This window comes from Schistocerca gregaria, chromosome 1 (genome assembly GCF_023897955.1).
Source record: "Schistocerca gregaria isolate iqSchGreg1 chromosome 1, iqSchGreg1.2, whole genome shotgun sequence".
NCBI classification, from domain to species: Eukaryota; Metazoa; Arthropoda; class Insecta; order Orthoptera; family Acrididae; genus Schistocerca; species Schistocerca gregaria.
In genome coordinates this window covers 769,141,969-769,268,642 of record NC_064920.1, presented here as the reverse complement: position 1 = coordinate 769,268,642, position 126,674 = coordinate 769,141,969, and the positions used below count along the sequence as shown (strand labels likewise).

At 42.3% G+C, this 126,674-nt stretch overlaps 1 protein-coding gene across 1 annotated transcript; it reads right to left on the bottom strand.

The window, feature by feature from the left end:
* Positions 1-36,793: 36,793 nt before the first annotated feature.
* LOC126268239 (myosin heavy chain kinase B) lies at positions 36,794-110,676 on the bottom strand. The gene is made up of 5 exons (XM_049973895.1): positions 110,481-110,676; positions 79,497-79,727; positions 59,386-59,515; positions 44,900-45,057; positions 36,794-38,643 (listed from the first exon to the last, which is right to left on the bottom strand). The coding sequence occupies exons 1-5, from the start codon at positions 110,598-110,600 to the stop codon at positions 38,425-38,427; spliced, it is 858 nt and encodes a 285-aa protein (XP_049829852.1). The 5' UTR covers positions 110,601-110,676; the 3' UTR covers positions 36,794-38,424.
* Positions 110,677-126,674: the final 15,998 nt, after the last annotated feature.

Sequence of the window (126,674 nt, the reverse complement as noted above, 5' to 3'; positions counted from 1 at the left end):
TTTTGGTACTTGCATTGTTTAATTCATAAATTTCGGGCGTATTTTAGTATTTGAGAGTTGTAGCATCGCGCCTTAGTACCTGAATAGTGTAAATTCGCGTAGTCGTCTGTCTTCTGTTTTTGTTTTGAACGGCCAGTGTCGGTTGGTCACAGCCAGTGTACTCCCTACCGCCGTTGGATAAGCAGCTGCCAGCAGCAAATCGTATACCCCTAGCTTACTTATTTGTTACATAGTTCAATTCTTAATTTCTTTGCTTGTTTTTGGTACTTGCATTGTTTAATTCATAAATTTCGGGCGTATTTTAGTATTTGAGAGTTGTAGCATCGCGCTTTAGTGTTTACTTCGTAGATTGTTACTTAAATTGCGTGTGAGTTTCGTATAGGAGGTGTAATTTCGAGTTTTAGTTACTGTAATCGTAAATTCAGGCAGATTGTAGTGCAGTCGTTAGGCATTTGTACAGGTTAGTTAATACATTCCTTGCATGTTTCGCTTGCGTTATCTAGGCACTGATTCGTGTTTCAGTAACTGTTGTTCAACATCGATTAGAATGGACAGGGACTGCGATTGCTGTGTTCGGATGAGGGCTGAGTTGGCATCCCTTTGCTCACAGCTGCAAGCGGTGCTGACTTGGGTCGCGCAGCTGGATGCTGTTGCCAATGGGCACCACTGTGGGGAGCCGGACCTGGGTATCACGGGGATGTCAACCTCGTCCCGTCTGTCCCCAGACCGGTCTGCCGCTGTGGTTGCCCCGGTTGCTGCCCGCAGTGGGGCAGATTGCTTGACTTGCGCCATAGGGTGGTGGGGTTTCGAGTTCCGCTGAATAGATCACGAGTTCACTAACTCAGCTGGCGGCTACACGGGTAGCGGAGGCTGTGTGGCGTGGACTGGACGGTTTTTTAGGTTAGAAGGCCTCGGGAATGTACGGGGTGGGCTGCAATCTCAAAGGGTGAATAGTAAATACAGGACGTGCTTGGATCAAGGAACAGTCGGAATTGTAGTTGTAAATTTTGTAGTTGTGCTGGGAAAGTCCCTGAGCTTCAAGCGCTAATAGAAAGCACAGAAGCTGAAATCGTTATAGGTACAGAAAGCTGGCTAAAGCCTGAATTAAGTTCTGCAGAAATTTTTACTAAGTCTCAGACGGTGTTCAGGAAAGATAGATTAGGCAGAATTGGTGGCGGAGTGTTTGTGTCTGTCAGTAGTGGTTTATCTTGTAGTGAAGTCGAAGTAGATACTCCGTGCGAATTGGTGTGGGTGGAGGTTATACTTAACAGCCGAATTAAGTTAATAATTGGCTCCTTCTACCGACCCCCAGACTCCGATTATACAGTTGCGGAAGAGTTCAGAGAAAGTTTGAGTCTCGTAACAAATAAATACCCCACTCATACGGTTATAGTTGGTGGGGACTTCAACCTACCCTCGCCTGTGGTTGATTGGGAGATCGTTCCAAGCCGTGGCAGGCAGCGAAAGGCGTCCCCGGAGGCTGATCAGAAAGCCTCCCCGGTGCGTCTGACAAACAGGTTTCAGGCACTGTCTCTGGCTGAGCCAGATGCAGCTGCCTGCCCTGTTTCAGAGGATCATTCTCAGCCTTCAAGGTCCGGGCAATCGCAGACGGTGGGCTTGCTGGTAGTTGGGAGCTCCAATGTTAGGCGCGTAGTGGGGCCCCTTAGGGATACGGCGGCTAAGGAGGGGAAGAAATCCAGTGTGCACTCCGTGTGCATTCCGGGAGGAGTCATTCCTGATGTGGAAAGGGTCCTTCCGGATGCCATGAAGAGCACAGGGTGCAGCCAGCTGCAGGTGGTGGCACATGGCGGCACTAATGACGTGTGTCGCTTTGGATCTGAGGAAATTCTCTCCGGATTCCAGCGGCTATCTGATTTGATGAAGGCTGCCGGTCTTGCTTACGAGATGAAGGCAGAGCTCAGCATTTGCAGCATTGTCGACAGAACCGACTGCGGATCTTTGGTGCAGAGCCGGGTGGAGGGTCTGAATCAGAGGCTCAGACGGTTTTGCGACCGTGTGGGCTGCAGATTGCTTGACTTGCGCCATAGGGTGGTGGGGTTTCGAGTTCCGCTGAATAGATCACGAGTTCACTAACTCAGCTGGCGGCTACACGGGTAGCGGAGGCTGTGTGGCGTGGACTGGGCGGTTTTTTAGGTTAGAAGGCCTCGGGAATGTACGGGGTGGGCTGCAATCTCAAAGGGTGAATAGTAAATACAGGACGTGCTTGGATCAAGGAACAGTCGGAATTGTAGTTGTAAATTTTTGTAGTTGTGCTGGGAAAGTCCCTGAGCTTCAAGCGCTAATAGAAAGCACAGAAGCTGAAATCGTTATAGGTACAGAAAGCTGGCTAAAGCCTGAAATAAGTTCTGCAGAAATTTTTACGAAGTCTTAGACGGTGTTCAGGAAAGATAGATTAGGCAGAATTGGTGGTGGAGTGTTTATATCTGTCAGTAGTGGTTTATCTTGTAGTGAAGTAGAAGTAGATAAGTTATAGTTGGTGGGGACTTCAAACTTCCCTCGATATGTTGGCAAAAATACTTGTTCATAAACGGTGGTAGGCAGAAAACATCTTCCGAGATTGTCCTAAATGCTTTCTCCGAAAATTACTTTGAGCAGTTAGTCCACGAATCCACGCGAATTTTAAATGGTTGCGAAAACATACTTGACCTCTTAGCCACAAACAATCCAGAGCTGATAGAGAGCATCGTGACTGATACAGGGATTAGTGATCACAAGGTCGATGTAGCTAGGCTCAATACCGTTTCTTCCACATCCACCAGAAACAAACGCAAAATAATTTTATTTAAAAAAGCGGATAAAGTCACTAGAAGCCTTCCTAAGAGACAATCTCCATTCCTTCCGAACTGACTATGCAAATGTAGACGAAATGTGGCTCCAATTCATAGATATAGTAGCAACAGCAATTCAGAGATTCATACCTCATAAATTGGTAAGAGACAGAACGGATCCCCCGTGGTACACAAAACAGGTCCGAACGCTGTTGCAGAGGCAACGGAAAAAGCATGCGATGTTCAGAAGAAAGCGAAATCCTGAAGATTGGCTAAAATTCAGACGCGTGAAATTTGGCACGTACTTCGATGTGAGATGCCTTTAATAGGTTCCACGACGAAACATTGTCTCGGAATTTGGTAGAAAATCTGAAGAAATTCTGGTCGTATGTAAAGTACACAAGCGGCAAGACGCAGTCAATACCTTCGATGCGCAGTGCCGATGGTACTGTTACCGACGACTCTGCCGCTAAAGCGGAGTTATTGAACGCAGAAATTCCTTCACCAAGGACGACGAATGGAATATTCCAGAATTTGAAACAGGAACAGCTGCTAGCATGAGTTTCTTAGAAGTAGATACCTTAGGGGTTGATACGGGCAAGTCTTCAGGTAAAGATTGTATACCGATTTGGTTCCCTTCAGATTACGCTGATACAATAGCTCCCTACTTAGCATTCATATACAACCGCTCGCTCACGGATAAATCTGTACCTACAGATTGGAAAATTACGCAGGTCGCACCAGTGTTTAAGAAGGGTATAGGAGTAATCCATCTAACTACAGACCTATATCATTGACATCGGTTCGCAGTAGGGTTTTGGAGCATATACTGTATTCAAACATTATGAATCACCTCGAAGGAAACGATCTATTGATACGTAATCAGCATGGTTTCAGAAAACATCGCTCTTGTGCAACGCAGCTAGCTCTTTATTCGCATGAAGTAATGGCCGCTATCGACAGGGGATCTCAAGTTGATTCCGTATTTCTAGATTTCCGGAAAGCTTTTCACACCGTTCCTCACAAGCGACTTCTAATCAAGCTGCGTGCCTATGGGGTATCGTCTCAGTTGTGCGAGTGGATTCGTGATTTCCTGTCGGGAAGGTCGCAGTTCGTAGTAATAGACGGCAAATCATCGAGTAAAACTGAAGTGATATCAGGTGTTCTCCAGTGAAGCGTCCTGGGACCTCTGCTGTTCCTGATCTATATAAATGACCTGGGTGACAATCTGAGCAGTTCTCTTAGGTTGTTCGCAGATGACGCTGTAATTTACCGTCTAGTAAGGTCATCCGAAGACCAGTATCAGTTGCAGAGCGATTTAGAAAAGATTGCTGTATGGTGTGGCAGGTGGCAGTTGACGCTAAATAACGAAAAGTGTGAGGTGATCCACATGAGTTCCAAAAGAAATCCGTTGGAATTCGATTACTCGATAAATAGTACAATTCTCAAGGCTGTCAATTCAACTAAGATCCTGGGTGTTAAAATTACGTACAACTTCAGTTGGAAAGACCACATAGATAGTATTGTGGGGATGGCGAGCCAAAGGTTGCGTTTCATTGGCAGGACACTTAGAAGATGCAACAAGTCCACTAAAGAGACAGCTTACACTACACTCGTTCGTCCTCTGTTGGAATATTGCTGCGCGGTGTGGGATCCTTACCAGGTGGGATTGACGGAGGACATCGAAAGGGTGCAAAAAATGGCAGCTCGTTTTGTATTATCACGTAATAGGGGAGGGAGTGTGGCAGATATGATACGCGAATTGGGATGGAAGTCATTAGAGCAAAGTCGTTTTTTGTCGCGGCGAGATCTTTTTACGAAATTTCAGTCACCAACTTTCTCTTCCGAATACGAAAATATTTTGTTGAGCCCAACCTACATAGGTAGGAATGATCATCAAAATAAAATAAGAGAAATCATAGCTCGAACAGAAAGGTTTAGGTGTTCGTTTTTCCCGCGCGCTGTTAGGGAGTGGAATGGTAGAGAGATTGATTGTGGTTCGATGAACCCTCTGCCAAGCACTTAAATGTGAATTGCAGAGTAGTCATGTAGATGTAGATGTAGATAATAAGGTACCCCTTCTACAATTTTTCAGAATATTTGAATTCAGAACTGCAAATCTTGGTTAAACTAACATTCACTTTAAACAAGTTTTAATGTTTCCAACATACAAGTACAGCCATATGCATGTTGCATTATTTGAAGGTAACGTAGTTAATACTTTATTTATTCCAGTTATCTCCGGCGAGATGTTTTTTCTCATGAAATTCTGTCATTTATATACTACAATGTGGTAACTGAAGGAGATGTAGTGCTCAGAAACGTCTTTGGAGCAGTTGAGAATGGAGCTGCAGCACCGTAACGCCTTGGATTAGAACAGGAAAATAAAACATTGTTAGTATGATAGTTTATAACCGCTGTCTCTAGCTCCTAACCAGGGGTAAAACTAGGCTTAGGCAAGCGGGGTATTGCTCCAGATCCCTCGGGAATAAGAGGCTCCAGCGCTCAAAATGAAGAAACGAAAGAAAATTTAAATAGGGAAAATAGTAAAATAAATTAGTCCAGTGTATTCTTACCGAGTTCCTGGAATGGGGGACCACCGTCAATCCCCAGCGTTATCACGCCACTTTACAGAACCTTAGACGAGCCATCAAGTCGAAACGCCGAGGCATGTTGTCCAATGGCGTTATCATCCTGCATGATAATGCCCGCTCACACACAGCCATTGCGGTGAAGACGACATTGCAGCAGTTTCGGTGGTAAACGCTGGAACATACACCGTACAGTCCCGACCTTTCACCGTGTGACTTTCATGTGTCTGGACCTCTAAAACAAGCTCTTCGCGGACACCGATTCGCAACGGACGACGAAGTGTGTGACCGGGTCCAGGCCTGGATCCGACAGCAGCCTACTAACTTCTTCAACGATGGAATCGATCGGCTAGTGTCGCAATTGGATAAATGTGCTAATTGTTTTGGTGAATATTTTTGGGTATGAGTACTGTGCATAACTACATTTTTGAGTTAATAAAATCGTTACCTTTACTTTACACTAGTGACAGGGTTTCATTTGAATGCCCCTTATACAGTAAAATAAACAAACTTGACTTTGGAAATCATTCTGGTGTAAAGATATATGAAACATTTAGTCAACTTCAGCTACAAGGTGACGTTGCCTCCAATGCGTCTACGTACTTATGGCCACTATGTAACATCATGTTAATTAATAACTTGTTTATTTTTTTATGTTCCCACTCCCACACAGCTCCCTCCCAGTAGACCGGAGCGCCAGGTATGTGTTAAAACTTTTTATCAGACCTTCCAACCCGCCCTTGTGTATATCACCGGTTATATATCTTGTTCTTCCACCGCCACATCTTCCACCAGATCCAGTTTATTTGCTGTTGTGGAAGATGCTTGCATCTGTTGAGGCACCATATTCCGGTGCGAGTCTTGTCTTCCGACAATAAGTAAGCAGGCTTCACTAGATCGACTGATACAATAACCACTTTATTGTTAATATGGAATTTCGCTGCGTGTGTGTTACGTTGCAGTACTTTACAAGGTCCACTACAAGGTGGCCGCGACCGGGCTCTTACTGCGTCGGTTCGTATCAACACATGTGAACACTTGCTTAAGTCTCGTGCAGAAATGACGGAACATCGCCATGCCATTTGGACAGTTGTGGCCTGAGGGTAGCCAGCTGTGCTTTAACCCTCGTCAATAAATACAGTCCAGCTTTCACGGTCTTCAGAGAATTCTCCAGGGAGGCGCAAGGTTTCTCCGTACACAAGCACTGCCGTGGATGCCCCTAGGTTTTAAAACAGTGCGCAGACCCAATAACATCAGTGGCAATGCTGTCACCATGGCACATCAAAGCAGCTTTAAATATTCTGTGCTATTGCTCTACCATTCCGTTACATTCAGGATGATAAATTATTGTACGGCGACGTCGAAATCCACAAATGTTCGCCGGTTAAAAAAATAATGAAGATTCGAACTGACGACCCAGGTCAGCCGTGAGGTGCACTTGGGGTCCGATTCTTGCTACCCATGTCGCCAAGAAACTTCGACTGACTGTCTCCGCTGATATGTATTGAATCGGTACGGCCTCTACCCACCTTGTAAACCAGTCAATTGTTGTTATCGGATAACGGCAACCTTCAGACATCGGCACTGGGCCAACGGTGTCGAGCTGCACGTGTTCAGAACTACCATTGTCCCACTGGTTTCTTCACATGGCGTCCCACCTTTTGCTACCCATGTCGCCAAGAAAATTCGACTCACTGTCTCCGCTGATATGTATTGAATCGGTACAGCCTCTACCCACCTTGTAAACCAGTCAATTGTTGTTATCGCATAACGGCAACCTTCAGACATCGGCACTGGGCCAACGGCGTCGAGCTGCGCGTGTTCAGAACTACCAGTGTCCCACTGGTTTCTTCACATGGCGTCCCACCTTGCAACGTTGACAGGCAGGGCACGCCTGCGTCCACCTTCGACAATCATTCTTAACTCGAGTCCAAAAAAAGCTGTCCGACAGCAGCTCGATAATTGATCGTGTACCTGGATGAGCCAAATTATGTATACTTTCGAATATCTCTCGGTCTAAACGTTCAGGCACAAACGGTCTAGGTCTTCCTTGTGAGGTACCACAAAATATTTTGGCGGCCTCACGTTCTGGACGTATTTGCTGCAGTCTCAACACTGTAGAAGAGCTCTGCCGGAAAACCAGAAGGTGTGCGTCTTCTCTTTGCTCTCTTGCCAGTCTGGCGCAATCCACAGAATTGATTATCGCCGCGACCCTTGAGGAACAATTTGTTACGATGTTCTCTGCTCCTTTTACATGACGTAAGGCGGTAGTAAACTGGCTTATGTATTTTAACTGTCTGAACTGTCTAGGTGACAGAGCATGTGTACGCTTGCTGAACACAAAGGTCGGTGAGTTGTTATCTGTGAACACTGTAAATGGTGTACCGTCCGCATATGGCCGAAAGTGCCTTATTGTCTTATATACTGACAACAGTTCTCGGTCGTACGTACTCCAGTTTCCTAGTGCTACCAAGAGATTCTGTGAGAAAAACCCTGCCGGCCGCTGCTGCCGAGCGGTTCTAGGCGCTTCAATCCGAAACCGCACTGCTGCTACGGTCGCAAGTTTGAATCCTGCCTCGGGCATGGCTCTGTCTGATGTCCTTAGGTTAGTTAGGTTTAAGTAGTTCTAAGTCTAGGGGATTGATGACCGCATATGTTAAGTCCCATAGTGCTTAGAGCCATTTGAACCTTTTTTTCTTTTTTTTTTCTTTTTTCTTTTTTTAGAAAAACCATAATGGCTGCCGTTGTCTAGCAAATCCTTGATGTAAGGCTGCTCCAATGACTATCTGACTTGCATCGATAATTACAGCTAGCCTCGCATCTCACTCAGGATGGGCTAGTAAAACCACTTGCTTCAGACTTTTCTTGACCTGTTGAAAGGCTTGCTGTGTGCAGAGTGTACAATTTAGCTTCTGATGTCTATTGGTATTAGGCCTGCCACCGCCTCTTTGAGCGATCTCTCCAAAGCAGTTGTATCCGGCAGACGTCGACAGTAAAAATCTACAACACCTAAGAACTTCACCGACCGAGGTATCTGTTGTATAAGTTCCACTTTCTCTTCCAACGTGTAGACGTCGACCTAATTATTATCTGTCACTCGTGGTCTCGCGGTAGCGTCCTCGCTCCCCGAGCACGGATTCCCGGGCTCGATTCCCGGCGGGATCAGGGATTTTCACCTGCCCCAAGATGACTGGGTGTTGTTGTGTCGTCTTCATTATGATCATTCATCCACATTACGGTCGGAGGAAATGCAACGGCAAACCACCTCCACTAGGACCTTGCTTAGTACAGCGGTGCGGGTCTCCCACATCGTTCCCCTACGCTCTGTCAAGAAGCCTGGGACTTCATTTCCATCCTGTACGCATGCAGTCTATCAAAAACTGCTTTAAGGTGCGTCTCGTGGTGTTTTCGTGTCTCTGAAAACACCATATTGTTGTTGAGATGGGCAACGGTGATGTCTAACCCTCTTAACACTTTGAGCCGCGTGTTTAAGGCCAAATGGTATATGAAAAAATTCAAGGAGGCCAAAAGGTGTAGTGACATCTGTCTTCGGTATGTCAACGTCTGCAACCGATATCTGATGGTATGCCTTTTGACAATCTATGACGCTGAAATATTACATTCGTAAAATCATGAATATCCGAGAGCCTGCCTGGTGCCAGTCTTCTCAGTATAAAAGAGACTGGAGGCCCTGGCGCTGTGTACATGAGGTGAACTGTATTATGTGCCGCTGTGGCCGGCCTTTGTGCTGGAAGGTCCGTATGCTGATCTACCTCTCTCACTTTTACTGAACCGCCTTCTGTTTTTCTGAATTTCCCTAGAAGCCCAGTTACCATTTCTTCTCCTTTCTCGAGTCGAGCCAACCGAATGTCAGTGGTGATACTGTATGCGTACAGAAAATCTGGTCCGAATATTGGTTCCAGCACGTCCGCTATTACAAACTTCCAACGGTAAGTATTACGAAAACCTAAATTCACATCCTTGCTGCAGCTCCCATACACTGTTATCGGCTGTTTATTTGGTGCAGTGGGGTAAACTAACAAATCGTCCTTGATTAAGATCTATCTCTCTACTGGCAATGTGATTAAGTTGGATCCGATGTCTACCAGATAATAACATAAAGTCTTCACATCTTGTACATAGAGTCGTCGAAGTAAAGGCAAAATGTAAGTATCTGTGTTTACGGTCTCCATGTTATTGACATGGCGTGCGTAACTGCATGGTAGAATACACTTGGCGGCTCGTTCATCGGACTGTTTGTGATACGAACATAGTTGTTCAGGTTTCATCAAATCCACTGTCTCCTAAGTGCGCTGCAGGACCCTCGGAACCAGTGGTCTTCGAAGCATCGAGTTGTCGCTGTAGTCTACTTATTCCTTTAGGCTGAAACTGTGCTGTTGTATGCGCCTGTTCACACTTGTCTGCGTCACCACTTTAAGGCCGCTACGTAACATCACATTAAACAATAAATTCTTATACACACAAGCGAGAGCATACAACTTTTTTTCTCTTTCTCGTAAAATATAAAAGCGATTAATTAACAACGGAAGATTCTAACTCCATAGAACAAAAGGCAAAGAACAAACAGTAGTCAAATAATTAACGTCTTTGTTACCGACTACTGCACTGTGCGTAATGTTTATTTTGTATCTCAAAAATGGTTCGTTATAACTACTTAAACCTAACTAACTTAAGGACATCACACAACACCCAGTCATCACAACGCAGAGAAAATTCCTGACCCCACTGGGAATCGAACCCGGGAACCCGGGCGTGGGAAGCGAGAACGCTACCGCACGACCACGAGCTGCGGACCTATTTTGCATCTCTTCGCGCTCCCACATGCTCATTAACAAAGGCAGACTAGCACATAAAGTAAAGAAAACAGAAACATGGTTTCAGTTTATTGATACGCTGCATGAAGATATTCTTTCCACACAATATTGAAAGCTAAGGTTGGTGGGGACTGGAATTACGTGAATATTAACCCGAAGTCATACACGCGTTCTTTCGATTTCTATTGAAACAGGTGTACCCAACACCCACCGTTTGATAAATCATCTGAGACTGAACAATTAATACTTATTGCATCGCCGGCCTCTTTGACCGAGCGGTTGTAGGCGCTTCACACCGGAACCACGCTGCTGCTACTGTCGCAGGCTCAAATCCTACCTCGGGCATGCATGTGTGTGATATCCATAGGTTAGTTAGGTTTAATTAGTCTTAATTGTAAGTCTAGGGGACTGATGACCTCAGATGTTAAGTCCCATAATGCTTAGAGCCATTTGAACCATTTTTCAAATTATTGCCTCAGATCAGTGGTTGCACAATTACGGATGAAGTCGTGTATAAATGCTGCTATAAATTACTTATCACCGAAATGGAACACAGCAAGAAACAATAACTAGTACAGTTTCAGGTTTATTGCACACAGCATCATTTCTTAACGAAAGTTGGCAGCGAGAGGAGTCAGCATGTTAGTTCCAGCGATTTCTACCAGTTCAGTACCAGGGAGACAAGAAGTCGTGAAAATGTGACAGCACCGTGCTGGGTTTGAGGATACGAACTGCACTGTTGCAAACACGATAATGCTAATCCCTACGTTACTACACGTATGCTGAAAAAACAATTGCAATAGCAGTTCCTTCTGTTTATAAGATTCTTATGATTTAAAACTCAAAAACACATCTTCTTGCTTGATATTCGTCATATTTTAACTCGCCGTTCCAAGCCAAACTGGTGTGCTTACCTCTGCCTGAGTGACAGCTGCCAATCGCATTTCAATTGTTCACCCGCCATGGCCCTGTTCTGTCCATCACTGTTTACCGCTGGCAGTTACCATTTCAAATGGGAACGCTAATTCCGCGTGCCGCTTCGACGCCGTTTGCTGCTGCCGCACTTTAGTCGCACCTGGCTGGCCCTTAGAGCAAACAGCGTTGTTCCTGAGATCTCAACAATGGAAAGGTCTCCGCAGCGGCTCATGCCATTGCCTAGCATCAGTTTGAGATGAGATAACTGGCGAGAAACACGAATGTTTCTGTCCACACTCAGGAAAATCTTAAGAAGCCCGTTAAATGCTGCAAAAGCGAGGAGCAACGGCAGCATCAGAGGGTAAGTCATCAACAAACATCTGAATTCTACCAATCCGTGGTACTCAAAACAAAGGTCTCAAATTGAAAACATGGAAATCTTCGACACTTCAGTTATACTAGTACAAAGCAGTCATCCAGACTGTTTACCATCATTTGTCTGAGGCAGTTTGTGTTGGCGAAGCATTTATTGTATAATTGTAAAAATTATACATTGCCCTACTAAGTTTCCATGCCAAGTTCTGCCCATATTTCCTGCTATACGTATGTTTGTCAGGACGAGTGTATCAGGGAGGTAGTTTTAAACTCGTCTGTGTTATCCCGAGATTATATGTTAATGACTGTTGCCATTACAGCAGAGTATGTGGTTAACTATACCGCGAAATCATGCGAAACAAAGATGAAGTCTTCCTTTATTTTCTTGATGAAATATTGTTTCCCGTTTTCAATCACGAGGGACTGAGAATGATAACGACGAGTGCACACGACGCTGCCATCACGTCGCACCAAAGTCAGCCGAGTATGGTAACTCAAGGCTGACCTCTAGTCGGAACGGGTGGCGCTACATATGGAGACAGAGACCGCCGATAATGGCCACGCTTTCAGCGGAACTACTTGTATTTATTAACGCCTCTTTATAAGTTAGCTGTACGATCCGACAGCTGAGTGGTCACCGCGACAGAATGTTAATGCTAAGTGTCCGGCTTCGATTCCCGGCTGGGTCGGAGATTTTCTTCGCTCAGGGACTGCGTGTTGTGTTGCCCTAATCATAATCATTTCATCCCCATCGACGCGCAAGCCGCCGAAGTGGCGTCATATCGAAAGACTTGCTACCGGCGAACGGTCTACCCGACGGGAGGCCCTAGTCACACGACATTTACATTCATAAGTTGGCTCTTACAGAGTTCTAGGAAAGAGACACGACGAACCTTGGAAGAGTGCTGTCGGCGCCTGTGCCACAATTATCAGTTACTAGAAGCGACTGGTCAGTGAACTAGGGACAGAATTTAATTAGACAAACAATTTTAAATGCAATAGAGGACGTTAAATATCTCCTTTCGCCAGCCTGTAAACACTTTCAACAAAAGTGTGTGAGCTTTTCCCAAGCGACTGTAAGTGTCTGTGTTTGTAATATAAAGAACTACCTTTGCATTATCCACTTCCTACAATAGCAGAGACAACAGATTAATCATGTTTTCTTGTTTTACAGTTAATAAATTCAATTAATTAGTGTTCTTAATTGTACCCTATCTCATTATGTACTCAACAAAATTCAGAAAACCGATCACTCCAAAAGAATCACTCCAAAAGAATCACTTGCTATAATCTCATAACGGTAATGTCCAAGTATCATTGCCTATCGAAGTTACGTGATCCAAACGATACATATCGAACGTGCGATCGTAAATCGATCATGAGACTCTGGTGGCGGGCGTTATGATCAATTATTTGTGAGCGCCATTTTTATCTATTTTCCGTCGTTCCCTTAGTTGCTCTAAATTACATACCTCCGCAAATTATTTGTGTGTTGCTATGGAAACCCGTATGATTTATGTCGGTAGTGAGTAGGATGCCTGGTGTTCTTGACGTTTCTTTGGAGGATTCTCTCACATGGGACAATCTAATTTCATGATTATCCAGAGTAGAAAATTGTTCGACTTTTTGTCGCAAATATAGGGTGCTACAGGACGAGGAAAGGAGGGACTGTGTAGACTGTGGTGGTACGAAGTGTGTAAAACTTCGTAAGAACAGTTTAGATGCTGACATACCGTTACAGATTAATTGCGGGCAGTGTGGAAAACGAACGAGTATCAGGAATAATACATGGTTCGATTCTACAAATGTGTGTGAAATCTTATAGGAGTTAACTGCTAAAGTCATCAGTCCCTAAGCTTAGACACTACTTAACTTAAATTATCCTAACGACAAACACACACACCCATGCCAGAGGGAGGACTCGAACCTCCGCCGGTACCAGCCGCACAGTCCATCATTGCATCGCCTTAGACCGCGGTGCCGACACTACCAAATTATCCATCCATACCAGCGTAATAGACTTTCACATTACGGCAACACCGACGACGAGTAAGATAAGTGGTCTCCTTTGTAATTACAAGTATTCTTGTAACGCTCTTCTTTTGTCGTTGCTGTAATGACCACCGTAGACATACTAATAACGCTCGCCACCGGAGTCGCGTGATCGATTTACGATCGTGCGTTCCATATGTATCGTTTGGACCCCGCGACTTCGATAGGCAATCGTCCTTGGAAATTACCCTCACAACAGATTACTTCAATATTCTGTACCAAAATTCAATTTTGTACAATGATAGTACATTATCTCTTATGTGGTAGGGACTTGTTTGCAATTGCATATGTTTGGCAGTTCTTCCGCAGCTTATATTAAACGAAGAACACATATCTTAACCACTCAGCAAGTGTTTATTATTATTGAATGAATGAATGCAGAAGTATCGCAAAGCTCAACTCCATCTTTAAACAGTCATTAACATTGTCATAGCCAAGACAGACGCAATTCAACGCCACAACAGTAATGATATTTTAAATGCGTACTAACACCACAGATGATTAAGAGACTGAAAGACGTACAATGAGATAATAGAAATTCTTTAGAACCATGGGTACATTGAGCAAGCTGCAGGAGAGACGAAGGAGATATTTGGAAACGTAATTAAGGCTGAAGGAGAAGCAGCTGAATGAAATGGACAGTCTTGAAAAGAGGTTATATGGTCGTGAGAAAAGTAAACCAACGTTAATGAAATGTAGCCAAATTAAATCCGGTGGTACTGGGGTAATTAGATTACCAAATGACACACTAAAATAGTATCTTCTCGGAGTCTTTCGCTGAGGCATTCTTTAATAAAATCTTCTCGGTTTACGAGCCACGTCACTTCGAATAAAACACTCCAGCTTCAAATAGCTACTTTCGTCATCATCGCCAGGAGCTAAAATTACTGACTGCAGGGACCGGCACTATGTTCTGCTTATATGGATGCAATCACAACATCTGCAACCTTTCAAAGAGGGTCAGAGTGACATGCGCGGAGGGCAAGTTGAACAATTCCTAGCAGCTCCGTCCCGCCGCGGGACCGCGTAGTGTCAGAGGGCTCGAGGAGCTGCTGCCACGTATGAAACCGCCTCTCCCACGTCCCTACAAGCGTCAAGCCTCCGCCTTGGCTTTCTCTTCCTGGTGTGACCTCCTGGTGAAAATGTATTGCAGCGTTTCGTCGGCCCAACTTAAATTTACTCTCGGAACGGCAAGCTTCCGTTTTCGGGATCATTTTGTTGAACGCAAGGCAGGAGCTCGATTCGGTAATTGAGTGTATAGGAAATCTACGCTCACTGACCGGTACTTCAACGTTAGCAGTTTCCCCATCCTGTACGCAAGAAAACGGTCCTGAACACCTTAGTTCACAGGGCAAAGACTCTTTCTGACGAAGATCATCTAGAGTCTGAATTTCAGCATTTGAAGCAGTATTCTGGAAACATCCCCCAGGCTGTGGCTAAGCCATGTCTCCGCAATATTCTTTCTTTCAGGAGTGCTAGTTCTGCAAGGTTTGCAGGAGAACTTTTGTAAAGTTTGGAAGGTAGTAGATGAGGTACTGGCAAAAGTAAGGCTGTAAGGACGGGGCGTGAGTCGTGCTTGGGTAGCTCAGTTGGTAGAGCACTTGCCCGCCAAAGGCAAAGGTCCCGAGTTTGAGTCTCGGTGCGGCACACAGTTTTAATCTGGCAGGAAGTTTCATTTGAAGCAAGTGTTCAGAGAAAATGATTCCATCAATGGAGAAATTACAAAAGCTTTCAGGTGCCACTGATAAAAGATGCCGGCGAAAGAGACCAATCCAACTGTATTCCTTTCACAAAGTGGAGCAATTGCTAGCAAGATATGACATGTTCTGAGTTTAGCTAGTTAGTTAGTAACACGATTACTGTTAACATTGATGAAAACATTACTATTTTTAGTTCTACTCACGGAAGTACACTTGATTTTTTAAGGGCTGTCAGTTTTGAAGTAAAATTTGTCAGTGAGAAAGAAGAAGTTCTCCAGGACAAATGATTTTAAAATATATTTAAAAGTTCATTCGCTGCCTGCCAGACATTTTGTGTTATTGGGCAATCTATTAAAAAGTTTTGTTGCTGCGTATTGAACAATTTTCTGAGGCACTGATAGCTTTGACAGTGAGTAATAAAGGTAATTTTTTACCCCTTACATTGTAGGTACAGACATTGCTATTCTTCGCAAATTGTGATGTATTGTTTACGACGAATTTAATTAGCGAATATATGTATTGTGACGACGCAGCTAAAATGCCTAGCTACTTGAAGAGGTACCTACATGCTGTTCATGGGTAAACACCACATATTATTCTTACTACTTGCCATCTCTACTTTCTTTCTGAGCTGTGAGTTATCCCATAAAATTATTCCGTGAAACGGTATCGCGTGGAAATATGCAAAATATGTCAGGAGGTTAATTCAGTTCTTTCCAAGATTATACGAAGTGCAAGAGTAGCTGAACTCACTTGTTTGGAAAGCTCAGTAATATGCTTCTTGAAGTTCAAGTTTTCATCAATATCTACACCCAAAAATCTGGAGTATTCTATCCTATTTACTGAGTACCGCTCACGAGCGACATCAACTGTTATGATGTCTCTATTTGTTGTACAGAACTGTGTATAGTGTGTTTCATTTAAATTTATGGAGAGCCAATTTTCTGAGAACCCTTTCATAATTACTTGGACAATATCATTCACCATATCTTTTGTTGCTTTATGTCTAATAGTATTTATTGAAACACTAATATCGTGTGCAAAACGAGCCAATTCTGCTTGTTGAATATTAAATGGAAGGTCATTCAGATATAGATTTGGATCCAAAAGTGAAACCTGTGGGATTTCCTTTATTATTTCTCCCTAGTCACTATAATGTTCTAAGCTTTATTCAGCACAACATTTTGCATTCTGTTTCTTAAGTGTGCTTCAAACCAGCTGTGCGTCAAGCCATCAATTCCATAAAAATTGCGTTTCTCTAAAAGGGTAACATGATCTACACAATCAAACCCCTGGAAAGACCACAAAAAATACTAACTGGTGATATTGTATTCTATAACACCTGTACTATTTGATGACTGAATATGTAAACAGCATTCTCAGTCGAGCAAACCTTCCAGTATCCAAACTGTGTTATGCTAAGTAAATTGTTTGCACTCAAGTTGCGACTACTCTAGAGTACATTACTTTTTCGAATGTTTTGGAAAAATATGTCAGTGAGGAAAGAGGATGATAATTGTTTAAGACTGTCTTGTGACCTTTCTTATGAAGTAGCACAGCAGTTAAATATTTTCACCTGTCTGGAAAAATTATCTGTGCCAGCGATGCATGACATAGATCACTAAGGACATAAATTATTAAACTGGAACAACTTTTGAGAATCCTGTTTGAAATTTCATCAACTCCACATGAGTTATTTTTTCAGAATTTTTATAATGCATTAAAGTTCAGTGAAGGGTGTTGGTGCTAATTCTAGTTGCTTAAAATTATGTGGGATGACATTATTAATACATTCTCTTGATTTTTCAACTGAACAATTTAATCCTATTTTTACTGCTACATTTAGAAAGTGTTTGTTAAAAGTATTCGCAGCTTGTGAGTTATCAGTCACAACATTGTTATTTAGTTTAGTTGTTATTGTATCTTGTACACTGGCTGTCTCTCCTGTCTTCCATTTGACAATGTCCCATATAGTTCTAATCTTATTATCTGCATTATTTATTTTTGTCAGGGCAAGCGTACTTCTGGACATTTTAATGGCTTTCGATAAAATACTACGTTTTTTTGTATTATCCAAGCTATGTCGGATCTTGTCTTACTGTGGCATTTCGTTTAATTTCCGTTTTCCTCTTACGCGAGACTTTAATTCTCTTAGTAACCCATAACTTACATGGTTTTTAGGAAAGCACTTTTGAATATTGACACATTTACTATGGAATAAACTGAATTACACCTTAGCATCTCTTTCAACCATAAATCATCCCATAGAACCGCTTTAAAGTTACTGTTAAAGCATTGTATTCTGTTGTCATAGACCCTACTGCGTTGTATGATCTTGCCTTAGGGCTGTAAGAAGCAATATTCTTTATTTATATTAAGTTGCATCATGATCAAACAGTCAATTAGCAAGTGGATACACATTAAATGTTTCAGCATGAGCGCTGTCTGCTGTTTCTGCTCCCTAGTAGCAAGACTCTTTTTCTCTCTATTTGACTTTTCTACCGACGTAGCCTTATATTCATTCCTACGGGTCTGCTGCACTCTAGTAAGCTAAAAACAGGTAATATGTCAGGCTGATTGCTAACAGGAATTTTAAAGGTGATTCCTGAGGTTTTCTCCTTTTGCCTACTACTTGTCACCTTCTCCCAGCTCCTATTCTCTTTCTCTCTTCGATATTTCTGATCAGAAGTATGCCATTTCTAATTCTGCCAAAAGAACACAAATAATCTTCCCCGTTCCGCGATTTTCTTTCCTCGACTACATAATCTACAGTTCCATGGAGGAGCCTCATCTGACTCTGTTTTTAGCTTCCCCGATGCATTCTCCCCAGTGAAACATCAACCCACAGTCCTAACATGTTTCTCCCACACCAATTCACCTACGGCGACATTCACATTTGTCACACATGACGCTACTCTTACAGCAGACGAAAAACAGTACAACACATTTAAACTGTAATAAAGTAATAATCAGTAAAAACTTATCTTTCGGTGAGTTGTGCAGCTAACTTCGAGGTGGTAGGTAGACTCAGAATAACACTATCGATGGTCCTTGAACGTAGGTGGTACAAGACACGAATTGAATGCAAACTATAAAAACCCTATAGTTTCCAACAAACTCTTAAACCGACGGTATCGGGAAAAAGCACTGCAATGCATGCCAACGGGCTTGCAGCAGTGGTAACACGATTCCCAAAACATCACGAAAGTAAAGCGCTGTTCGACTTGGCTACCATGTGATGGGTCACTGTCCGGTTCTCCCGAGCGCTGTTGGCAAGCAGGGGGCACTCAGCCCTTGTGAGACCAATTGAGGGGCTACTTGACTGAGAAGTAACAACTCTGGTCACGAAAATTGACAACAGGTGTGAGTGCGCTGTGCTGACCACATAACCCTCCAAATCTGCATGCAGTCACGCCTAATGGCGGTCGGTCGGTGCCGTTGTGCCTTCGAGGCTTTTTCGGACGAAGTTCAGTTTTTAGTACTGTAGTGTATTAAAAGAACACGTAAGGATTAGAAGGCGAGCGGAAGTTGACTCTAGCTTGTATACTGTAACATGACGGCCTATTCTAAAGGAAAGAGGCATTTTATTCAGTCATAAACACGCGACCGAGGAAGCACAGGCGGCGGCTAAATCTAGGCGCAAATTGAGACGCGTATAGCGCGTGTGGCGCGACGCAGCGCAGCGCGCATTTTTGTAACTACACAGGTTCAAATGGATCAGCGCAAATTACGACGCGACGCGACTGGGACGCGACACGCGCCTGCGCCAGGTGGCGCGGTGTTGCGGTTGTGGCACAGCTTCTCGCTCCACGTTTCGCGCATGCCTCGCTAGCACTGTGGGAAATTTGAGGAGGGGAGCGAAAAAGTAGCCTGGCCATATGCTCACATCGGAACGGCGCATATGAGCAGTGGTAGTATTGCCCATACGATAAATTTTGCCTCACTGTATACTAAATTTTATTGCCTTTCGGTAGTGTTTCGTTTTTCGCTATTTAAACGCTCCAGATTTCTTCATTAGTACACTATACTTTTCTGTTATTTATATCTAAATAGTTTTGTTTTGTTTTTCTTCTGTCAAAAAAAATGCATACTTTAGTAAATGGCGAGCCATTGGCCGCTGGAATTGTATCATATGCGTCTGTGATGTTTTCAGATCGCAAGAAGGGACAGAGGATAGTGAATAAGGAAGCAAGGAATATTATAAAATCATGTGATTAAGAAGCAAGGCAGGAAAGTAAAATAAGGTTATCTTCTCTCTGCCTAGTATATTGGCGTATCTGTACGATCTGTTACAAAAAATTTTAACGGGATAATCTCCAAAAGTGTGATCCCTTTGTGCTCCTGGTAAAAGGCGTCCAAGATCTGAAGTATAAAACTCTCACTGTGATTACTTGTATATGGATGTAATAATGTAATACGACACACCATACTACATTCATGTTAACATCACATTTCCACTGCAAGCAAGTAACAATCGAAAAGCAGTCATAAATAACAATGTTTTAATTGGTTCACCGTTTTAAGAAAAAGTACTTCAGTAGTTGCATGCACATTATCTGCATTAATAAACTAATTATATAACAGGCTACACAAATGAAGAAAATTGTCGCTATTATTACGAAAGTAGGAATATCCTAAAAGTGAGTCATGATCAGATATGTTTAATTTGTTGAAATGTACTGCTGACAAAGGCAGACCTACTTTCATGACAATTTTTTTCGAACTGCAATTCACAAGGCACACACGGCTAGCTTCTGCTTTCCTGTCGCGCACATTATCCTCCGCTGCTGACAATATACTGACCATTGTGTTGTGCGACAGATCAATTGTTTATTTTTCTCAATAACAACTATTTTATTCGCGATCACACACTGTCAGTTTGGCAAGCCGTAGGTGAGTAACCAGCATGTGCCTATCATTCCGCCTGAAGGAACGCTCGTCATTATTTTAATACCGCTCAGATGAAGAGAAGGAATGAAATCCTTTGGTAAGTTTCCATTCCAGTCGCTCAGTGTTAAAAATACGATGGTCACTGGTTTAATTGTACTTCCTTTGTCACAGTGTAATTTGCCAAACTCATGTCACAGCAGCTACTGCGGCAGAATTCCGAAACGGAGTGCTTCATTAAACAAGTAATTGGCAATCACAGAGCTCAATAGCTTACGAAAAACCTCATAGTGTCGGTTTGCAGTAACATAAAAGAAGAAATTTCATGTTTATTTTCATACTTTCTGCTCTTGTTTCGCTAGCTGTCGATAAATCTTAAAAAAAAATACAGTCACCGGAGCGAAATAAATAAAAAGGGAAATATAAGTACTGATATATCGCCATAGATAAGAAAGTTCCGTGTGTTTAAGAACTGGCAAAACACTCTCCTCCTTGTGTGCTATCATCCAGCAAACTTTCGTTTCGATGTCACGAGCAGTTTAGGAGATATGAGATATGTTGCGAGTATTTCATTCTCGCGGGCGTGAGATCGGAATTGTGCGCGCTACATACGATCCATTTTCTCGAGATCGGACGCAGATAGAGACTTCCTCCCAAGCCTAAAAAAAAATTCAACATGTTAGCTGAATTTCATATGCAGCAACACATGGTGTAATACGCACCAAACGCAAAATCATAGCGATCCCTAATATTCGTTGCAAACTTTTTGAGTTTTGCGTAGAGTCTTACTAAAATGTGTACATCACAATAAGAATGGTTATTAGCGAGATGATGGTCACTTCGCCACGAAGCTGTCATATAACGCTAAAAGGATGGGGAAGAAATTCGGTCGTGCCCTTTCAAAGGAACCATCTCGGCATTTGCCTGGAGCGATTTAGGGAAATCACGGAAAACCTAAAGCAGGATGGCCGGAGGCGGGATTGAACCGTCGTCCTTCCGAATGCGAGTCCAGTGTCGCAATATGCGCTGGACCCGCGCGACTCGTGCGGCACGTGCGTATCACTCTGTAGTGTCGTATCACGTCACATGTGCTATACGCGTCTCAGTTTGCACCGAGCCTAAGATCGGGTCAGATTCGTGTTGACAGCTGAAATCAGCACTGTACTCTACAGATGTTGCGCCCAGTGTAAAATTAAAATTTGCCCCAAAGTTAATAAATATTGAACAACATGTGTCACTGAAGAGCCAGTAGGCCCATTTGAATCGTGGTAAGACCCTCCTTCGATATTTGCATTAATTTATAAGTTACTGTACGTCAAATGTTATAAATATTTTATGAATTGGAAAAGTAAATATCTTGGCGATTGCAACAAATGAGATATCTACGGATACATCTAGTAGAACGTATCGGACTACGACAGTAGATTTACTGAAATTATCCACGTATTTAAGTGAGAGGCCGAAAACTGGATTTCGCGCAGTCAAAAACAGCTTTTCTTACTAAATAAATCGAGAAATGTTAGAAGTAGCGGCACTACTGTAAAATTTTGATATACAGGAAATTATTTAATGTGCAATTTAAACTCTTTGTTAATATTTACACTTGTACACACGAAAACGGAAGGAATCATAGGAATTATTGTTTATAAATAAACTATGGCAGATAAAAGAAAATTCCCTGTGATTTGTTGTATCGTACGCATATAACAGTTAAAATTAAGAATTTCAATAATTTTCATGTTCGGTAGTTTAACAGATTTCAGTCGTACTTGACTGAGGTTTCCTGAATGATGTGCGGCAATTTGGAGCAGAGTCTGTGTTCGGATGCCGTTGGTACCACTCTGGCTGTGTTAATCTGTGTTTTGAGAAAGTTTTATCTGATGAGTGATGAAACAGCCGCTAGTTCCTTTTTTCGGACATCGAATTTTTTCGACAGCTGACGGACTTGTTATTTTTGTGGTTGCATCTGATACAAGGCGCACTTAGAAGGTATCAGTGTGTAGCCATTGCAGAATTTATAGTTTGAGATACAATGGCACTTGAACGGTTTTCTAAAGATAACCCACGCAATTAATCGTGGTTTATTCAACCGTCTCGAAGCTCTTAAGAAACTCGGTCAGGCACTTAAATTGATTTATTGCGTACTGTGACTTTCGATTTTTCTATGTTCTTATTGGAAATAAACTAGAACTTGTGAAACTTCAAAAAATATGAGTGTGAACTTGATTTTTGCATAGAAAATCTTGCCTGCATTTGTATTAAATGCTTTTGTGGAGTGCTGGATACATTGCGATGAATGTGAGTTGGCTCCCCATTGACGAAACGAAGCCAAACTTATAAGTCCAAGCACATTCACAGGGGCCAATTAAAGAGTCTGTGGTATGAAGTGTGTGGGTAAATCTTTTCGTACAGTAGCACGTTGGGGCTCCGAGCTGATATACAATTTGTGAACAGTTTAGAATTTTGATTTTCGGCTAGTTGATGAGAGGGATTGTGTTTTATTTATCATCCACACCAAATACACATTACCATATAATCCATATGGTCGCAATAGACAAAACTGATTTTCTCTTAACGTAGTTTTTATTCACAGTACACTCGAAACGAATGAAAACTCTAAAAACCACGATGTTTATAACAACAGTATTGAACAGACGTAATCCGGAAATTATGGAGAGCACTGCACTGTATTCAAAACAACTCGTAACACTAGGACATGGACTGGTACCAGTGTTGCGGCACGTCTCAAAGACGAGAGATATGCTACGCCCTGTAAAAAGACAGAAGACAGGTCTTTGAGTTCCTGACGTGTGTGGCATCCACTGTGAATATGGTAGCATTTACATAGGTCCAACTATTCGAACTTTTGCAGGGCGTTGCGCAGAGATTTCACGACAAATTAAACAAACAGAACTTGAGAAGTCGACCGTGGCTGAACATTGCCTAGAAAACGAGCATAAAATTTTAACGTCACCGCCCGTTATTTTATATTTAATTATTTTACTTGAAATTAATATGAAAGGCAATTTTGGATTGCGAACTATTTTTATATTAAAATGAAAAGCAATGGCTTCAACGTTAAAAGAAAGTGGGGCCTCTTTCATTAAATGACTGACTTAATTCAGAGGTTTTACGAAAGTTACTTCTGAAAGTAGCAACGGCTCACAGTTTTGGCTTAAAGAGCAACTCTTTTGGTAAAATTTGCTACTTACCGTGAATATAAATACGTCTCTTTGCGGAAATTAGTATTAAACTGATTACTGGACTTTGTAATATAAAAATGATGCAGGTTGTATGGTGTTTCACAAACAAAACACTACGGCGCATGAAATGACACACGCAAAATATAATAAACAAAAGAAATGCTTCCGTATTTAAGAAAAAATGCAAAATTCTGAATCTCTAAAGGACGGACAGGTTTATAAATGTAATACGGTTAAATTTTAGTAGTATATATTAAAGAAATAAAAGTCAACTTACACTATTCCACACAGCTTAGTATTTAAAACAAAAGATCCTTTACCAGAAAGGCGCGATATTCAAATTTACCCACTTGATACTCCGATTGCTAATAATATTTCCAGCTGTAAATAATTAAGTAACAGGCCAAGAAAGGTCTCCTATGGCCATTCATCGAATTCGCAGAATTAATATCGTAACATGAATCAAGCTGACTGAGAGAGGCAAGCACAATGGCAAAAAGAAAACAGCAAAAGAGCACAGCAAAAAAGAAAAGAAAATGGTCCCCTTGTGTCACGACTATTTATACTAATTACCAAGTATGATCTCTGTATGGTTGTCGTTATATTATCCAGAGGTGTCTGGCACAGTTATATTAATTTGGGTAAATTTCCTGTAAAAGCTAGGGACGTTATAAAATACAATATGAAAAGACAAGAATTTTGGCTCAAACACCATCATATTGGGATTCTGTTATAAAGAAGCGGCAGAAATTAGAAAAAAACAGCAACAGAGAAGAATGTTGAATATTAGATGGGTAGGTCGAATTACAAATGAGGAGATACTGTATCAGTTGGGAAAAAAGGAAATATAGGCACAACTTGTGTAAATGAAGGAATCGATTGGTAGGACACATTCTGAGGCACGAAGGAATTATCAGTTTGGTAAAGAATGTAAGTTTTTACATGTGACAGCTGGAGAGGGGCTATAAAAAACTGAAGAGGGAGCCTAAGGCTTTAATACAGTAAACAGGCTCAAATGGATATACTAGGGTAATCCCAAAAGTAAGGTCTCCCATTTTTTTATAAGTACGTAACTCTGTTTGTCTGACAGTTGGTCACACTGTTATGAAGAGTGCTTCACGCGCTGTGTGTAAACATGCGCAAAGCGTGCCGAGGCGCTCAGTCTTGGCTTGCCAGCCGTTGAGAATGGAGCACCGGTGGGTGTTACCGCCAAGTGCGAATTGCGCTCAGTTACTCGGTTTTTGAACGTAAAGTTCACTGCGCCGATTGAAATCCATCGCCAATTGACGGAAGTGTATGGTGAGTCGTGCATGGATATCAAAAATGATCGTAAGTGCTGTAGAGAATTTTCAGCTGGTCAGACCTAAATTCACGACGAACAAAGGAGCGGGAGACCGTCAATTTCTGAGGAGATAGTGTTGAATGTTGAGCAAAGCATGCGTGAAGATCGGCGGCTCTGGATGATGTTTGCACGTTGGTTCCTGAGGTTTCCCGAAGCACGGCTCACAGAATTTTAACGGAAGCATTGAACTACCGGACGTTGTGCGCAGGGTGGGTGCCACGCATGCTGACAAGACCACATACGGAAACGAGTTGATGCTTTCCGCGCATTTCTTCAGCGCCTTGCAGCCGATCAAGACAACTTTCTAGACTCAATTGTCACGGGTGACCAAACCTGGGCATACCACTTTACACCTGACACCAAGCAACAATCATGCCAAAGCCGCGGAAATTCAAACAAACACAGTCTGCCGGTAAAGTCATCATAACCGTTTTTTGGGATCGGAAAGGGGTATTGTTGGTCGACTTTATGCCCACTGGGACCACAATTAACGCTGACAGGTACTGTGAGACTCAAAACTCAAACGGGCAATTCAGAACTGGAGAAGAGGAATGTTCACCAAGGGCGTACACATTCTCCATGACAACGTTCGCCCACACATCGCTTGGCAAACCGTTGCTCTCGTGCAACAGTTTCAGTGGAACATAACCACCCATCCACCCCATAGTCCTGACTTGGCGCCCAGTGACTATCACCTCTTCCCTAGATTAAAAGAACATTTGGCCGGAAAGCGATTCAGCTCCTACGACGAGGTGAAAGAAGACGTTCATAACTTTCTGAACAGCATGGCGGCGAGCTGGTATGACATGGGCATACAAAACCTGCCACAGCGTCTACAAAAATGCATCGACAGAAATGGTGATTATGTCGAAAAATAGCTAAATGTTCAAGCTGTAAACTGATGTAAGCCATTGTAGAAATAAACAGGTCTATGCACTTACAAAAAAATAGGAGTCTTTACTTTTGGGATTACCTTCGTGTGTTGCTGAAGTAGTGCAGAGTTGAAGGGGCTTGCACAGGGTGGACTCGCATGGAGAGCTGCGTTAAATCAGTCTCCCAGCTGAAGAGCATAACAGCAACAACAATAACAAGAGATGAAAAATGTGGACATAACTACTTAAATGTGGCATTGGTGTAAATAAATTACAAGTTGTATAAACTTTCTTAAAAAACTCTAAAACAAATTCTACATATATTTTCTATATCAGCTACTGAACACTGAATTTAGTATGATTTGTAATAAATAAGATTTTATTTACTCCTCACAAATTATTAATAGTTGAAAATAAAAGTAAAAAAGGCTATAAATTCATGTTGAGATCATCTTCCTTTTCAAGAATTACGTTTTTATTACAATTTTAGTTTCCATTTCATTGCATTGGTTGTGTCACTGAAGGGGACATGCTCGTAAAAATGACCAAAAACTTGAAAAAAAATTTCTTGGTCTATAGATAAGAGCATTTCATGCTGATTTAAAAAAATGTGTAGTTTATGGGCATAATCATTGTCTGTTCGTTCGAAAATTGAGGTTGAATGTAATGTTGACACGGGCCACGCCCATCTATCAGTTTGAAGTGCTTCAGAATACGTGATGCATTATTTTGTTCTTCCGTTTTTTCCCTTGTTACTTACGGATCATTAACACAGGTGTATTGTAGATGGCACTGACTCCTGGAACCAAAGTTCAGGCATGTCTAGAAGGCTATGATTTTAAGGTAAACAAAGATCTGTGGATATGTGATTTCGCAATTTCATATGCATGTGGTTTTATAGTTATTGTGTGTCGTTTTGTTTCTGTGTGTGTCTTTCTTGTGCTACAGATGCCGAGAATAAAGAAGTTTAGCACCAAACGAAAGTTTCGCGGCAACCAGTCCCAAACACAACCAAACAATACACATCAGTTGCTTCAAAAGTAGCCCACAGAAACTATGTCTACAGGCAGTTCTTCTAGACGTAAGCTTTCGCTTTCTGAATGTAATAAGAACAAGCCTAGCACTAATGTGAGCAGCAATAACGACGGAAATGTTATTGTGAACCTAAATGTGCTGTCAAGACTATTGAAGAGTGCTGTGAAATGTAAGTAATGCAATTGTGAAGATAGTATTGACGTTTATGAGGACATTTCAGCGAGGAAGGGTCTTCCAAGTCGGTTAGTGATTGCCTGTAATTCGTGTGAGCTGCACAGTGATACTATGACATCGCCAGTAACTGATAGTCGACATTACAGTGTAAATATTCAGCTTGCTTTTGCAATGCGATGTATTGGAAGGGGAAGGGGAAGGAGAGCTGCCACACTTTGTGTGCAGTGATGGATTTGCCTCGGCCGCCACTGCGGTTTAACAGGTACAATAAACTAATACGTAATGCTTTATGTGGTGTAAGTGAACATTCAATGAAAAGAGCAACAGAAGAAGCAGCAGCATTGTCTAAGAATACAGACATTGTAGCAGCATTTGTTGGATCTTGGGAAAAGAGAGGTCGTACTTCTCTGAATGCAGTTGTAACTGCCACATTTATTGAAACTGGTAAGATACTAGATTATGAATGTCTAACAAAGCACTGCCAGGGGTGTTCAAGCAAATTTATTGGCACCCATGTTTGTGTAAAGAATTTGTATGGGCCAAGTGAGAAGATGGAAACGAAAGGAGTTCTAAACATTTTTAGAAGATCAGAGGTCAGTCATGGTGTGAGGTATGTAGACTACGTTGGGTATGGAGGCTGTAAATGACTCACTACCGTTGTTAATGACAGACCATATGGGGAAACACTGTTAGAAGAGCTTGAATGTGTTGGGAACGTACAAAAAAGAATGGAGCTCGCTTGAGAAAATTATGTAAAGACTTCAGTGGAAAAAAGCTGTCGGATGGAAAACACGTAGGTGGTCCAGATCGACTTACAAAAAGCGAAATTGATTCTTTGACTTAGTATTATGGACTAGCAATAACGAGAAATGTAGGGGATTTGGAGAACATGAAAGAGTTGTTTGGGCAACGTGGTTTCACAGAGTGTCAACATATGAAACCCCACAGCATGGCTTGTGTCCAAAAGGGTTTCCCTGAAACATTGATAACATTATGATAACGTTGGTGTTCTATGAGCTACATTTTTAAATACTTTTGATGTAGTAAAATAAGTTACTTGTCTTTTTCAAAGATCAGCATCAGGGTAGGAAACTGGAGGTATAAAACACTTATATGAATGTTGTCTGTACTCTGACTCTTTTTCCAAGCTGTGCAGTCAATGGTTCCAAAGAAAATGGAACTGCAATGAAATAGTGTTCCGTTTTTTATACTATTATAAATATTGTTGTCAGTACCAAAATATAAAAAATATCTCAATGATTTTTTTGGAAATGCTTTGTCTAATGACCCTAATACTGTGCAAGAATTTTGAGCTATCTCTCATTTATAGATCAGCTACACTATGACGGTGAAGTAATGCTAAATGCAGCCCGTTCAGGGGCGTGTCCCCTGAAGTCAAATAGAGTAGCTGTGTCGTATTCTATGTAAAATATAGCTGAATTTGACAGTCTACTTCACCTATACTCGGTGGTAAGTTTTTTTATCATCTTTAATTTGCTGCCGCTGCGCTGACCAGATGCTCCGTTCAGTGGAGTTATCATAAATGCTACGAATCTACGTCCATATTTGGATAAGCATATCGTAACCCATACTTTGAAAAAGAAAAGCTTCCAGTTATCCAAATAGGAAGCTGTATCAGTGATCTTCACCAGCGCTCTCTACTGGAATTTGAAAAACGCTGTTTCCGTAACTAATACAACGGTATCGATATTGCTGCTATATTTGACATCAATGTCTGAAGCATATTTTGCAAAATAAGATAAAGAGCTCTCATTTCCTGACAGAAAATTAAAGTTAGGTGAAATGGTATGTTACATATAAGATCTGTTTCCCATTTCACTTATTATTCTGTCAAATAATTTGAAGCACTCTAGTTTAAACAATTTCATATCAGTCATTAGTTGGCAGAAATCGATAACAATCGTAAGGCTCCTATCAAATAGGATATTTTCTTCAGCACCTACTCGCCAGCCTTTGAGGTCCTGCAATACCGTAGCGAAGTTGCATCGAAAACTCAGTTGTTGAATGTGAGCTGCTTGTGTAGGCGGCAGGTGTATTAACAGAGCTCACTATTGTCGTGTAACTATGCGAGGCCCATTCGATAGTAATTTCTTTATGATGCTACTTGGACGAAATGCGACTGTGACAAGGGCGTTCGTTTAGCCTCGGACGGAGGGATAAAGCTTATTCTCGCAGACAGAAGGTAGGAGCACGTTGACAACTGAACTGATGTACCTCTCCCGGTTAACTTTAAAACTGTCTTTCGAGACTTTTTAATATACTTTCGTCAGCCAGTTTTTGCGCCCCCTGTGTGCTTGTGTCCTTGGCGGCGGCGGCCAAACTCGCCATGGCCTCTGTACGGCCTGTATGCTCGATCTGAGGCCTTCCGGTATCCCTAGGTCTCTTCCACAGACACAATTTTCTTTCATTATTCTTAAACTAAGTATTAGCGATTGTTAAATTTTGCTCCTTGCAAAATTGTTCTATTTTTTTCAGATTTACTTTAGGATTGACAGCTATGATAAAGCAGAAAGGGGTGGGGGGTCCCACGACATTCTACCAGCTCCATGATACCCTTAGCTGCACCAAAGGCCTGAAATTGTCAGACTTTCATCCCACCACCACAACAATCCCAATTGGATTGTGCTTCAGTTTCAATCAGCTAGTTGTCCTGCGTGATCGTTGCACCCCCTGATTTTGTTTGTTGTAATGTTCAGTGTTGCAGAAGTTGTTACTGTATTTCTTGTTACTATTACTTATTGTGTGATACTGCGTTTTGCATAAAAGAAGTAGCAATATATTGAAGATTTCACTCACAGACCGCCTTTCAATTAACAGCTCAGTGAACCTGATATTAGAAAACGTGATATACTCTTCAGTATCGTTTAGTGCGACTGGTTCTTCTACAGATTATCCAGTCCGGAACTATTAATCGTTTTGTAACAGGGCACGCCTGTAGACTGAACGGCAGGTGAAGATGTACCCGAAAGGTGAGTGGGCAGTTTTCCGTAAGAAGAATGAATAACCGCGCCGTCGCAGTCGCAGCATGATACATATTTTTTCGGTAATTGTCAGAAACACCATCGTGAGAGGTGGTGGTAAGGGCCGAAACACCAAACTAAATTTGTCACATGACATTAGTATGATGCACTAGTTTACGTTTTGTGCTAAGAGTTTAGTATTACACATGATCGTCTTGTTTCCACACATTTTATAGAATGGCTATGATGCTGAACTGTTGTCGATACGAATGTAAGTTACAGCTTTCTTACTCGTAACAGAAATTTCTTTTGACATCAGTCCTCTGACTAGTCTAACGCATCCCGCCTCGAATTGCTCTTCTGTGCAAACCTCTTTATCTCAGAGCAGAACTTGCATCTTACATCCCCAATTGTTTGCTGTGAAAATGCCATTCTTTTTTGAATTAACAACAAGTATCCGTACAGGAATATGATCACTGCTCATGCCCTAGTACATACCACCAAACAACTGCTTTGATTAAGTGACAACATTATCTAACTTTCGATTAGCGTTAAGAATATTGCAAAATTTTCCCAACGCTCAGCAACAGGGGAAAGTTGCTTGGTCATAGTACTGTTGGAACATTGAATATGTAGTGGTAACTGTAAACACCAATCTGCATTAACTCAAAGAGTGATTAGGTGTACCTTATAGGACTAACTAACTCCGGTAATGTATCTTATTAGCAGCCACCTATCACCACCTCATAAACAGCGAACGTAATTCCAGTTGAGTAAAGTTATTAGTTGCAAATTTGTTGTCGCCACCGCCCAGTGATCTCGGAGTGTTACACCAGCTTCACATTATATCAAATGCTGAAAATAACTTTAAAACAGTCAATTTTAAGGTTGTACTCGTGTGCAATGTGACTCTTGAGCAAATTGCGCGCGCGCGCGCGCGTGTGTGTGTGTGTTTGAAGTTTACGGGCGCTAAACAGCGTGGTCATCAGCGCCCATTGAGCAAATTGCAACCTATGTTCAGTAAATACCTCGTCGCATGGGACCAAGTTTCGAAATTCCAACATGGATGTTATACTTGGTAGAACCGGTAAACGAAGGTAAGTAGTGTAACATAATAAATCTCTATAGACAAATTGAAACCCCTCGAAATTGACAAAGAAGTTAAATTTACAGTTCAGCCCTACTGACCGTAAATATACATACAGAATGGACTATTTTTCAATCTATTCGATGCAGCACCTTAAAACTACGACACAAAATTAACTCTGTCCAGTATACAAAACACCAGTTAAAGTTCAAAGTGCTGCATAGGTGCCATTTGAGGTTACAGATGCCTATCAATAAAAGAGATTCGGATCACCACATGTTATAAAGCAAATACGTGTGTGATCAAAGTCCCACATTTAGCACGTGAAATTTTCAGATGAATAGCAAAGCGAAATAGTGCAACTTTGTCAGAACCTGGTGATTTTAAGAAGCTCATTCGGATGAAATCAAATGCAGTACGAGCGGTTATATGCATCTCAGCACTTACGCCGAAGTGTGGTGGTCTCAATCTTGCATCTAGCACACAGAACAAAGGTCTGAATTACTGCCTTTTACTGGCATGCTACCCAGGCGGAAGAATAGACGAGAAACGAAGATTCCTTTGTGACCTTCTGGATAAACCAAATTTATACGCGCCTTGTGTTCCCATTGGCCGAGTCTGGTCAAAGTTTTAAGCGTCACGGTTAGAGATCCCTACATTTTCGCATTTGAGGAAGATGCATCACGAGAACGGACGAGCTGGCACGCGGAGTGGTGTTCTGCCAACAAGTGATTAATAGCATGCATACTGCAGACATGTGGTACATGAAAAGGTGCTCCTGATAAGCAGTCGCTCTTCAGTTGGATGTACTCCAATCTTTGTCTTGCCCTACAGCACTAGTATTATGGAACTTTTTCCCTGATGTCCTCTTCAAAATATGTCCTACCATCCCCTCCCTTTTCTTCGTCAGTGTTCTCCAAACGTTCCTTTCGTCATCCATTCTGTGGAGAACCTCCTTATTTCTTATTTCATTTGTGCACCTGCTTGCAAATATTCTTCTGTAGCATCACGTCTCGAATGTCTTCTTTTCCATTTTCATGTGGTCCGTGATTCCCTACCATACTTGTGCTCCAAACGTACAGCCTCAGAAATTTCTTACTCATATTATGACCTATTTTACTAATAGATTTCTTTCGGCCAGAAATACCCTCTGTGCTTGTGCTAGTCTGCATTTTATATTTTCCTTGTTTCGTCCGTCATGCATTAAGTAGCAGAATTCCTTATCTTTATCTACTTCGTGATCACCAGTTTTGATGTTAAGAGATTGGGGGACCTCGTTTCTGGTGCTCGTTGTTACTTTCGTCTTTCTTCGGTTTACTCTCAGTTAACATTCTGTACTCATTAGATTGTTCATACCACTCTAGAGGTCCTGTTATTCTTCTCCGTTTTCAGTGAGGGTAGCAGTATCATCAGCGAATCTTATCATTAATATCCTTTAACAATTAATTTTGAACTTCCTTTTATTTCCGTTATTGCTCCTTCGATGTATGTTCATAGGCCAAAGAAAACATTCCTGTCCACTTCTTAAACTGAACACTTCGTCCTTAGTCGTACAATCTTGCTTTTTCTATCATTGTTGCTCTCCAAATATTGCCTGTGTTTCCGTATCGCTCACTCATATTTTTCTTAGAATTTTGAAGTTTTGTACCATCGTGCATTACTGAACGATTTTTCGAGGTCAACAGCGTCAGAAATGCCTTTCTGGGATCTTTATCTTTGTGAAAGCCAAACTCATTGTCATCTACCAGGTTCTCTGTTTCTTTTCCATTCTTCCGTATAGTATACTTGTCTGCAATTTGGATGCATGATATGTTAATTTGAATCTGCGATAGTAGTCACACATGCCTGCACTTGCTGTTCGGGATAGGGTGGATGATTGATGGTATGTTGTTCGGATTCATGGATTCTACACGACAACTTGAATAGCGGTTTGAGTAGTACTGAAGCGTACTACCTGGATCACTGTCTCTAAATTGATGTTTTCAAGTAACCCAGGTCAGTGACCTACTCATGATTTCAAAAATCGCGCATTCTTATCTATGACGCCATCATTGTTATCTCACAAGCCACACTCTTGTTTGTGGGAAATTAAAAAAAAATTAATAGTGTGAAATTTAAATCATTGAATTTGGTCTTAAAATTAAAACTTAAAGAAGGCAGATAAGGGACAATTTAAAAATTAATTATGTCAGTAAATTAAAAATTAAAAACGGCGGACAGTGGGAAATAAAAAAATTAATATGGCATGTAGCACTAAATTGGGAAGTTGAAGATTCAGCCAATCAATGCGCGAGATGGCGATAATCGATTAATCACCAAACAATTTTCATGATCACACAGACACGCACACACACACACACAAATTTTTATGTCAAATACAGTAGCCTTGTCAGTAAATATCATTACATTTTTGCTTTACACGTTTTCCCGCATAATATTTTGTCAAATACTATGGAATTACAAAGCAGAAAAAAGTTGAAGAATGTTTTTCCAATTGCTGCTTGAAATGATCCCTGCCTCCGAACAGTGACTGGCATTACCCCTCGATCTCGATGGCTGGCATTAAACCAATGCACCTAGGGAAGATATGGAACGCAAATTTCGAATTCACCAATTCATTAAATTTCCTGATGTGTTCCCTTGAAAAGCGCGTATCTCACCCGAAATCTGATGAAATCATGATAATGAGTACATATTTTCCCAATGACTGAGAGTTTAATTTAGTCAGCCCGAAGAGTATTCTTCTGTATGAATATATGGGTAATGAATCCATTTTTACTGACTATCAAATATCCCAAACTGAGAAGCTTAAAAGTTAACTAGTAAGCCAAACAATAAAAATAGATCAAGTACCAAAGAACGGGTTGTATACTGAATGTATTTAAATGTAAAACACTTGCAGACTATTCTGATTTCTATTTAAAAATTGACGTGCTACTCCTTGCCGATGCGTTGGAAAACGTTTGTGGAGTTTTCCGTAAGACATATGAATTGGACACTGCACAATGCTTTACGTTGCCTGCCTTGTCATGGGACGCTATGCTGAAAATTACTGAAGAGGAATTTCATTTTACATCCAACAACTTCAGCTTGTTGAGCATGGCAACAGATGCGGCATTGTCCATTGTTTTTGCAAACGTGCCGTTGTCAGCAACAGGTTGTTGGACGATTATGACGACGACATTCGTGCAGCTTACGTCACATAGCCGCATATTCATGAGGACAACCTATAAATCTGGGCGATGTGGCAGTACCTTTAGGAATCCAGTTTTGAATTGTTTCCTCAAGAGAGTGGCGGAACTACTGACGTGAAAACTTACCAGGAGATTCCAACACAGGACACGATTTAGAAGCGAATCTTGAGTACTGCAAGAGGATTCACGATTTACATTCGGAGTTGCTCTTATGTCTGGTACAGCCGCAATCCGATACTAAAAAACCCAATACAACTAATTACAACCTTATACGATAAGAAAAATTATGTTATTCATTACAGAAATTTGAAACAATTCAGACATCTTTACTGGTTTTAAAAAAAATTCATTGAATTTAATCATTTAGGCAAGCTCCGTGGATGTAGCCACAAAAAGTACGATTTTGGGAAGAATCTTTTCAAGCTGATGAGTAGCAGTGTGTGTCTGAAAAACCATGTTACATGTGCGACATATCTGGGACATAAGACCAGCAATATCCTGACAAAGCAGAGTTGGGGGCAGCTGCAGTAACTGCCAGCTCAAATTTTCAAAAGAACGTAATTTTATAACGAAAATCTAGCTGACATTTTACTGAGCAGGCTTACTGTAGTCTTTGATAAACCCTTTATAACAGAGTAGCCGTTTTAGATATCTCGAAAGCACATCTTATCGTCTTCCAGAATGGATAAATATCAAACAAGTATCTGGCACAACACGTAAAAATCTGCTGCACAGACACAGAGAGCTTAATCTGTCACATTACAACTCCGAATATCTACAAGGATATCAAGAGTGATGTACATACAAGATTCGATAGTTCGGATTTCCCTGCGAATATTAGTTACAATATTCTGTAGGTAAATAAAAAGGAGGTTTGAGATGAAATTTAAAAAGTGGTTGGATTAGTGAAAGACAGCTTATGATGAACCTCATACAGAATTTATCGGCCCGTGAGCAAAAATGTGTGCTCTCAAGACCAAAAATGAAAGCATGATGTGCAGAGAAAAAGATATCAAGCAGTCTGAAGAAGTTGACCACCTATGATTGCAGCCAATGGGTGTTAGATTCAGAAACTAAAACAACTGCGCAGTACGTTATTCAGTCATAGCAACCTATTGTTTCTACTATTAAAAACACGAAATGGGTTTATCTGAAGTGGATTTTATAAACTTTCAAATGACCAAAATACACTCGATTGGGACACTACCGCTTGAAAAATGATGATGATTGAGATTGTTGTAAATGATGTAAACACCCAAAAAATGTATCTATAAGGCCCTGAAAAATGTAAATAGAAATACTTGAAAAACGTAAATAATGTAAATATCTGCAAAGTTAAATACCAGAAAATGTGAAATGTTACTGCAAATTGTAGCTTGTACATGTAAACTGTAATTGTAGATTGTAGCTTGACATCACTACTACCATTTGTAACTGATATACATTCGTATATTCCTTTCTGACTGACTACATTAACCACCAGGAGAATACGTTCTCACTATATTGAATCTATTTGACCTCATGTATTATGTATGTTTTTCAATAAATCGGAAATTAGTATAATTTATTTTGTGGTCAAGAAATATCACATCGTAATTGTTCAGATAATTAAAATGTAAAGACACTGAACAAATTAAATGCTGAATATCCTTTTAATAGGTAGAGTGGATGTAATAAATAGTCTATGCTGAATGAGGTATGTAAATGTTTGCAATCAACCAGGTATTTATATAACTCCTCTTCAGAATGTAATATTCTTTATATCTACAATATCTTTGAGACGTGAAAAATGTAAAACCATTAAATATGTGGGAAAAGTTATAAATATCAGCTTAAAAAATTATACAATTTAAATTCTGAAATTTCATGTTGTATGTAAATGTGCATAGTCAAGCAAGTGTGCACCTATCTTTGCAATGCAATCTTTTTTCGTAATACATTTTATATCTAGAATATTTTTTATTTGAATTTCTTTTCTTTCCCATTCGCTCTGTAATATACTGCAAACACGGAGTTATGGTATTTTACAAGATCAGAGAGAGACAAAAGATGCAGGAGAGGACACAGTATAGTATTTTGTTCTAAGTATCGCTGGAGTGGGAAAACAGAGAGGGAGGGAGGGAGAGAGAGAGAGAGAGAGAGAGAGAGAGAGAGAGAGATGAAATTTACTGCTAAGAGAGAACAGTATTTGACATAAATTTTAAATACGAAAACAGAGAGAACATTATGCAATGTGAGAAGAAATTTACTGGCACGACAGTACAGAATTTGACATTAACGCTTTTGTGTTTGTGTTTGCGTCTTCGTTTGTGTGTATGTGTGTGTGTGTGAGTGTGTGTTCGTGCCTGTACTTATGATTATGAAAATTGATTTAATAAATTACCGAACAAAGTGACTGGCCGAATTTCCAAATTTACCGCCATCCGATTAGACAGTTGAATGTGTAGTGTGGAGAAAACAAATAAAAACCGCAAAGTGTGGATATAAGACTGTAGGAACTTACAATAAACACCGATATGAGGTGAATCATATCACGCACGTCAATTACGCTACTACCTTTTGGGAAACGGTTCTCTCTAAACGAATGGACCAGAAGGCACGAGAGTAGGCTCACTGACTTCCTCCTTTAAACAAAATGAGTAAATGTAACAAAAAGTAAAGCAGTGGTTGCTATAATCTGACGGATGCGTCCATCTGTTAGGGAAGATTATCTGTAGATTTAATAAAACAAAGGAAAAGAAAACACTGTTATACACCACAGTTCTACTTTTATAATTTATTCTCAGCCAGTTTAAATGTTTTACAATCATTTTAGGAATAGTAAAATGGTACTGACATTTCAGTACAGAAAACATAATAGTAACTATGTGAAGTACAAAGCTCGTTGTCAAGTTTTACATTTTTAGTTATTGCCAAATAGAAAGGTTTGGAATAGTTACACTCACAGTAACCGAACTACGTTAGTAATTATAAGGATAAACTTAAATCTAAATTATCTGGGTGAATAATGCAAAAAGAATAAATATGGATAAAATTGGTACATTTAAATATAAGACGTTAAGATTTCAGTTTTGATCCCTAAGTATTTCCCTACTACTTTTGTACTAGAAGTGTATTATCTAATCTTAATTGAACACATTTTATACCGATAGGACGCATGCAGTGGGGAATTAGTTACATATTTTCCGTGTAAATAACACTGATAAGATACGTTTAAGTCTTACTGCAACAGATTATTTCATGTTTTACTTTCTATAACAGTTACTTTAAATATGACATAATCATATGTTGTTCGTTACATTACAAATATTACGGTGAAATAAGAAAACTTTAATGTGAAGACGTCTCAGCACATGCTTTTAGAAATACCTATTCTACGTTACTTTACGTGTTTCTCAGCTGCTGAAACAGGAACCAGTTTGAGCTCAGAAGTCCAATATATGTCTCTGTGGCTAAACAAACCAGTACTACGTCGATTTATTAAATTTGTTGTGGACAGTGTTCTCCTTATCGCGGTTAAAGCTCATGCGTCCTGAGAACAACCAGAGCTAGATAGGCTCTTGTGCTGGAGTGCTTAGAAAATTTTATGTTTTAACAGACATGACACTTGATTGTTTTCGTCAAAAATTGTCAGTTATGATGAGAAAGAAAGGGTCGCGATTCAACTGCATATGGAGCAATGAGTGAAAAATTGACAACAGGGTATACGTTGTGGCTAAAGACTTGTTACATGGGTGCATTGCAAACATCAGTCGCTAGAAATGGACTCGAAAACTACTTTCAGAAGATTACGAACAAACAGAATTTCAGTTAAACATTGTGTCAGAAATAAATCATTCACTAACTTTTAAGGCAGAATAATATATCAGAGTTCTGTGAAATATCAGCTAATTGTGGCTTAAATGTACTAGTGTTACATTAAGTATAACTAAGTGGTGCCGAAAACTAGCAATAGCTAGTTTGCAATATGTCTACAGTAATACATATATTCATAAAATTAACTACTCCATAAAAATATTACTGTTTGCAAATGAGAAGAAATCTGAGCTTTCTAAATTACTGTCACATTCAAGAACATCGTTACTTGAGACAACTTGCAGTTCGTTGTGTGCTTCGATGGTAATGATAGACTGATAAAATACGCGAAACGGCTTCTTTTCTGCAAGATTACGACATCGCTTTTACAAAAGTCTTGCTTGTTACTTGCTCAGGTAGTAGTAACCGTTCCTGGAGTCATTTTTATTATATGAAAGTTGCTTAAATACTACGATACTGCATCGTCCGCCGGTGGCACGGGATAGAACCCATGTGGACCGGGAGCAGCTGTTGTCGACACAGTAACGCGGTGGATGCTGAACCGCGAGGCGATAGCCGGGCGGCGCGGACGCCGGCCTACTTGCTGTCGATGCGGCAGATGTGTCCGTTGGAGCCGGCGGCGTAGACCTGTCCCTGGTCGCCGACGGCCAGCGAGCTGACGCAGACGCCGACGTCGCAGGTGCCGGTGCACTCGAACGTGCCTAGGTCCCAGCGCTTCACCGTCTTGTCCCAGCTGCCGCTGAACAGCGCCGAGTCGCCGACCGCCGCCAGAGCGTTCAGGATCATGTCGTGCGCCTGCGGACAACGTCAACCGTCTCATACGTCTGTTCGACACAAAGAGCGTTTCCATCAGTAAGCAGAAACTTTGTTACTAACAGAAATGAAGTTCTTTTGTAAATAACTTACTGCTACCAGTCACGGTTTCCTTTTATTTACGCTTTTACACGACTCGTTTCGGGAAATGATTCCCATTTCCAAGAGTGTATTTCTTTTTACTATTCCATTTTTTTGAAATGTTTTCGATGTGTGAGGTACAGCTTTATTTTGTTGACTCCATTGCAATATACACTACTGGCCATTAAAATTGCTACACCACGAAGATGACGTGCTACAGACGCGGAAATTAACCGACAGGAAGAAGATGCTGTGATATCGAAATGATTAGCTTTTCAGAGCATTCACACAAGGTTGGCGCCGGTGGCGACACCTACAACGTGCTGATATGGGGGAAGTTTCCAACCGATTTCTCATACGCAAACAGCAGTTGACCGGCGTTGCCTGGTGAAACGTTGTTGTGATGCTTCGTGTAAGGAGGAGAAATGCGTACCGTTACGTTCCCGACTTTGATAAAGGTCGGATTGTAGTCCATCGCGATTGCGGTTTATCGTATCGTGACATTGCTGCTCACGTTGCTCGAGATCCAATGACTGTTAGCAGAATATGGAATCGGTGGGTTCAGGAGGGTAATACGGAACGCCGTGCTGGACCCCAACGGCCTCGTGTCACTTGCAGTCGAGATGACAGGCATCTTATCCGCATGGCTATAACGGATCGTGCAGCCACGTCTCGATCCCTGAGTCAACAGATGGGGACGTTTGCAAGTCAACAACCATCTGCACGAACAGTTCGACGACGTTTGCAGCAGCATGGACTACAAGCTCGGAGACCATGGCTGCGGTTACCACTGACGCTGCATCACAGACAGGAGTGCCTGCGATGGTGTACTGAACGACGACCCTGGGTGCACGAATGGCAAAACGTCGTTTTTTCGGATGAATCCGGGTTGTGATTACAGCATCACGATGGTCGCATCCGTGTTTGGCGACATCGCGGTGAACACACATTGGAGGCATGTATTCGTCATTGCCATACTGCCGTATCACCCAGCGTGATGGTATGGGGTGCCATTGGTTACACGTCTCGGTCACCTCTTGTTCGCATTGACGGCACTTTGAACAGTGGACATTAGATTTCAGATGTGCTACGACCCGTGGCTCTACCCTTCATTCGATCCCTGCGAAACCCTACATTTTAGCAGGATAATGCACGACCCCATGTTGCAGGTCCTGTACACGCCTTTCTGGATACAGAAAATGTTCGACTGCTGCCCTGTCCAGCACATTCTCCAGATCTCTCACCAATTGAAAACGTCTGGTCAATGGTGGGCGAGCAACTGGCTTGTCACAATACGCCAGCCACTACTCTTGATGAACTGGGGTATTGTGTTGAAGCTGCATGGGCAGCTGTACCTGTACACACCATCCAAGCTCTGTTTGACTGAATGCCAAGGCGTATCAAGGCCGTTATTACGGCCAAAGGTACTGATTTCTCAGGATCTATGCACCCAATTTGCGTGAAAATGTAATCGCATGTCAGTTCTAGTATAATATATTTGTCCAATGAATACCCGTTTATCATCTGCGTTACTTCTTGGTGTAGCAATATTAATGGGCAGTAGTGTATAAAAGAGCTCAATTTTTTAGTTAGTTATCGATTTTATATGTATTTAGTCCATAAGAAAACTGTAAGTACGAGTGTTTCCAAATTTCGGCACCAACTATATATAAAAGTCGATAACTAACTAAAAAATCGCGCGTTTTTTTAAATATTGCAGTAAAGGCGACAAAACAAATCATATCCTCGCATATAGAAAACATTAAGAGAGAATGGACTAGTACAAAGAAATACACACCTGAAAATGGAATCATTTTCCGAAAAGCGTAGTGTACAACATAAATAAAAGAAAACCGTCACTGGTAACAAAGTTATTTATAAACTAACCCACTGTTTTCACACACCCAGGCTTTCAAGAAAACCATTTGTAATTAACAAAGCAGGGAAAGAAAAGGTGGATAGGAGTTTTTGGGTAGATGTTCCTTCGGAATCTTTCGTATAGGCGTCGCTTTTGCTTCAGTGATTTCTGAAGACATGAAAATTTAGTCGTTGTCTTCGATTTCTTCATAGACGAACATTGTTAGCAATAGTGCAACAAAGCATGAGAGTTTCTAATTATTTTAGCGATTTCCTGTGGCGTATTGTCGAAAATTGACATGCTGCGAAGCAATTCTGTATGTTAAAGCAGTATTATTCTTACAAAAAATGAAATTTTATCCCACCGTTTGTCTCTTATACAATAGAAAAAAGTTAATAAAAACGGGCAGCTGGGGGTCATAACATCTACTTAAATAAAATTCAAATATAGAGAGCTGTCTCTCATAATTATTTTTGCTTGTCTTTTGTCTTTCACAATATTTAATATACGTTCCCATAATAGTCTAAGGATAAAACGTTTTTAATTGCTTATGTTAGTTATAATTAATACTCATTCAACGTATAATACTGAAATATTTGTACACTCCAGGTGCAACTTCTTTGACAGACTTCGTAAAGCTCCATCTTTGTGGTTAAACTTCAGTGTGGCCGAAATATTTAGATCTCTCTCTCTCTCTCTCTCTCTCTCTCTCTCTCTCTCTCTCTCTCTCTCTCTGTCTGTGTGTGTGTGTGTGTGTGTGTGTGTGTGTGTGTGTGTGTGGTTTTAGTATTCTGCATTGTCTACTATGTCGTATCCGAAATGCTAAAAGGTATTTACTCTTGTTCATTATTTCGGGATATATGAACTTCTTCAAAGGCAGTCAGTAGTGTTATAAAATTATACAGGATGTTCGGCGTAAGTAACATAAAACAAACTCAGTTCTAATCTTCCTATGTTGTTTACGTTGAATTAATTTTTAGGGCCAACTGCAGTAAATTTGTGCATTTCTACATAGTTTTTTGCTGCTTGGCACCACCAGCCCTAGTAGCTATCGCCACAATTAAAAACAGCAATCATCCATGTATAGAGAAAGCTAAATGTAGTTTTAAACATAAACGGCTGTCTGTACGTGAACGTGGCGGAGCAAAACAGATATTCGTTCGTACTAAATAGCAGCACTGACAGCTGCTGAATTTACTTTTTTTGAGAATTATTCTTTATTTTTTCTGTGATATATCAGCCTTGAAATAAAATGAAAGACCCTTTCTCCGCAGTACCCCTGACTTTCTCAGTCCTAAGTTTGTACTGTAAGAGATAACATTATGTCTCTTGAAATAAGTTTCGACACATCGCATGCGCTAGATTACACATCAAAACCATGAGTTACGCCTTACATGTAGGCGACGTCTCCCGTATTAAGACAACCTAGCAAACTATTGATCGGGCTGTCTGATTTTCTCAGAAACTAATGAATTCATTGAACAGACCATAATTATGCTGCTAAATGATAAAAAGCTTCCCTTCACCACACGAGATCAGAATTTGTAATATTCATGTCATTTTGAAGATACTGTGTTGAATGTACCAAAAAAATTTACTTAGACGCTCCCAATCCGCAACTAAGCGCAGTATCCTCGAAACGTGAACAATTTTGGTGAAAACAAAGTAGAGCCATATAACGAGATGTATAATTTTCCAGATGTAGAACGATTCTGAACTACTCTGTGATATTCAGCAGTATTCATCACCGATTTCTTGCAATATTTTGACAACGTAATGTGTTATCATCTTCCCTTCATCTTGGTAGCCACATGAAGATAAAACTTCACGCTATCGAAATATCGTAGAAGGTGGTAAATGGTACTGAGATGATTTTCAGACAACAGTTAATGAAAATTGCTCAGGACCTAAGAAATCGAACTGTATTGAATATAAGTTTAAGTATAGTGAGAATGTGGGTGAAGGACTCCATGCCCATAGATTTTATCATATGGATACCAAATTTCTAGCCGGACGGAGTTGCGGTGCGGTTCTAGGCGCTAGAGCCTGGAACCGAGCTACCGCTACGGTCGCAGGTTCGAATCCTGCCTCGGGAATGGATGTGTGTGATGTCCTTAGGTTAGTTAGGTTTAATTAGTTCTAAGTTCTAGGCGACTGAAGACCTCAGAAGTTACGTCGCATAGTGCTCAGAGCCATTTGAACCATTTTTGAACCAAATTTCTGGCATTTTTCAGATACTATTTTCAGCAGTAAATATGTAGGTGTGGAATGGAAACGTTAGGCACATGTACATATCCACGTCTCAACTAACTTAATGGAAAACGATACATCGTTTCTTAGTGATGGAATAAGTTTTCGCGTGAGTTACTCTATAAATCCTGAAGAAAACTGAGAGTCATCAGTTTTACTCTTTCCCTGTGAATCAGAAAACAAAGAATACCTGCATCATCTAAATGTAAAAATTATCAAATATATGCTAAGTAACACATATATCATAATCATATTTTACGAAAATAGCAAGTCTTCCTGTTTCTGATTATATATCACATGCAAAATTCCAGATTTCGTTAGAAATACAAATTCTCATTTGTCGATATTTTGTAAAACACTGTTCATAAAAATAATTTAAATCAAGAAAACACTACAAATTAAATTTTGGGACAAAAGTGAAAAATCAGATACCCTTTATTTATACAGATGTGGCCTCATACGGACCAGAGTGAATAACGTCGTAGAAACATGGAAAACAATAGTTTTCAGTGCATCGGGCACACAATACAAATGGCACCATTTTACACTTGCTACCGTACCACTCGAATTTGTACCCAACTGAGCTGATCTGGATCCAATTTCAGGATTTGTCGCAGGATATAGCAAGGCTGAACACGTTTCATAACCAAAAGATTTTTACGAACTGCTAGTGACAACAAAGTCTGTCGAAACTTATTGTCTTTAATAGAGAAATAATTATGCGATCTAGGCTATTGAATATTTTCAGTAAATAGCAAGACATTTAAGCTATCAGGTATACTGGATCAATTATATGGAGCTTTATAACATATTAATACCTAACGCTGGAGGGATATGGAACAGCAAGTCGTACTAGAAGAGGAGTCAATGTGGCACTTGGACCGTTTCATAGACCCTGTTGCTGGTCGCCGCGTTGTCAGTGTAGCAGACGACAGTTCCAGTAGTCAAGTGGATTCCTCGGATTCAGATATGGGAGAACTTAGAGATTACGAGATGACTGGCTTGAAGGGCTTCAACATTTAACAATACGCTGGAATCCCTGCAATATAGTTTTAAGTCACACATAACGCAAGCAGAAAAATTACCCTGTGTTGAAGTTAAGAATTTTCATCAACTGTTTTTACTCACAGAATTATGTTTTCTATCAAAGAGACCATGTTTTTTTTTCCATCTGGTCCCCTAAGATGCGCATTGCCAGAGTTGTGCTGTATATTATTTCATTCTGTTTGAAAATTAAATGACATTGTAAGCTACATTTTTTTGTACTCGTCTCTTTACTCGTCTTAACCGTGATTGTTCACTTAATTGGTGGTAAGTTGGACAAGCTGTATAGTCAGCGCTGTCCAAATTAAATGCGCCGATAAAACTGTTGTCCAGTACTGTGGTCGAGTCGACATGCCTGTAACACATAGTACAAAACGTATCCTTACTGTAACACGTGACTGATTACAATACATCTTTGCTTCCGCTCCACATGAAACGAAATCCAGTGACATTCCAGCAAACGTGGGAGAATACATAGTGTAATGTTTAAATCATGTTTATTTTTATGATGAAAGCACTAGGGGAGTCACAAAGGACAACCCTTGTTGGGGAATACAGAAAGTTGAATGTGTTAAGTAAATACTCAAGATCTGTGGTCATAACTGTTGTTGTGAGATGGAAAGGTTGTCGCGAAAACGCATATCAACACGGGTGGCGCCAAGCCGGGGAACTGATTATAAGAAAACATTTTTGGTGGAGAACATCTCCGTAAGAATGAAAGCGGAATCCTGAAACTCTGATTTGTGAAGATCAGCTCTGTTCGACCATGAGCTGCAAAATGTAGCTGGTAGCAGCAGCCAGACTAATGCCATGTTCCTTACGGTGTGTAGCGGAGAGTACTTCTGCTGTCAGTGAATTGTTTAAACATTCAGAGACGGACGATTAGTTTTTCCTGAGTCAGAACAGATAGTGGTAACGGGAGTGTTCCCCGCCACACGCGGTAAGGTGACTTGCGGTGTATCGGTATAGTCGTGTAAGTGACACCGTCAGAGAAACAGTGCTGACCTTGAACTGCTGAAGCTGCTTGAAGCGCGATTCCTTGCTGTTCTCGTGGACGCAGATGTCGGTGCCCGTCCGGGAGGCGAAGCACAGCTTGTCTCCCGCCATCACCATGGGACTGCTGCCCTCCATCGTTGCTCTTGTAACGTAGCGGCCCTTGTCTCCTGCAACACCGCCAACCAACTGTGCTTACTGTCGCGCTATGAGGACGTACATAGTCTAGAATGGAGACACATTGTGCGTTACAGGAAGACCCGGTCGTTGTGGCCGAGCGGTTCTAGGCGCTTCAGTCTGGAACCGCGCGACCGCTACGGTCGGAGGTTCGAATCCTGCCTCGGGCATGGATGTGTGTGAGGTTAGTTAGGTTTAAGTAGTTCTACGTTCTAAGACCTCAGTTGTTAAATCCCGTAGTGTTCAGAGCCATTTGAACCATTTTGTTACAGGAAGAGTCAAGTTGTTCAGACTCGTAAGTTCAAGTATAGTAATCACATCCAACAAGCAACAATCAGCTGAGGAAATTGCAAATAATGTCTTTCAGAAAATTATTAAGTGATTCTTCGCAAATTGACTCTCACTAAATTTTGAGAAAACACAGTTTATACACTTCTGTACAGTTAATGGCATAACACCATTGATAAATATAGACTATGAACAGAAGTCTGTTGCTAAGGCAGAATACTCAATATTTCTGGGTGTGTGCGCTGATGGGAAATTGAATTGGAAGAAACACATCGATCAGCTGAAACGGTTAGGTTCAGCTACTTATGCTATTAGGGTTATTTCAAATTTTGGTGATAAAAATATCAGTAAAGTAGCCTACTACACATATTTTCATTCACTGCTTTCATATGGCATAAAATGTATTCATTGCACAAAAGCGTGCAATCAGACTAATAGCTGGAGCCCACCCAAGTTTACCTTGCAGACATTTGCTTAAGGAACTCGGGATTTCACAGTACCTTCGCAATACATTTATTCACTTATGAAATTTGTCATTAGCAACCCATCCCAATTCAAAAATAACAATGAAGTGCATAGCTACAACGCTAGAAGAAATGATGATCTTCACTATTCTGGATTAAATCGCACTTTGGCACAGAAAGGGATGAATTACGCTGCCACAAAAATCTTTGGTCATTTTCCAAATAGTATTAAAAGTCTGACAGATAGCCAACCAAAATTTAAAAGCAAATTAAAAGAATTTCTGAATGACAACTCCTTCTACTCAATAGATGAATTCTTAGATATGAAATAGTAACTCTAAAAAAATAAATTTTGTATAAAGAAAACTTATTTTAAGTGACACGTACCACATAATTACGAAATCCCGTATTCATGATCTATGTAACAAGGATTAATGTGTGTATGTATGTATGTATGTATGTATGTAAGTACTGGGAAATGATTTAATTCTTGATACTGCCACTGATGAATGAAGAGAACATACCTGTTTACGACAACATCAAAACGTCCTTCGGAACGCAAACGAGTGTAAAGTGCGACACTTCCGGCCAATTGAAAGAGAGTCTGACAGTTTCGGCACTCGTATCGCTCTGTCACAACGAAACGGCTCCGATGCTGTATAGACATCGGAGAAGAAATGAGTACCAGGAGAGACATTTCATCATCGTAGGTGCATCAGGCCACAGCACGAGAAAAACTCAGCCGACAGCCAGGAACAAGAGACGGTTGTCAGTAAACGAGTCCGCTCCTAATAAGCAGCGTCCAGTGACGCCGAAAATATCCTCAGGAAGCACAGGACTCAAATGTTCCTCCCAGAATACCTCGTACGGATAACGGGGTGCTAATACTCCAAGACACACCCCTCCTTCTCCGGAAATACTCTGTCTAACAGCCCTGGGGAGCCACACCCATGACTGTACAGTCGTATTCCATTTCAGAAGAAATGTTAGAAATTAATGCTATTTTTACTTCCGAATGTATGGAATTATGAATAACAATAGAAAAACACTCAATAACCATTCAAATTATCATAAAAATTATAAAAATTAAAACGTCATTAAAGATAACAATCAAGCCGCGCGAGGAGATTGGGCATTCCACTGTTGAGCAGGAACATTTAACGACAATTCAGAGAGGAAATAAACACGTGGACCTCGTCCTATTCACATCGCAGTCACCACTCTTCTATTATGCACTTTCCGCATTAGGTCAACTATGGCTTATTATGGTTTCCAGTTTCTTCTCGGTCTGCCGAGGTATCTGTTCCCTACTGGTTTAAAGTTTTTTTAAATGACATGGTAGTCTCCCTGGATCAATTCTCTGTACTTGTTCATTCTATTTCTTTTTTTTTTTCATCCTGTTTTTCTTTCACGTTCCAAATTTTCAACTACTTTCGGATATCTTTATTACGTTTTTTGTTTATTTTTTTTTGCATCCCTTCAGTGTACGATGAAATCTTATTTCTACTCCTTGTATTTGTTTTTTTGTCTTTTATTCGATACCCACGATTCACTTCCATGTAATACGCTTGGTAGTGTAACTGTTATATAAAATTTCACTCGCGCTTTTTCTGTGTTTTATGTTTTAAGGTTCTGTTAATTGTTCCACAGATACATCCAAATCTGCATATTCGTATTCATACGATGTTTTACATCCAAAATAGCTAAATTATCTTATCTTTTCTATTGTCTTGTCACCAACTACTATGTTACTTCTCACTGAATGTTTTCCACAAAATGCCATTGACTTAAATTTACTAGAAGATATTTTCATATTATATCCCATTCATATTTTATTTAGTTCATAAATTCCTTATTGTAAATCACCTTATCCTTAAAAAAAATCGTGTAAGTTTGTCAGCATATAGGAGTGATTTTAGTTTGCACGGAATTGTTAAGTGGTACTCCGGTGTTCATCTTAGGATCGCATCTGCGAACTTCATCATCAAATACTGAACAGGGTAGGGGATAAACTACACCCCTGTCTCGCTCCTGTATGTACTTCTATCGCGTCTGTGTATATGCCTTCTACATCTAAGATTACTGATGTTTCTTTATACAGACTTTTGATAGCTGCTGTAAACTGTAAAGGGTAACACCTGTACTCCACTATTCTGCATAATTTTTCTCTATGCACGTTATCAAAACTTTCGCAAAATCTTTAAAACCAATAAGTGTTTTTTTTGTTAAAGTCTCCTGCCTTTCAGTAAACTGTTGTAATATGAACCGACCTGTTCCTCCTCCGCTATCAAACATTATGCTATTGTTTTTAAACTTGTGTTTAAAATTCTTTAGATGCTGCGTCACAGAGGCTTATCCCTCTGCATTTTGACATGTATTCTTTCTCCTTTCTTATACGTCGATATTGGTTTTGCTTTCTTCCTTTTTCGTGCTACATATTGTTGCTTCCAAAATATGTTAAACAAATGTAACAATTTTAGATGTAGTTACAATCGTCCACAATTAATTAACTTCGGATTAATTCCATCTTAACCTGTTGCTTTTCGATTTTTTGTAGTTTTCGAAGCTGGTGTTAGTACTTTCATTGTTAGGTCATCTAGGGCTTTTACTTATGATTATGGATCTTTCTTTTCTTCTCTCCCATGTAAGTATGACACCACAGGTTTTTAAAATATTTAATCCACCCCTTTTGGTAATATTAGTCAAATTGTATACTTTTCTATTTTACTTAAAGCCTTCAAAGCCTTATATTCTTACTACTGGTGATCATGAATATCACGTTCTATATTACCAGCATACACTCAGGTGAAAAAACTGCCTTCTAGTATCGTGTCGCACCTCTTTGGCCCGCCGTAGTCCAGCAGCTCGTCGGTCACGGACGCAACATGTCACTGGAAGTCCATACGCCTCTACAGTTCTCCATAATTGCGGAAGTGTTGTAGGTGAAGGATACTGTGCACGACCTAAACACTCTATTACGACCATAAACGGTCGATGGGACTCAATCGGGCGATATGGGTGGCCAAATTGTACTTCCGAATTCTGCAAAACTCAAACCAATTACGAACAGTTGTGGCCCGGTGACATTGTGCATTGTCATTCATAAAAGTTCCATCGTTGTTTGGAAACATGAAGTCCATGAACGGCTGGAAATGGTCTCCAAATAGCCGAAAAATATTCATTTCCAGTCAACGATCGTTTCAGTTGGACTTGAGGACTGTAATATTATTGGATTTCAGCTACTTTGCATGTGAGATATTTGCCATTAAAGAAAAGGACAGCCAACGAGCTGTAGTTCGTAAAGATGCTAAGCATCACAGCGCGAGAGTAAAAGAGATGAAATATTTTTTTTAAATGTGCGCCAATACCAAAACGCTGGTCCAGCGTTTAAATGTTCTAAATAAACACTATGAGCCACTGGGCGCAGGTATTTAAAATCAGTGCCGCAGCGCTTGATAGCAAGAAGCTGCGAAACAGAAGAAAGAACAATCTATCTTTTGTTAAGAAATATTCTAGAGACTTCATTATCCCTTGTACATTTGGTCGCCGACATATTAAGACGTACTACATAGCACTGCTACAACTTGCATTTTTATTTTGTGTAAAAACTATGTGAAATGACGAACAAAGATTTCGGTAACCCGAGTGAGGGTACAATGTACTTATGCACACGCAAGGACATTTAATTTTAAGAAGGAACGGAGTGATAAAGCAGCGATTATTGGCTATTATTGGACTGCGCCATTTACAAAAGAAATATCAGATGTAAGTCATGCATTTATTGTGTATTTGTCAATGTGTAGAAGTTTAATGCCAGTTTGTTCAAAATATATTAATATCTTACGATGCAGTAATTTCCTTCTTATTCTTTTCTTTCACTAACCAAAAATGATGTTCAAATTGTATATGAGCTTTGTTACAGGTTTGCTCTTTATCGCGGTGTCTCGATTGTATTTGGGAGACCACTAATGTGTTCAACTTCCGATCTGTTAATCTTTCTCTTACGAAATGCCACTAATTTGCATTTCCATTTTAATATTCAAATAGGTCCCTTAGGTATTTTCATCGAAGATTCTGATTGCGCGAAGGCAGTCCGGGTCAAAAGGTCAATTAAGAAAACCCCTTCGCATAATCAATCCGTACGTCTCCTGAACACAATCGAGAACCGACGCATCGGTGATCAATTAATAATCTCTCTCTCTTTTAAAGTCGTACTAAAAACGGCCACACAGGATAGCCGTAAGTACGCAATCTAACGCTAGGTTGCATTTTGTCAGTAAATATAACCAACCAACAGTTACAGCCTCACTGTGATTAATAACAAAGTTCCTAACGCCAGAAGACCCAGTCCATTACATGAAAACACAGTCCACATCATTATGCAGCTACCACCAACTTGCACAGTGCCTTGTTGACAACTTAGGTCCATGGGTTCGTGGGGTCTGGGCCACCATCAGCCGTCACCAACTGAAATTGGAGCTCATCTGATCAGGCCACGGTTTTCCAGTTGTCTGGGTTGTTGTTGTTGCGGTCTTCAGTCCTGAGACTGGTTTGATGCAGCTCTCCATGCTATTCTATCCTGTGCAAGCTTCTTCATCTCCCAGTACCTACTGCAACCTACATCCTTCTGAATCTACTTAGTGTATTCATCTCTTGGTCTCCCTCTACGATTTTTACCCTCCACGCTGCCCTCTAATACTAAATTGGTGATCCCTTGATGCCTCAGAACATGTCCTACCAACCGATCCCTTCTTCTGGTCAAGTTGTGCCACAAACTTCTCTTCTCTCCAGTCCTATTCAATACTTCCTCATTAGTTATGTGATCTACCCATCTAATCTTCAGCATTTTTCTGTAGCATCACATTTCGAAATCTTCTATTCTCTTCTTGTCCAAACTAGTTATCGTCCATGTTTCACTTCCATACATGGCTACACTCCATACAAATACTTTCAGAAATGACTTCCTGACACTTAAATCTATACTCGATGTTAACAAATGTCTCTTCTTCAGAAACGCTTTCCTTGCCATTGCCAGTCTACATTTTATATCCTCTCTACTTCAACCATCATCAGTTATTTTGCTCCCCAAACAGCAAAACTCCATACTATTTTAAGTGTCTCATTTCCTAATCTAATTCCCTCAGCATCACCCGACTTAATTCGACTATATTCCATTATCCTCGTTTTGCTTTTGTTGACGTTCATCTTATATCCTCCTTTCAAGACACTATTCATTCCGTTCAACTGCTCTTCCAAGTCCTTTGCTGTCTCTGACAGAATTACAATGTCATCGGCAAACCTCAGAGTTTTTATTTCTTCTCCGTGGATTTTAATACCTACTCCGAATTTTTATTTTGTTTCCTTTACTGCTTGCTCAATATACAGATTGAATAACATCGGGGAGACACTATAACCCTGTCTCACTCCCTTCCCAACCAGTGCTTCCCTTTCATGCCCCTCGACTCTAATAACTGCCATCTGGTTTCTATACAAATTGTAAATAGCCTTTCGCTCCCTGTATTTTACCCCTGCCGCCTTCAGAATTTGAAAGAGAGTATTCCAGTCAACATTGTCAAAAGCTTTCTCTAAGTCTACAAATGCTGGAAACGTAGGTTTGCCCTTCCTTAATCTAGCTTCTAAGATAAGTCGTAGGGTCAGTATTGCCTCACGTGTTCCAACATTTCTACGGAATCCAAACTGATCTTCCCCGAGGTCGGCTTCTACTAGTTTTCCCATTCGTCTGTAAAGAATTCGCGTTAGTATTTTGCAGCTGTGACTTATTAAACCGATAGTTCGGTAATTTTCACATCTGTCAACAACTGCTTTCTTTGGGATTGGAATTATTATATTCTTCTTGAAGTCCGATGGTATTTCGCCTGTCTCATACATCTTGCTCACCAGATGGTAGAGTTTTGTCAGGACTGGCTCTCCGAAGGCCGTCAGTAGTTCCAATGGAATGTTGTCTACTCCGGGGGCCTTGTTTCGACTCAGGTCTTTCAGTGCTCTGTCAAACTCTTCACGCTGTATCGTATCTCCCATTTCATGTTCATCTACATCCTCTTCCATTTCCATAATATTGTCCTCAAGTACATCGCCCTTGTATAGACCCTCTATATACTCCTTCCACCTTTCTGCTTTCCCTTCTTTGCTTAGAACTGGGTTTCCATCTTAGGTCTTGATGTTCATACAAGTGGTGTTGTTGTCTGGGATCCAGGCGATATGGTCATGAGTCCAGGAGAGGTGCTGCACGCGACATCATGGTGTTAGCAAAGCCACTCTCGTCGGCCGTCTGCTGCCATAGCCCATTACCGCCAAATTTCGGCATACTGTCCTAACTGATACGTTCATCGTACGTCCCACGTTGATTTTTGCGGTTATTTCACGCAGTACTGCTTGTCTGTCAGCACTGACAATTCTTCGCAAACGACGCTGCTCTCGGTCATTAAGTGTAGACCATCAGCCACTGCATTGGCTGTGGTGAAATATAATGCCTGAAATTTTGTAAGCTCGATAGACTCTTGACGCTGTGGATCTCGGAATACTGAATTTCCTAACGATTTCCGAAATGGAATGTCCCATGCGTCTCGTTACAACCACCATTCCGCGTTCGAGGTCTGTTAATTCCCGTCGTGTGGCCATAATCAGGTTGGACACCTTCTCAAGTGAATCCTCTGAGTACAAATAACAGATCCTCCAATTGACTGCCCTTTTATACCTTGTGCCATCTGTATATGGTCATTCGCTGTCTCATGACTTTTGCCACCTAAGTGTATCTGTCGCAGGCTTTCTGGTGGACTTTCTTTACTACACCTTTTGTGTAGTCCCTTTTCTGTTTATAGATTTATCTGTTTTCCAGAGTAGGGTGTGATAGACATCTGTTATACGGTGTTTGTTTTTCTTATATTACCTCCGAAATTGCTGTTGAGTACGTTTTTAATCGAGACCTTCGGTGGTTTTCTTTTTCTTTTGCAGCTTTCTTTATTGCATTTTCGGTGTTTATCCATTCTTCTTCAGCAGTGACCAGTAATGGCGAAAATCAAAGGAAGGAAAGTGGTTTAACGTCTCGTCGACAAAGAGTTCGTTAAAAAAAATTATCTCACGGCATATGATTACAGTTTGTCATATTACAGAACTATCTGTCGTACACCTGGTACTTCTCCGCTAGATAATTTCTTAAATGAAAGTACTCAAAAGAGAACGGCTGAATACACACTGGGCACAGGGCCTCTCCCCTCCAACTCCTCCCGTATTCCCTCGTACACTTTTGCCCGTGTCAGAGTTCGCGACTAATCGCGATACACACTGTATACAAATCTTGCACTGTGCGCCCCTCTCACCTTGTCACTAATTGTGGTACATCCTGTATAGAAATCAAACAGTTGTGTCACCTCTGGCAAAGTTTGGGGGAAGGAGGTGGGTGTGGAGGTGCGGTACTACAGGCCCATCCCAAAAGAATTAAAATGACAGTTGGTAATTGTTATTGTTATATTAATGAAGCATTGATGTGTAAGTGGGGTACAGAACCCAAAAATATCGTTCAGCGCACTCTTAGCAATACCATCATTCTAACAAGAACGTGTAATATTAGAGGGACGGAGGGAGGTAATTTAAGACCACCGCAAAAAATTAAAAAATGTAAATTTCATATACTTTTGTTGACATTTGTTCAAAACAGTTTTTAAAAGGTACTGATGTACAGGCAGCATGCTGAAACTGAAAAGTAACATCTAACACTAAAAGTTAAATTTTTGGGTTAAGTTTAACTGAAAAATTTAAATCATTTATGGAAACTGGTAGAAGACTTCACTGAAAGTAATAAATAATTTTTTTTAAAATTTTAAAATACGAGTATAAATTACTTGACTAGATTAGAAACCCCGCGTATTGCGGGAACTGAGTTGAGAAGTTTTTAGAAATCGTACCATGGAGTATATTTAGTTGACAGATAAAGATTAATGACAAAACGCTGAGTGGTTCATGTTGAGCAGAAGTAAATGTACGGGACTAGGGGAGCTTGCGTGTTATATATGAATAATCGACGTTAGTGTGACACTGGCAAGTGGAATAATTTATAGGGGAGTTAACAGACTTATGGTAAGATTTATTATGAAAAACTTGAACAGTCTGTGACTTCTACGGAATGAATGTACTTTGGTTAGTGTCTAATATCAATGTGGATAAGTAGTACATAGTTATGCGTGTTCTGTTGTTTAAAGTTCAATAAATTAAGTAAATAAACATCTTTTATGCCAGAAGATCTTTATCGTCATTAATTACTAATTTTTTGTGGCAATTAATTACAGACGCGTCAAGAACAATTAGGGACACGGTTTTTTTATCTGTATCGGACATAGTCTGTTTGTAGATCACCTCAGTTAAAAGCCCAGTGGCGAAACATTACGAAAATGGCAATTTTAATTACGCTTTCCTAAGGAAAGCTTACGAGTTGCGAGACGGAAGGCCTGGCTGCTCCACCAGCGATTAACCGTCACGGACTGCTCCCCCGCCTTCCCTTCTCCCCTGCCCTCCCACCACCCCTATTCCGTACGCGCAACTCCAGTAACGTGCAACGTTCTCTCTTTCATGCTGGGGGACGGCAATCACGACTTAACGATGTAAGCAAACACACAACGGGTCACCATTTTACTCATACACTCCTGGAAATTGAAATACGAACACCGTGAATTCATTGTCCCAAAAGGGGAAACTTTATTGACACATTCCTGGGGTCAGATACATCACACTGACAGAACCACAGGCACATAGACACAGGCAACAGAGCATGCACAATGTCGGCACTAGTACAGTGTATATCCACCTTTCGCAGCAATGCAGGCTGCTATTCTCCCATGGAGACGATCGTAGAGATGCTGGATGTAGTCCTGTGGAACGGCTTGCCATGCCATTTCCACCTGGCGCCTCAGTTGGACCAGCGTTCGTGCCGGACGTGCAGACCGCGTGAGACGACGCTTCATCCAGTCCCAAACATGCTCAATGGGGGACAGATCCGGAGATCTTGCTGGCCAGGGTAGTTGACTTACACCTTCTAGCGCACGTTGGGTGGCACGGGATACATGCGGACGTGCATTGTCCTGTTGGAACAGCAAGTTCCCTTGCCGGTCTAGGAATGGTAGAACGATGGGTTCGATGACGGTTTGGATGTACCGTGCACTATTCAGTGTCCCCTCGACGATCACCAGAGGTGTACGGCCAGTGTAGGAGATCGCTCCCCACACCATGATGCCAGGTGTTGGCCCTGTGTGCCTCGGTCATATGCAGTCCTGATTGTGGCGCTTACTTGCACGGCGCCAAACACGCATACGACCATCATTGGCACCAAGGCAGAAGCGACTCTCATCGCTGAAGACGACACGTCTCCATTCGTCCCTCCATTCACGCCTGTCGCGACACCACTGGAGGCGGGCTGCACGATGTTGGGGTGTGAGCGGAAGACGGCCTAACGGTGTGCGGGACCGTAGCCCAGCTTCAAGGAGACGGTTGCGAATGGTCCTCGCCGATACCCCAGGAGCAACAGTGTCCCTAATTTGCTGGGAAGTGGCGGTGCGGTCCCCTACGGCACTGCGTAGGATTCTACGGTCTTGGCGTGCATCCGTGCGTCGCTGCGGTCCGGTCCCAGGTCGACGGGCACGTGCACCTTCCGCCGACCACTGGCGACAACATCGATGTACTGTGGAGACCTCACGCCCCACGTGTTGAGCAATTCGACGGTACGTCCACCCGGCCTCCCGCATGCGCACAGTACGCCCTCGCTCAAAGTCCGTCAACTGCACATACGGTTCACGTCCACGCTGTCGCGGCATGCTACCAGTGTTAAAGACTGCGATGGAGCTCCGTATGCCACGGCAAACTGGCTGACACTGACGGCGGCGGTGCACAAATGCTGCGCAGCTAGCGCCATTCGACGGCCAACACCGCGGTTCCTGGTGTGTCCGCTGTGCCGTGCGTGTTATCATTGCTTGTACAGCCCTCTCGCAGTGTCCGGAGCAAGTATGGTGGGTCTGACACACCGGTGTCAATGTGTTCTTTTTTCCATTTCCAGGAGTGTATTTCACACGATTGTGGTACATACACAGGTGTGACACATTCTGTTTTAGTGCAGCGTGCTTATCAATCGTTTTCGAGAAATCGAGGCTCAAAGTTTTGAGAGAGTGCTGAATACCATACCAGACAGCCAGCTGTCGAGTAGCGGTGCTAGCGCAACCGCCTAATCCGGCAGTCAACAATTCTTTGCAGTACAGCGTTAGTCATTTTCTTTTTTTTTCTTCTTCTAATCTTCAACTAACACTCTAATCTTCAACTAACACTTGCATTGTTACAGCGAAACATGTTTCTTCGGAAAGGAACAATAATACTTGTAATAACTGCAGAGCGCGTATCATAAATGCAGTGTACATAATTCAAAGCATGTATAGCCCCGTATAAGTTTACTACGATACAAACATATGCACATGTTCACCATGACTCCTTATTATACCTCGTCACGAATGTTACACTATGACTGTACAAGTTTGCGGCTTTAAACCTTTTGCCAGATGATATATAAAACAATAGGTGTTTGAGAATCAATTTTTTAATGCTGATTTTGAAAATTTTATTTCCTTTCGTGCTACCACGTCATGGTTTTTCACAAAATAAGCTATCTTAAAGCTTTTAATAATTGAAACATTCTCAATAACTTTTGAACCAAGATCTGTGTTTCTGCAATTATTATTTTGTTCTTTTAGAGATACAATCCGGTAAGAAAAATACTATAAACTATTATTTTAGCAGCGTAATGGGCAGTCCCTTAAACGGAATGTTCAAACTTTTATGTTTTTCATTTCGTCACTGAATCGTGATATTTTCTGTTCCTTGCAACATTCGTTAATATTTTTATTTCATCTTCTCTGTTCCCTCTTCTGCATCTCCTTTAACGTCCTGGTGGAACCTTTCTCCTTGCTCTTCATTATAATGTCTCGTCGCCATGGACTTTTATGCTCATGGACAACACAACTTCTTGAAAATTTGCGACGTAGTTTTGATAATGTTCTCGTAATATGGATGTGTTTTATTCCGTAGAAAGTTTTCAAAAACAGACGTGTAGGGGGCCCAGGCATTTTTTTCTCTAAGATTCGTTATATCCGCAAATTCATGATCTTCGTGAAAAAAAAAAAAAAAGATTTCATTCATCTTGTGGAAGAGCACTTAACAATCTCTTTCACCAAACCCGCTTTGATTTTTAGCGGAGGAAGAAATACGCTGGTGTCCAAAATTAAAGTAATAAACAGTTATTTCCCCGTCCTGTTTCTAATTGAAGGTACAATCACACATACTGTCAATAGAAGCAGTGTTCTGCACGGACTATGACGTTCCAAACGGACAACCACGCCAAGGTTTACGTCAGGTCAAACGAGGTAGTGTTTGCGGGTAGTCCCACGTCCACAGGCGCTGTGTACAATGTCGCAGACGGAGCAGTATGGCACTCTGGGGTGGAGGGCCATAGGAAGAATGTAAGCAGGACAGTCGCAAATTGATGTGGCCCAGTGGCTTAATGTGAATCGTTCTGTTGTTTCTCGGAAGTGGCGACGGTGTAGAGAGACCGAAACTGCATCCCCAAGAGGTGGGCAGGGCCGGCCACGTGTGACATAAAAAAGAGAGGACCAGCACTGCACGGCAGTTGGCATCTGATCTCGCAGGATCCACTGGGCGTATTGTATAGAGGCACACGGAGTACAGAGGACTTCGGCAGAGTTGTCTTTATTGTTAGAAGCCTGGTGTATTGTGTACCTCTGAGCTGTCTTCCCAGAAGGCAACGTCTAGAGTGGAGTCATTAACATGCCACGTGGACAGTCAAACAGTGGGCCAATGTTCTTTCCACAGATGAGTCCCAATTGTTTGGGGAGTGATTCTGGACAGATTCGCACGTGGAGGGAACCTGGAACACGTTTTCGGTTCCAAACATTGTGAAAAGATATCGATATCGAGGACGCTCCCTAATGGTGTCGGCAAGGATGATGTTGGCTACTGGAACACCTTTTCATAAAACTGTGTGGGTGAACTGGTAAGGTTTATCTGTTGTCCAGTATCGTGTTGAGATCTTAGGAATTCACGTGCGGTTCTTGCGAGGTGCCAGACTGCGTATTAATGGACGATAATGCTTGACGGCATAGGGCACGGGTGGTTGATGTTTTACTGGAAACAGAAGATATTGCACGCATGGCGTGGCCTGCTCGCTCTCTTAATCTGAATCCCATAGAGCATGGCGGGGATGAACTAGGGAGACGGGCTGCATAATGTCAGCATCCACCAACCACTGTCCAGGACTTGCGAGCAGCTCTGCAGAAAGAATGGGGGTTATTGTCTCAACAACAGATTTATGACATTATTCACAGCACGCCCTAGTTGTCAAGCCTATATCGCTGCTACACATGGTCAGAACCTATACTGAGTACGTTAACCAGTTTTCGGAATGTTTGCGCAATTTCGTTAATTTGGAAAAACGAAGAATATTTTTATCTACCATTATGTATGTTGCAGTTGTTCACGTTCTGTGTTCTTTACATTGTTTCTATTTGTTTGCTTCTGTATTCTTTAAATTGTTTATACTTTGTATTTTATTGTATGTTAACCTGGGGCCTCGAAACGACGGAGAGGCTCCGTCCCCGCCGCAGCCGCAGTGGTCCACAAGCCCACGACGACTACCGCAGTCCACGTCACCCCTCCGCCTCCCCGCTCTTTCAGGGTTATTGTGCGGTTCGGCCCCCGGTGAACCCCGCAGGGAACGTCTCACACCAGCCCCTATGTTTGCGTGTTAGAGTAATTAATGGTGGTGTACGCGTACGTGGGGAACTTGTTGGTTATACTTTACTATCACTTGTTTATGCTATTTTGTGGTAAAATAAAGGGAGCCATGCAAAATTTCCGTTTGTAGTTTTAATTTTGGATACCAGTGTATTTTCTTGTGGGAAGAAAGCGGTTCATGCAAGATATATTTCGTCACAGGTACAAAATATCACCGATTTGAACAAACCTTCACACTGCAAGGCGTCTGTTTTGCCTAGATAGCCGAATAGCCCGCCCACATCAAAAGCAGGGCATTTTCACGTTCCCAGTTCGTTGTCCTAATAAAATTCCTATGGGAAAGAAACTTTATTCCGTTGCAAAAGAACTGTACAGGACAGAAGAAAACTAAGAACAGTCTCGAAATCAGAGTAAAATTTAGTTAATAATGCATATTTATTTTCAATCGTTTTATGTCATCGCAACTGATGTTATTATTGCGAAACAATTTATTTAAGCGGACACGGAAAATTCTTCTACAGAAGTATTTGTTACATTCAAGTATGTACTACAAACGCGCGAAATATGTGCTAATCGGTGGTCCATAGTTTGCGTCCTTCACGTGTCAGATGCAGCTTTACAAGCGGTGAACACAGCATACTGCCCTCTCTGTTACAGAGAGACACGACCAGTACTTGGGGCACTAAACTCCCGTTCGAGAGCAGCACATTCAAATCCCACTGTGACACCTGTACTCAGGTTCTGCACGTAACCCTCGCTGGCACTTACCGGCGAGTTCGGTCACTACGACGTCGCGGTCACGCACCGTGTAGATGAGCTGTCCCTTGACGATGAGGTCGCGCACCTCCTCCACCAGGTTGTACAGCTGGCTCTGCTTGTCCTTCTCCCACGAGCAGATCTGCGAACACCAGGCGCGGCGTAAGCACACAAGGTACTCAGATGTCTTTTCTATTGCTACACGATTTTTGTACAACCTACGCGAAGGGCAAGCCTTTTTATATTTACTACTAGGTGCTACCGGAGCGCTTTGCTTGAGTCAGACTGATTAAGGGGAAAAAGAGACAGAGAAAAAAGTACACGATTCTAATTTTTATGGGCGTTGGATACGTGTCCTAATCTTTTTCTCCCTTCTGTCTCCGTCCTTCTCCATTTCTTTGACCATCTCCATCTCCTTCCTCCTTTTTCTGTCCATCATCGTATCTCCCCTCTCCCTGTCCACCTCCTTTTTTCCGCTTTCTATATCCATTTCCTGCCGCTCTTCTGCCCATTTCCCATTACCCCCCTTTCTCTGACCTTGAGCCTTGTTTATGTGAAAATTCTGATTCTATAGTAGGTCTACTCACAAACTGATAAGCCACAAATACAACGTTCCTGTTTTCTTATAATGTTTCACTATTTTATGTATATCTTATTTGTATATGTATGTATTATATATATTAAAATACATTGCCTGTATGTGTCCACACATTTATTACAGTAATATATAAAAATTTGACGTAATTGATCTAGTAATTTTTAACACTTTCGGTGTACGTTTATCACTATTCCATATTATATACATATTTATATATTAAGAATATTTACCCTGTCTGTCCGAATGTTCATCAGAGTATTGTGTAAATATTTAAAGTAAATATGTCAGACACTTTTCGAAATTTTGGTAGTAATGTTTCACATTTACAGATTACATATTTATTGATACCTTATATATATTAGAAATAGGTACATAAGAACAGGCGTGTAAATGAATGCAACATGCTGTTAAAATTTCGAAACAATCATAGAAGAACTTTCATAGATTTAATATTTTGAGCAAACCAACATTTGTATCATTATTTATGTAGATGTAAAAGTTAGTTTGTTTAGGAAATTAAATCTCCAAAAGTTCTTCACCAATTAATTTGAAATTTTGACAGGACATTGTATTCAAATACGTGCATGTGTTTATATACCTACTGAAGCGCGATATATAAGAGCATAAGCTGTTAGCAAAAATATCATGTCCATTTGTTCAAAATCTTAAAATCTCCGAAAGTTCTGCACTGATTCCATTCAAATTTTGACACATTTCATTCGAACACATGCGTCTTTTATATACCTAGTGGAGCGCCGTATGGTATCTAAATATATACAGGATGCTCCATTGATCGTGACCGGGCCAAATATTTCACGAAATAAGCGTCAAACGAAAAAACTACAAAGAACGAAACTTGTCTAGCTTGAAGGGGGGAACCAGATGGGGCTATGGCTGGCCCGCTAGATGGCGCTGCCATAGGTCAAACGAATATTAACCGCGTTTTTTTAAAAAAATAGGAATCCCCATTTTTATTACATATTCGTGTAGTACATAATGAAATACAAATGTTTCAGTTGGACCACTTTTTTCGGTTTGTGATAGATGGCGCTGTGATAGTCAGAAACATATGGCTCACAATTTTAGACGAAAAGTTGCTAATAGGTAGGATTTTTAAATTGAAATACACAACGTAGGTACGTTTGAACATTTTATTTCGTTTGTTCCATTGTGATAAATGTACCTTTTTGTACTTATCAATTCTGAGAACGCATGCTGTTACAGCGTGATTATCTGTAAATACCACATTAATGCAATAAATGCTCAAAATGAGGTCCGTCGACCGTTATGTATTTGGCAATACGTCTAACGACATTCCTCTCAACAGCGAGTAGTTCGCCTTCCGTAATGTTCGCACATGCATTGAAACGGCGCTGACGCATGTTGTCAGGCGTTGTCGGTGGATCGCGATAGCAAATATCCTTCAATTTTCCCCACAGAAAGAAATCAGGGGACGTCAGATCCGGTGAACGTGCTTCGACGACGACCAATCCACCTGTCATGAAATATGCTATTTAGTACCGCTTCAACTGCATGCAAGCTATGTGCCGGACATCCATCATGTTGGAAGTACATCGCCATTCTGTCATGTCGTGAAACATCTCGTAGTAATGTCGGTAGAACACTACATAGGAAATCAGCATACATTGCACCATTTAGATTGCCATCGATAAAATGCTGGCCAATTATCCTTCCTCCCATAACGCCGCACCATACATTAACCCGCCAAAGTCGCTGATGTTCCACTTGTCGCAGCCATCGTGGATTTTCCGTTGCCAAATAGTGCATATTATGCCCGTTTACGACACGATGTTGATAATGACGCTTCGTCGCTAAATAGATCGCGTGCAAAAAATCTGTCTTCGTCCCTTAATTTCTCTTGTGCCCAGTCGTCACCATGCAATTCCTGGTGCATAGAAATGAGGTTTTTGCTAACTACGCAATGTGGCCCCAGCAGGCATATAAAACAGTGTACAGGGTGTTACAAAAAGGTACGGCCAAACTTTCAGGAAACATTCCTCACACACAAATAACGAAAAGATGTTACGTGGACATGTGTCCGGAAACGCTCAATTTCCATGTTAGAGCTCATTTTACTTTCGTCAGTGTGTACTGTACTTCCTCGATTCACCGCCAGTTGGCCTAATTGAAGGAAGGTAATGTTGACTTCGGTGCATGTATTGACATGCGACTGATTGCTCTACAGTACTAGCATCAAGCACATCAGTACGTAGCATCAACAGGCTAGTGTTCATCCCGAACGTGGTTTTGCAGTCAGTGCAATGTTTACAAATGCGGGGTTGGCAGATGCCCATTTGATGTATGGATTAGCACGGGGCAATATCCGTGGCGCAGTACGTTTGTTTCGAGATAGATTTCCAGAACGAAGGTGTCCCGACAGGAAGACGTTCGAAGCAAGTGATCTGCGTCTTAGGGAGCACGGAACATTCCAGCCTATGACTCGCGACTGGAGAAGACCTAGAACGACGAGGACACCTGCAATGGACGAGGCAATTCTTCGTGCAGTTAACGATAACCCTAATGTCAGCGTCAGAGAAGTTGCTGCTGTACAAGATAAATTTGACCACGTCACTGTATAGAGAGAGCTACGGGAGAACGAGTTGTTTCCGTACCATGTACAGCGTGTGCAGGCACTATCAGCAGCTGATTGGCCTCCACGGGTACACTTCTGCGAATGGTTCATCCAACAATATGTCAATCCTCATTTCAGTGCAAATGTTCTCTTTACGGATGAGGCTTCATTACAACGTGATAAAATTGTAAATTTTCACAATCAACATGTGTGGGCTCACGAGAAGGCGCACGCAATTGTGCAATCACGTCATCAACACAGATTTTCTGTGAACGTTTGGGCCGGCATTGTTGGTGATGTCTTGATTGGGCCCCATGTTCTTCCACCTACGCTCAATGGAGCACGTTATCATGATTTCATATGGGATACTCTACCTGTGCTGCTAGAACATGTGCCTTGACAAGTACGACACAACATGTGGTTCATGCACGATGGAGCTCTTGCACATTTCAGTCGAAGTGTTCATACGCTTCTCAACAACAGATTTGGTGACCGATGGATTGGTAGAGGCGGACCAATTCCATGGCCTCCACGCTCTCCTGAACTCAGCCCTCTTGACTTTCATTTATGGGGCATTTGAAAGCTCTTGTATACGCAACCCCGGTACCAAATGTAAAGACTCTTCGTGCTTGTATTGTGGACGGCTGTGATACAATACGCCATTCTCCAGAGCAGCATCAGCGCATCAGGGATTCCATGCGACAGAGGGTGGATGCATGTATCCTCGCTAACGGAGGACATTTTGAACATTTCCTGTAACGAAGTGTTTGAAGTCACGCTGGTAGGTTCTGTTGCTGTGTGTTTCCATTCCATGATTAATGCGATTTGAAGAGAAGTAATAAAATGAGCTCTAACATGGTAAGTAAGCGTTTCCGGACACATGTCCACATAACATATTTTCTTTCTTTGTGTGTGAGGAATGTTTCCTGAAAGTTTGGCCGTACCTTTTTGTAACACCCTGTATATTTAACTGCAGCGTTGTGTCAAATTTTCAAAATAATGGGTGAAGACCTTTCGGAGATTGAATAGACGAACATTTACATTTTCGACGACAGAACGCAAGTCGCGGTGCTGGTTACTTTGTATCATCTCGAACTTCGGATTTTCAGCTTTAAGGCGGCGAGCGGTTTTGTGGGAGCAGGGCGGAATGCGGCAGGACAGGACCCCGTGAGGGACACGTGCGTAGGCCGCCCTCCAGACACGATAAGCCCATTACCACCCACGAGCGCCGAGGCCAAATCCGGGCGGAGTTGGTAGCGATATCGAGGCGGACAAAGCTGCTATCGTCTTGCGGCGCGTACAGTCCCCACAGGTATTTCAGGGCGCTTTACTGACTGTTGAGGACAGCACAAGCGGGAAAATAAACACAGAATTCAGATGTCAAACAGGACCTCTCCCCTACCTCAAATGAAGACACACGAACTAAAATTCATCAAACAAATTTCTGTTGAAAATGAACACGAAACAGATATCATAAACAAGCTCAAGAACAAGATAAAAATGAAAGGTAATGAAAGTGACAACCTACACAAGTTGCAGTAAAAAGGTCTGAAACACAGAGGCAGAACACACTGACAACGTGGAGGACCACATCACATCGGAAAAAAGGAAACAAATGATACACACTATCACATAGCAATAAAATAGTACTTCGAACTAGAAATATAATGAAAACGAAAAGGGTACAATAGCATTCAGACAAAGAACACAATACAAAAAAGACTAAGATCAGGCACAAGAACTCCAGACAAATTCAGCAGTGTAGGAATGTACCAACTCATGTGCATCTACTGCCTATCATGACACATAGGACAAACAAGCAGGAACGTCTGAACAAGGCACACAGAACGTATGAGAGCTCTGGAGAGTGGAAGCACACATCCCACTGTCGCAGAACTCTAAATAAATGAATACCACCAGCCAACAAATGTCGAAACTGATCTACACATACTTATACACAGCAACAGCTTACATGGCAAATTAACGATAGCAGAAAACTATTACGTACAAAAGGCTTCAGTGGAAGAGAAAACCGTAATATTTGAACAAACAATACTATGCAACAACACGCCCCTTACTGCTTTAAAAGAACTAACACAAGACACAGAACAAAAAATGGTACAAACACAAACACAAACACACACACACACACACACACACACACACACACACACACACACACACACACACACACGCTCCCCACTCCCCATGGCAAATACAGGTCTAAGTAGGGACCAAATGTCATCAGAATTACCGAGACAGCCTCCAAAATTTTCTCTCGATACGTCTCGCGACACACGTTAACAACAAGATGGCATAATATCTGACAAGGCGAAAAGTTAAGCTTTTCTGTGTTTTCGAGCAACTAACAGCCGACAGACTAACGTAAGTACTTGACATGGTTACGTTACCACCTAGTGTCCACAAAAATTGTGTTCTCTACAAAACCGAAAATTACTACAGCAATAAGACTGAAGTTTGTCAGTTCACAGTTTCATATTTGTAAATAATAGTGGCTCATACCTTTGCAGGTGACATGCAGTATCCCAAGAAAAGGCAACAAACAAAGAAATTATGCAAGTAAAATGGTACTATGAAATTATTCACACAATATCTGGAACTAAACACTAAACATATAATAACGTTTTCCGTATTGCTTCGTACCGATGATAGTTTTTGCATGTTTTGGAGTAAAGAAACATACTGATCATGGCGGTATTTCGCTGAAACTAGTAAATAAAATAGTGTTTTGCATCTAGGCGGACCAGCAATCCGGTACAGAATTCTGTTCTAATCGGTCCAGTAGCAACATAGGTAAATGCTTGGTTATACCACCGTAACGCTGAACATTATTGATATGTTGCAGTCATATTCAGACTCTGTACCTGTGGATTCGCCCCAGACCGTTTTACTTAAGCATGATGACGTAGCTATTGGACGACTCTGCTTATTGGCCAAAATACAGCGAAGAACTTTATGACTCCTCAAGACCAGCGCAATCTCAAATGTTGTGGCCAAGAGACTGCGTACACCTGTCTCTCCCAGGCTACATGGATCGTTTACAATTCATTAGAATAGTGGGCACTTTTCCCAGTTGTGAGCAGTATTGGGTCGCCAACATACGACTTGACAGCGCAAATGACCCATCAACCTGGAAAATGTGAGCACCATACACGTAAGTTAGAAGACTTCGTTCGTCGTATCAGGAACATACGATTCACAGTGTCAGATATACTCATGAGTCGCTTTTCACTCCAATTCCACTGCATCTATCACTATTACGCATTGGCTCGATGCTGGAAGAGGGAGTCTCTTTCTTCTTTCAGTCATCAGTCTTCCGACTGGTTTGATGCGGCCTGCCACGAATTTCTCCCCTGTAACAACCTTTTTATCTCAGAGTAACAATTACAACCTACGTTCTCCATTATTTGCTGGATGTACCCCCATCTCTGTCTTCTTCTACAGTTTTTACGCCCTACAGCTCTCTCTAGTACCATGGAATTTAATCCCTTATTCTTGTCGGTGTTTTACATACATTCCTTTCCTCGCCAATTCTGGGGAGAACTTTCTCAGTTCTTACTCTGCGGGGTCAGGGATTTTCTCTGCCTCGTGATGACTGGGTGTTGTGTGATGTCTTTAGGTTAGTTAGGTTTACGTACTTCTAAGTTCTAGGGGACTGATGACCATAGATGTTAAGTCCCATAGTGCTCAGAGCCATTTGAACCATTTGAACCTTACTCTGCCACATCACGTCCCACAGTCCGTATTTCACTACCGTAAAATGCTGTACTCCAACGTACATAATCAGAAATTTATTCCTCAAATTGATACTAGTAGACTTCTCTTTTTTAGGAACACTGTGTTTGCCAGTGCTAATTCGCTTTTTGTGTCCTCCTTGGTCCGTCCGTCATGGGCTATTTCGTTGCCTAGTTAGCAGAATTACTCAACATCATCTACTTCGTGATCAGCAGTTCCGATAATAATTTATCCCTGTTCCCGTTTCCGCTGCTTCTCATTAGTTTCGTCTTTCTTCGATTTACTCTGAGATCGTTTTCTGTAGACGATAAGCTTCAGTCTGGAACCGCGCGCCCGCTACGGTCGCAGGTTCAAATTCTGAATCGGGCATGGATGTGTGTGACGTCCTTAAGTTAGTTACGTTTAAGTAGTTCTAAGTTCTAGGGGACTGAAGACTTCAGATGTTAAGTCCCATAGTGCTCAGAGCCATTTTTGTAATCGTTAGATTGTTTATTTCATTCAACAGGTCGTGTAATTCTTCTTCACTTTCACTGGGAAAAGCAATGTCATCAGCGAATCTTATCACTGACACCTATTCACCTTGAATTTTAATCGCACTCTTGAACCTTTCTTTTATTTCCTTCATTGTTTCTTCGAGGTACAGATTGAACAGTATGGGAGAAAGACTATACCCTTGCCTTACACGCTGTTTCATGCGAGCACTTCGTTGTTGGTTTTCCATTCTTATTATACCCTATTGGTTCTCGTACAAATTGTATGTTTTCACCTTTCTCTATAGCTTACCCTGTTTTTCTCAGAATTCCGAATATCTTACACCATTTTATACTGTCGAACGATTTTTCCAGGGCGACAAATCGTATGAAAGTGTCTTGATTTTCCTTCAGTCTTGCTCCCATTGTCAATCGGAACGACAGAATGGCCTCCTCAAGCCATATTGATCGTCATCTAACAATTCCTCAATTTTCTATTCCATTCCTCTGTATATTATTCTTGTGATCAACTTGGATGCATGAGCTGTTAAGCTGATTGTGCGATAATTCTCACACTTGTCGGGTCTTGCTATCTTGGGAATTGTGTGGATGACGTTTTTCAGAAAGTCTGATGGTATGTCGCTAGTCTCACATCATTGTGAATAGTTGTGTTGTTACCACTCTTTTAAATTCTGGTTCTAATATTGGATCCCCTATCTCTTCCCTATGGACTCCTATTTCTTCTTCTCTCAAGTCATCAGGCAAGTTCTCTTCCTCAAAGAACCCTTCAATGTACTCTTTTCACCTGTCCGCTCTCTCCATCGTGGAAGTGGAACTACTAGATTTATTCAAGCACGTGTTCGCTTCGACCTAGACGTTGAACAGAATGAGCTTTTCGCAATGGGTAATCTCTTGTCACCCATTGTGCATAATTTTTTTTATGGAAGATTTGGAGCAGACAGCACTTTAGTCAGCGGAGTTTATACCTACGTGCTTTTGGCGACATGTGAATGACTCCTTTGTAATCTGGTAACATGGCACTGCATTCCCAGACGTATTTCTACATCTCGATTTGCTTCATCCTAACATTAAGTTTACAATGGAGAATTGTTGGCGCGGAGAAGGGAGGATGGTACCTTGGGTCACGCTGTGTGTCGGTAATCAAAACACAGGGACTTACACGTATAGAACTCCGGTTGTCACCAGCGGGGTGGCCTGCTTAGTACCTTGGTCCACAGAGTACGAGCCATATCGAATTAAAACATCTTATCCGAGTAGCTACTCCAACTCCGTACTATAATTCTACAAAATGGACATTCCAAACGAGAGATTCGTGGTGCCTTATACCCAGCGCATCTCAATGCGAGTATTTAGAAGAAAGGGAATAACAGATTGAAATGGTCATCATGCCATACGACGGCAGTGTGTCATTGAAAATAGGAAGATTAGAGAAGGAACATAATGTTAAACTTGTCTTTTGTCCACAAACGAAGCTCTTCTGAACTCAGTTAATGACAATCTTGGTTTGCCGGCCGCGGTGGTCTCGTGGTTCTAGGCGCGCCGTCCGGAACCGTGCGTCTGCTACGGTCGCAGGTTCGAATCCTGCCTCGGGCATGGATGTGTGTGATGTCCTTAGGTTAGTTAGGTTTAAGTAGTTCTAAGTTAAAGGGACTAATGACCACAGCAGTTGAGTCCCATAGTGCTCAGAGCCATTTGAACCACAATCTTGGTTTGAGACGTCTTGTCGTTTATAAGAGAGATGCAGGCCTGAGTGGCCGTGCGGTTCTAGGCGCTAGAGTCTGGAGCCGAGCGACCGCTACGGTCGCAGGTTCGAATCCTGCCTCGGGCATGGATATGTGTGACGTCCTTAGGTTAGTTAGGTTTAATTAGTTCTAAGTTCTAGGCGACTGATGACCTCAGAAGTTAAGTCGCATACTGCTCAGAGACATTTGAACCATTTTTATAAGACAGACGCGTCGAACATCGACGACTCACTCATCTTAATTAACCAGAGAAATATACTGTGGAAGACCATTGTTCAGTGCAGGACATGATGTGGACTACCAAAACACTAACATTGTCTGGTCGACTTCTTCGTAGACACGTTTTCTTCGTGTTTTGTTTTGAATGTTCTACAAGACATGAATAAAACGTGTGTTAACATTCTCAATGCTGTGCTAGTCATAATTCGAAAGACGGGAGCTTTAAAATCAGCAAAACGAGCGCTCATACTGAGCGGCAGCTACATGTATTTATGTCCAAAGGAACAGTCACTGCGGCGACTGCAGCCATTATGAAATACAACTGCGAATAAGGACAACCATCAGCCGTAGAATGGGATGAAGACAACGAGAACTTTAGGCGGGCCGGGACACGAACCCGGGATTCCCGCTTGTCGCGAGCGGTAGCATACATGTTCAAAGGAATTTTGCATCGTAACCAGAATAAGACGTGCACTGCAATATCGCATTTATCTGCCGATACCGGGCAAGCGACCTTCAAGCACAACGTCTGACCTGTACGGGAACATACGCAGTAGATGTACGAGTGCAGGTCGTAGACGCGTGGCTGACGACACATGGAAGTTTGAGTCTGGCCGTGAGTCGTGCACGGATAGCCGAATGGTAAGGCGGCCACTCGCGGTAAGGGGGTAATCCGGGTTCGTTCCCCCGTCCGGCACAAATTAACAGTGTCGACATTCTATTCTACAGCTGATGGCTGTCCTTATTCGCAATTGCCAATTCATTTAATATACTGTTGACATTTTTCAAAAAAATAAAACCGCAAGTAGTATGACATGAGAAAAGTGGTTATTCAGTTGCACGTAGATGGAACTAAAGGACTAAAGGGACAGTTGTCACTACATGCTACCGAGGAAGACAGGGCAACAAAAGTTACAGGAATTATTCATCGTCTTGAACTTCTTCGCGTCCTCGGAAACTTCGCTCATCACTTATTTTCAACACACTCATCACTTGTGCCCTATCACTGATTAAGTATCAGAAACTGACAAGAACTCATCTCTAATGTTTCACCTATCCCACCAAAGTCTCCAATATCGTTCTGACGCACGTATGTCGTCCTGTGGAGCCTATGAGGAGGACAGCGTGAAATTATCTACGAATCGATCATTACTGTGAAACTTCCAGTGCAGTGTGTTCACGTTCTGTGTACTGCAACCGACGCCGACAGCAGTGAAACAGAAAAACTGGAAGTGACCAGTCTTAGTCTGTGACGCGATCGTTTTTCGTTTACAGAATGCACCATAATTAATAGCTAAAAGCGACACAGATGAGCGTATACGATATTAGAAGCAAAAACATTCCAATGAACACGGTTCGCAAATGACCCATTAGCGATATAATTGTCAGTATGTGCGTAAGAGCCGTCGCTGACTTCGGTATGTAGTCTTATGCTAGTTAATACAAGTGTATTTGAAACGCAAACGTTTCTGTTAGTCGCCCATCTAATTGGGCTGAAATTTTTGATCATTTGCCCAGAAACATAAAATGTCTGACAGGTAGCTAAGCAAGTTTCAAATCTAACCTAAAATAATTTCTTCTGGGCCATTCCTTCTATTCCATGAACGATTTTTGTTGAAACTAGTAGCCTTGAAAAATCTAGTTTTAAATGTTGTTGCATAAGTAGAATGGAAAAATAATATGTTCGTTAAAGTTAAAACTAATTATGTATAACTTTACCCTTCACTTATTTTCAGCATACTCATCAATTATAGGCTAACGTTGATTAATTGACTGTCAATCGACCCCTTCCACACCATTTCGATACAATAATCGTTGAAATGATCTATGGAACATATAGCTAAAAAACTAAGTAACTAAAGTACAATTTCATATTGTTCGTGAGTCATCATATCAGCAATGTTTCAGAATTAGGGCGTAGTTAGCGTTACTAAGTAAGATAATCTTCCAATAAAACTTGATGGACTGAGTCACCTTCGTTTCCTGCAGAACTGCTTGAGGATTTTGCCGGGTGCAACGCTGGCGAATGTGAGGTGTGCATGATGGGGCATCGAAAAAAATTGATGTTGATGTAAGACGACCACAAACACGCCAATATGCTCCAACAAGGATAGCTCGAGAAAGACCTGTACCTCGGCCTGCAAGACTGCATGACCTTAGTCTTCTGCACACCTCTCTTGTTGACACGTTTGCATAATTGAAGCAACGAACTGTACTGTCTTGTCATATTGTAATTTACGAGACGATACGTGGTTGTTCGAAAGGATTCATAACTCACTGCACCTACGTGTTCAATATTAGATCTAAATGCGATGACGACACGTGGAACGTCTCTTTTAACTGGTATGAGTGTGGAATAAACTGTAGCATGTAATTTGCTGAAGCGGTTTTTATTTCTTTTTATGGTAGGCCATAGATGAAAATTGAGCCCAGTTATATAGATGTGATATTTCACATAGAAATCTACGGCGGTAAAACACTGAATCTCCAACATTGCTGCGGCCGGAAAAAGTTGCTGCTAGAACGGGATCGACGAAGATTGAAGAGAATCGTTCAACGTGACAGAAGTGCAACACTTCCGCAAACTGCTGCAGATTTCAGTGCTGGGCCATCAACAAGTGTCAGCGTGCGAACCATTCAACGAAACATCGTCGATATAGGTTTTCGGAGCCGAAGGCCCATTCATGTACCCTTGATGACTGCACGACACAAAGCTTTACGCCTCGCCTAGACCCGTCAACACCAACACTGGACTGTTGATGACTGGAAACATGTTGCCTGGTCGGACGAGTCTCGTTTCAAATTGTATCCATTGGATGGACGTGTATGAGCATGGAGACAACCTCATGAATCTCTGGACATTGCATGTCAGCTGGGGATTGTTCAAGTTGGTGGTGGCTCTGTAATGATGTGAGACGTGTTCAGTTACAGTGATATGGGACTCCTGATACGTCTAGATATAACTCTGACAGATGACACGTACGAAAGCATCCTGTCTCATCAACTGCATCCATTAATGTCCATTGTGCATTCCGACGAACTTGGACAGTTCCAGCAAGACAATGCGACACCCCACACGCCCAGAATTGCGAGAGAGTGGCTTCAAGATCACTCTTATGAGTTTAAACACTTTCGCTGGCCACCAAAGTCCCCAGACATGAAAATTATTGGGCATATCTGGGATGCCTTGCAACGTGTTGTTCAGAAGAGATCTCCGCCGCTTGTTCTTTTGCGTACTTATGGATAATCCTGCAGGATTCATGGTGTCATTTTCCTCCAACTCTACTTCAGACATTAGTTGAGTCCATGCCACGTCGTGCTGCGGCACTTCTGCGTGCTCGCAGGGGCCCTACACGATATTAGGCAGGTGTACCAGTTCCTTTGGCTCTTCAGTGTAGTATTGAAATGATTTGAGTGTCTGATTATAATCAAAATGAATAAATAATACTGACTATGAACTAATGGAATTAATACTGTTCTAAAGTAGACTGAAAATACTTACAGAGGAATATAATCATTATCACAGTAATTATGAAATAGACTGTAAGTATGCTGTAAGATTGTTAAAAAATACTCATTGGCTTCTTGTGAATTTCTTTATTGTTTCTTTTCATTAGTTGTTTCGGGATTACTGCATCATCTGATGATCTGATACATAAACGTAATCTGCTTTCACATATGGCAGGTCACAAGAGTATTATGACGGTCGTTACAATAAAACAACAGTCAAAAGTAACAAAAAGTAAACCTTTTCTGCTCACGTCTCGTTCCTAATCCATTATGTACGGAAAACATTTCTATGTCTTTCTTACATCAGAGGTTTACATTTTATTACTTTTGACTGTTGTTTGATTGTAATAACAACTATAACACTCTTTTAATCTACCAAATGTAAAAACAAGTTTGTTTACTTATCAGTTCATCAGATGATGGGATACTCCCGAAACGCGTAATGACAACAAGCAGTAAAGAAATTCGGAAGAAACCACTGAATAGTTACAACATTCCTAAAGTCTGTTTTATAATTAATACTGGCAGGAATTGTACTACTGCAGTAGCGGGCACTAATAGTGATGATAATAATAAAAATAATAATAATAATAATAATAATGACAATACTAACAATAGTAATAATGGCAGATAGGAAACGAATTTATAGGTGTACAAAATAGACGTTTTCTGATACAGCAAGTTCTGCAGAAGGCAAATTTAAGGAGACTGCACGAGCTAAGAATACTGGGAACAGAGGAAACTCTGGTTGGAAAGAAGGACTACAAGGCTAACGAGTGCATACAGACACAACGGTAATCCTTATGATTACTTTGGTAGGAATGTCATTAACTGCCTTCTGAAGCTGGAAATGTTATTCAGTTCTCTAACAGAATACGGGATGTTACCCCAGAGTCAGAGTCCAGCTACTGAGTACGACTTTGACAAAGTGGCTGAATGATGGACTGGGACAGAAAGGATTTCACTCTTTTGGGAACGAGTGTTTCTGTCATTTTTTTTTGCATAAAACCGTTAACCCCCCATGAACCATGGACCTTGCCGTTGGTGGGGAGGCTTGCGTGCCTCAGCGATACAGATGGCCGTACTATAGGCGCAACCACAACGGAGGGGTATCTATTGAGAGGCCAGACAAACATGTGGTTCCTGAAGAGGGGCAGCAGCCTTTTCAGTAGTTGCAGGGGCAACAGTCTGGATGATTGACTGATCTGGCCTTGCAACATTAACCAAAACGGCCTAGCTGTGCTGGTGCTGCGAACGGCTGAAAGCAAGGGGAAACTACAGCCGTAATTTATCCCGAGGACATGCAGCTTTACTGTATGATTAAATGATGATGACGTCCTCTTGGGTAAAATATTCCGGAGGTAAAATAGTCCCCCATTCGGATCTCCGGGCGGGGACTACTCAGGACGTTGTTATCAGGAGAAAGAAAACTGGCGTTCTACGGATCGGAGCGTGGAATGTCAGATCCCTTAATCGGGCAGGTAGGTTAGAAAATTTAAAAAGGGAAATGGATAGGTTAAAGTTAGATATAGTGGGAATTAGTGAAGTTCGGTGGCAGGAGGAACAAGACTTTTGGTCAGGTGAATACAGGGTTATAAATACAAAATCAAATAGGGGTAATGCAGGAGTAGGTTTAATAATTAATTGGAAAATAGGAATGCGGGTAAGCTACTACAAACAGCATAGTGAACGCACTATTGTGGCCAAGATAGACACAAAGCCCATGCCTACGACAGTAGTACAAGTTTATATGCCAACTAGCTCTGCAGATGATGAAGAAATTAATGAAATGTATGATGAGATAAAAGAAATTATTCAGGTAGTGAAGAGAGACGAAAATTTAATAGTCATGGGTGACTGGAATTCGTCAGTAGGACAAGGAAGAGAAGGAAACGTATTAGGTGAATATGGACTGGGGCAAAGAAATGAAAGAGGAAGCCGCCTGGTAGAATTTTGCACAGAGCATAACTTAATCATAGCTAACACTAGGTTCAAGAATCATAAAAGAAGGTTGTATACATGTAAGAATCCTGGAGATACTAAAAGGTATCAGATAGATTATATAATGGTAAGACAGAGATTTAGGAACCAGGTTTTAAATTGTAGGACATTTCCAGGGGCAGATGTAGACTCTGACCACAATCTATTGGTTATGACCTGTAGGTTAAAACTGAAGAAGCTGCAAAAAGGTGGGAATTTAAGGACATGGGATCTGGATAAGCTGAAAGAACCAGAGGTTGTACAGAGATTCAAGGAGAGCATAAGGGAACAATTGGCAGCAATGGGGGAAAGAAACACAGTTGAAGAAGAATGGGTAGCTCTGAGGGATGAAGTAGTGAAGGCAGCAGAGGATAAAGTAGGTAAAAAGACATGGGTTGCTAGAAATCCTTGGGTAACAGAAGAAATATTGAATTTAATTGATGAAAGGAGAAAATATAAACATGCAGTAAATGAAGCAGGCAAAAAGGAATACAAACATCTCAAAAATGAGATCGACAGTAAGTGCAAAATGGCTAAGCAGGGATGGCTAGAGGACAAATGTAAGGATGTAGAAGCTTATCTCACTAGGGGTAAGATAGATACTGCCTACAGGAAAATTAAAGAGACCTTTGGAGAGAAGAGAACCACGTGTATGAATATCAAGAGCTCAGATGGCAATCCAGTTCTAAGCAAAGAAGGGAAGGCAGAAAGGTGGAAGGAGTATATAGAAGGTTTATACAAGGGCGATGTACTTGAGTACAATACTGTGGAAATGGAAGAGGAAATAGATGAAGATGAAATGGCAGATATGATACTGCATAAAGACTTTGACAGAGCACTGAAAGACCTGAGTCGAAACAAGGCCCCCGGAGTAGACAACATTCCATTAGAACTACTGACGGCCTTGGGAGAGCCAGTCATGACAAAACTCTACCACCTGGTGAGCAAGATGTATGAGACAGGTGAAATACCCTCAGACTTCAAGAAGAATATAATAATTGCAATCCCAAGGAAAGCAGGTGCTGACAGATGTGAAAATTACCGAACTATCAGTTTAATAAGTCACAGCTGCAAAATACTAACGCGAATTCTTTACAGACTAATGGAAAAACTGGTAGATGCGGACCTCATGGAGGATCAGGTTGGATTCCGTCGAAATGTTGGAACACGTGAGGCAATACTGACCTTACGACTTATCTTAGTAGAAAGATTAAGAAAAGGCAAACCTACGTTTCTAGCATTTGTAGACTTAGAGAAAGCTTTTGACAATGTTGACTGGAATACTCTCTTTCAAATTCTGAAGGTGGCAGGGGTAAAATACAGGGAGCGAAAGGCTATTTACAATTTGTACAGAAACCAGATGGCAGTCATAAGAGTCGAGGGGCATGAAAGGGAAGTAGTAGTTGGGAAAGGAGTGAGACAGGGTTGTAGCCTCTCCCCGATGTTATTCAATCTGTATATTGAGCAAGCAGTAAAGGAAACAAAAGAAAAAATTGGAGTAGGTATTAAAATTCATGGAGAAGAAATAAAAACTTTGAGGTTCGCCGATGACATTGTAATTCTGTCAGAGACGGCAAAGGACTTGGAAGAGCAGTTGAACGGAATGGACAGTGTCTTGAAAATAGGATATAAGATGAACATCAACAAAAGCAAAACGAGGATAATGGAATGTAGTCAAATTAAATCTGTTGATGCTGGGGGAATTAGATTAGGAAATGAGACACTTAAAGTAGTAAAGGAGTTTTGCTATTTAGGAAGTAAAATAACTGATGATGGTCGAAGTAGAGAGGATATAAAATGTAGACTGGCAATGGCAAGGAAAGCGTTTCTCAAGAAGAGAAATTTGTTAACATCGAATATAGATTTATGTATCAGGAAGTCGTTTATGAAAGTATTTGTTTGGAGTGTAGCCATGTATGGAAGTGAAACATGGACAATAGCTAGTTTGGACGAGAAGAGAATAGAAGCTTTCGAAATGTGGTGCTACAGAAGAATGCTGAAGATTAGATGGGTAGATCACGTAACTAATGAGGAGGTATTGAATAGGATTGGGGAGAAGAGAAGTTTGTGGCACAACTTGACTAGAAGAAGGGATCGGTTGGTAGGACATGTTTTGAGGCATCAAGGGATCACAAATTTAGCATTGGAGGGCAGCGTGGAGGGTAAAAATCGTAGAGGGAGACCAAGAGATGAATACACTAAGCAGATTCAGAAGGATGTAGGTTGCAGTAGGTACTGGGAGATGAAGCAGCTTGCACAGGATAGAGTAGCATGGAGAGCTGCATCAAACCAGTCTCAGGACTGAAGACAACAACAACAACAACAAAACCGTTAAGGCCGAGGAGAGATAGAGACAGTGTTCGCTGATAAAACAGTAGAAACCACTGATATTAAAATTGAATAACTTGCACATTAATGAATTTGTATTTAGTTAAGTCTGTTTGTGGAAATTTACTTTTTTCATTAAACGAACATCTAAACCACGCGTCGTGAGTAAATCTTTGAGACTCACTAACTTCTTCGCAGTAGTTACGCCTCACTGTACTGACTGATCTTCTCTAACTAATACCACAAATGATTTCATTCAATCTTGTTATTTTGTTTTGGGTGTGTCTATAGTGTGTAAGTCTTCATACAATCATCTGTGTATACGCGTGCGTTCAAATGGTTCAAATGGCTCTAAGCACTATGGGACTTAACCTCTGCGTCATCAGTCCCCTAGACTTAGAACTACTTAATACTAACTAACCTAAGGACATCACACACATCCATGCCCTTGGCAGGATTCGAACCTGCGATCGTAGCAGTAACGCGGTTCCCGACTGAAGCGCCTAGAACCGTTTGGCCACAGCGGCCGGCCGTGTGTGTGTGTGTGTGTGTGTCTGTGTGTGTGTGTGTGTGTTGTGTGTGTGTGTTAGAGAGTAGTTTGGTGAGTACATACCAAGAACGTTATTGGTAAAGGAAACATACAGCAAGTGTACCATTTCGAAGCCAGAAAGAGTGAGGTGTCATTGTCTCCAGGGAAGAGCAGTTGATGCCTAATCATTCTATTGTTGCCGCAGAGACGTTCGATATTGTGTCATAATGCACGCTTTCGCCCAGGGAAGAGAAAGTTATCTTACTATGTCTCTGTCTAAGTGATTAAGAATTACAAGCTCTGCTAAACTGAATGAACAGTCTAAATTGTGGAGAAATTGTAATGATAGTAAATCGAAGAAAGAAGAATGTAATGAGAAGCAGCAGAAAGAAGAAAAGAGAGAAACTTAATGCTAGAATTGGGAATCACGAAGTAGATGAAGTTAAGGAATTCTGGTATCTAGGCAGCAAAATAATCCATGATGAACGTAAGAGGAGGACATAAAAAGGTCAATGGCACCTTGCCGCGGTTCGGTCGTCTCCCCCAACGGATGTTCGAGTCCTGCGTGGGGCATTGGTGTGAGTGTTGTCCTTAGAGTAAGGCAGTTTAAGTTAGATTAAATAGTGTGCAAGCCTAGGGAACGATGACCTTAGCAGTTTGGTCCCATAGGAACTTACCACAACTTTCCAAATGAAAAGCAGACTAGCACTGGCAAAAGGGGCATTCCTAGTCAGGTGAAGTCTACTAGTATCAAACATTGGTCTTAATTTGAGGAGAAATTTCTGAGAATGTACGAGGGTCATTCCAAAAAAAAATGCACACTATTTTTGTGAAAATACAGTTTTCATTCTGCATGTGTGAAAGTTTTACAGTGTGTGGTTACATCCTTCCGGCTTGTTTTCAAACTTAGTTCAACCTCTTCCCGTGAATGGCGCCGTCACAGCATGTCTTCAAGATGACTGGTACAGTTGACGTTCGTCAGAAGCAATGTGCTGTCATAGAATTCCTGTGCTGTGAAAACGAGACAGTGGGAAACATCCACAAGAGGTTGAAAAAGGTGTATGGAGATGCTGCTGTCGATCGCAGTACAGTTAGTCGGTGGGCAAGCAGGTTACGTGATGAAAGCGGGCACGGCAATATTGAGGTTTGTCCTCGCAGCGGCAGGCCTCGTACTGCACACACTCCGTACAACGTGCAGAGAGTTAACGAATGGGTGACTGCTGACAGATGGATCACAGTGAACGAATTGTCACGCTACGTTGGGACAGGGGAAGGAAGTGTCTGCAGAATACTGAAAGTGTTAGCGTTAAAAAAGGTTTGGGCCAGGTGGGTTCCCAACATGTTGACAGTGGCTCACAAAGAAACAAGAAAAACGGTATGCAGCGAACTTTTGGAACAGTACGAGAATGGTGGAGATGAATTCCTTGGAAGAATTGTGACAGGTAATGAAACATGGCTCCATCATTTTTCACCAGAGACGAAGAGGCAATCAATGGAGTGGCATCATGCAAATTCACCCAAGACAAAAATGTAAAACCACACCTTCTGCTGGAAAAGTTATGGGTACCGTGTTTTTCGATTCCGAAGGACTCTTACGTGTGGACATCATGCCAAGTGGAACCAACATAAATTCTGATGGATATGTGACGAAGCTGAAGTAACTTCAAGCTCGACTGAATCGCGTTCGACCACATCGGCAAAAGCAGGATGTTTTGCTGTTGCACGACAATGCACGACCAAGTGTCAGTCAAAAAATCATGGAAGCGATCACAAAACTCGGATGGACAACACTGAAACACCCGTCTTACAGTCCTGACCTAGCTCCATGTGATTATCATCTCTTTGGGAAACTGAAAGACTGTCTTCGTGGAACAAGGTTTGAAAATGATGACTCCCTTGTGCGCGCTGCCAAACAGTGGCTCCAACTGGTTGGTCCAGATTTAAACCGTGCGGGTATACAGACGCTGGTTCCAAGATGACTAAGGTAGTTGAGAGGGCTAGAAATTATGCGGAGAAATGAAAATATTGTTCCTAAAGGATGTATCTACACACTGTAAAACTTTCAAACATGTAGAATAAAAGATTTATATAAAAAAAATAGTGTGCATTTCTTCTGGAGTGACCCTCGTATATTTGGAGCACAGCGTTGTATGGCAGTGAAACATGGGCTGTGCAAAAACCGGAACAGAAGAGAATCGAAGGATTTGAGAACTTATGCTACAAACAAGTGTTGAAAATTTGGTGGACAGACACGGTAAAAAAAGAAAAAGAAAGAAACTGTCGTGAAGAACAGTGGGTGGTATCTAAACTACGCACTGGTTTTCCATAGAGGAGGCTAAGAGACAGCATGCTCAGTGAGGAGTGAGTGGCGGCTCACCATGCCCTTGTTGTCGCCAGAGTAGAGGTGTCCGTTGTCGACGCAGAAGCGCCACACCTCGTCGTCGTACTCGAGCAGCGTGCCGCGGCTGTCGCCCGTGTTGGGGTCCCAGGCGCGGACGGTGCCGTCGTTGGAGCAGGAGTAGAGCGAGTCGCCGCACAGCGCCAGGTGGTACACCACGCTGGGGTGCGCCTGGAACTCGCGCTCCAGGCTCAGGTCCGGCTTCCACACCTGCCGGCAGCGTCGCCAGAATTACAAGTAGCTACCACACGTCACCTCTTGATGAACTTTCAATTTCCTACACTGTATACTAAAGCCTTCTTAATATAGTTCACGACGAGCACAATTTTATTAAATAAGACTGCATTTTCCACCTTTTCTGTGTTTACCGACACCTGTTCTTCGTTACGTAGCTATTTTTAAATTTTTAATTCATTATCATGTGAAACTTCCTGGCAGATTAAAACTGTGTGCCGGACCGAGACTCGAACTCGGGACCTTGCCCGTGAAGGGAAAAGGTCCCGATTTCGAGTCTCGGATCGGCACACAGTTTTAATCTGCCGGGAAGTTTCATATCAGCGCGCACTCCACTGCACAGTGAAAATTTAATTCTGGAAACATCCCCCAGGCTGTAGCTAAGCCATGCCTCCGCAATATCCTTTCTTCCAGGAGTGCTAGTTCTGCAAGGCTCGCAGGAGAGCTTCTGCGAAGTTTGAAAGGTAGAAGACGAGGTACTGGCGGAATTAAAGCTGTGAGGACGGGGCGTGAGTCGTGCTTGGGTAGCTCAGTTGGTAGAGCACTTGCCTGCGAAAGGCAAAGATCCCGAGTTCGAGTCTCGGTCCGGCACACAGTTTTAATCCGCCAGGAAGCTTCATATCAGCGCACACTCCGCTGCAGAGTGAAAATTTCATTCTCATTATCATGTGTTTAGCACTATAAACATTGCACTAAAGTACCTCACGAAACAGGAGCAGTTAGCTAATATGCATTCACTGCTAAAAAGTATTCATGATAAAATCAGTTTCTCCAGTGCAATCTAAGTAAATGATTGTATTAGCTTTTTAGATGTTAGTATAAAGAAAAAGGATTAGATGCTACGCACAAATTATGATTTTTTTGTAAACTACAGACACAGAAAGCCGTTGTGCCTCTGATAAATATACGGGATGTCTTTCCTAAGAGTCGTCAGCCGCATTTTCTCTAGTGTTTCATCAGATTTCAGTTTAGTTTTCGCATTGCGTAGCTGTAGTCAACCCAGACAAATACTGCTCGGCACCTGTTTCACGCGACGCCCATTGTTGACGGAAAGTGTCGGTTATTTTTCGGGTTACAAACAAAATGGTTTTTAAAGTGGAATTTTACGTGCCCGTTCGATAGAGTAGTCCCAGATTACTATAGTGCGATATTTATTTTATCGATATGTAATAACAGGGAGGGCAAAACACGGAGAATAAACAACAGTCCAGTTGTGACTCAGTGGCCCTGCATGTTTGGCGGAAGCAGCCAGCGTGGGCCAGGACAGTGCTGTCGGTGCTGGACTCTTGATTATTCTTCGTGTTTTACTATCCTTGTTATCGATAAAACCAATATCGCAGAAGACTAATTTGAGACCGCTCCGTCGAATGGGCACGTAAATTTACGATTTGTAATGGGGAAGAAGCCGACGCTTTCCATCGAAGCTGGTGTCGTGAGAGAGACGGAATGAGCAATTTTTGATGGGCTGACTCTAGCTACACAATGCAAGAACCCAATTGCAAATATCTGATGAAACACCAGAGAAAATGCGCCTGACGACTCTTAGGGGGGAGACACTGCACATGCAACTGATCCTAAATGCTGTTTATGATTTTATTTAGTACAAACAATCGATTGCACTAGTATTAACATATTTACAAAAATTACTCTGATACGTATGAGCACTATTTTTGTGTTTCTATTTCGGTAGTCTGGAGATTCAGAGAACAAGGGAGTAATGGTATGAATATTTACCGACGCCTTTGAGGCACTCGTCTTCAGAGCTGATTTTGTGTTCAGCTAACATGTGTCGCTTGTAGATTTACTCCTCTGATATCTACTGATTAGAAAACGGCAAATTCGATTCACAGTAACATTTCCTACAATATAAGGTATAAAATTAACACAGAAATCATTTGTCAACATAGTTAAACACAGTTTTCTTCCGCGCCGTGCGTGTAAACAAATAAGTTGTCGCAATTCAGTTCCTTGTAGCATCTAATTTGATTGATTATATAATGAGAAATGTTTCTTCTAATGGAGAATGAACATTGCAGATAATATTGTTTCACAAATTATCTCGAAAATGTTAGCTACTGAGATAATACAAATTATTTCCCCTGACTGTGCACACATAGGATCATTACCGAAAACTTAAAACGTGACGAAAACTGTTTATGCTCACACATGAGTGTAATAGGCATATTATTTACTGATTCATGATTGATTTTTATAGTTAGAGGGATCATACAGACTTTTGTGACTCTTTATTTTAGATCTATAAGAACGACTTCTGAGAGATTCCGTGGCAGATTAAATTCTAGCTGATTGTTTAAGGTACTGCTGATAAGAGGTTACACAAGAGCACGCAGAAGATTCTGACTTTGGAGAAATCTCTGGTGCAGATTTTGTAGCTATTGTTTCTGTGGTTTCAGAGACTACTACATTAACTGATGGTAGTCTGGATAGCACAGCGTCAAATGAACCGGGAGGTGAAACTTCTAGTGCAAATGCAGCAGGTAAGGTAGACTGTCTACCTGTCCTCGAAGAAGCATTTCATGAAATTTGTGAAAGCGACTCCGATACTGAACTGGCTGAAAATGTAGATTTTATCATGGGCTAAGGTTGATAGTGAACCCAAGTCCTTTGGGAAATGTCTTCCTTCTGAGGGCATATCTTTACTAGCAGAAGTTGACATTGCTAATTTCCTGCAGAATTTATCAAGCTTTTTCGGCACAGATTTTGTGCTCCTGATTCATTGGTGTGAATGTTTATTCCTCACAACGCATGGTAGGCTTATAAATACGTAATAAATTTAGTGTTATTATTAATTGCTATTGCCAAAGAGTACACACTGACGTGTGTTTCACTGTTATGGTGTGTAACACATTTTATCATTTACAGGGTTAAGCAGTGACGAATCATGCCCATAAAAGGCATATTTTCACACAATGAAAGAGACTGTTAAAAGTTGATGAGGACTAGGTTAACAGAGAAACAGCAATTCTAAAAATTTTAGGCAAAGTGGACGGTGTTGGACCGAAAACAATTAAAGAAACGAATAAAAATAAATTGAAAATTAAAAATCAGCCTCCAATCGGATTAATTGTAAAGGTAAATAGTTAAACGAAAGACTAAATACGCAGTGCGCTCCATATTACCTTCAGATTTCTAGCAAAATAGACCACTATAAAAAAATGGGTTTCGCACTAGGAAAGGTGACAAAGATACTTTGGACATAGCCACCCATAAAACGGAACCGTTAAATGAATCGGTAATATAGAACATTGGTCGTGACGGTTGTGATATAACATCCACATCGGGCAAACCAGGAGAAAAATTCGGGTTAATTTTAAAGAACACTGCAAACCTAACGATAATAAGGGCTTTCCCGCTGTACATTATAAATAACAAACATACGTCCCGAAACATTAACGACAGGTTTTAAATCCTTCATCATAATGTAATATCTCTTTATATTCTACTAATTATCCCTGCACAATTCTATAAGTGAATTACGTTTCCTACTTGACCATCTACATACTCGCAGAATCGATGCGCAAAGTAGTACAGTACTATTACTATTCCATGAGCGCATAATTACTCTTTGTAATATTCTCTCTGGTGTGCTGAGAGGACTTCTAGGATCATCTCCGTGCCGAATTTCCGCATTGAATAATTGTAATTTTGCTATGGAGATTACTGGAAGAAAGAGATTGAAAATATATTGTATGCTAATCAAGAAAATATATACTGAGTATTTACATCAAAGGTGTATAAGGAATTTCATTATATATGTATTCTCTAATTGGAAATTTGCACGGAGGTGTCGTTTCGTTGGTAATCAGAAGCGAACTTCCGATGAATTGGAAACGAACCTGCAATTATTAGATCCAAGAGCCCCATTATTTCATCGGATAATTAAGCTCTATCAAAGCAAACTTTCCGCTTCATCTGAGGTTTCCCGACTGACTACGCAACGCAAGAAAACCAAGACATTTTATTTATACAGGACAGCAGATTGCTTTGAATCATCTAGACTGCGGACAAGGAGAGCCATCGTCCGATTCTGGTTAAACAAGTAAAGCTTTATTATAACTTTCTTGAGCGACTGTGATGACTATGATATGGCTGCTTATGAATGAGATCATTAATAAAATACTAATAACTAACTTTCCTCTTCACCAGTAACCAATATAAACACAATATTAATTAAAATTATAATATAAAGAGAGAGAAGACAATGAAAATGCTGGGAGATATCGAAGTTTATAGTTATTGTAACGATTATATATATAGCTCGCTTAACAACTGGTAATAAGCACTCAATAAACTGAAAATAACTGCACTATACAAAGAAGTGCTAAATGAAGTAATTTTGACAACTTACATAAGGAATTGCAGTTAGCCTGCAAACTGAAAAACGAGCAGCGCTTCTGGTGGGGGAAGTTACCTTCCCCGGAAGATCGCTGCCGTAAATGATGACTAAGTATGAATTTACCCTCTGGCAGTGTAGAAGAGGGCGCACGGATTTACGTAGTCTCCACCCATAGACGTTCCTTGCGTTAGTGTTATTAGTGACTCATGTATTGTTAATGCACTTTATGGAAAATTAGCAGCCATGCCCCCCGCCCCTCCCAGCCAGCATGTCTACCCACTGCGTCGCCAGTTACTTATACGGCTCGCTGTGAAAGGACGCGCTACTTTGTGAAGCACCCTGGAGTTGCTTCTTGTAATTTAGTGAGGTGGATAAGAGTGGGGAATCACCTGCTCACTCTTCTGTTTGCAGAGCCATGAAGGTGGGAAGCGCATAACCACAATCCAGCGATCTACCTTATCCCGTGCCTCTTTCTACCCTCCACCCATGCCTCCTCAACGCCCTTACAACCCAAGAACACAATCTATCCTTTAACACTGCTCTACTGCACGTAGAAAGATTAAATCATTAATGTAATAATCTGCGATTTTTCGTTTCCGTGCAACAAGGAAACTATAGGACTTTCTTGTTTTAAATAGACTGTAGTTTAATATAGAACTGGAAAAATTTTCGCTAGAAGCAGCGGTTTTTGATTTATTCAAGAAAAACATAAAAAGTGAACCTTAAGAAGGAGAAGGAGGAGGAGATTAGTGTGTAACCTTCCGTCGACAACGAGGTCATTAGAGATGGAGTACAAGTTTGGATAAGGGAAGGATGGGGAAGGAAATCGATTGTGCCCTTTCAAGGGAACCATCCCGACATTTGCCGGAAGCGATTTAGGGAAATGACGGATAACCTAAATTTGGATGGCTGGACGCGGGTTTGAACCCGAATGCGAGTCCAGCGAAGTGAACGTTAAACGTCCCCGCACCTCCACGCTCATAGCCCATCAGTCACGATTTTTAGTGTGTTGTTCATGGTACTCCTTCCTATCACTGAACAAAAATTTGCAGCTACACCAATTTTCCCCCTATTCGAACTATTTTGGTCTTCCTTGACTGGTTCAGTAGGATCATAATTAACTAGGTTACTAGATACCATACAATCTCAAGACACACTACCGCGACCGTTCTCACAGTTCGACACCCCACAGGGCCCATTAATGTGGATTTCGTAATATCGGCACAATCCTTAATTCATATACAGAATATATCGTCAGGACATAATTCACACTTTCGCCGTGAATGAATTTATGACGATTACCACTCTCCTGCCACTGAACAAAAATTTGCACCTACATAATTTTTTCCTTTGTTCGCAGTTTTTTGCTCTTCTTTAACAGGGCTAGTAGGCTGCATAATTAACTGGGCTACCAGACACATTACAATCCAAAAATGCAATGCCGCGAACGTTCTCAGATTTCGACGTGCCAAAGAGCCAGTTAATGCGAATTGAAGATTAATAGAAGACAATAAACGAACTTGTTTGAGCCGCAAAAGATCATACACTTCCAGAAAACATTAGCGTTTTCCGCGAAGAAGTAACAGATGACGCATCTCGTTGACTCTACCGACTGCAATGGTGTCCTCTCCATTATTTTCGGTTTTACTCAACGCGAAGTTGAATTTAATCCCACATCACATTGCAGATCCGTGGAACAAGTTGCTGGAATACCTGTAGGTGGAAATTCTGTAGCTGATTTCTACATCAAACGCACTGTCCAGTCTCATTAATGTGACCACTTGTTAGAACTGAGTAGCCACCTTTTGCAGCGCGACCACTCAGAGGCGTGCAGAAAGAGAGTCAGTGAGGCTCTCGAAGATACCGACATGGATGTGAAGCTGTGCCGATTCCAGTCTTCTGGCCAGCTGCGCCAGGTTTCTCTGTTGAGGATCCATGCCGACTCCAGCGCCTTGGCCAGCTGCGCCAGGTTTCTCTGTTGAGGATCCATGCCGACTCCAGCGCCTTGGCCAGCTGCGCCAGGTTTCTCTGTTGAGGATCCATGCCGCGAACAGCCCGATCGAGGTGGTCGCACGGAGTCTCGATTGGATTCAAATCCGGAGAGTTTGGTGGCCAGGGGAGTACAGTAAACTCATGCTGCAGTTCGTCGAACCACACAATACACAGCGAGCTGTGTGAGAGGTCACATTGTCCTGCTGGTAGATGCCTTCGTGCTGATAAAGAAAACAAGTTGCATGTTGGGGTGGAAGTGGTCCCCAAGAATAGAAGAATACCTGTGTTGATCCATTGAGTATTTCGAAATTAAGAGATCACCCAGGGAATGCTCCCACCTCCGGCCTGGACCATTTCGACATTTGTTGTGGTATGTTTGCTATCTGTCCGACGGAGCATACAACGTGATCCGTCTGAAAAGGCCGCCTGTCGACACTTGCGGTACTGGCATGCAAATTCCAGCCTTTGCCGCCTATGAACAGCCGTCAGCATGGGCCCAACGGACCATGCGCTTGGTGCGGAGGCTCAGACGCAAAAACGTTCGCTTAACGATCGTTGAGGAGACACTGTTGGTAGCCTCTTGGTTCATCTGGGCGGTCAGTTGCTCAACAGTGGACGTCTATTCGCCAGAACACATTTCCGCAGCCGTCGTTCAGCTCTGTCATTTATGGCTCATGGTGCACACTATTTGCCTCAGTGGCATTTCGCCATGCACGGTATACTTTAGCAACAGCGGCACGCGAACCATTTATAAACTTAGCCGTGTCGGGTATGCTCCCACCCTTCGCTCGACAGTCAATAATCACCCCCTTGTGGAAGTCAGATAAATTACTCTATTTCCGCATTGCGGCAACGACTGCATTTACGAGGGCTATCCACAAAGTACATTACGTTTTGCAATTAAAAATAAACAAAGTATTGGAATAATTTTTTATTATATACAGATGAAAGCCCCACTTAAATTCTACTTTTCTACATAGTTGCCATTTAAATTGAGTCACTTATCGTAGCGATGGACGAGCTTGCAAATTCGTTCGTCGTAAAATTCGGCCGCCTGCGCCTTCAACCACTTGGTTACCTCTTCTTGAAGCTGTGTGTCGTCATCAAAATGCTGCATAGCCAACCACTTCTTCATTGCTGGGAATAAGTGGAAGTCGCTCGGTGCCAGGTCGGTACTGTACGGCGGATGAGGAAACAACTCCCACTTAAAAGATTCGAGAACTTCACGAGTGGCATTTGCCGTGTGGGCCCGGCCGTTGTCGTGAGTCCCAACTTTCCCCTGCGCTTGTTTTGTATTGCTCTTATGAGGTTGTGCAGAGTTTGGCAGTACCTTTGAGAGTTTATTGTAGTGCCTCTTTCCAGAAAATCCACAAAAATCACACCTTTTCTGTCCCAAAAGACAGTCGCCATCACCTTCGTTGCCAACATTGTCTGCATGCATTTCTTGGGTTTTGGGGGGGGGGGGGGGGATTGTGTGCCCCCGCTGCATTGACTGCAATTTTGGCTCGCAGTTCACATGCTTAATCCATGTTTCGTCACCAGTAACGATGCGGTCGAGTAATGAGTCGCCATCTTTCTCGCAAGCGTCCAAAAACGTTAACGCTGCACCCATTCGCTGATTTTTGTGAATCTCTGTCAAGATTTTTGGTACCCCTCTTGCACAAAACACGCTCTTCGGTAATGATTTCGCGCAACAAACTTCGTGAAATTTGTGGAAAACTCATAGAGAGTTCCGTTATTGTGAAATTACGATTTTCACGGACCGCGGCATCGACTTTTTCGACAAGTTCGGCAGTCACTATGCTGGGTCTTCCACTTCGCTCATCGTCGTGAAAGTTAGTTCGGCCATTTTTAAATTTTATGACCCATTGACGCAGTTGTCCCCATAAACTTCACAAAGCTGCCGATAATTTCTATCGGTGTACAGTTTTTTGCAGTGAGAAACCATATTACAGCACGCATCTTAAAGTTCGTGGCATTTTCAATTAACGCTGACATTTCAAACTGTCACAGTAACTCAACGGAGTACAGCATGAACCTCTCACTAGCACGGCAGGATGCCGACTGAGCGGCGGTATGCTATGACACCAAGATGGCCGCGCTAGCTCCGCCCCTAATGGACACAAACGAAAACGTAACGTACTTTGTGGATAGCCCTCGTATAAGAACGTAGGCTTCCGCGGCCGGTGTCATACTGATTATAATTTTTCTGGGTATTGTGCCACATCATTGCTAAGAACTAACAACAATTCGGCAGAAACGTCGGTTTTAGTTTATTATTGTTGTTAGTTTTTAGCACTGACGCGGCATAATACCCATAAGAATTTTAATCACCACAACGACTGCATTGTTTTCCGCGTCCCCTCGACACGCTTTATATGTCGTCCACTGCTAGTGTTGCCAACAGCCGTCTGCGAGTGGTTATTTCAAGTTGGCGTCGAACATAGGCGGTGGCCGCATTAACGTGACAGGACCGTGTGTTTGCTTGCAAATATACACGATGAACAGTGGGGCATGGCTGGGGCGAACGAGACATATTATGAGCCCTATACCGTATGTCACAGCAAGTGATACAATATGTCTCGCCATTTGCAGCGACCGTCTCCAGCGGGGAGCTTGTTACTGTCTCAGGTCAGTTTGATACCCTAATGCTGTACGTTTAAATAGACTCATGCTCTCTATAACAAATTACAAAGTTAAGGAATTTACTGGGTACATTTTCACTGACATTTTGATTTCTCTCCTGGCCCCTGAAGTAGCCGAGCGTTCGCCTAGCAACTAGTGTGATGTGAAATATTCGTTACGGGACCCGTATTTAACGTGGGCCCTGGGCATAGCATGACGACGGCAGCGAGAGGACTAGCGGTGAGCTACCAGTCTCACTATGCACTTCCGGTCAGGAGTTCATCTTGGAAAACAGTCGCCGCCTCACACAAGCCACACCCCGTGCGCTTCCTGACGTCGTTGCTGGGAGACGCCCGCTAGGCGGCAGTTTTTCTTCTCTTCTTCTTGCTCTTTCTGCTGGTCAGAGTTTAACGTCTCGCTGACAGCACTACGGCATTGCGCAGAGAGGCTGCAGTTGGCAAGCGGTTGGCAGCGTGCCCCTCTCCTCTCGGAATAGTCTGCCGCTCTCTCATCCGTTACAGGCCGTTCGGCGTGGCGCTCTGCTTACGTACACACTCACTCGCTTCTCTTCTAGAACCGTGTGTGCTCACATCAGACAGGTCAAGTAGTGTACTCCAGCAGTTACTACGAAGGCTATTTATTTTCCAACCTCCGATCGGGCGAGAAATAGAAACCACAGAGAAAATTTAAAAAAAAGTTTCATTTGTAAAATTTAACTTCACCTTCCGGCTACTTCTACACATTGAGGCCGCTTCGACTTAGACATTTGTCACGTGGTACCAACTCTCCCTCGTCATGGAGGGCAGGCTGCCTGTGACTTCCACCATTTCCCTACGCTCATCCGCAGCTCGTTGTCTGTGCCAAATGCTGTCCTCATAGCCGGCGGTTCATGTGAGCGAAGAGATGAAAATCCGGGCTGTGTGGTGGATGATCAAACACTTGTCGTCAAAAACGCCGCAAGAGCTCACGAAGAAGAAAACGCATGATATATGCGTTATGTGGGCTGCATGAAATGAGGCGAGACCCCTCAAGAAGATCTTACATTTTACAGGAGAGATTGCTATCGTGTTTACGTGTTCACTGTACGCCCAAAACTCAAAAGTTCAACTTGACGTGATAGACGGGCATACTAGAGACACTGTGCAACACATCTGCTCAAAGGTTCACCACACGCTCGCTGTGGTTTTAATTTCGCGACCCATCTAAAGTCGGAAAAAAGGGCCCTAGTAGCCGGCCGGTGTGGCCGTGCGGTTCTAGGCGCTTCAGTCTGGAACCGCGTGACCGCTACGGTCGCAGGTTCGAATCCTGCCTCGGGCATGGATGTGTGTAATGTCCATAGGTTAGTTAGGTTTAAGTTCTAGGGGACTGATGACCACAGACGTTAAGTCTCATAGTGCTCAGAGCCATTTGAAGCAAGGGCCCTAGTAGAAATCTGAGTGGCCAAAAGTTACGGGAAGGGTTGTCCTACTCGAAGATGTACTACCATGTACGTCACCCGAATGTTGCAGCTGGGTCTATGGATGGCCCGACGATACAGACGATAGCTGATCAGCCTGTTACAAACTAGTGAATGGTGTTCAGAGCAGCACGTCGCGAGTTGACCGGCTTAGAATGCAACGTGATAATCGCTGCACAATGCATGGATCATAGGATATAAGAGATAACACAGGAATCCAGGGTTCAATAACTCATCAGTGTCCAGAATCGCTCTTCAGTATTACGGGAACTCAGAAGCAAAGGAGTTTTTTTCGACAGGACGTTGCGACATCTCCGAAGAGCCATATGAAGCGATAGAAGGTGCACTGTGAATCAGATCGTCGTCGATTTAGACGTGGGCGTCAGCAACCTTTTTCTATCAGGTCTGTGTGGAGAAAAATGCTCCGTTTGGCTTCAGAACCACACAAGACTTTTGGTTGGTCATGGCATTACAAACATTAGTCATATGCGTGTAATAACTTTCCAGGGCTAATACCACTTCGCCGGCCGGGCTGGCCGAGCGATTCTAGGCGCTACAATCTGAAACCGCACGACCGCTACGGTCGCAAGTTCGAATCCTGCCTCGGGCATGGATATGTGTGATGTCCTTAAGTTAGTTAGGTTTAAGTAGTTCTAAGTTCTAGGGTACTGATGAGCTCAGAAGTTAAGTTCCATAGTGCTCAGAGCCAATACCACTTTCGTTACACCTGTAGATAAGAAAATTAAGAATTACACTGTCATTTCTTTTAAAGGGTCTATAAATGGTAATTTCGCAGGTTTGTTGGAAACACTACATGCAACTGTTGCATGAGGTGAACACCTCTGTGGACTGAAAACCTCTAGTTCGTCAACCTGTCAGATTCCTAAGAAGCTAGTCTGGAGGGGAATTTAGAACAAACTGAAAATAGACGAAAGGTTTGTGTCCGATGGGCTCAACTAGCAAAAGCAAAACACAAAGATCCTCTAGTGGCTTTGCAGACAAACATAAAAAGAGGGATGACAAACCTGTTGGAGAAACAGAGTTTCGCGAGTGAATATTAAAGATGTACTGAGTCACCGAATTCAGCTAACTCCAACAAATATAATATCGCTAGACATGGACAAGTTCAGAAGGCTCAAAGTGCACACAGAGACTCTTAAAATTATCCCAAGATTTCTTTTTCAATCTACGCAGTAACTTTCGCACGAAGGTATTCTGCAAAATATTAATACATGTTTAAGCGCTAAGGTGGATGTCGAAGTAATACAGAGAGTGTTAGGGCCGGTTTCTAAGTTCCATATTAGTATAGCAGACTTTATAATTTATTGCTATTTAAATGTGTGCTTCAGTACACAAACACACACACACACACACACACACACACACACACACACACACACGCACACACACGGTAAAATGATATACAAAGTAAAGGCAGACAGGGAAAAGTTATGCTCTCTCTCTCTCTCTCTCTCTCTCTCTCACACACACACACACACACACACACACACAAAGTGACTCACTGAAGCAGGTGTAGTCACTTCTCAAGATGACAAGTTTGCGTCTTTGTAACTGCTTTAGAGGATAATGATCTACCTATAATACATCTTCCACAAGAATCCCAAACACGTTAAATATTACTCTCTTGTAAGTACTATACTAGTTATGTTGCTCTAATTTTGTAAAATATCATACATCACTCTCACGATGGAAAATGAATTTCAAGTTATATCAACATACTCTAAAATCCCATTATTTCTGTATACGCTGTTTGCCTTTGAAACTGCATGTAAACATATAAATATGTTGTAGGTCCATACATTCGAAAGTATTGATTGCTGTTCACATCAGTCTCATTCCATTGTTTACGTGCGTTTCGGTCACAAATGTTACGTCTGTCCATCACCTATGCAATCTGCACAGTCTCCGTTCGAATGCTGGAGTATCTGTCTATATTCCTTAGAGAAGAATAGGTGATCTTATTCAGTGTGAATCAAGTTGTTCCTCCCTCCAATACCTTCGGGATTAGCGGTAAGCTGTCTTGAATGTGATCCATGTAATGGAGCAACATGCATGAAAAAAACTTACTCAAACACCACAGACGACTAATTGGGCTGATATCGGTTATTAACAAGCTTCACAAGCTACGAAAGCTTTTTGCTGCTGACATCAGAAAGCTTTGCCAGGTAGTTCTATCTTGACATTTAATTTCGCAGTTTAGAGCTTGTAAGTTCAAATGGTTCAAATGGCTTTGAGCACTATGCGACTTAACCTCTGAGGTCATCAGTCGCCTAGAACTTAGATCTAATTAAACCTAACTAACCTAGGGACATCACACACATCCATGCCCAAGACAGGATTCGAACCTGCAACCGTAGCGGTCGCTCGGTTCCAGACTGTAGCACCTAGAACCGCACCGCCACTCCGGCCGGCAGAGCTTGTAAGATTTTCGTATCTTCTCTTAAGTAAAATAGTCTTGGTCTTCGACGAGGTCTTCTTCCATGAGGGTATTGTAAATATACGTGATAGATTTTCCTTTACTCTAGAGCTAGGTGTGTGTGTAATCCCTATACGTCTTGAAGTTTTAATTTTGGATGCAATACCTGATTCTCCTTAAAGATAACATATTTCTTACATTGCTAAAATTCTCTGTTCCACCGTGTCCTTATCTCTAATTCCATTATATATGTTCTTCAACGTTTTTCTTTGAAAGAGTCTTAATTTTGCTTCTTATTTTGTTATTAATATCAGTACCGTTATAAATACTCCTAAAGGCTCTGTAAACTGCATGATATCCTGTTGGTATTTGCAAGGATCGTTCAAGTCCTGCTGCATTTCTACTGCCTACTTTGTTGGGCCATGGGGGATTTAATCTAGAGTTGTTTGTACAAGATGATGTCTTCATATTTTCGAAATACTTTTCGTTATGTGATCGAAAATCGACAGTAGCGAAATTTTTGACATTTTCGGACACTCTTATTAAATTTCCTGGTCATCTTCTATCGTACTAATTGATCGTCATGACACAGATTCCGGTAGGTCGTGTTACTCGCACACAACGCCATTTTTCATGCTGTAGAATGCTACATGTATTGAACAAAGAGGTACTTCCTGGAAGAAAGACGTCTTGTTTTATTGAGAAAAGACGGTAAGACTATGTCGTCAACTACATTAAACATCATCGACCAAAAGTCTTATACGTTGTTTTTGAATAGCTGACTACAGACAATGAAAACAAGTTACCGTCTGAAAAGGCGAGTCCCGTCCTTACTGGTAAGCGGCGGACGTCTGAATCCGTAGAATTTACTGTACACCCCTCCTCAGACTCTACGCGCAGTTAACTTCTTGAATATAAGAGACTAAGGGTGTTCTTAACATTGTGATCTAAAAACAGATAACTCAATAGGTTTTGTGAAACATCGTGAAAGTACCTCAACGGTCTGAATTGCACATATGCAAGAGTGCTGTTTGTTATGCGTCCAAATCAAGTGCGTGTTTTTGGAAAGTTGTCTTCTGTTGCCGTACAGCACAACAACAAGACAGTGTTATATACCACCACACCCCTTTTTCAACGCAAAAGAGTGTGGGGTGGGGGGGAGAACAGCTTTGAAGTTTCGTTTCGTGGATGGAGGTGCAGCTTCTTCCACCCTAATATTAAGCCGTGGTGATTAGCTTCTGTTACCAGTTGCACTAGCGACACATTATTTTCAAATGCGAATTCCGTCACTGAAACTGAACATCAGATGGCTATAACGAGTCAAATCACATAAGATAATGTAAACATGTCTGCGAAGTTAGAGTGATGGGATTCAAATCGGGAATGGAACTGGAATGTACTTGTTGGGCGTCAAATACACACACCAAAAAAGTTCTGCATCACCTCGGTTCCGAAGCTGTACAGAAAATTGGATTAGAGAGCAACATAAACATAATTTCCTCCCTTTCTATTGCTCATGAAAACGATACACTACATGTTGTACCACCATACAGCGAGACCTTCAGAGGTGGTGGTCCAGATTGCTGTACATATCGGTATCTCTAATAACCAGTAGTACGTTCTATCGCATTGATGAATGCCTGTATTCGTCATGGCATACTATTCGTAAGTTAATCAAGTCACTGTTGGTCCAGATTGTCCCACTCGTCAACGGCGATTCGGCGTAGACTCCTCAGAGTGGTTGGTAGGCCATGTCTTCTATAAACTTTTCAATCGGTCTCAGGCATGTTCGATACGGTTCATATCTGAAGAACATGCTGGCCACTCTAGTCGATCGATTGTCGTTATCCTGAAGGTAGTCATTCACAAGATGTGCACTATGGGGGCACGAGTTGTCGTCCATGAAGACGAATGCCTCACCAATATGCTGCCAATATGGTTGCACTATCGGTCGAAGTATGGCATTCACGTATAGTACAGCTGTTACGGTGCCTTCTATGACCACCAGCGGCGTATGTGGCCCCTCAAAATGCCACCCCAAAACAGCAGGGAACCTCCACCTTGCTGTACTCGAAGGACAGTATGTCTAAGTCGTTCACCCCGACCGGGTTGCCTCCACAAACGTCTCTGGCGATTGTCTGGTTGAAGGCATATGAGACAGTCATCGGTGAAGAGAACGTGATGCCAATCCTGAGCGGTCCGTTCGGCATGTTATTGGGTCCAACTGTACCGCGCTGCATTGTGTCGTGGTTGGAAAGATGGACCTCGCCGTGGACGTCGGGAGTGAAGTTGCTCATCATGCAGCCTATTGCGCACAGTTTGAGTAGTAACACGACCTCCTGTGGCTGCACGAAAAGCATTATTGAACATGGTGGCGTAGCTGTCAGGGTTCCTCCGAGCCATAATCGGTAGGTAGCGGTGATACATTGTAGTAGTAACCTTGGGCTGCTGGAGCGAGGCATGTCATCGACAGTTCCTGTCTCTCTGCATCTCCTTCATGTCCGAACAACATCGCTTTGGTTCACTCCGAGACGCCTGGACACTGCCCTTGTTGAGAGCCCTTCCTGGCATAAAGTAACTATGCGGAAGAAATAGAACCGCGGTTTTTGCCGTCTATGCACGGTTGAACTACAGACAACACGAGCCGTGTACCTCCTTCCTGGTGAAATGACTGGAACTGATCGGCTGTCAGACCCCGTCCAACAGGCGCTGCTCATGCATGGTAGTTTACATCTTTGGGTGGGTTTAATGTCATCTCTGAACAGTCAAAGGGACTGTGTCTGTGATACAATATCCACAGTCAACGTCTATCTTCAGGAGTTCTGGGAACTGGGGTGATGCCACACCTTTTTTGATGTGTGTAGATGTACAGTTTAATAGCTTTTCAGGGAAAAAGATATGTGTACAAGACAGGCTAGCACTGATTGCCTATAACATCAGTCTTTGGGCTGATGAGTACAACTACAACCATTAACTTACTCTTCTATAAACTATAAGCATACGATGTCATTTATGAACTCCACGAATTTTGCGATATATAAAATACACTGCCCTGCAAGTCTTAAGGACTAAATAAATAAAGTACCATTACGTTACAAATATCCAGTGGAAAGTGCGGGACGTTTTGTCAGAGGTCTCCTAGTCATGCACAGAGGGCTGGACATTACATGGCGTGAGCTTAAAATGACTACATGGGATGGCCCCGCAATCGTACCAGTTGAAAGGACAGGAAAACGCACTGTGTGCCAGTCGGCTAGTATTTTCGGTGCACTGTGGAGGTAGTCTCATTAAAACACGGCCAGGAGCAACATCTGGATGACCTCACAAAGCTTCAGGTGCAAGGGGAGCTTTCCAAATCGCAGGTACTGCTGCTCGAAGGAGAAAAGGTAGTCCACCAAGGTCAACTATACCAGCAGATGACCACGACATTGTGCAACAGGCAAAAAGACTCACACATCAAACAGTGGGTGTAAGTGCAACCACATTTAACAGGAGTCTTTGCCCGACGACCACTACGTTGTGTTCCATTGACAATTGCACATCGTTAGCATCGTTTTCGGTGATGCCAAGCGTATAGGGACTGGGCCACCTGGTAGCGAAACCGCGTTTTCTTGGTGGATGAGAACAGATTCAGTCTGAGTAGTCATCCTGGATGCATCCTAATATGGCGGAGGGTTGCACGGCAGTGCCGTCATCCAGATCTTTGAACACGGTACCCTCACCAGTCAACGTCATTGTGACACCGTGGTCCTTACCCATGTGCGTCTTTTCAGGGGTGTATCCGGCCCTGACTTTATTTTTATGGGTGACAATATCAAACAGCGCGGATGAAAGAGCTCTTGGAACGAGAGGATATTTGCCGAATGGGCTAGCCTGCCGGTTACCGTGACTTAAATCCCATCGAGCATTTTTGGGTCGCGTTGGGGAGACGTCCACATGCCCCAACGACGACCATCCAGCAGTTGTCAACCTCACTGGAGGAAACTTCCCATTAACCTTCTACATTTACATCTACATCTACATCGATACTCTGCAAATCACATTTAACTGCCTGGCAGAGGGTTTATCAAACAACCTTCAAAATTCTCTATTATTCCAATCTCGTACAGCGCGCGGAAAGAATGAACACGTATATCTTTCCGTACGAGCTCTGATTTCCCTTATTTTATCGTGGTGATTGCTCCTCCCTACGTAGGTCGATGTCAACAAAAGATTTTCGCATTCTGAGGAGAAAGTTGGTGATTGGAATTTCGTGAGAAGATTCCGTCGCAACGAAAAACACCTTTCTTTTAACGATTTCCAGCCCAAATCCTGTATCATTTCTGTGACACTCTCTCCCATATTTCGCGATAGTACAACATGTGCGGCCTTTCTTTGAACTTTTTCAATGTACTCCGTCAGTACTATCTGGTAAGGATCCCACACCGCGCAGCAGTATTATAAAAGAAGACGGACAAGTGTAGTATAGGTATGTTACATTTTCTAAGTGTCCTGCCAATAAAACGCAGTCTTTGGTTAGCCTTCCCCACAACATTTTATATGTGTTCCTTCCAGTTTAAGTTGTTCGTAATTGTAATACCTAGGAATTTAGTTGAATTTATGGCTTTTCGATTAGACTGATTTATCGTGTAACCGACGTTTAACGAGTTCCTTTTAGCACTCATGTGGATGATCTCACACTTTTCGTTATTCAGGGTCAACTGCCACTTTTCGTACCATTCAGATATTTTTTCTAAATCGTTTTGCTGTTTGTTTTGATCTTCTGATTACTTTATTAGTCGATAAACGACAGCGTCATCTGGAACCAACCGAAGACGCCTTCTCAGATTGTCTCCCAAATCGTTTATGTAGATAAGGAACTGCAAAGGGCCTATAACACTACTTTGGGGAACGCCAGAAATCACTTCTGTTTTAGTTGATGTCTTTCCGTCAATGACTACGAAATGTGACCTCTATGAGAGGAAATCACAAATCCAGTTACATAACAGAGACGATATGCCGTAAGTACGCAATTTCAATACGAGCCGCTTGTGTGGTACAGTGTCAAAAGCCTCCCGGAAATCCAGAAATACGGAATCGATCTGAAATCCCTTGTCAAAAGCACTCAACACTTTATGTGAATAAAGAGCTAGTTGTGTTTCACAGGAACGATGTTTTGTAAACCCATGTTGACTGTGTGTCTATAGACAGTTTTCTTCGAACAATATATGTTCTAAAATCCCTTGCGATCAACAAGGGAGCATACGGCAGAACCTGCATTGCTGTTCGTGGTGATCACAACCCTATTAAGAACCATTTCCGCCTTTCACAATGTCCAGAGGACCATCATAAATCACGGTGACTTAGGTGTAATTATTCTCTCTGAACAAAAGTGTCATTTCTGTTCCTCCAATTGCGCATTTCTCTCATTTACCTTCTGTACATTTGAGTCTACGGTCCAAGTTTCATGACGCTATGTTATTTGGCAGTGACACATCATGCAAAAGTTACTTTCGTCCTTAAGTTCTGCACAAATTTCTACCATATGACTTGTCTTAGCCGGCGGCGGTGGCCGTGCGTTTCTGGCGCTGCAGTCCGGAACCGCGGGACTGCTACGGTCGCAGGTTCGAATCCTGCATCGGGCATGGGTGTGTGTGATGTCCTTAGGTTAGTTAGGTTTAAGTAGTTCTAAGTTCTAGGGGACTTATGACCTAAGATGTTGAGTCCCATAGTGTTCAGAGCCATTTGAACCATTTTTGACTTGTCTTAAGTTATGCTGCACCACATCCCATTTATCGAAATGTAGTAAAACAGAGCTGTTGTCCGAATGTCCATGCAGTTTGGCAGCCATCTCACACCTATCTCTCATATCATTCAGCTCTTGGGCTAAGCACGTTTGAAATTGTTTATTTTGTGACCGCTCCTGACGTGCCACTACGAGATTTTTACTAATTGGTGCTTGGTAGTCTGCAATGCATTACCCGATAACCGATTTATGTACTTGCTTCAGCAAGCGGTTTGAAAGTCATGACTGTCAATAATTAATGCATCATTTGAGGCTTTTATGCCACATCACTGCCCACGTGTATTATATTTTTGTTGTTACGCTTTAATGTACAGTATGAAAAAAATTGGTAACGGAAGGCTAGCGAGTAGATAGGATCATAAGGCGGACTCATCAGTAGTGACCGACAGGTGGTCGATGGAGTGACAGTGGCCGGGTGAGCAAGAGCCGCATCATACTGGACCAGAGAGAGACAATGGGGATTCATCTGCAACGCTGAGTGGAACGAAACTAATCTGTTATCTACATGATTAAATATTAATCTATAGCTTCAACCGCACTGATGACATTTCTTGCACTGACACCTTATTAATAGTGATTTCAATATCACTCAATTCAACAGGAAATACTAGTTACAAATTATATTTACTAACAGTGCTTATTGATGGAAAGTATGGACCAATGACAAGTACGCCCTCAAAGGGCAGGCGCCAAACTTCTATGATCTGTTTCCGAGCAAGTAATCTCTGTATACAATCTGATCTCATGTTAAGACCTAACAGTTGTTGAGAAATTGACTCGGATGACGTACTTGTGCGATGTTGTGTCAATTCAAGGCAGTCTACGATCGAGTTTCGAGATCGCAACAGGCGAACTTGTGTGCGAAGCGAAAGTCCGCATAAATACGGAACTAACTGTTAAAGTTGCCTCGGAAAACATATTTGTGCTACCTCATGTTGATTCTAAGATCGCGTGAAGCACTTTTTTGCTCGTAAACTAATGATTAATGGCTGGAAATCTTGTTACGAATATTAAAGATAGACTGGCTCTAGGAATCGTTTTGCTAATTTTTCTATTAATGAAATAAAACAATATTAGTTGGCATCCTAACACCTTGCAATTCATATTACGCTTAGCATCAACACCTACCCACTTGTCACATTATTTGCAGTGTTTATGGCACAAGCGTTAAGGTAAGTACACAACTGTGTAGAAAATCTAGCAACTATCTACAGACATTGTAGAGAGTGTCTATAGACATGTAGCTAGATGATGTTTATAGACAGTCTAGATATTTTGTCTCGTGTACACACCTGAATTCGTTGTTCCCTGATGTTTACTAAATACGGCTGACCGTGTTAGGATGTCGAGTTATGCAGTAGTGAAAGAAATTGAAAGAGAAAACGTTGGTTGAAAGGTGTACTATTTGCAGAAGGACCTCGTTTCGGCTGTAATTTACTTTCGATTTTGAAATTAGAAGCAACATGTTTTTTCTGACATCATTGACTGACACTTAATATTATTTGACCAAAACTTCGACAACCAACTTCTTGTTATTGCGTTTTTTATATTCGGTATTGCTGACTTCCCAAAAACATGATGCCACTTGAAAATCTTCGATCAGCTGTAACACTATCTCATTGGCCACATCTTGGTAAGTGGTGTTTAACAATAAGAAATCAAAAATAATTTAAAAAATAACCGCGAGTTTTCCACGGCACAATGAGAATAATTGGAGGTCATGTCTACCAACATTTCCACACTACGGAATGTTGCGCATCATTGTCTGGGAATTGTCATATGTCTCCCATTTTAAATGGAAGTCAAAAGTTGTCCGATTTTGTTGCAGAAGCGTGTCTACAGATAATAAATGTCTCTTACAGGGTGTTTCAAAAATGACCGGTATATTTGAAACGGCAATAAAAACTAAACGAGCAGCGGTAGAAATACACCGTTTGTTGCAATATGCTTGGGACAACAGTACATTTTCAGGCGGACAAACTTTCGAAATTACAGTAGTTACTATTTTCAACAACAGATGGCGCTGCAAGTGATGTGAAAGATATAGAAGACAACGCAGTCTGTGGGTGCGCCATTCTGTACGTCGTCTTTCTGCTGTAAGCGTGTGCTGTTCACAACGTGCAAGTGTACTGTGGACAACATGGTTTATTCCTTAGAACAGAGGATTTTTCTGGTGTTGGAATTCCACCGCCTAGAACACAGTGTTGTTGCAACAATACGAAGTTTTCAACGGAGGTTTAATGTAAACAAAGGATCGAAAAGCGATACAACAAAGGAACTGTTTGAAAAATTTCAGCGGACTGGGAACGTGACGGATGAACGTGCTGGAAAGGTAGGGCGACCGCGTACGGCAACCACAGAGGGCAACGCGCAGCTAGTGCAGCAGGTGATCCAACAGCGGCCTCAGGTTTCCGTTCGCCGTGTTGCAGCTGCGGTCCAAATGACGCCAACGTCCACGTATCGTCTCATGCGCCAGAGTTTACACCTCTATCCATACAAAATTGAAACGCGTCAACCCCTCAGCGCCGCTACCATTGCTGCACGAGAGACATTCGCTAACGATATAGTGCACAGGATTGATGACGGCGATATGCATGTGGGCAGCGTTTGGTTTACTGACGAAGCTTATTTTTACCTGGACGGCTTCGTCAATAAATAGAACTGGCGCATATGGGGAACCGAAAAGCCCCATGTTGCAGTCCCATCGTTCCTGCATCCTCAAAAAGTACTGGTCTGGGCCACCATTTCTTCCAAAGGAATCATTGGCCCATTTTTCAGATCCGAAATGATTACTGCATCACGCTATCTGGACATTCTTCGTGAATTTGTGGCGGTACAAACTGCCTTAGACGACACTGCGAACACCTCGTGGTTTATGCAAGATGGTGCCCCGCCACATCGCACGGCCGACGTCTTTAATTTCCTGAATGAATATTTCGATGATCGTGTGATTGCTTTGGGCTATCCGAAACATACAGGAGGCGGCGTGGATTGGCCTCCCTATTCGCTAGACATGAACCCCTGTGACTTCTTCCTGTGGGGACACTTGAAAGACCAGGTGTACCGCCAGAATCCATAAACAATTGAACAGCTGAAGCAGTACATCTCATCTGCATGTGAAGCCATTCCGCCAGACACGTTGTCAAAGGTTTCGGGTAATTTCATTCAGAGACTACGCCATATTATTGCTACGCATGGTGGATATGTGGAAAATATCGTACTATAGAGTTTCCCAGACCGCAGCGCCATCTGTTGTTGACGATTGTAACTACTGTAATTTCGAAAGTTAGTCTGCCTGAAAATGTACTGTTGTCCCAAGCATATTGCAACAAACGGTGTATGTCTATCGCTGCTCGTTTAGTTTGTACTGCCGTTTCAAATATACCGGTCATTTTTGAAACACCCTGTAGTTGTCTATATATAAAATCACTCGTCTGTCTATAGACAATGTATAAATATATAATTCGCTCGACTATGTATGTTAATGTGTACAGGGCCTTAGAGCTCGCGACCGACAGAGAAGAAACCAAGTGGGACAACTGTTACGGGATATCTTTAGAAGACGCGACGGAAGCAAGTTGCCTCAATTTGTGCTAGGGCAAGTGATCGCAGACATTTCTTGCTGCAATCCACCGTGTTTATTAATCCCGACACATCTTTAAGATAAAAAGTTCCATTTACTGTAACCCATTGTGTAGCTTATGGGTATCATGTCTGCTTTTACTGTGAGACTACATTTTACCACAGACCCTAATATTCGTTACACTTGTCACCCTTTGAGTGAGGAAAAATACCTTTAAACAGTGGTTAATTTTAATAGGATACATTAAATGCTCATGACATTCGTTACAATATGAGAGAGCTTTCGGTCGTTTGCCAGACAGGAAACTTACAGTACCGTTCAACCGTTCATAGTTACTCGTTTGTCATTCCCCGTTGGTACACATATGAAACACGGCCGAGGCAGACAGCCAAAGGAAGCCGAAGTGAGTGCGTTAGCAATCTCAGCCCCAGGGTTATGTAACAGTGCACCTTTTTTATCTAGTAGGCTCTGGAAGTTTGCCTGGTGGCCGAGGCAAGCCTGTTGAGGGCCAGTCATCAAGATCACGCCTGTGATAGTAAACCAGTCAGCACTCTATCGCTAGTACAACAAAATCATTGTTATCTTGCGAAATGAACAGTTTTTAACTCCGCTTTATTAAATTCACTTGTCGATGTAGTTGTGTTTTTTGAAAGCTTACTAACTCACTTCTAATCGATTTCGGGATTAATAAGCAAATCCTCAAGCACATTCAGAGATTGCCAATAACTGAACCCGCCAGCACAGTGTCCATCAAGTACCCAAGCCTGCATGGTTCAAGGGGCAGCTAGCTCGCAGATCTGTCGGTTTTTTGCCTGGGGTTGGGTAATGTATCAGCTGAGGGGAGGTTTCTCAGAGGAGGCTGTTACCGTACCAGCAGAGACGGAATAGACAAAATCGATATCTACTATTTTTATTGTTGGAAGTAAAGTAGCAGAAACCGATAGAGTTTTGCTGAAAATATTGCCTAAAACTAAAATAAAAGGAATAGACCGTACAGCGAATTAAGAAACGAGGCACTAATTTCAGTGGGATGGTGCGGCTGTTTCGTGAGTCTTCCGCAACGAGTCAGATAACGCGATTTTAAATACGTCTCTACAACAAAGTATCAGTGTTTCCGTAGTCTATAGATGTCTATTGTTTCCACCCACGTAGCTTCGGTATCGCCAGCAACCTTTTGCGCTTCGCACTTGAAACCTGACAACATCGTTGACAACTATCAGAGCTCTTCTTTCGTCGCACGAAGTGTAACTGACCAAATAGGACATAGGGGAAGCCGCTCGGGATTAACCGAGCGGTCTCAGGCGCTGCAGTCATGCACTGTGCGGCTGGTCCCGGCGGAGGTTCGAGTCCTCCCTAGAGCATGGGTGTGTGTGTTTGTCCTTAGGATAATTTAGGTTAACTGGTGTGTAAGCTTAGGGACTGATGACCTTAGCAGTTAAGTCCCATAAGATTTCACACACATTTGAACATAGGGGAAGGAAGCGATTATGAACTTACCAAACAAACCGACCACTGATTCAGTGTATTGACCATTATATGCATAAATCAGTCCACCACCCACTCTTTCCAGTAACACACGCACGCACACACACACACACACACACACACACACACACACACACACACACACGTGCAAGCGCGCATAAACATCAGGCCCTCAAAATTTTGCCTCAGACACACTATCACAGAAACAAATTAATTCCAGTTTTCTGGTTTATTCTCCTTGGTTATGAAGCAAATGCCGTAATTGCATATCTACTCCTAAATATCCCCAACTGGGTACTGAATCGGCCTAGTGCCATCTTCAGTGACATTCACTGATCGAACGTAACATTTGTATTTAAGTGGATGAAAAATATTTTATGCGATCAGCTCATAAAATACATGTAAATAAAATAGGTAGTTCATTGGAATTATTTCTCGCAGAAAACTCTAAAATAATGAATTCTCCCATTTCCTATCATATGGTACAATGGTGAAAAAGACTACTTCAACTGAACGATAAATGTTTGTTTCTGATCCAACTAGTTTCGCAGCTTTAGAGCCTTTTCTGTATGTAAACAAGACCAAAACCAATAAAGATCCTGTTTCGATAAAATGTAGTTTAACTATACAATAAATTGTATTGCTGATTGTAGTACCTTACCCGCACTCCTATTTTTTTAATTCATTATTAAACCTACTCCTGCATTACCCCTATTTGATTTTGTATTTATAACCATGTATTCACCTGACCAAAAGTATTGTTCCTCCTGCCACCGAACTTCACTAATTCCCACTATATCTAACTTCAACCTGCTCATTTCCCTTTTTAAATTTTCTAACCTACCTGCCCGATTAAGGGATCTGACATTCCACGCTCCGATCCGTAGAACGCCAGTTTTCTTTCTCCTGATAACGACATCCTCTTGAGTAGTCCCCGCCCGGTGATCCGAATGGGGGATTATTTTACCTCCGGAATATTTTACCCAAGAGGACGCCATCATCATTTAATCATACAGTAAAGCTGCATGCCCTCGGGAAAAATTACGGCCGTAGTTTCCCCTTGCTTTCAGCCGTTCGCACTACCAACACAGCAAGGCCGTTTTGGTTAGTGTTGCAAGGCCAGATCAGTCATTCGTCCAGACTGTTGCCCCTGCAGTTACTGGAGAGGCTGCTGCCCCTCTTCAGAAACCACACATTTGTCTGGCCGCTTAACAGATACCTCTCCGTTGTGGTTGCACCTACGGTACGGCTATCTGTCTCGCTGAGGCACGCAAGCCTCCCCACCAACGGCAAGGTCCATAATCCATGACCCATGGTCCATGGTTCATTGGGGGTTGTCAAGTTATGATATAGGTTTTCAACCGTCACGAAGTCGGTAATCCATCTTAAAATACTGAAGACTTCAGGGATCATCATCGTGATACAGAAAATCTAGAATAAGGACAAAGTGGTTAACCAGATGGATAGAATAAAACAAATGATACGTGTGATGAGACTTACGTCTACACTGTGACACGTAGCATTTCAGGATTGCTGCTAGACGTCAGAACAAAGAAGATTAACGAGAGCCAATGTATCATTAGAATCTGTTGCAAAATTAATTTTTAGTGAGATCACTTTCTATAATACGTTTTACGTGAGTGAAAGTGAATGAACTACGCTTCACAGAAAACTTAAGATGTGTCACAATTTGGCACTGAGTTGTACAACAGTATCTTCAGTGCTAAGGAAACATTGTTTTAATATGGACTAGATGAATGCTGTTTTACGTTTCATTTGCGTCTACAGTCATACTCCGGAAGCCACCACACGGTGCATGGAGATGGGTACCTTGTACCACCAATAGTGACCCCCTTTCCTTTACACTCGCAAATGGAGTGAGGTAAAAACGACCGTCTATGTGCCTCTGTAAGAAAGAAACAGGTAAATGTTTAGAGCACATATAAGACTTCCTTTTCTTCTGTGTTTTAAGGTGAAATTAATGCACATGACAGATTTCCAGGTTTATATTCCTGTGCCATCACTGTATTGCTGAAGGGTGGCGAGTAGTTCATTTTCTGAAAACGTATAATTTTGATACAATCTTCATTTGTTTCTTTTAAGATAATGATTTAAACGCTAAGTCTGCTGATACACTCTTTTATCGACATTATTGTCGTCGATGTTCTCCCCTTAATTTTTCATGGTCATCCCACGTTTTTACTCTGATGTACACACACACACACACACACACACACACACACACACACACACACACACATACAAAATTACTTTCGATGTTGTCAATGAGGAAGCATATATATATATACGCTCCCAGAACAAGAACACATCTTGAAGGCCCATCCCGCTTGCCAACAACATCCGGCAGCCCCGGACGGTGACCCATCAGCCCAACAGCGCTTAACTTCGGCGATTTGACGGGAACGTGTTACCACTGCGGCAAGGCCGATGGCATAAAAGTATAAGCAAGTAAAAATATACTTCGTGCCTTCTAAAGAACTATTTTCAGGAAAATGCACATAAGATACGTGCAAAGACATTTTATTTTTTTTATGTAGCCAGATGGAAGAAAAGCCGTTGTTTTGCGGTAACAATGTCGTAGAATATTTCATCCCAGTCACTCTTTTAATAGTGACTACATTATTACTGATCACTTTAAAACTTATACGTTTTTCAAGAGGAAATTTCCATTTTTCTACACATCACCATAAGAATAAGAATACCTTAGCAAATAGAATTCCTTTTATTGGGTGAGGTGTTCTGATTCTTGTAGAAAACTTATTCTTCCAAAACCATCCACATTTAATGTCCTTGGAATTTAAGGCAATTAATGTTATATGTATGATTCAGAACAAATAGTCTCTTAAAATGTGAAATTGTTTCATGTTAGAATTTTGAAATCAACCGGTAAGAAGCTATAACTCCTTGAAATTTGAAATTTACAAACTGAAGCACTTGATTCATTTGAATTAAACTCTTTTATTCACAAATGTCTTGATCCCATGTAGCACATATGTTTAATGATAAAATTCGCTACATTTGTAAAAATAATTTATTTCTAAAAATTAAACCACTATCCATTTTCAGGACGTATGTTCCATCTTCAGGTGCATCTGCAAAATTTTAAATGAATACTAATACCTATCCATGTGGTTGAAATAATCATAGCGAAACGGAACTGACAGAAATTCTTACAAAAAAAACCTATGTGTACATTAAAATGTGAGTCCACAAAAAATGCATAACTAAGGTTAACTTTTGTGAACTAACATTTTAATGTACGTATAATGGTTTTATTCTAAGAATTTCTATTGGTTTTGTTTAGCTTTGATTGTCTTAATCATGTGGATATATTATTATTCATTTAATTTAATTAATATTATTCATTTAAAATATTTGCAGCTGCACTAGAAGATGGAACATATGTCCTGAAACCACTTAGTGCTTTCTTTTTTAGCAATAAACAATTTTTACAACTGTAGCGGATTTTTATCACTGTCAATGAGTAACAGTTGCGGATGTACCGTCGAGAAAAATGTTTGAGAGATAAGTTTCAATTAATTAGTTTCGCCTCTATGAGGCAATATTAGAATGAATAACACAATCTCGTTGCTGAAGTAACACACCCAGGTATCGTCAAGCACTCATTGTGGACACTTAAAACCAGAACATCGTTTAATTTTAATGGTTCACAATAAGTGTCTGGTGGTTTTCTTTGACGAATTACTTCTATAATGAGATATCAGATTTTTAGCTCTGATTATGATTCGTAGATGAACCGTAACTTAACATATCTGCCAAGACATTTCTGAACAAAGAAAGTTAATTTTCCCATTTGTGGAAAATCTGGCACCTTACTTTGGTTTCACAGTGAACCAAAAGTACTTCTCTTCCGCCGTTGGCCAATTATTCCTTACAGACGGGAGCTGAATCTCCATGAACGCGATAGATAGCAATTTATAAAGCATGTATGTAGAGTGCAGGCAGAATAACGTGGCGATTGGTTGCGCAATCAACAGGGAAATCCTGGTGGAAGCGGTACTGGTGGGGTAGGGATTACGGAGAGGCGCTGTAGGGAATGTGCTGAGCTCTCGAGGAGAAACGCCATTCCAAACTGAAGCCCACACTCACATTTTTTGTAAATATTAAGTGGAGCCCCTCCACGCTCACATTTGCGTGGTACCTATTCAAAAAGACCTGTCATCTCTGCTTTGGTTAGTATCTACATACAGGGTGACAATTATTGAACTACATGAAGGAAAACATAAATTAGTTACAAACTTCGCCGGCCGGTGTAGCCGAGCGGTTCTAGGCGCTTCAGTCTGAAACCGCGCGACCGCTTCGGTCGCAGGTTCGAATCCTGCCTCGGGCATGGGTGTGTGGGATGTCCTTAGCTTAGTTAGGTTTAAGTAGTGCTAAGTTCTAGGGGACTGATGACATCAGAAGTTAAGTCCCATAGTGCTCAGAGCCATTAGTTACAAACTTCGGCGTGCACCAACTTTATTCAACATGTGAACGTCACCACAGATATTCGGATTTAGGTTACGATATGTTCGTTATGCCTGTCATCAAATGGCTCTGAGCACTATGGGACTTAACTTCTGATGTCATCAATCCCCTAGAACTTAGCACTACTTAAACCTATCCAACCTAAGGACATCACACACACCCATGCCCGAGGCAGGATTCGAAAATGCGACCGTAGCGGTCGCGCGGTTCCAGACTGTAGCTCCTAGAACCGCTCGGCCACTCCGGCCGGCATGCCTGCCATCGTCGGCGACGATGTGGCGCAGACGAAAAGCGAATTTCTGCATGACCTGTTGAAGTGTTGAAACATCGATGCTGTCTATGACCTCCTGAATGGCTGTTTTCAGCTCAGCAATGGTTTTGAGGTTATTGCTGTGCACCTTTCTTTAATATAGCCAAACGTAAAGGAGTCGCATGTGTTCAGATCCGAAGAATATGGCAGCCAATCGAGGCTCATACTAGTGGTCTCTGGGTACCCCGTAGCCAGAATGTGGTCCCCAAAGTGCTCCTCGAGGACATCAAACACTCTACTGCTTCGATGGTGTCTCGCATGAACCACATCTTGTCGAAATCATGGTCACAGTCGATAATAGGGATGAAATCGTCTTCCAAAACCTTCAGGCAGCATTAGCTGGTCATCGTGCCATCAAGTAACATCACATCGATTATTCAGTGATGGACATTGCATACAACATAGTCACCTGTTGAGGGTGAAGAGACTTCTCGATCGCGAAATGCGGTTTCTCAGTCTTCCAAATGCGCCAACTTTGCTTATTGGCGAACCCAACGAAATGAAAGTGGGCTTCGTCGGTAACCCAAACCGTATATACCATACTAATTCCCGCCATGCCCCGCGAACAAACCGCGCAGTTTGAACGTCCTAACGCAAACCGTCAGAAGTTATGATGATTTTATTTCATATAGTTCAATAATTGTCACCCCGTAAAAAGAATTGCGCTAAAATGCAACAAAAGCTGCGATTTATTTCCGCCTGGTTTGTTGACCACTTTGAGCTATCAGAAAGGCGTCATGAGTGGCGAATTTTGTGTAAAACCTACACATTTCTCTTGTTTCCATGTTAAAATTTGCTTCTTCTGCCAAAACATAGCGGAATTTACATAGTGTCACCTCACTAACATGTACAACCGCAGTTGCGAGAGAACTCTGAAACAGTGGTCTGTTGTTGTTGTGGTCTTCAGTCCTGAAACTGGTTTGATGCAGCTCTCCATGCTACTCTATCCTGTGCAAGCTTCTTCATCTCCCAGTACCTACTGCAACCTACATCCTTCTGAATCTGCTTAGTGTAGTCATCTCTTGGTCTCCCTCTACGATTTTTACCCTCCACGCGGCCCTCCATTACTAAATAGGTGATCCCTTGATGCCTCAGAACATGTCCTACCAACCGATCCCTTCTTCTGGTCAAGTTGTGCCACAAACTTCTCTTCTCCCCAATCCGATTCAATACTTCCTCATTAGTTATGTGATCTACCCATCTAATCTTTAGCATTCTTCTGTAGCACCACATTTCGAAAGCTTCTATTCTCTTCTTGTCCAAACTATTTATCGTCCATGATTCACTTCCAGTTTGTTAAGTGAGGAACTGAGGAAAAGTGAGGTCAATTGCTTACGAAAAAGCACATAATAGGTACAAAATAAACGTGTTACGTCTTGGCTTATGTTGTTCCGAAACCTATAGCATTTCTCGTTTCATCAGATATCCATGGGGCTATATAAATTACATTCTTTCATTGAAAAAGTCTATAGGCAGTGGAATAACAAGATAGGTAATGAAGTTTTGTATAGAAACCATATGGCAAAATACTTTCCTCTTTGCATGCTATCAGTTGCCAAAGTCTCACTTCGATCTCTCAAACCGTTTATGAAATATGAGGAACGTTGTGGATATTTAACTCTGGCTTTATCGATGGGAAAGATCATCGCACGTGAGTGTATTACGTCAGATCAATTTTCTTGGTATTGGGGACAGATGGAGACCTCCACATAAGTCTAAAGAAAAATTCAATACGTCAACTGAATTTCATACGCGGAAACGTATTATGTAATATGCACGAAACGCAAAATCACAGTGACCCCTACTTTTCATTGCTAACCTTTCGTGCAGTGTCTTACTTACATGCAAGTATCACAACTATGCCCATTAACGAAATGGTGGGCTCAGTGTCATGAATCTGGCATATAATGCTTCAAGTACGTCAACAAAGAATTTTTTTACAGAATAGTTACTATAAAATCGTTTTAGAAAGACTGCAGGGCGTGGGCCTCGATTCTGTCATTGCCGAGTGCCCAGAAAGGGGCAAACACTGTTAGCCTCCCTTTCCGAACGAACGAAGGCTTCAGACGTAAACTGGTCACTGCGCACCGACCACAATATCCAGCGACGACTCTAGCTTTCTACTTAAGGGCGATCTGAACATTGATGCCTAAGTAAAAGGGTGCTTGAGCATCTTTGGGGATGGCGTACCTTGACCTTGCCATCGTCTCCGCCGCTGTAGAGCCTGCCGTTGCCGAAGATGATGGTGGAGATGTCGGTGAGGTGGCGGTCCTGCTCCGACACGGAGGCGGTGACGCTGATCCCATGCATGCTGGCGGGGCACTGAGGCGACCGCAGGGACGTTCGCCTATTTATAGGAGGGAGCCTCTAGGTCAGTGCCGGAGCACGCCCTGCGTAGGTTGCTGGCGGACCGAAATATCCCGGCGCGGCGAGGGGAGCGGCCCGCAGGCGTCTCCGGCGGCTTCTGGAGAACTCTCCGCCCCGTCACTGGCTTCGGGAGATGTCTAGGACCTCGAGGCGGCAGGCGTCTGCTTCAAAGTGCAGTGTGAACCAATGTCGTATTCTGAAGATCCGATGGAGAGAGTACTGAAAACGGAAAAATTAAATAATGGTTAAAATGGCTCTGAGCACTATGGGATTTAACTTCTGAGGTCATCAGTCCCCTAGAACTTAGAACTACTTAAACCTAACAAACCTAAGGACATCACACATATCCATGCCCGAGGCAGGATTCGAACCTGCGACTGTAGCGCCTAGAACCGCTCGGCCACTCCGGACGGCTGAACGCAAACAATCGAAGTCAAGGTGATCAGTTGAATTTGTTATAATTGTGTAACACACATGGTTCACTCAGTCAGTGTGTACCTACCAATACAGACAGGTAATTCACGACACAGCCGAGCACCGTCGATAGTCGAAGAACTACGTCTTGCACACTCCAACTAGCATTTCTTGATATAGCCTTCAGACCGAAGACTGCTTAGATTCAGCGTACGACGCTAGTGTATCCCGTACATATCCCTTCACCTCTGAACGACTATTTCAGCCTACATCGATTTGAACTTGCTTACTGTATTTCTGTCTAGATCTTGACCCCTCCCTCTCCACCCACTCTTCTTTGACGCGTCAAGATATGTCCTCTCAACCGATTCCATATACACTCCTGGAAATTGAAATAAGAACACCGTGAATTCATTGTCCCAGGAAGGGGAAACTTTATTGACACATTCCTGGGGTCAGATACATAACATGATCACACTGACAGAACCACAGGCACATAGACACAGGCAACAGAGCATGCACAATGTCGGCACTAGTACAGTGTATATCCACCTTTCGCAGCAATGCAGGCTGCTATTCTCCCATGGAGACGATCGTAGAGATGCTGGGTGTAGTCCTGTGGAACGGCTTGCCATGCCATTTCCACCTGGCGCCTCAGTTGGACCAGCGTTCGTGCTGGACGTGCAGACTGCGTTGGACGACGCTTCATCCAGTCCCAAACATGCTCAATGGGGGACAGATCCGGAGATCTTGCTGGCCAGGGTAGTTGACTTACACCTTCTAGAGCACGTTGGGTGGCACGGGATACATGCGGACGTGCATTGTCCTGTTGGAACAGCAAGTTCCCTTGCCTGTCTAGGAATGGTAGAACGATGGGTTCGATGACGGTTTGGATGTACCGTGCACTATTCAGTGTCCCCTCGACGATCACCAGAGGTGTACGGCCAGTGTAGGAGATCGCTCCCCACACTATGATGCCGGGTGTTGGCCCTGTGTGCCTCGGTCGTATGCAGTCCTGATTGTGGCGCTCACGTGCACGGCGCCAAACACGCATACGACCATAATTGGCACCAAGGCAGAAGCGACTCTCATCGCTGAAGACGACACGTCTCCATTCGTCCCTCCATTCACGCCTGTCGCGACACCACTGGAGGCGGGCTGCACGATGTTGGGGCGTGAGCGGAAGACGGCCTAACGGAGTGCGGGACCGTAGCCCAGCTTCATGGAGACGGTTGCGAATGGTCCTCGCCGATACCCCAGGAGCAACAGTGTCCCTAATTTGCTGGGAAGTGGCGGTGCGGTCCCCTACGGCACTGCGTAGGATCCTACGGTCTTGGCGTGCATCCGTGCGTCGCTGCGGTCCGGTCCCAGGTCGACGGGCACGTGCACCTTCCGCCGACCACTGGCGACAACATCGATGTACTGTGGAGACCTCACGCCCCACGTGTTGAGCAATTCGGCGGTACGTCCACCCGGCCTCCCGCATGCCCACTATACGCCCTCGCTCAAAGTCCGTCAACTGCACATACGGTTCACGTCCACGATGTCGCGGCATGCTACCAGTGTTAAAGACTGCGATGGAGCTCCGTATGTCACGGCAAACTGCCTGACACTGACGGCGGCGGTGCACAAATGCTGCGCAGCTAGCGCCATTCGACGGCCAACACCGCGGTTGCTGGTGTGTCCGCTGTGCCGTGCGTGTGATCATTGCTTGTACAGCCCTCTCGCAGTATCCGGAGCAAGTATGGTTGGTCTGACACACCGGTGTCAATGTGTTCTTTTTTCCATTTCCAGGAGTGTATTACTCAAGTTGTGTCATAAATTTCTTTTTCCGCAGTTCGATGCAGTTTCTCCTCAATGGTTATTCGATCTAATCTCGGGCATTTCTCTGCAGCAGCGCATTCCAAAAGCTTATATTTCCTTATTGTCTGAACTGCTTATCGTCCACGTTTTACTTCGGTACACGGTTACGCTCCAGACAAATATCTTTACAAAGACCTCTTACCTAGCGCACCCCGACACCGCCCACTTAGCACTAAGTATCTACGGACGTACTACTTGTCTGGTGTAATGGTTATACATTATATGCAAAACTTTCCTTGTGTATCAGTCTATTATTGAAAACAGTATCAAATTGGCAAGGGTATTTCCAGATATTAGCCTTCATATACATGCAGAAAAGCGTGGCAGGGGGCTTTTAATTTATACAAGATATATCGGAAAAGTAATGAGACTGATTTTATTTCTGGCCAATAATGTAGCCCAACTCAAAGTAGTTCCCTTCCACTGCTACAGTCCGGCGGAATCGTTGTTCCCAGGCTAAACTGATAGGGCCTTTAGCGTGTCGGTCACATTCTTTTGAATGTTCTCCATAGTCCCAAATTAAGACTTTTTGAGACATTTTTCAATTTCGGGAAAAGAAACACGTCTGAGGGACACGGATCAGGTGACTAGGGGGCCCTGGAACAACAGGATTGCCTTTGAGGACAAACATTGCGTGACACAAGTGCCCGTGTGACATGGGGCGTTGTCCTGATGCCGCACCCACTTGGATGCAGTGTCCGGACTCACTTGATTCACCTTTTTGTTAAGCCGTTCAAGGACATCTTTGTTAATCACTTGGTTGACAACTTGTCATTTTTGGTGAACGTCGGTCTGATCTCACAAGAGCACGCACGTGTTCTTCGAAGCATTCTTTAGTTTTTGAAGTTGAAGGTCTCCCTTAGCGAGGTTCATCTTCAACGCATCCTCGGCCATCTATAAATGATTTGTACCAGCGAGAAACCTGTGTTCTTGACAAGGAATCTTCCACAAAGGCCTGTTTCAGTTTTTCGAAGGTCACACTCTCGGATTCCATAAGTTTAACACAAAACATGATGACATAACGTTGTTCTAAATTCCGCTGTTTCACTCTCGTGACACACAACAAAATACAAGATGACTGATGGCGTTTTCAAAAATAAGGTGATGGCTGTACGGATCTGAAACCCAGAATGAGCATTTGGAATGGATGAACACACCGGTCTACACAAGTAGAACAACACAGCGTTCCCAGATCGCTCGCAGCGTTGTCAGTCCCACTACTTTTCTCACACATCTCGTAATACGTGCATATGTTAACAAATTCCTCTTTTGAGAAATGCTTTTCCTACCATTGTCAGTCTGCATTTTACACACATAAAAAAAAGTTTTACTTCACCTCCGTTCCGAGAGTTCCGGAACCTGTACAGAAAATTGGAATAGGGATCAACATAAACATTTCCGCCCTTTTTATTGCTCATGAAAACCACACATTACATATTGTACCACCATACAGCGACGCCTTCTTCAGAAGTGGTAGTCCAGATTACTGCACACACCGGTACCTCTAATACCGTAGCACGGCCTCTTGCATTGATGCATGCCTGTATTCGTCTTGGCATACTATCCACAAGCTCATCAAGACACTGTTGGTCGACATTGTTCCACTCCTCAACGGCGATTCGGCGTAGATCCCACAGAGTGGTTGTTGCGTCACGTCGTCCATAACCAACTCTTTTCAATGTATCCGAGGCATGTGCGATAGGGTTCATGTGTGGAGAACATGGTGGGCATTGCAGTCGAGCGATGTCGTTATCCTGAAGGAAATCATTCACAAGATGTGCATGATCGGAGCGCGAATGGTCGCCCATGAAGACAAATGCTACGCCAATATGCTGCCGATATGATTACACTATCGGTCGGAGAATGGCATTCACGTATCGTACAGCCGTTACGGTGCGTTCCATGACCACCAGCGGCGTACGTCGGCCCCACATAATGTCACCCCAAAACAGCAGGGAACCTCCACCTTGCTGCACTCGCTGGACAGCGTGTCTAAGGCGTTCAGCCTGACAGGGTTGCCTCCAAACACGTCTCCGACGATTTTCTGGTTGATGGCATATTCCACACTCACCGGTGTAGAGAACGTGATGCCAATCCTGAGCGGTCCATTCGGCATGTTGTTGGGCCCATATGCACTGCGCTGCATGGTGTCGTGGATACAAAGATGGATCTCGTCATGGACGTCGGGAGTGTAGTTGCGCATCATGCAACTTATTGCGCACAGTAACACGATGTCCTGTGGGTGCACGGAAAGCGTTGGTGTTAGGGTTCGTCCGAGCCAAAACCGGTAGGTAGCGATCATTGAATGCAGCAGTAGCCGTTGGGCGGATTGAGCGAGGCATCTAATCGAGAGTTCCAGTCTCTCTGTATCTCCTCCATGTCCGAACAGACGCATGGACACTTCCCTTGCTGGGAGTCCTTCCTGGCACAAAGTAACAAAGTCAACGACTGTCTTCAAGAGTTCTGGGAACTAGAGTGATACAAAACTTTGTTTTGATGTGTGTATTTCCTCTCTACTTATAGTGTCTAATTTCCTAATCTGATTCTCTCAGTATCGTCTGATGTGACTCGAATGAATTCCATTACCCTTGTTTTCTTTGGTATGTTCATATTAGAATTTATTTTCAAGGCACGATCCATTCCGCTCGGCTGACGTTCGATGCCTTTTGCTATCAGTGACCAAATTACAACGTCACTGACATATCTCTAAGTTGTTATTCCTTGCCTCTGAACTTCAAGTGCGTTTCTAAGTAACAGCGCACACCGAGTCAGTGCCGAATTACGTTTGAAGTAGCAATTGTATATACGTCAAGCGAAGGTTGTACAACTCTACTGGAGTACGGGGCATCTAGGGATCCTGAGAAATGAGCAGGGTGACACGGCAGAAAGAGATGAGTGCCACAAAAACAATGTGTCGCCCTGTACTGTCGTCCTATTACCTCGTTATTGTGGTGAAGAGCCATCTGTGAACGGGATAATGTGGGATAATATGTGGCTCGAGATGCTGTTGTGGTCTTCAGTCCAGAAACTGGTTTCATACAGCTCTGCATGCCCTCGGGAAAAATTACGGCTGTAGTTTACCCTTGCTTTCAACCGTTCGCAGTACCAGCACAGCAAGGCCGTTTTGTTTTATGTTACAATGCCAGATCAGTTAATCATCCAGACTGTTGCCCCTACAACTACTGAAAAGGCTGCTGCCCCTCTTCAGGAACCACACGTTTGTCTGGCCTCTCAACAGATACCCCTCCGTTGTGATTGCACCTACGGTACGGCTGTGTGTATCGCTGAGGCACGCAAGCCTCCCCACCAACGGTAAGGTTCGTGGTTCATGGGGGGAGGGGCGGGGGGCTCGAGATTCAAAATGAGGAATAAAGAGCGGTGAATGGCGAACATCGTTCCAGTACATAGATGGAAAGACGTTGCTTTAAAGGGATAGACCAGGTTGACGTTCGATTTTGAAATCGATACTCGTTTTTTAATACGAAACAAATTAGAAGTTTGACTTTAGACTTTTATTGTACATCCTTAAGATTGATGTATGTATTTCTAAGTAAAATGTTTGCACCCAGAAGACACTACGCGACATCGACAAAGGCCTTTGCGGAATACGAGGATGGTTTGTGGGAGATCTGAAAGCCATAACTTTCAACCTAGTACAAAATTACAAAACCTACTTTGAAACAGATGATATTGTCTAACGTAGTACATAAGCATATTTGAAACAAAAAATGGATTCTAACAAAATGGCGGAACAGTCTGGAACCGAGCGACCGCTACAGTCGCAGGTTCGAATCCTGCCTCGGGGATGGATGTGTGTGATGTCCTTAGGTTAGTTAGGTTTAAGTAGTTCTAAGTTCTAGGGGGCGGATGACCTCAGAAGCTAAGTTCCATGGTGCTCAGAGCCATTTCAACCATTTTGAGCCAATAGTCAACTTTTTCGACAAAAAAGACGTTATAAAAGTGTGAATAAAAGAATCGAAAGTAAAATAAATCGAAAAAAAATCTACTACAGTGGAGAAAAAGCTAACTCCAAAGTTACAAAGCGGTATAAGGCAATTGCATGTATATTTCATGCGGTAGAGCTCCTGCCAAATTGGGTTTATTTTTGAAAAAACAAGCGTCCAAGGTTTGAAATTGTGTTTTTAATGTTGAAATTGAACAAACCTTTAATCGGCTATATCAGCACCGTACAGTTAGCCTTTCTTTCACCGGTATAGGAATACTCTCATTTTGACGAAATCATAGCGATGAACTGGCCTCAGCTTACCAATCGAAGCGTTTTTAGCACGATTGGGATGACGTTCGTTCTTTTTCTATCGTTATAGATACAATAGATACGTTTGTTTGTCATTCTCAAGCACTCGCATTTTACTTCCCATAAGAAACAAACGAAATGACAAGCTAAGAAAACGCGAGATGATCATGTGATTTCAAACTGTTGACCATAGTCAAATCACGTTACAAAGAGAAATCTTGTTGAGAATAGTATTTTAGTTGACATTAGTGCCCTCTGTGATGCTATCCGAAACTAACAGGACTCACATTCTGTCAGTAGCTATTATGGTATTACACTGGTTGCATTCGAGAGCTCGTTGAGACAGACTCTCCTGCAGCAAATCACGATTTTAACATAATCTTAACATTCACGGTACACTTCATACACTGAGGTGACAAAAGCCATGGGATATCTTCTAAAGTTGTGTGGGACCTCATTCTTCCCGGCGTAGTGCAGCAACTTTATGTGGCATGGAATCAACACGTCCTTGAAAGTCAACTGCACAAATCCTGAGCTGTGCAGCCTCTGTAGCCGTTGTGCATGAACTGGCCTCTCGATGAAGTCCAATAAAACTTCGATGGGATTCATGTCGGGCGATCTGTGTGGCCTAATCATTCTCTCGAACTGTTCAGAACGTCCTTAAAACCAATTGCTAACAACTGTGACTGGTGACATGGCTTATTGTAACCCATAAAAATTCCACCGTAGTTTGGGAACATAAAGAATGTGAATAGCTGCAAATGGTCTCCTAGTAGCCGATCATAACCATTTCCAGTCAATGTTCGGTTCAGTTGGACCAAAGGACACAGTCCATTCCATGTAAACACAGTCCACACAATTATGGAGTCACCACGAGCTTGCACAATACCTTGTTGACATCTTGGACCTTGGCATAGTGGATTCCGTGCCACAATCGACGAACAGGCCCAATTTCCAGTCGTCTAAGGTCCATCCGATATGATTACGAGCCCTGGAGAGGCGCTGCACGCGTCCTCGTGTTGTTAGCAATGTCACTGGCGTCGGTCTTCTGCTACCGTAGCCTATTAACGCCAAATTACGCAGTACTGCCCTAATGAATACGTTTGTCGTACGTCTCACAGTGATTTCTGCGACTATTTTCTGCAGCGTTGCTTGTCTGTTAGCACTGACAACTCTACGCAAACGCCTCTGCTCTCAGTCGTTAAGTGAAGGCCGTCGGTCTTTGGATTGTTCGTGTTCAGTGCTAATGCCCAAAATTTGGTATTTTTGGCACGCTTTTGGCACTGTGATCTTACAATATTGAATCACCTAAGGATTTCCGAAATGGAATGTTCCATGCGTCTAGCTACAACTGCCATTCCGCGTTGAAATTCTGTTAATTCCCGTCGTGCGGCCACAATCGCGTTGGACAATTTTTCACATGAATTATCTGAGTACAAATGGCTGCTCCAAAAGGGAAATTTGGAAATCTGTGGTAAGGTCTTATGGGACCAAACTCCTGAGGTCATCGGTTCCTAAGCTTACGCACTACATAACCTAACTTAAACTGACTTACGCTAAGGACGACACACACACACATGACCAAGGGAGGACTCGAACCTCCGACGGGGGAAGCCGCGCGGACCGTGACAAGACGCCCAAGACCACGCGCTCCAGAATGCACTACTCTTTTATAACTTGTGCACGCGATATTAGCATCATTTGGAGATGTGCATATTGCTGTCACGTGACTTTTATCACCGTGTGAATGAATCTTAAGAACAGACTCTCTAAGGCACACTTTAAGCCAGTAAAAAAATTAAGATCAATAAAATATTTCCACCCTGATCTACCCCTTAACACTATTGAGAAGCGAGCATCATCCTCCGACAAACAGGCCCATCCTCTGGCGGGATGAGCCACCAGTGCTCAGAATTTGTGGCGTTCCAGTGTCGGTGTGCAAAATCTCCCTTAATTATATCTTACGTACTCACAAGACGACAGTAAATTTGTTTGATAATGATTCGTCCACTCTTTTAATTAACAATGAAACGAGTATGGAAATCGTTTCAAGATTTTGTGCTATAAAATTGTCGAGGCTTTCGTGGCCTCTTGTTGACACGTTGCTTGTTGGCTTCTGTCTTGGGTTCTTGGTCCGACAACTGTTGGACGATTTTTCTGATGATTCGCCAGCACGAGTGGCTGGCATTGTCGGAGGTTCACTCTTCTTCACTGGTGGCGGACTGTCCTCTTCTCGTATGTGGAGGATGTAAACAAAAAGTAAACCTACATCGTCAATGCAGCTGAGTATAGCATGCAGGCTCTGTTCATTCTGACAGCGTGCGTCGGAGGATCATTTCAGATTACACTGTCCGCATTTATTGAGACTTATGCTGCTTTACCTATACGAATATGTTTTATTTTTTCCATTAATTCGTAGTTCACGGCATAGATTGAAACGCGGTATTCCCACAGCAATCAAGCCTATGAAGCTAGCGATAAAAAATGAAGGACATTAACTTTCTTATGTTTGTAAAAACTCTTTTCGGATGTTTCATCGATCTTGTACTGTCCGTCTTTTCTCGTCCATGGTAGAGAGAGGACGTGATTTATGTTTAATTCAATAATAATGTGAAATACGTTAATTCTTATGGTTATAAGTACATTTCACTCAATAGTTCCTTATTTCACCTGATTTATATATCTGCGCTGCCGGTACCTGTAATATTTCGGAGAAGCAAGAAATTTAAACACAGCAAGTTCGAAGCCATAACATTGTCTTCAAGGAAGAAGAGGAGGTAAATAACTTCAAGGCTAATATTATGTGTTACAGTTTTTTTGTGTTTACAAAAATTCGTAAGCCTAACGTCTGGGGTGTGCGTCCCTGTGCCTAAATTAGCTGACACACACTCCCGAGCGAACTCATACGGTTGCGCCTTTTGTGCGGCAATAGGAAATTACCATCGTAATTATTATTCTTAAAATTATTAATCAATCAGTAGAAATGGCGACCGTTCCCTGGACGGTGCCAGATAAAATAGACAGGTCTAATAATTAAATGATACAAAACATGTTGCGTAACATTCCACTGTACTAATTTTTTTATTTACTTTGTTTCATGATTGGAGTACTGCTGAGTGAAAATCAAGGTTTTAAACCACAAGGTATGCATAAATTACAAATGGTTAACCGGAGGAATTGTACCAACAACATTTAAATCATCTATCAGGATGGAAAAAGCTCCAACTTATATCTCGCATGACTGCACTTGTGAACCCCCGGATTAAAAGTAGTACCAGCATGGTACTCCATCCAGTAATAAATTTGAAGCTTTTTTAAAAAGGCAACAGAGATTTGGGTCAAAATTATTTTGATTTTTTTGGGGCGAATGTGGATATAACGGCAACGGCAACAGTGAGTTGCAATACTGGCGTAGGATATATCACGTACTTATCTGGAAAATTCTCACAATCAGTTTTAAGATTAAAATTCGCCACAATGGGTGCCAAGACAAATTATAGGCACGGAAAATGTCGATCATATCGAAGGCCGCCGGGAATATTACACAAATTCAGTTTGTGCTGACGACAATAATGTCTTAGCTCATGACGCTACCATGCTCACGCTAGACGAGACTAGTTCCCCTATCTCACCGAGAGCATTTTCTCGCTTAAAGCCATTGCAAGACGCTCTAGTACGGATTCAGTTCTCCATGTCACGAAAACTTGTTGCAAATGTGACAGAACAAGACGCGTTGGGTATCAATGTCGGGTGCCCGGCCATATACGGGAAAACCTGATCACAACACCTGCAAACGATATACACTATTTTTCATCCGTAGTCAATTCGATTGAACTAATGTGTGAAGAGGGGTCGTCGCAACCACAGAACATTAATATTCAGTGTGGGCCTCCAAGAAATAGCGAACAGAAGAATGGAAACGATGGCAATAACCAACACGCTTGGCACCCATTTGCCTCGTGAAACTACAATAATACAAGAAATAATTATGGTAACGGGGGAAACCAAAAGTACAAACGAGGTTTCAAAGGTAATCACAAATAGAATTGCAACAGACGTGGTAATGCTGAACAGAGGGGCTGTGGCCAACAAGTTCACAATGCAACCCCAGCAGGTGGCAATGATCAGTACAGTAACTGACGGGAAGCAGCCGCAAATAGAAAATCCGGGGGTCCTTCACCTGGGAATTAGAATCAACGGAATAACAATCATATATCCATAGGGTGTCAGGGTCAAGGAGAATTTAATTCCAGGGCAATAAAGAATGCGAACTAGTGAGGTCAAACCGAAAACGTGCACGATCAGTCCCAATCGCAGAAAAATAAAAGGGATGAGGACTTGCAATTTATTCTAGATTACTTTCTCACTCATGACAAATAGGTAGGTATGAAAGCAGAACTGTGTCAAAAATGGTTCAAATGGCTCTGAGCACTATGGGACTTAACTTCTAAGGTCATCAGTCCCCTATAACTTAGAACTTCTTAAACCTAACTAACCTAAGGACATCACACACGTCCATGCCCGAGGTAGGATTCGAACCTGCTACCGTAGCAGTCGCGCGGTTCCAGACTGTAGCGCCTAGAACCACTCGGCCACCCCGGCCGGCAGAACTGTGTCGGGAAGGTGTAAACAGCTTAGACAAGGCTTATGAGGAGTCAGTGCAATCCGTAATTAATGCCCGTAAATGTTATCTAGACGCTTTTGTTGCACTTCAAAAGGGTGCATCGACAAATGTAATACTATAAGGTCTATTTAACGAGCTGCAAAGGCGATGTTATGTACAACTTTTTCGGTGAAGAATTATAGTATTCTGACTGTAGTGGGGAGCAAGTCAAAATGAGTTTAACTTCAGGTATTAATACCCATTACCATCAGCAATTTTTCTCTAAAGTGTATTTTTCTGGTAGTGAGAAACTTGTAATAAACTGTCTTATTGAAATGGATACCTTTAGACAATACAAAGTACAGATTGACGTACAGCAAGTAAAATGGTTTTTTTTTTTTTTACAATCAACGAATAGAGGTTATCAGTGAATTTAATTAAAACCAACACAACTGAAAATACTCTCAAGCTGAGTACTGATATTAGAGTACAATTGTCTCATCCAGACGTAATGTTTCTTGATGCGCGAAAGGGTGAGCATCTGTCTGAAGAAGACATGAACTTGGAGACTGTTCGAACCAAAGTAAGTAAATCTGCTTGTTTGTCAGGGAATCGGAAGGAGGAATTACAAAGCTTACCACACACTTCAACCGGTTTCACTCTTACTGAATTGATGTTTAGAAGCAGAGAAGTCAATGAGTTAGAAAGACCATTGTCCAAGGTACACAGGGGGAAATGTTACTTGAAGAAAAAGTTTCCAGGCTTTGATTAATCTGCAGGAAAAGTCTGAACAGAGGGAAAAGTCGTACGACAAAAGATCAGGGCGCACTGTACAGATTCAAGTAGGACAAGAGGTACTTCTACGAACGCACTCCTAAACCTACGAAATATGGGATGCTCAATCGTAAATAGCAGCTTTTGTATATTGGGCCATTTGTGGTTACCAAAATCCCATATCCAGGAGCATAAAGATTAGCCTACCCTAGTAGAGGGAAGGGCAAGGGACTTTATTCACACAAGGATGTAAGAGAATTTGTACACAAAAAGATTGCAGAAAGATCAAACAACACTTGAAGTACTGTACATGAACAAATGAAATATTTCATTGTAATAGGTATATAACCATTGTTCGCTTAGTTTTAGGGGATAATTTTCATTTTATTTATATTTTTTAAATGGAACCAAGGCAAGTTATACTATTTTAATGTCAAAAGGTAAAATGAAGCCTGAAAATGAACCATGAATACACTGGTGTACAATATGTGCATTTTCCAAATACAATTTGGTAATGCATTTCAAATATGAACGAGTGAAATAGCATTAAAAGAGCGAGAGGACATGTAGATGAAGTAGGATAGGTCAGCAACCTCAGCGCATGCGCAGAAATAGTTCTGACCAACACACAGCTTAGCGCGCCGGATGCAATGCAAGGTTGGAACCTAACCCCCAAATAAGCTACACCGAAGAGCCAAAGACACTGGTACACCTGCGTAATATCGTGTATGACCCCCGCGAGCTCGCAGAAGTGTCGCAGCACGACGTGGCGTGAACTCGACTGATGTCTGAATTTGAACTGGAGGGAACTGACACCATGAATCCTGCAGGGCTGTCCATAAATCCGTAAGAGTACGAGGAGGTAGAGGTCTCTTCTTTGCAGCACCTTGTAAGGCATCCAAGGTAGCCCAATAATGTTCATGTCTGGGAAGTCTGGGGGCCAATGAATGTGTTTAAACTCAGAAGAGTGTTCCTGGAGCCACTCTCTTGCAATTCTGGACGTCTTGAGTATCGCGTTATCCTGCTGAAATTGCCCAAGTCCGTCGGAGTGCACAATGAACATGAATGTATGCAGGTGCTCAGACACGATGCTTACGTACGTGTCACCTGTCAGAGTCGTATCTAGATGTCTCATGGGTCCCATATCACTCCAACTGCCCATGCCCCTCACTATTGCAGAGCCTCCACCAGTTTGAACAGTCCCCTGCTGACATGCATGGTCCATGGATTCATCAGATTGTCTTCATACCTGTACACGTCCATCCGCTCAATACAAATGTGAAACGAGACTCGTCTGCCCAAGCAATATGCTTCCAGTTATTAACAGTCCAGTGTCGGTGTTGACAGGTCCAGGCGAGGCGTAAAGCTTTGTGTCGTGCAGTCATCAAGGGTTCACGAGTAGGCCTTCGGCTCCGAAAGCCCATATCAAAGATTTTTCGTGAATGGTTCGCACGCTGACACTTGCTAATGGCCTAACATTGGAATATGCGGCAGTTAGCGGAAGGGTTGCACTCCTGTCACCCTGAATAATTCTCTTGTCTTCGTTCGTCCCGTTTTTGCAGGATATATTTCCGGTTGCAGCGATGTCGAAGATTTCATGTTTTACCAGATTTCTAATATTCACGGTACACTCGTGAAATGGTAGTACGGGGAAATCCCCACTTCATCGCTACCTCGGAGATGCAGTGTCCCATCGCTCGTGCGCCGACTGTTACACCACGTTCAAACTCACTTAAATCTTGATAACCTGCTAATGTAGCAGCAGTATCCGTTCTAACAACTGCGCCAGACACTTGTATTATACAGGCGTTGCCGGTCGTAGCGCCGTATTCTGCCTATTTACATATTTCTGTATTTGAATACGCAAGCCATACCAGTTTCTTTGGCGCTTTAGTGTATGTATATAAATATGTATATGAATGTGACAGTGAAATGAATGTGTGTATATGAAGAGATTACAGTACGTAGAATATTGTTAAATAAAATTTCGGTCTAGTAGTGCCGACCGTTGTGGGCGAGCGGTTCCAGGCGCTACGGTCGCAGGTTCGAATCCTGCCTTGAGCCTGGATGTGTGTGGTGTCCTTAGGTTAGTTAGGTTTAAGTAGTTCTAAGTTCTAGGGGACTGATGACCTGAGATGTTTAGTCCCATAGTGCTCAGAGCCATTTGAACCACTTTTTGGTCTAGTATTGCCAAGGCAAACAGGGGTCATATCGGATATCAAAAAGCGGAAGCTACTGATATGAGCACCAAATACGAGTCTCAGGATGCATTTACACGTGATCACGACGTACCTGAACGTTCTTCTACAATATTTTCTCGGCACAGTCTTCGTAGTGACATATTTAATTATTTGTATACACAAGGATGGTCTCCTGAAGATATGGATATAAGTTAGGTGCACTGATTTAAACACTCTATAGGTTCTTTCAGATAAGTTTTTGGAAATTTTTGCCGGCCACTGTGGCCGAGCGGTTCCAGGCGCTTCAGTCCGGAACCGCGAAAATGCTACGGTCGCAGGTTCGAATCCTGCCTCGGGCATTGACGTGTGTGACGTCGTGAGGTTAGTTAGGTTTAAGTAGTTCTAAGTTGTAGGCGACTGATGACCTCAGATGTTAAGTCCCATAGTTCTTAGAGCCATTTAGACCATTTGGAAATTATTTGTGGTAAGTACTATGGGATCAAACTGCTCAGGTCATCGGTCCATAAGCTGACACACTACTTAACCTAACTTAAACTTACACTATGAAAAACACACACACACACACACACACACACACACACACACACACACACACACACACACACACACACACACACACATGCCCGAGGGAGGACTAGAACCTCCGACGGGAGGCGACTCGTGAACCCAGACAAGACGCCCTAGACCGCGCGGCTACCTCACGCGGCTCAAATAAGTATTATTGATAACGTATGACAGTATACTGTCAGCTTTCTGCAATCGGTTCAGCAAACATTAAGTAAGTAGTTTCATAAAGATACAAATAAGTGTGCACAAAGAGTTTACTCAGTAATTCTATTGTGTGTAGACGATGGATTTAAGCAGCAGAACAAAAAGCAATAATGGGTCCGCGGACTCTAACTTTGAACATGCCCTTTGTCGTGTCATGAACTTGGAAAATTAAACATTCGGAATACGTAAATAAAATTGTAAAACGAGAGAAAGCTGGCACGTCTCTAGACTATAGTATACATTAAAATAAGATCGGCCATCAATAAAGGTACATTAAACTCGGTTAGGCTAAAGATACAATGTAAGTTATAACTGAAAATAAATTTTAGTACCTTGTGATGTAGAAAGGGCATTGCTACGGTATACATTCGTCCAATAATCGTGGACCACGCCGGTATACAGTGGGGGCCAATTGTATTCAGACTTATGCTGGTTTCACTACATGGCTACATGTTTTATTTTTTTCCATTCATTCACCTAAGTCGGTTACGTCAAACATTAAAATGCGGTATGCCCACAGCAATCAAGTCCGTGACGCTAGTGAGAAAAAAATAAGAACATTAAGTTTCTTATGTTACAGATTAGTTGTTTATACGAAAAATCATAAGGCCGACTGTCTGGAGTGTGCGTCGCTATGCGTACATTAGCTGAGACACACCCTTCCGAGCGAACTCACTATTGTTGGGTCTCTTAGGCGGCGCCAGCAAATTTACATCGTAATTATTATTCTTAAAATTATTAATTAATTAGTCGACGCGCTTTGTCACTATACTGCAAGAAGAGTTGTGAGCAATGTGAGTTGTACACTGGAGAGATGTCAATCGCGCGTTGAAGAACTGCTTCGTATTGGTGGCCGGCAGTCAGCACCACCAGACGACGACCCTCACCTTGAAATTATGGCCCGTAGTTGCCCCCAGGAGAATGCATCGGAACTAGGAGGGCTATGATGACCCAGTCCCACGCGACCAATATGGCCCGTAGGTGTCCATTTCGGACAGGAATACACCTCTCATCAACGTTGCTCCCGAAGAAAGTGGACAGGGGAACACTTGGAATGGAACATGGATCTTAACTGATGAGTGTAGGATTTGGTTCAAATGGCTCTGAGCACTGTGGGACTTAACTTCTGAGGTCAT

What these genes read in the sequence shown, in the direction of transcription:
- LOC126268239 (XM_049973895.1), bottom strand. Translation starts at nt 110,600, where the DNA reads ATGCATGGGATCAGCGTCACCGCCTCCGTGTCGGAGCAGGACCGCCAC. An exon ending in GAGACGATGGCAAGGTCAAG is followed by an intron (nt 79,728 to 110,480) that starts GTACGCCATCCC and finishes CGCTGCCGGCAG; the next exon opens with GTGTGGAAGCCGGACCTGAG. An exon ending in CGTAGTGACCGAACTCGCCG is followed by an intron (nt 45,058 to 59,385) that starts GTAAGTGCCAGC and finishes GCGGTGTTGCAG; the next exon opens with GAGACAAGGGCCGCTACGTT.